Source organism: Eumetopias jubatus, unplaced genomic scaffold (assembly GCF_037043125.1).
Source record: "Eumetopias jubatus isolate StellerSeaLion01/CBP00866 unplaced genomic scaffold, mEumJub1_p1.0 scaffold_12, whole genome shotgun sequence".
Classification (NCBI taxonomy): domain Eukaryota; kingdom Metazoa; phylum Chordata; class Mammalia; order Carnivora; family Otariidae; genus Eumetopias; species Eumetopias jubatus.
The window spans coordinates 13,537,744-13,681,922 of record NW_028274818.1 but is presented as its reverse complement, the minus strand read 5'-3'; the positions used below and the strand labels follow the sequence as shown (position 1 = coordinate 13,681,922).

Sequence of the window (144,179 nt, the reverse complement as noted above, 5' to 3'; positions counted from 1 at the left end):
ATTTTAGAGCTCTTCAATGTACTCACATCAGCCAGGCTGCAACAAACCATCCAGAAGAAATTATTTTATTTGTTATCTTCCTATAAGTATTGGTGTTTTAATAAGGAATCCTTGTTTTACTTCCCCTGACTCTTCCAAAATTGAGTAACCCTCCATGGAACTTTCTAATAGTGCTGTAGGTAGGCAGGGACAGGATGTGGGTGCTGATAATATTTTCATCACATCACTCATTCTAGCTCTGTATCAGTCCGGGCCAATCAGGAGATGGAAACTACTTAATATTTGGAATATTTGGAAAGTTTAATATAAAGAATGGTTAACTATAACAGAGCATTGCAGTAACAAGGGATTGGCTCGTCAGAAATGAAGAGAACTCTAGGGAATATAGTAACAGCAGATAAAAGGAACAGAGAATACCCTCGGAGCTGAAATAAAGTGCCCAAGGAAGGAGTCCCTCACCAATCTCACACACATAACTGAGGTCCAGACCTTGTTGGAAAGGGCATAGCAATGGCTCACTGCTGCTGAGCCAGCAAAACTTGCTGGAAATCTACCCTCCAGAACTTTCTGGAAATTGATGGCCTTTAAGGTGCCAGAAAAAGCTGTTCGTGGGCAGGTGTCCTGCTTGCAGTCCTCTGCTATGACACTGCATAAGGGGGTTGGCCGGGGAAAGCTGTTGGCCGCTGGGTGCTACTGACCACTGTGCATGGCAGATAGTGGAGGCTGGAGAAGCTACCTGTACTAGAGGAGTTGGGGGCTGGAGAAGCTACCTGTACTAGAGGAGTTGGGGGCTGGAGAAGCTATGGCAGGAGTCTGTAGGGAGATGCACACTAGAACCAGGAAGACAGCTCCTCCTTCTTACAATGTCATTCGAGTGCCCTCTACTGACAAAGCTTAATAACCCATTGGTAGGCAAAGGATAAGTATTTAAAGGATCCGCCTGTTTTTTCACAGAGCAGCCAAAAAGGGTGAAGGTGGAACTAAGAGGTAATAAGCTGACAGCTATCATGGGTATGTTTCCACACATGCTCAAATCGGGGCGCCTGGTTGGCTCAGTCAGTTAAGCATCTGACTCTTGATTTCAGCTCAGGTCATGATCTCAGGGTCATGACATCAAACCCCATATCGGGTTCCATGGTGGCTGTGGAGCCTGCTTAAGATTCTCTCTCTCTGTCTCTCTGTCCCCCCTCCCCCTCCCTCTCTTAAAAAAATACTCATATAAATATCTAGATGACTTTGGTTATTTCCACCATGCCCAGACATTCTACTTGCAAACCTTTCAATTATCTTAGTTCATTGTAAGGGCAGAGATTTTTTTTTCCTAATTTATGTATTCCAGTGTTTGCCAGAAATTTCTATTGTCTGTTCTCAGCACATACATGTTAAATGCTCAAGGGCAACGGTCTGAGTGGGCAATATAGCTCAGTGGTTGAACAGACCCTGGAGCAGACTACTTAGGTTTGAACATGATTCTGCCACTTACTGGCTATGACTTTGAGCAAGTATTCCATCTCTTGTGTGCCTCAGCTTCCTCATCTTCATAATAGGAACAATAGTACCTAACTCACTGGCTTATTGGGAAGATTAAATACGTTAATACAGGAATCTCCCACTTAATAGTAGCAATCCCTTTAGGAAAATCAGATTTCTGCAGGAAAATCTGGAGTCTATTTTCTGTTACTTTAAAAAAGAAAAATTTGAGGGGCGCCTGGGTGGCTCAGTTGGTTAAGCGACTGCCTTCGGCTCGGGTCATGATCCTGGAGTCCCTGGATCGAGTCCCATATCGGGCTCCCTGCTCAGCGGGGAGTCTGCTTCTCCCTCTGAACCTCTTCCCTCTTGTGCTCTCTGTCTCTCATTCTCTCTCTCTCAAATAAATACATAAAATCTTTAAAAAAAAAAAGAAAGAAATATTTGAATGAATAATAATCAACCAATTCTACCCCTCCAGCAATTTCTTAAATTGCAGCTAAACATAGTAAATCTCTACTTATAAATAAACCATCATATTTTTTTAAGGGGGGGTGTACTGAGGGAGAGACAGAGGGAGAGAGAGTATCTTAAGCAGGCTCCAATGCCCAGGGCAGAGCCTGAGGCTGGGCTGGATCTCACCACCCTGGGTCAAGATCTGAGCCGCTATCAAGAGTCCTATGCTTAACCGACGGAGCCACCCAGACTCTCCAAAATAAACCATCGTATTAAGATGTAAAACGCTCAGAACACCGCTTCTGATCTTCAATAATCTTAATAAATGGTACCTCCTATGTCAGAAGGCCTCCTTACACTGTCATATTTCTTTCTCACTTTTGCTTCCTTCTCTACAATTTTCTTCAATGCTTTCCCAACTTTGTTTTGAACTCAGTGTATAACCCTAGGCCAAAACAAGGGTTAAGTATGAAAGTCAGCAGGGCGCAGGTTCAACACTACGTGGCAGGGGAGAATGAACACTGAGCAGGATTGTGAGACCTTCTAACCCCGCCCCCCCCCCCCCCCCGATATCCTAAGGGGCATCTTTAGACACACTTCTTGTGTTGATAATAACTGTACTTTTCAAAAGATTTATGCTGGCATTTGATCTTTACCAATTATATTTGGAATGTAACTTTTCCTGAACTGTTAAAAAACAAAACAGTTGTTTTGTTTTAAAATGTATTGAGTTTGGTTTATGTAAATATAATCCACCCCCCCACCAGCAGCTGGAACGTGTGGGATTGAGAAATCCATACTCCTTTACAGATTTTAGATATGAAAAACCGAGAAACATTCTACCAGGAAAACACCAAGCTTAGAGCCTTTAGAATACTTCTGGCCGACAGAATATGATATAAAGGTTTGCTGAGTCTGACTTACTAAGTTTGTCAATAGTTGTATTGTCATTCCTTAATTCACTCCTTGCAAAAATATTTTTTGTTCTCCTACTCTGGGCCAACTTTGCCAGCCTTACGGGTAGAATGGTGAATGAGATCTGGTCCCTACTTTGAAAGAGTCAACAACTCAGGGGGAAAATGGAAGAGGCAGATGGCTGTAGGTGCCTGGAGGGGCTGCCCCGGAGGGAGGCAGGAGCACCGCGTGGAAGCCAGAGATCCGCCCACCAGGTCGGCGCTGCGCAGCTGGGGCCAGAGCTAGGTCCGCGATAGAAGCAGCCGGGCCGGACCCGTTCCACCCTGAACCCAGCGGAAGAAAGCGACATTCTATTCGTTTTGCGATTGGAAGCCACGGAAAGGGTTAATCAGAGGAAGATTATGTGATAAAGTTTTTGAGAAAGCTCTTGTATGTTACGTTTTGAATCTTTGATGCTTTGGTACTTTGGGGACAGAGGATGACATTCTCGTATTCTCGTTAGAGACGCCGCACTCGCTTTCCTGGCCTCCCAGCTGTAGGTGCGACTGTGGGCCAGTAAGGGATCTTGGAGGAACAACCTAAACCCACATTCAATAAGGCAGCACAGAAGGGAATCGGCCCTACGTAGGGAGGAAATCAAAGTGGACCGCTCCGGGTTGCGGCAGCGGTCCAGGGGCAAGAGTGAGCGGGCCGAGGAGTCGGCTGAGAACGTAAATTCACTAATTCCCACCCCCGCACTGGAGCGGACTTCAGGTAGAGACACCGACCATTTCAACCTCCCTCCAATTCACTATCTGAGGCTCCGGGCCCGATGGCCCCGCCCCGGAACCTTGTGTTGCCGGAACTAAATGCCGAAGTTCCTCTTGTTACCACCGGTCGCAACTCTTACGGGTCGCTTCCGGTGAGGAAACATGGCCGCGGCCGTTCGAGACTCACGTGTGGGTGCAGGGAAAAAGCTGAAAAATTCACTGAAGAAGAAGAAGATGAAAATGGTAGCCAGGGCAGTAGCTTCGGAGTTGGAAGATGAGAGCAAAGACGCTGCCAACAGTGGAGGTAACGTACTAGGGTTGAGCTGAAAAGAAAGGCCGGGTTGAATTCGCGGGAAGCAGGTAACGCGATTGGCTTTGCTGCAAGTTTTATCTCGGGTGGCGTCGAAGGGGCGACTTTGGCCCAGTGAGAAGGCTTGGAGGTGGTGTTTAGGGAAGGGACGCTGTGAACTTCCACATTCTTTTACTAGACATTGTCACCGTCACTGTTACTTATTAAAAGGGATGAAAGCAGCAAAAAGGTTACAATGATAGAAGGCAAAATGAGAGGGGATATTTAAAATTACAAAAGTGGGAAAAGTTTCTTAGGGAATGAGGAGCAAAAGGCCAAAAGAGCTAAGAGGAAGATGAATGGTATACTTGACTTTTCTTGTGTGGTACGTGCGTGACTCTGGGAGTCAGAGACCTGATAGCAGTGAATGAAAGAAGAGGACGTGGTTAAAGTAGAATAAATAAAAGTATCAGTTGATCTCTCAGAGACGCTTGTTGAAGGACGGAAAGATATTTTGAGGCCTTCAGCCATGATGTGACCATGCTGCTCCTCTTTACCATCATTCTTGGCATTAGCTTCTTAGGTTACAAGGAATTTGAGATGACCCCTGACCTTCTAATGTTCCAGTTATTGCTCCTTAATACTAGCTAGAGCTTTGTAACAGCCAGAACTATTCTTTTATAATGGACCTCAGATCATGAGAGTTATCTGCTCAAGATGGTCCAGTGGCTTCCCATCTCAGATTAACATCCAGAATCCTTAGATTGTATGATGTAGCTCAGGTCGTTTTTTCTCCCATAGTTTTCTACTCTGCCCCCTACTAACTACTAACTGTAATCTAACCACATTGATATCCTTGGGGTTTAACACATCAAACAGGCTCCCACACCGGGGTTTCATCACTTGCTGGCTTCACTGCCTAGAGTATTTTTCAAATACTTGAATGGCTCTCTCCCCCCAACTTCCTTCAATCTCGGATCTAGTGCTTTATCTGCAAGACTTGACCCTCATCACCCTATCTGATGTACCATCACTACTCTTCTTGCCTCCCTACCTTCACTTTTTGACTAATCCTGCTATATTTTTCTCAGTGTTTCCGAAATCATCTGGCATGTTATATAATTGCTGTGTGTTTCTCCCAGCTGAAATATAAGTTCCGTAAGAGTAGAGATGGCTGTCTCCCAGTATCTAAAACAGTTCCTGCTGCATAGTGGATTTTTCACAGAAATTTAAGTAAATGAATGGGTAAATCTGGACTTCCAGATCCAAGAAGAAACTGTCATGTGCTAGCTACTGCAGTCCCTAGGTAATTACAGTCCTCATCCCCTTCCAGAGTAATTAAGAAACACAGTCAATTTGTTGAGCAGGAATTAGAATTTCTGATTCTGCTATTTCTTGAACTCAATAGACTAGTTCATGTGGGGTTGTCAGGGAAAGAAACAGCACTACATTTGAAGCAAAATACCAGTACCGCTTACAGATTTAAGTGGAAATTAGATTTATCTCTTTAAGTACTGAATAATTCCAAGTTGGAGCTGTTCTGACTTTTCAGTGCAGTATTGTCAATGCTGACCAGGTTCTAAGGTTCTCTTCCTATTATAGATCAGTTACATTGTGGATTAAGGGTTTTGGGTAATATGGAAACCTAATTATCCTTTAGGTGGATAACTTACCCTGTGTTGAGGAACAAAGGATAAATAAATTTCCACCCTAGAATTATAGTCTTAGGGAAGATAGATGTTCAGCACAGGACTGTAAAAGTAGTTAATACAATCATGGTCCAGTTAAAATGGTACAAATGGAAACAGAGAAACCCATATCCTGTAGAACCCAGCTTAGGCATTGCTTTTTTCTGTCTTATACATATTACTCATAGTATGCTATGTTACTATTTTATTTTAACATACCTTTCTCCTTATAGATATAGATTCCCCAAATGCTGGAACTATGTCTTATTTATTTCCATAGGGCCTTCCTTGCACATTTTAGTATTAAGTACATTTTCCTGCTGAATAAATAAATGAGGTGGCATTTCATCTAGGCCTTAGAAGGGTGAATAATTTTCTAAGTCTGCGGGTTCAAGAAGACAGTTTTCTCAGACATACAGAGAAAAGCACCTACAACGGCATGCAGTCTCTTAAAATGCATGGGCTATTTAGGACACAGTGAATTATCTGCTGTGGCTCTAGCTTCCAGAGAAGTTATTGACGTGAAACCAGGAACAGAGGGTAAAGCCAGATTGTAGAGTCTTGTGTGCCAAATGAAGGAGATTGGCGTCTCCATTTGTGGACAGTAGGGAACAGTTGAGAACTTTTAAGGAAGAGAGAGACACGTGTTTATAAATACCACTGGCGGCTGTATGGTGGCTGACGCGCAGTGCCAGAACCGTTGGTGGGCCGTGGCAAAACTGTGTCGGAACTGGCACTGGTGCAGGACTGCGGGGAGACACAAGGGCTCCACTTGAAATGTTTTTCAGAAGAAAAACATTCAGTTTTCCAAATAACCGACTTAGAAAAAAACTCATAGCACCATAAATTTTGGGTGTGCTCTACTGTTAGAGTATTCGATAATAAGAGCTATATTTTTTTGAGCTTTTAAGTATGTACCGTGTGCCATTTCAATTCTGACAACAACCCTATGAGATAGATTCTATTATTCTCATTTTACTTATGGGAAGCTGAGGTCCAAAAAGGTTGTAACTTGCTCACCCCAATACGTAAGCTGCTCAGTAGGTTGATAAATGACACAGCCATTATTGAAGTTTGGCTGTAGCACCTGTACTCTTGACCACTACCCTTTTTCTGTTCACTTTCTTGTCTGTATCCTTTAGGTTCTCACTTAGTTGTCTCCATCCACTTTTTCCTTCAGGATTTAGACTGTAGCTCTGTGACAGATAATTATAAAGGGCCTTTTATTTAATAAATTCAATAATGTAGGTCCGTTGGTTATAAGATGGGACATCCTCCTTTTGTTTAATTCAGAATTTGTTATTTAATATAAGAATCTGCTGTTTTCCTCTTATGAAATCAGTTATTTCTGGAAAGGTGACCAGTGGAAACAGCTTTTGTAGTTCAGAATTTGTGTATATGTGGCCTTGACAGAACTAATAAATTTTCAGAAAATTTCAGAGAATGGATGCTGAGAAACTATAAAGAGAGAAGATTAAATCTGGTTCAGACACATCAATGAATCAGTGGGCAAATTACAGGCTTATTATTAAAGTGAAGTGTACTGGCTCGTTTTATCAGGAAATTGAATCAGAGGCTTCTCTTTGAATTTCAATTGGATCCTAAAACTTGATAGGGATGTGCCTTATCATATGATCATTTGAAAGCAAATTCTTTTAACAAAATACTACTTAAATTTCATAGAAAACACACAGGTTAAACCCATGCATTGTTTGAACTTTTCCTCTTTAATTTATTTTGATACATTATGTAAGAAAGGTGTAAAAAACGATGCTTTTACGAGTGTAAAGCTCTCAAGTACTGTTTGTCAGACTTTGCAGAAATTTCCTAGTTCTTAGGACGTCTGGGTGGCTCAGTCAGTTAAGTGTCTGCCTTCGGCTTAGGTCATGGTCCCAGGGTCCTGGGATCCAGTCCTGCATCAGGCTCCTTGCTCAGCGGGGGGCCTGCTCTTCCCTCTGCCTTCCACTCCCCCTGCTTGTGCGTGAGCTCTCTCTGTCTCTCTGACAAATAAATAAAATCTTTAAAAAAAAAGAAATTTCCTAGTTCTTTTAAGAAAGACTTTGTCAGCTTTGCTAACAGCTGTATCAGAATTTGGCATAGAACCTGATACATGGTATAGTACTTGATATCCATGTAGTCGTTGAATAAATTGGAAATTGCTCTTAATGTGATTTTTACACTTTTCTCATGTACTAGGTATTGTTGAGGGTAAAATTAACAGAACTTGTATATAATGTAAACTTACATGATAGTGAAATTGTTCAGACTGAATTTTAGTAAATTGTAATACTCTTCAGTAGGATTTGAAATTTGGTCATAGTAATATCACAAGTGATCACAGATCAGAGATATGTGGAAGGTAAAATGCTACAGTTAGCATTTTGTTTTTTTCTTTAAAGATTTTATTTATTTATTTGACAGAGACACAGCGAAAGAAGGAACACAAGCAGGGGGAGTGGGAGAGGGAGAAGCAGGCTTCCCGTGGAGCAGGGAGCCGGATGCGGGGCTCTATCCTAGGACCCTGAGACCATGACCTGAGCCGGAACTTAACCGACTGAGCCACCCAGCTGCCCCTTAAGTTTGTATTCTTAAAGCATACACAGGCACGCATAGCCTCCCTAGTCAGTGAATCAACTCAGGTGAGGAAGTAAACTGGTTGATGGTGTCAAGTATTATGAAGGAGAGGCTGATAACCTCTACCTCTGAGTTATCCTTGAACTACTCAGATTTATTGAATTGATGCAGTGTTGAAGGTTTAGACACAATGCTGACTTTATTCTTAAGCTTGTAGTCTTAAAAAAAAAAAAAAAAAACCTGTAGTCAGTAAATCAACCCAGATGGAAAAAGCCTTGGTCATCATCCAGTGCCATGATATGACCAACCCCTTCCTCATAGCTTGTGCCCATATGACTATAAACTGGTAGAGAAGAATGGTAATTTCATGTTTTCTGAGTCGTTCTTTTCACATACATGAAAAATGGCCATATGCTTCTAACATAAGACTTGATAACAATCCAGTTTAGAAGGTCCTAGGAGCTATCACTTCATTTTTGATAAACTACAAAGCTGTGTTTTAGATATGATAATGCAGTAGATAAATGTGCTTTTCATCAAACTGTACCTTATAGCCTCTTTCATCATTTAAGTTACTTAAAATAGCAAAGGAACATGTCTAAGAAATGAAATATATCACAGTCCTACTTGAGTGGTTTAGCAATTTATAGGACAGACTCAGGAAACAGACTACTTTCAGGCTCTATTCTTTGGCTTGCCTAGATGGCACATGTAGTCACATCTTTTAATTTGTCTCATAGTAGCACTTTAATTTTTATTGTGAGTATTTTTATGGAAAGCTGGGATAACTTCATTTTTTTTCCAAAGGTAAGTGCTTTTAAATAAAATTTAGAACATCAATTTTGATTATTCTAAATTTTTTTTATTTTTATTTTTTTAAAGATGTATTTATTTAGGGGCACCTGGGTGGCTCAGTCGGTTAAGCATCTGCCTTCGGCTCAGGTTGTGATCCCAGGGTTCTGAGATTGAGCCTCACGTCAGGCTCTGTGCTCAGTGGGGAGTCTGCTTCTCCCTCTCCCTTCCTGCTGCTCCCCCTGCTTGTGTGTGCACACGCTTTTTCTCTGTCAAATAAAATCTTAAAGAAAAAGATACCTTTATTTAAGAGAGAGGGAGCACAAGCAGGAGGGGCAGAGGGAGAGGGAGAGAGAATCTCAAGCAGGCTCTGCATTGAGTGTGGAGCGTGACATGGGGCTTGATCTTACAACCCTGAAATCACAACCTTGGCTGAAACTAAGAGTGGGACGTTCAACCTACTGTGACACTCCAGACACCCCAGAATATTCTAAATTTAGTAGTAATGGGCAAGAAAGATCATGTGGCTTGAGCAGAACAAATGATTTATAACTGGAATGGGGAACAGTAGTTACAGAGCTCTTGATAACTAGGGCAATGTGCATTCTTAGGCAAAATCAGAATGGGGCTGAGGAATGGGCTCTTCTGGTTAACTGAGGCTTACATAGAAATTTCTTTTTAAATCAAGCTTTCTTAAACCATTTAATGAATATTTTCTGCATTCAGTACATGTTAGTCTTAGTTGAATCCTTGATTCAAAGCTTTCTAGTGCCTCAGAGGTCAGACAGCATTATTGCTCTGCTCTGTTAACTTTGTGACTTTGGGCATATTTCTTTAACTTTTTTTAAGCTTCAGAATTGTTACCTGTGTAAATAAATAAGAGCAACTCATAGAGTGTTGTGAGGATTAAATGATAATGCATAAAAAGTGTTTTATATATAACTACATGTTAGCTAGTTAGTATTGTCAATATTTTAGTGTACTTTGAAAAGTTGAGGGACATGGAGCACCTCGCTGGCTCAGTTGGTAGAGCATGTGACTCTTGATCTTGGCGTCATGAGTTCAGGCCCCACGTTGGGTGAGGAGCTTACTTAAAAAAAAAAAAAAAAATTATGGTATAGTAACATTGATCACTTCTAAAATAAAGTCAAAGGTAGCCTACCTGCACTTGATGATTCCCTGGACATGCGTTATAGGCTATAACCAAAACTGTAGATAGAATTACAATGGAAGTGAAATTCCTTTTACCCCCTTTATTTTGGCATCCTTTTTTAGTCTTTTGTGATCTCCCATCCCTGGTCTGTCATCTGGGTTCTCAGCATCATTGTCTGTCATTTATTTCATGTCTAATATATACCAGGTCTGTGTTAAGTTCTTTTCATGTATTATCTGATTTAATCATCATAACAACCCAGTGAGGTAGATAACTATTTTCATGCCTATTTTGCTACAAAGAAACTGAGACAAAGCAGAATTAGGTAACTCACCCAAGCTAATACTGTTGGAAAGTAGTGGAATCAGGACGTAATGCCAAGTCTGTCTGATTTTATAATCTGAGCTCTTCACCCTTCTGCTCTAACTAGCTGGTCAACTAAAGCTTCCCATTCAGCACCTCACACTTCTTGCAGATTCCAGCTACCAGAGGTATTCCTTCTTGTTATTTCCCCTCCACAATGACATTAAAATTCTTATCGTGTGTGTCTCTGTGTGTGGTATGTAATCAGCACTTAAATGTTCACTATGGGCTAGGCACTCTTTTAAGAACTTTAATATATATTAACTCATTTAATTATCACAAAACCCCAGTGAAGTCAATACTATTTTATTGCCATTTTTACAGATGGGGATTTTGTATCTGGAGGTGAGATTGGATTCAGGCAGCCTGACTTCTGTGTTCATACTCTTTACTACTAGCTGATCTCTACCAAGTTTTTATGAGGAATTCTGTTTGATTTAGAGTTATTCTAAAGGTGTGAAATAAGTTAAATGTTAACCAATAACCTTAATGCTCCCAGATGGTATTTGTATTTTAAAAGAACAACCTTCTTATCCAATAGAGAAACTTTTTAAAAGTAGGGGCCTAAGGTAAGAGAAAAGCACTAGCAGTTTGGCCTCTTACTGGAAACACACACCTATAATGCTGTAATTTTAAACCGCTTGGTTTTAATTTGGGGGTTAATGTGCATATTTTATTTCTTGGATCGTAAATCAGACCAGCATTTTTATAAACCAGCCAGCTTTTAAAACTCAGGTCTTACTATCCAGTTTCCAGATCCGGTTTCAGCCAGTCTGAACTTCTTGTCATTTCATAAACATCTCACCTTCTTTCATATTCCCATGCCTATGGACACACTGGTTTATTCTGCCTGGAATTCCATTATGATGGAATGCCCATCATAATGATGATTATCATAATTTTAATTTTTATACAGGGCATTGACTCAGTCAGATCTAGGGAGTTTTTGGTTGTAGATTTAGTGATCATCCCCACCTGCATCTTTGAATTCACTTGGGTTGTGGAATCTTACTTCTTTGGCCTCCTCCCTTCTCTTGTCATTCAAACCCCTGCTTTACCTAAGAAACAACTTTAATATCATCTTTGTAAAAGACACCCCCAAACAGTCACTCTTTCTTCGTTGCCTTTTTTTTTTTTTTTCAGAAGAGCACTGACAAATTTTGCATATTGTAAAACCAAATTTTGTGGTTGGTTAACTGATTTATCTACCCTACTAAACGTAGGACCATCTTCAAGGAGAGAAACCTAGACTTAAATTTTTTGTTTTCCCCTTCCCCATCATTCATGAGTGCTCAGTAAATATTGAAGGACTGTGAGTCTTCTTAAAACTTTATCCTACTTTCTAGCCAACTAACCGTATCTGGGACAGATAAATTTGAAAGGGAGCTGGAAGTTTGGGGAAAAGGCAGCGGGAGATGGGAAATGCCTGCGTCTACCACAGAATCTTGGAAGTCTAACCATTCCCTGCCAGTATGGTAGCTGGTAGCACTAGCCACATGTGGCTTTTTTTTTTTTTTTTTTTCAGTAGGCTCCACAACCAGCATGAAGTCCAATGTGGGGCTTGAACTCAAGACCCTGAGATCAACAGTCAGACTCTTAATCGACTGAGCCATCCACGTGCCCCCACATGGAGCTTTTTAAATTTAAAGTAATTAAAATGAAAAATTCAGTTCCTTGGTTGTACTGGCTGCATTTGAAGTATTCAGTAGGCTCTGATGCCCAATGGCTAGTGGGCAGCTTTGATAATAGAACATTTCCATGAATGCGGAAAGTTATATTGGAACCATTAGTTATTGCTTCCAGTAAGTGTTCTTTGTAGCCCTTCCTTAATTTCCAGATTCCAAAAATAGAATGCAAACTTAGAGTTAATGTTTAAAATAACACAGAAGGCTTCAAAGGAATTTTACTTATCTGGTGCCCTGGATATATGCACTTAGCTTCTGTTGTTAAAGATCAGTTAGTAGAAAATTTTTTAAAAAATCTCATTTCATAGGATACAGTAAAATTTTAAGAACCAGTTCTGCTGATTTATCTTTAGTATCCTAGAAGTAAATCCTGGTTTTTAGTATGCTGGAGGACCTCATTTCATTGGCATTTTTTATTTATATAAAATGTGATCATTTCCATTTGCAGTGAACGCCAGACACCTCTCAGCTAGAACTTCTTTAAAAAAATCAAATAAAAATTATGAATTTAGTGGATTCTTTTAGAATTTGTTGAATTGGTTTATGCAGATTGTATAAAATGGTATTCTAAGACTTTTCACAGATGTATTATGTGCCTGTAATATGCATATTGTGGTAGTCAATCTGGGTAAGAAACATACTAAGAAAAAGAGCCAAAGTCTGGAAGTGGAGAATCGGAGTAGCTCATACAGTTGTAAAGTCTCGTGGCTGTCTCTACAGTGCAACTGAGAAAGTGAAATTGTTGCCATTTGTGTGCGAATGCATTAGGACAGAACACTAGATGTCAGTATTGTAGTTCTGACATTGTACCAGGGGCTGGTGAAACCTATTTTTGATCACCCAGGTATTCTTCAGTCACACAAACATTTAAAACATTATGCCTCTTTACATTTAGAGAAATTCGTACTAGAAGAAGCACTTGTCAAATAATTGTTTATTTTGTTACTAATACGTGTGCAATGCTGCTAACTCTGAGAAATAAGACGTATAGTATTAACATCTTTATTTTTCAGGTAATTACATTCTCCAGACTTTGCTTCTCAGTGTACTTTCCAGAAACCCTGGTCTGAGGAGGTGCTTCTGAGGGAAAAATTGTGTGACTCTGAAATCTGGTATATAGTAGACACTCAGATTCACTGAATTGAATGATAGTACTAACAGCTTTTGTTTGGCAAAATCTAGATTTTTTTTTTTTTAAGATTTTACTTATTTATTTGACAGAGACACAGCAAGAGAGGGAACACAAACAGGGGGAGTGGGAGAGGGAGAAGCAGGCTTCCCGTGGAGCAGGGAGCCTGACGTGGGGCTCGATCCCAGGACCCTGGGATTATGACCTGAGCCAAAGGCAGACGCTTAACGACCGAGCCACCCAGGCACCCCAAAATCTAGATACTTTTAAAAATACTTTATAAATAGTAAAGTTCTTAAATCACCTATATTCGCATGTCAAAGCCTAGAATCACATGTCCACAGATTTCTTAAATTTCCCCAGCATGCAGGATATATAGAAGACTTCAAATTAAATATGTGGCAAATGAGTTTCTATTTAAAACTTTTTTCTCTTTACTGAGAAATGTGTAGCACATTAAGCAGTGGAATTGTTAGCAATTTCCTTTATTATTTCCGTTACTTTTTGATAACACTGACACTTTTATCACGCTTTGAAGATACTTTATTTTTACTTGTTTGCTTGAGGCTCATTTTTTCTATACCTATAAAATGTTTTATATGTTTTTATTTGCTGTTTTCTAAGGTTATAAATTTTTATCTTAATGTACTAAATATTAAGTTTTACATATTTTTCATTTCATGAATTTCCAACACTTAAAGGTATTATGCAAAAGTAATAGCAAAATTGCAGGTATTATAATGATTAGCTAAGTCAGATCTTTCTGGCAGTTCTCTCTTACTTCATGGTTTACAGTTGAGAGACTAGAGAGGATCACTCAGACATTAATAGCTGACTGTACTTTCAGCTCCTTTCATTTTGGTCATGGCAGGAAGCTGAATTAAGGGGAAAAAAAGGCTGAAATGTTACTTGAAAGCAGAATATGTACATTTCGTTGAAATTATTTAAAGAAGAAAGGGGGCCTTAGAGCTGACAAGCAGGTACATTATTTTTAAGTAACAACAAAAAACCATGAGACTTCTCAGAGGTAGAAGCAGAGGTTGTGGTTATAATGCTTAGCTTTGGTATGCGCAGCTGGACCCAGCGCAGGCTCCCTGAAGGGAAGTGCTTTGTTAGCTCCTCTGCTCCTCACTAAGAAACATTCCAAGTTACTAAGCTATTGGACGATTTTCTCCTTTGAAGTAGTTCCTAATAAGTTCCATCGGCTTCTGAAGAACAAAACAGAAGCTGTCCAAAAGGCTCTGGACCATATAGATGTATGCGGACTGTGCTGGCTGGTTGTGGTCTTGTTGGTAAAGTACAGTGAACTTCAGAAGTTGAGAAAGGCCACAAAACTTAAACTACAAAAGCTTCTCAATGAGTTGATTTTCAAGCAAGGCCACCGACTAGACTCATATCTGCCAAGCTGCTGACCCCAGTTATTTGAACCTTATAAGATGAACTAGCTGAAATAACCTGTATATGCTTTTTTCGGAGGTTGTGCAGGATACAATTCCAAAAGTACACTTTTGTATCTGCAACTCAGAACTTGATAGTGTCATTCAGTCACCCAGTTGTGCAATTGAATCTTTAGTTTCTTGGGCAGATATTACTTTATTATTTTTCAAGAATGGTAAATACCTAATTTTATAATGTTATATGCAAATTCTATAAAAGGAGGCTGGGTTTTTTGTTTGTTTTGTTTTTTAGACTTTTCTGTACACAAATTCAGAGTTTTAAATATCTGGGTCAAATCCCCAGAGAGGTTATTCTGACTTCTCTGTACCATGGAAACATTTTCTTGATGGATTAAAGTTTTTTGTTTATGAACAAAAAACTTTTTTTTGTTAATGAAAACAAAACTTTCATTTTGTTAATGAAAATTAAAAATAATTTTCATTAGTCTCGTTAAGTAGTTTAATGGCACAAGTAAGGCCCATGGACTTGAACACACCCTACACTGCTCCCATGTCGGCATCTGCCGGCCCCTTGACAATAGGAGGTGGTGTGGGCTGTTGGATTTGTTTCTGTTGCCTGGGTCCTGGGTCCTGGATGCTGAAGCCTAGCATGGCTGGGCCAGGTCTCTGGGGGCTGATGGCAGTAGGATGCAGGGCCCTTTTGCTCTCTGCTATTACTGTAGCTGTGGAATTCACAAAGTTCCCCTCTTGTGAAAATGAAGACAGATGGAGAACTGTTAGCTTTTTGACAGGTCCTGGGGGTCTGGCATGGCCTTGACAACCTCTTCCTCCAGTGTTAAAGTTTAATTTGTTTCTACTCTTAGGTTCTGTAAGAAGCTGTGGATCAGAAAAGGATGACTTTTCTTCAGATAATGAAGCAGTGGAAGCTGACAATGAAGATGAAGTTGAACCGTGTGGCAATGGAAATGAACATGCAGCTGAAGCTAGTGTTGGAACTAACGTGGGCTGGGCGGATGCCATGGCTAAAATTCTTAACAAAAAAACTCCTAAAAGTAAACCCACTATTCTGGTCAAAAACAGAGAGCTGGAAAAGGAAAAAGAAAAATTAAAGCAAGAGAGACTAGAGAAGAGAAAACAGGTGTGTCTTACCAGTTGTTTTGTAGATTAGATTGTTTGCCTAGTCTAGTCTAGTTCCTATCTGTACCAAATTGTTCCTGGCAGTGTTTGTCCAATTAACATTCCAGTTTTTAACTTGCTTTTTTACGTAGGGTGAATAACCAAGCTTTTGTACAGAGGCCTAGTCTAAATTACTCCGTTGAGCATGCTCACTTTTTAATCATCTAAGCAAAGAAATAGAAATTAAACTACTGAGAAATTTAACCTTTTAAACTCAAGTAGATTATACATGTGGCCATGACTCCTGGGTCTAAATATTCAATTTAGCTGTCCATATGCTAACATTATTAGATTCTGAACCAGTAGAATCATGTTAGTTACTTTTTACTAACAACCTATTTTGTAATACAAATCTGTGAAGATGTCCTTGTCAGGGATTGGTTGCAGTTCTGAAAACAGACTGTTTCACTGCTGAATAAACTCGAATTCATTATACCTTTTAAATCACGGCTAGAAGTTAGACTAGGACAGTCTGCTGATTCAAGGCCAAAGTTGGACTTCAGTTTGCTGTTGTGTTTTATAAGAATAAAGAAACAATAATAAGGTTTTTAAATCCCTTACACTTGATGAAGTATTTCTGTGTCTAAAAAAATAAATATAAAATAAAATACTTGGTTAGTGAAATAAATACCATTTTTTAATGAAAGAAAAATAACTTTCTATGATCATACTGACAATATAAAAGTAGCTATTTCCAAGAGGTACTTTATAGGTAAAATGAAAGGAAAATAGATTTAGATTGACATATATTTCTTTTTTTTTTTTAAAGATTTTATTTATTTGAGAGAGAGAGAATGAGAGATAGAGAGCACGAGAGGGAAGAGTGTCAGAGGGAGAAGCGGACTCCCTGCTGAGCAGGGAGCCCGATGCGGGACTCGATCCCTGGACTCCAGGATCATGACCTGAGCCGAAGGCAGTCGCTTAACCAACTGAGCCACCCAGGCGCCCGCATATATTTCCTTTTAATTTCATCATCCCCTTATCTTGTTTCAAGGTGAATTATTTTCTTTGTTCCAAATACTAGTACTCTGTGCAAAAGGCTGTATGGAGATGGAACTTTTTAAGTGTTGCTTTTAGAAACAGAACATACCGTGCTACTCAATATTCTCATTTTACTTTAAGATAACTGATAGCTTTTCAACTGAAAATTTGAATCTTTGTCATCTGGCAAAAGCTGACGGAAGCTTTAAAAATATCAGAATCTTTAATTACCTCTAGTCCTAGTGTTCTAGTCAAAGTAAGAACATTTTGAAGCAAGAAAAATGAGTCTGTAACTCTAGGCCAGTCCTTTGAGTGCTGGAGATGATACTGTTCACATAATGCATGAAAACACACATGTTGATACCAGAAACAGGACACAGCTGCTACAAATGCTGTCATATATTCCTGCGTGAGTCTGTGTAAATTATCATTGTTTTTTTACTGTTAGATATTATGAGTTTCCAGAATATCAAGTACTTATTTCTGATCATAAGTATAAAAAATATACTTCAAAGTTAAAAAATATTTCGGGATTGTGCATACCTTGGGTACTACAGATAATGAAGAATCAACTGTTTTAAACCTAAAAGTAAGATTTCTAAATTTCTGGCATAATCTGATAGTGAATTTCATGACAAAGTAAATTATCTGATTTGGGAGGAATCTATTCTTTTTAGAAAGGAATCAGGCTAATCTTTATAGTGAGCAGGAATTTGATTTTACTGTGATAGACATTTTCATTAATACAAAAATAAGAGATTAGATGGATGCAGAAAAGGAATAGATAAAAGGTGATTTTTTTTTTTTTTCTTCCCACTGATTCTTATTACTGCCTTTGATGCTCACTAGCTTCCTGGTGATCAGTTCATCATATTCAGTATATTTGATCTTAGGTGATATTTTGGCCTGAGACAGCAGTATATACCGATGCAGTGTATTGGTGTGGCAAGTCAGGTGCCTAGGACCAGAGTACTCCTGGATACAATGCTATTATTTTAAAAGCTGATACAAATTTTTTTAATTATTCTGACTGCTGACAAAGACAGTTTCTGAAAAACAAACACTGTTTAAACTTGTGGTTATCAAAGACAGTAGTTTGGGATCTTCCTGATGCTTACCTCTGATCTGGTGGTGGCAGGCCAGCATGTGGCTCTCTCACACCTTACCTTGTCCTGCCTGCCTCAGTATCCTGGCAGCTCTCCAGGCCCCTGCTGTCAGAGAGCATGACGGAAACTCACTTTGTGCTTCTCACATGACATGCTGAGTGCTAACCACAGGCCTCCTGAGCTGAACCCCTAAAAGTGTGGGGTTTTTTTCAGTCCCTGTGACAAACTAAGCCAGAATGATTTATTACCTTTGTCCTTTCACAGAGTATCATATCAAAGTATGCTGCACTTTCAAAAATGCCTAATATTCTTTCACATAACAATATTTATAACACAGCTTGATAAGAAGCGGGAATGGGAAATGATGTGCAGAGTAAAGCCAGATGTTGTCAAAGACAAAGAAACAGAGAGAAATCTTCAGAGAATTGCAACAAGGTAAGATTGTTTTTGCCCTTTAAGAAATAAGTATATTAAAGCTTTGATAGTGATCCATTTCTGACTTGACCTGATTCTTAAACTCTGCCTTCCCAGAGCCAAGTGATTTATATCAAAACCTGCCTATTTAATCCTGAATTCAACCAAAGATTTTACAGGTCTCAGGAGGCAAGAATATAACGTCCTCAGTGTATATTTGGTTTGAACCTATTGCAAATCATATTGTTTTTGTAGTCAGGAGAACAGTGTAATTAGACATGCATTTCTCTTACCATGGTTGTCTGAGTTTATGGCAATAGATTATTTTTGTTATCTTACATTGTACTTAGGGCATAACCAGTTTTGCATTACAGTAGCTTTATGCCGTCCTTTCACTCTGAATTTTTTTTTTATCATTGGCACCAAATGTTTATTTGATGCCCTCTGTGTCCAAAGATAAATAGAATCTGGTGGCTGCCAGGTGGTCCTTGCCTGCTCATCGGTAGGAATTACAGTCTCTTTGAGATTAGAGGTACGTCCTGTGTGTTGGGAACTTAAAGCAGGAGATTGTCAGGGGAGTTGGGGAAGATTTCACAGAGGAGAGAACATTTGAGCGGCTACTTGAAGAATATAGCAGTTCTGCTTAGTGGAATTATTTTTTATTTTCTAGTTACCTACATTATTTGGGTCATTTTTTAATCCATTTGAGTGTTCTATAGTGAGATACATAGAGCCAGACTGCTAGGTTCAAATCCCAGCACTGACTTATTACCTGTGTGTCCTTGGGCTTGCTACCTAATTTTTCCTTTTCAGTATATTTACATATAAAAACAGCAGAATATTATAACTACCCTGCAGGATTTCTCTGAGAATTAAATAAATTAAAAACATATAAAGAATTTAGAAAAGTACATGGTTGGTGCATGAGAGTAAGTGCCTCCTTAAATTTTATACCTGAGACACCTCACTTTGGTCCCAGCCCTGCTCCTAAAGGGTATGGAATTTTACCCTCCGTATAAACTAATAAGTTAGTCTGTTAGTTTCCTGGATACTGCCAGAAGACAAGAGACTTTTGGGTCAGAGACTTTATTACTCTTGGCAAAGCAGTAGCGATAGCGTCACATTTCCACTGGTTCCCTTTATCCCTCAGTGGTAACACAGGTGCCCCGTATGGATGCTTGAGCATGCAGTGAGTTGTGTTACAGAAGAACACTCTGCTTTTTTGGTGAATGGTAACAAGCGTGCTCTTTGCCTGGGGTGGGGGAGACGTTACCTCATCTCTCAAGGTTGCATCCTACAAACTCAACACTCAGAAATGACCTGTGTAACCAACAGTCAGGACCTTGCATCCTTGAAAACCCTAGCAAGAGTGTGCAGGGATACTCAGGTTCCATGGCAGAGTGCCTCTCCCAGTGATAGAATTTTAGAGCTGGGAAGGATGGTAATGGTTTAAATCAGTATTGTCCAGTAGAAATATAATGGGAGCGACATATATAATGTAAAACTTTTTTGTAGCCACATTGAATACACTAAAAAAAAAAAAAGATTAATTGTACTAATGTGTTTTATTGAACCTAAAATATTCAAATTATTTTTTATTTTATCATATAATCAGTATAAAACAATTACCAATGAGATTTTAAAATTCTCTTTTTTCATATTAAATCTTCAATATATTCAGTCTGTATTTTAAACTTGGAACATACTGCAATTTGGACTAGCCAGCCACATTTCATGGCTCACTAGCTACATGTGGCTCATGGCTGCTGTGATGGACACTGCAGGTCTTAATCCTCAGAATTCTTCTTGGAATGAACTTAACTATAGACCAAAGTATTTAAATAAGTATTTCATTTTAAAATAGGATTTTAAAATTCGTTTTATATCGGGGCACCCGGGTGGCTTAGTCGGGCGTCTGCCTTTGGCTTGGATCGTGACCCCAGGGTCCTGGGATTGAGAGCCCCATATCGGGCTCCCTGCTCAGTGGGGAGCCTGCTTTGCCCTCTGTCTGCTGCTCCCCCTGGTTGTGCTTGCACATGCTCTCTCTGTCAAATAAAGGAATAATTTTTTTTAAAAAATTAGTTTTATATCATAGGAGTTGCAGATAACATAACAATACTTTTTAAGCCACTTGAGTATTATTATTTCCATTTAGAGATGAAACAAATCTAGAAAACCTTTCCTAGGGTCAGATGGTTAGACAGCTAATTCTCTTTCCATTGCGTTGTGATGTCTTCAATTACTGTGGGAAGCCTGCTGCTCCCTCTCCCACTCCCCCTGCTTGTGTTCCCTCTCTTGCTGTGTCTCTCTCTGTCAAATAAATAAAATCTTTAAAAAAAAAGGTAATTTTTAGTTCTAATTGCACAAAAGTTGATTTAGAAAGATGAAAACTGAAAAATTACATATCAGTCCACATATATTTATTTTCTATTCAGAAATTTGTACTCATTCATTGAAATGTATGTTCATTTTTTTAGATTCAGCTCTTCATTTGAGTGCCTATTAAATGCTTGCCTCTTTCCTAAGCAGTAAAAACCCATTGTTCTTATCCTCACAGTTTGTATCCTAGTGTAACTGTTACTTAACTGTGTTACCCTGGTCATTTTATGTTCTATAGAGGTGTGGTACAGTTATTTAATGCTGTTCAAAAGCACCAAAAGAATGTTGATGAAAAGGTTAAAGAAGCTGGAAGCTCTATTAGAAAACGTGCTAAGTTGGTATCGACTGTTTCCAAGAAAGATTTCATCAGTGTTCTGAGAGGGATGGATGCAAGTACAAGTGAGAAAAGTCCGACCGGAAAGAACTTGAAAGCCAAACAGGTGAGACTTTTATATAGGATTCAGTGCATCAGACTTTTAGTTCTTAAAATAAAGTTTTGGGGTGAAAAAGCACACTATAAATTTAAAAGTTTGTGTTCTTAAGTTTCATGATGATTTATTCAGTATAGAAGTTGCCAGTTATAGGTGACATACATACCCCTGCTGTTAGAACTCAGGAACCAATGGATTTGGGTAAATCTTTTAGAGATACTAGGTCTCTCCCATCTGAAATCCTGCCTTTTGTGCATTTTGGAGACCAGAAACCTAAGTGAGGGATACAGCTTCAGTTTGCGACTTTGACCCACAGAGGTAATTGTGATGGCATATAACTTCTAAAATTTGAAGGATCGGAGCTTTGGGGAACATAATGGAAGGTCATTCTTGCATGAGGTTGCTTGGTGATATTTGACTAGTTGGAAGATGAAGAGTATAAATACTCTTCCGGACTTCGGCATGGTAACCTTGCTCCTTTTGACCTGTGGACTCCAAAGGTTGCCTTTCTAAAAGGTACCAGGTGAAAGGTTTTGAAATGTGCTTTATTCTGAAAAGGGCTGTTTTGTTTTGTTTTGTTTCTTAAGTAAAGTACTGGTGTGTTTGATGGCTTAATTTCTATTGCCAACAAAAAGTACTTTAATCAGGAGTCTCTGTTGTAAGTTTTTTGTTTGTCTTTTGGTTTGCCAGTTGAAACTCTGGCAAGAAGAGCATTTAGGAATTTCATGCTAACCTAGAGCTGAAGTATTTTTCAAGTCCTTTGATTGAGTTGCCATTTTACCTAAATTAGACAAAAGGTTTCTAAGCTATTTAACTTTGTCTATCTCTTGCATGTTAAAGGACCCAAATTGTTATTTATTTATTTATTTACTTACTTATTTATTTATTCAAAGATTTTATTTATTTATTTGAAAGATAGAAATGGTGACAGAGATAGCGAGAGAGAGCACGAGCAGGGAGGTGAGGGAGAGCGGGCTCCCCACCTGATGGGAGCCCGATGTGGGGCTCAATCCCAGGACCCTGGGATCATGACCTGAGCCAAAGGCAGACGCTTAACTGACCGAGCCACCCAGGTGCCCCCTCAAATTATTTTTTAATTATCTACGTAATACTGCTACTCACTGGTGTAGCTATTTTAAAGTGTCAGAATTAATTACAAACACATGAATACTATGTTTGGGGGTCATTACTTTTTAGTTAAAAAATCTAACCTGCTGTGTTCTCATGAGGGACATTTTATTCTAAAAACTGGAGAAAGATCTAGCAGCATTAAATGAGAGAGTTAGTAGGAAGATGGAAAAAGAAGACTTATTTTTTTCTTTTTTCTATTCATTTCAGAACGACTTTAATAGAAGCATTTGTTTTTGCTTTGGTATTATTTTTTTCATGAGTTACGGAAATATATGAAGGGTTCTTTCCAATACCATTGTTGCGTTTTTTTCTTACCATTTGCACTTTTGCCCTTGACTTTGTTTTTTTCTACTTCACTGTCAAACTGAAGTGGTTTTGCTCTAAAAGTAATTTGTTTCTAGAACTTCTTACCCCATACTAACAACATCTTGCTACATTTCTTTTAAAAATGTTGCTTTCACTTTGATTTCATATTTATAGAACAACCACCAGACTCTCTTTATTGGACTTGATTTTGCATCTGAATAATATAAAAGTACTATAATATTTGTAATTGGGTCAGTTATTAATATCAAAAATATCTGCCTAGTTGTACCTGGTGTTATCCATGTATCTTTTAAAAAAGTCTTGCAATTCAGATAGATAGATGACTTCAATTAAATAAGTAGATTAAAAAGTTCTAAATTAGTATGTCTAGACTGCATGTGATCATCAGTTATATTAGGTACAGTAAGAAGTAAATTAAGAGGCTGCCCTATTCGTGGGGGGGGATTGTGATGTGACTGTCATATTCAGTTAGGACAGATTAGTGAACCGGTGTAAGTTACCGGGAATAGGTGGACTTTTAAAGCAGTTGAAGAGAAGGAGGGAAGGGAAAGTTGGGAGTAGTATGCCAAAACATGATTCAAAAATGAGACATGGATTAACGAAATGGATAAAGAAGGATACTAATTAAGTAGAAAAATAAAATTTTCTTTTTTTCTCATATTTTACCTTTTCCTAGCACCATTGCTACTGCACCTTTTCTATGCTCCTTCCCTTCTCAGACAGTCCGAGAGAAGAGCTTTAGGGAAATTCTTGTCCCTTTCCTGGGCATAAAGGGTCAGAACACAGCCTTTTTATCCTGTGTTCCTAATATTATGAAATCTTTACCATTAGAGTCCATCCATGTATAAACTGGATTCACTGGCAGCTATCAGGATACCAATCTGGAGATACCTTCATTATGTCTTCAGCTCCTTTACCCTATTACGCCTGTTATTTGTAGTTGTGACATTAATGTCTTATGTTCAAAAACAAAAAAGAGCCATTAGTTTTATATTAAGAAAGCTGGATAAAATTGTAGTAATATAAACTAGAGGTTGGATCCATTCTGTGAACATACATTAGGGGTGCTTTTGGTTGTGTCTGGTTTTTGTTTTTGTTTTCTTATTCCTTAGGAACACTCAGAACTTGGAAATTTATTTTTAAGAGCCCCTTTTCAAGAATTTCTATACTCCTGCAAGATATAAGAAGTTTTAAGGCATTGTGACAGATGTTTCTTAACTATGTTATGATTCTGAACAAGATACTTTTCTGAGAACCTTTTTTTTTTTTTTTTTTTTTGGCATTAAATGCTTTTTATTTTGAAAGCAATAGGAGCATGGTTCCAGAAGGGAACTTGTGACTAAAAAAATTGCCAGTACTCTTCCCCATCCCTCTCTGCCCCTTGCTGTGCTCCCTTCCAAGGTAAAGATTTTCAATTCTTAGATCTTTGTTGTGGTATTTACCTCTGTATCTTAAATAATATTTAGACTATTTTTTAAATCAATATTAGATACCTTTTATGGAAGACAAAGAATTGTCATTCTTTCCTTTGCTGCCATACCTCCCACACTGTGTCCTTCTAATGTAAGCATATTAATGCTTTTAGCTAAATCAGTATTCAATGTAAACATCATTTACTCCTGAACAAAGTAATGTAAGATAATACTTCTTTATTCTTCAACTTAGCTTCCTTACAGTTTTTGTGTTCCTAGAGCTAACAGTTGCCTCTCTTTTTTTCTTTAAACCCTTCTCAGTACTATTTTCTCCGTGGTCATGGTGCTGCACTCTGGACGGGCGGTTCTTTACCCTGGTCCGCACTTGGACTTTGCTCTGTCACTGTCCTGGGAATTCCCTTTGCTTCTTCCCTTTGCAGTAGCCTCTGTTTCTTGGACTGTCTTCTTATCTCTTGTCTTTCACTCTCATTTTGATAAGGTCACATTTACCAGTTGCTGTCCGGAAAAGGGTATAGGATATCTTCATTTTTAGTTGAATTATATGTAGTAGATGGAACAGTGGCCCCTTTAATGCTGAGTTTGTGTTCTAATTCCTAGAACCTACAAAATGTACCTTAGTTAGAGAAGGGGTCTTTGCAGATATAATTAATTGAAGGATCTTGAGGTGAAGAGATTATCCCGGATTATCTGGGTGGGTTCTGAATCCAGTGTTCAGTATCCTCACAAGAGATGCACAGGGGAGATTCGACAGAAGTGGAAAGGCAAAGTAGCCACAGACGCAGAGGTTGGGGTGATGTGGCCGCAAGTCAAACAGCGTTCAGTATGTAGGCTTACTCAGTACGGTCTCTTTGTATTAATCAGTGTTCCTGAGTTCAAGACTTTTCTGGTTTAAAGTCTTCAGAGACTAAACTACGTGTCCATGGTCATGTCTGTCACCTGCCTCCATAAACCAGGAAGGGAAATGAAAAGTCTGTGTGCTTCTTACACAGACTGTCAGCCAATCCTGTATTTTTATCCCACCCTCCCGTCCACCTCCCCGCTTGCCTCCAGTTCCTGAGCATGGATCCAGTCTCTCACATAAACATTCGCTTTCCTTCTCTCCAGTTGGTTATCACTGCCCTACCCAGTTTTCATTTATGTCCCCAAACTTGTTGGCATATTGTATCTGTAGTTATTTTCCCATCTGATTTTTTCCTTGTTTGTTTATAACTTTTGATACTTTTAATTTTAGTGGGCTTTCCATAAGAATTAGAGATAAATGCATGTCTGCTGTTTAATTGGAAGACTTCCTTTTTATTTTAAAAGCAAAAAGGTTAATCTTATTGTAACTTCTTATTGCTTCAGTGGAATTATTGGGAGTCTTAAATTAATTATAAGGTATTTCACAAGCAGTAAATCTTTCAGTATTTGAAAGTGGGCATTTTTAGTGTTTTGAAGTGGATTATTTTAAAAAATACTTGTTTATAGACATTTTTTTCTAAAATTTTAGCCTTATGAAGAGGAAGATGTCCACTGAAAGCAGATATGTGCCCCTCCTGTATTTATCTGGATTTGTGTTTTCTTGGAAACCAGCTTTGTGATCATCTCTATCCTTTAAGGATCTTCAGATATTTGGATTCATGTTCTGGCATATCTGTGGTTAACATTGTTTCTTAGGAAGTAAAGAAGAAAAGAGAGTGCATGATCTTTTAAAAATTTGTCAAGTATGTTTATTTTTAATCTCATAGATAAGCAGAATTACTAAATCATTTCTTTATACAACATGTAGCTATGATTTCTAAGTCTGTTTTAAGCGTCACATATATTGTGCCCTACATATCTACATTTGATTCATTTCATTTTATATTTCTGTATTTACTATTTTTGTGAGCTACAATTTCAGCTGTTCAAAGTCTGCTTGTTCCATTTAAAAACCATAATCTTCTTCAAAGGCTTTTGGTGCCTGGATTGGAGCAAAGTTTTTGTATGTTCCAGAGACTGCCTTTCACATCATTAGCTGTTTATCAGAGTATTTTTAACTTTCTGATTCTGCTGACTTGGATTATATTGTTGCCCTTAGAATTTTTTTAATCTGTTTTGTCTTAATTTTATTGTATGCAATCATTATTTCTGGAATAAAGTAGTTGGGAAGGCCTTCCTTAGAGGCAAAAAAAGGTATAATCGCTTTTTAAAGATCATTTTTAGGGCAAGAGATTTTTGAAAAGACATAAGTATTTGTCGGACTGATATATTAAATTACATTTGAATCATTAATTACTATACTTTATTTTTTGGAGCTGAACCCAAATACTGTAAAGTAAAACAAAAACAAAAAAGTACTTGATGGGCTCATTTCAGAAGAGATAACAGCTAACATTTGTAAATCAAAAAGCCTTCACTAGAACTTAGGGGGAGAGGTATTCTAAGTATTTTTGTCCATTAAAAAAATGAGCTGTTTCCTCTGTTACATAGGTAAGGGTTAACTTTTTCTCTTAATAGCAGTTGCACATCTCTTTCATCATGGGAAATCAGGTCATTTGTATAGTGGATGTACATCACGTTAATAAATGTACAGATTATACCTCTGTCATTCACAAATTTAACGATCTGTTTTTTTCTTTTAAATTCCTTATATTGCAAAGCTTATGTGCAGAAGTAAGTCACTTATTTGTGAGTTCACTGCCCAATATCTACTTCTCAATAATGCCCATTGTTTTCTCAATTCACTAACATGTCATGTCACAATAAATCTTGTTATATCAGTATTAGAGACTTAGTTAATTTTTGTTTTTTTATTTTATGTATATTTTTGTGAAATAGGGCCGTGACAAAGAATGCTGTTAGTGGACGTGAGAAAGCCTAAGAAAAGAGTGATTCTTATCCAAAAAATAGAAATTTGGGGTAAAGTATTAAATGTTAAATTCAGTAGAGGTTTGGTTCTTGGGAATAAAGCAGTCCACTAAATATTTCATATGGAAACAAGAAGAGAAACCACTTGACAATTGCTTAAGCAAGTGTTCCAGGTAGTATAGATGGTATGTTGCTTATGAAATTAGAAGGTAGTGAAGCTGGAAAAATTATGATGGGAGGATGTTCATAGAAAACATGACTCTCAAGAGGAATGTGCTTCAGGAGAATACAAGACACTTAGCTTTAGTTTTAAAAAGTCGTGAAGCAAACATAGTGAAGGCACTTGTTCATTCACTGGACTAACCCAGTCTGTGGGTAAAGGTACTTTGAGTATCTAAAGAAGCGTTTTCATTTTATAATATGAATTCTGATGATAAACAGGAAAAGAAGGACCCTTTCTGAGTGGCATTTCTGTTGAAATGTTTACCTTCAAGCTAAAGAATTTCATGAAGAAAGTCATAAATTAGAAAAAGTGTTCAGTGCTATTGAAACTAGCCTATTTTGAAATAGAATCTTTGAAAACACTTAAAAAAATGAAGTAAGTGTCAGAGAATGAAGTCATAATGAGTAGGTATTTTCACAAGTAGTAGTCCAAGGAAAAGCAACGGGCAATCATTGTGCTGCTGTAGGGGAAGAAAGCCTACCAGTTCTCAGTTTTTCACATCCTTTATAATTTCCTTTCCTTTTTCTTCTTTCATAGAGGTTGGGATATCTGGTGTTTGCTGTTAGGTGGGGGGCTGGCAAAAGGGATCCTGAGGAAGTAGGTTGGCCTCACAGTTTTAAGTCTTCAGTCTTCTGTTAAGGCACTTGGACCTTACTCCTTAGGCATTTGGGAGCCAGTTGTAATTTTCATCAGGTAAGTGACATGATCAGATTTGATTATTTTTAAGGAAAAGAAGACTGAAGGATGGAAGGGTATCAGAAGACCAACCAGTGGGAGACAGTTGCCATAAAGCAAGAGGGGAAAACCTGAACTAGGGTATGATGGTGTGGGGGTTGATGGAAAAGGAAAACTAGGTTGGAGAGGTAGTTTTAAGGTATAGATTGATTTGATTTGGAACTAAAATGATTCAGAGGGCTCGGGGAGGGGGGACTTGTGATGACTGCGAGGTTTACGGTTTGGGAGATCCAGAAATGGTGACAGCTTTCACAAAATTGAAACTATAAAAGGCGGAACATGTTTGGGGGATAAAGGCTTATTTTATTTTATATCCCAGTATAGTTAACCTACAGTATGATACTAGCTTCAGGTGTACAATATGGTGATTCCACACATATATACATCACCCAGTGCTCATCACAAGTGCACTTCCTAATCCCCATCTCCTATTTCACCTACCTCCCCTCGAGAGATGAAGACTTGTATAAGATGGAGTTGTAATCAGGAATGAGAATGACCATAAAGAGCAGGTTAAACATGGCAGGTGTGGGGTGAGGCACTTGGTCAGTGCAGGAGACATGACACAGAGGAGCGGGCTCCCAGAATAGCAGTGTGTATGAAGCCCCTTGTTGCCGAAGCTCATGCGTCCTGTATGTCTTTGTAGGGCCCTAAAACAATTTACCTGTTTACCTAGTCAGGGAAGGTGCATAATGTATTTTAGAGTTTTTTTCACATAATTAAATTTAAATGTTTCTAAGTTTAAAGAATTCGTTTTCAATTATTTGGAGAGAATTCTATAATCCAGAACCTGTAAATAACCACTCCTGGACAAATAAATGGAAGGCCGCATATCGACTACATACCATCATGTAAGAAGGCACATTGACGTATTCTGTGATGTTGACCCTGAGTGGTTTTTAAAAAGATTAAATTGTATTTAGGACACTCTGTTTAAGGAAGCAACAACAATTTATATTTTGTATAAGAAAGGTTCTCATAAAAAATTTCAGTTTTAATCCCTCAGGAATAGTTCTTTCCTTACCCCATTCAGAACACGTAGAGAGAGATGTTTTCCCGATATGTTGAATAATCAGGATTTAATGTAGAGCCATTATTTTTTCCCCTTACTTTCCAAAGTTGTGGTTATTCCTTTTACTCTTTTCTTGAAAAGTTGACTAAATCCAATCAAATTTCTTGGAATTTAAGAGTCTATTTCCTTAAAGGCGGGACTGAAGCAAATATGCATATGATGCATTTTAAATCTGAATCTCAAAAGAGAATATATTAGCTGCTGTTAGGAAAGCATTGACTATATGTTACGCAAACTCTTGAATTACAGACTTGCACGGTTTTCATTTATTTGAAATTGCCAATGTATCACATTCACCTTTGGTTATAATGAAGCCAAAATAATAATTGCGTAGTAAGCGAAAATGTTAGCTAGTTTCTGTTAGAAAGTAATTTTCTTAGTGATTGCTGAACAACAAATTTCAGTGAAAAATCCCCAGGAGAACAAGTTATTGGGGGAGAAAGGTGTATTTTTTTTCCTGATTTTTGTGATAATGAGCAGTTACTTGAAATGTCAAACATAGAGGTAAGTTTAGGGGGCTTTGTTTCTCATACATTTTTCATTAATGGCCATCACACAATTCCTTTATAGCTGGGTATTTAGTGGTGGAAATACTTTTGAAATACCTGGCTTCTTTGGTATGTTAGTAACATAGACCTAGACTCTGCACTGCTGTCTTCTGTTAAAACTGTACGTTCCGTAGGGTTCAGAAACCTACTGAATTCCTGCTCCCAAAGAAGGAAACCTAGGAATGGAGGGACTCTGCACACAGCTCCCTAGGTGGTCCCCTGGCAGTTGTCAGGATTTAGTTTTTAGCTGGTGTTGGGGAAATGGAAGGCAGGCAACGGGGTAGAGAACGATACTGTCCTTAAATTGCCCCTGCATTGCACGCCAACAGTGTTTTACTCTCACATAAAAGCAGCTCTGGCTGGAATGTGTGGAATTCTAACTTTGTAAATAATTCAGCTTAATGTTTGTTTACTGAAAAGGCCTAAATAGATTAGAGTTTAGACAAAAGAGAGACTCCAAAGTTTGAAATGAGAATGAGCATGATTCTACACATTGCTATTGATGGGAACAGCTTAAAGTCCGTTTCTCAACTCCTTTCAAAATAGGCTGTTTAGCTTTAATGTCGCGTGGTTTCGGATTTGGACAGCAGTTGTAATCAAAGCAAACTTACGTTTGGCACTGTGGTGCATACACCATTTTGACATGGGGGAAATATGGGTATGAGAGAAGCATAAGAACTAATTACGGAGCTTCTGTAGAAATCTTAGTTACTGTTAAAATAATTACTAATGGTGCCATAGGTCTCCTGGCTCTATTTGAAGAAATGTGCTATTTGAAGTTGCTGAAATGGATGTGTGTATCAGATTTTCATCAGTGAGGCTCAGGCTTTTTTTTGTTTTTTTTTTTTTTGTCCTGCGCAGAGTGAGTCTTATACCGCATGCTTACACTTAGATGGTGCATTTTTAAAAATTGAAAGAGGATGAGTTAGTTGGTCTTTCTTGTTTGAGTTGTGGGCAGATGAGAATGTTGATGGGGAATGTATGAAATATTATATAGTTAGCAAAGACCACAAACTCTGGAACCAGACTGCCTAGGTTGAAAACACTTGGTCTGCCATTTACTGCATTTGGGTTACTTACCCACACCATGCCTCAAGTTTTTTAATGTTTAAGATAATCATTCTGGTAGCAATAACCACCTCACAGAGATAACTGTAAGAGTCAAGGGGGTTAAGTACTTAGAACAGTGCTTGGCACAGTGCTCTATAAATGTTTGCAGTTATTTTTATTTTGTGTTCCTTGTATTTAGTTCTATTTTTCCTAACAGATAGTAGTCAAAGATGAATCTAAAGCTGGAAACCAGTTTGAAAAGAACCTGTTACTATTTATGAATTACAAAAATATCCAATAACTGAATAAAAATTATGCTTAGATTTGGAAGATTCTCATTTTAGGTGCATCTAGTCTAGTGACGCAAATTGTCACACAATAATGAACCTAGATTTTGAGGACCTAGAAATTTGTCCACTTTCTCTTCCCATTTTAAGCTATGCTTAAGCTAACTCTGTTACTTACAAGATTTTACTTACCAAGGAAAGTTTGGTTTCTAAATGGTTGCTTTCATACTACAATATTTGAATGTTCTCATCTTTGTGATAGTATGTAGAAACATCTTTAGAAGATTCCAGATGTCGCTAGTTGGGGATTCTATGCATATACGTGACGACTCGGGGCATTAGTAAGTAGGAATGGTGGTAGAGGGACTGGGAGGGGGCTTGCTAGTGTTTGCTTTGTGCCAGTACTCTGAGAGGTGTTTTTATGTAGTTAACATTTTAAGAAATACTAAAATTCTCATTTTAGAGGTGAGAAACCCCAAATCATAAATATTAAGTGACTTGCCCCAGGTCACATTGATAGTAGTTGGTGGAATCTGGGTTAAAACCCAACCCACATTGCTCCAGAATCACTATCAGCCATTTGGACCTGCTACTTAAAAAGATTCTTCATGAGAAGCAGAACTGAAAACTGGGTCTCCCTTCTCTCACCTGTGAGCTAGAAGAGGTGGGGCTGGCTAATGAGCCACAGTGTCACCCTCTGAGGCTCGAAGGAGAATGATGAGAGAGCTGGCTTGCAGTCTGAGTTTCCCTGGGTCTCACAGCCCCTTCATTGGAGGCATAGCAGCTTGTGGAGACTGATAAATTTTTGAATCTCATTTCTGTTAAGGAAGATAAAATATTACCATAGTCAAACATTTCAGAATCATGAAACAAACTCATTAAATTCATTTAAGGGATTCTTTATAAGTTCACTGTTAGAATTGTCTTTCTATTCTTTTATCAAGGACTTAATTAAAATTTATTGTATATCAAATGCATCCTGTATTTAATCATGCTTGCCTAATAGAAACTTTAGAATCCTTGTTTTTTTTTTCCCCAGTTACTTTATAGGAATTTTGGAACAGGAAGAAAGTACGGAAGACCAGTATTTCTATCACCTAGGTTCTAAAATTGTTGACACTTGTCCATGTGTTTGTTTTACAGAGCAGTCTGCCTGTCTTCATCTCCATCTAGTTTTTGTTTGTTTGGGGGTGATGATTTGAAGGTGCTAATACCCATACTGTCCAGGAAATTCTTTTTTTTAAAACAGCTTTATTGAGATAAAATTCACATATCATACAATTCCGAAGATTCGTTTATAACTAAACCAGTTGTCTTGAAGAATGAGTCCAGTTCTGAATCTGTCTGATTGTTTCATCATGACTTTCAACTTGCTCCTCTGTGCCCTTTTACTGTAAGTGGAAAGTTAGAACGAAAGGGTAGGATTCAGGTTAAACTTTTTTTGGCATAAACTGTTTCATAGGTATAATACTTGTATGCTATCACATCAGGAGACACATTATCAGAAGGTCCCATGTTAGTGGTGGGGGTTTTTCATTTGGTTAAAGTGGTAGTAAATGTTTCCTTAGTAAAGGTGCATTTTCCCCTCTACAGTTAGAAAGTAATTTCCTGGGATGAATAATGTGAAAGGAGCAAATAGACCTTTCCTCATCTATCTTTTGCCTCTTATCATCAATTGATGATCCTTGCCTAAACCAGTTAAATGTTATTGGAATTTACAGAATGGTGGTTTTCTCGTTTATTTTCCATTTTTCTAGGGTTAAATTTAAGTTCCAAAAGATGGGGGTTAATGTATCTTTCCTTTTAATTACTACTTTCCAGAGTAAGGAGTTGGCTTAACAGTCATCCCCAGTGCTGGCAAGTGAACATTCCCCCCGCCCACCCCCACCTTTTTGTCTTTGTCTTTGTTTAATATCGTGGACGTAGGAATGTCTAGTTGTTCAATATTTTAGAGTCATTGTGCTTTTTTTTGATGCTTAAATTCACAAACGTGATGACAGGAACCAATGCAAAGTAGCTTCTTGTGCCCTTTTGACATGACCTCATTTTCCTTGGGGTATTTTCTAGCTTTCTGGGATACAAGCTTTCAGACTGAACCTTGTACTTTCTGTGGCCCAGACCTGGGTTCACCCATTTTTCCAGGGAGCTCTAGTGAGGACAATCCATTTATTTTTAAATCTTTTGTTGATTTTCATAGGTAGATTGATGGTATGCATATTTTTACTAGATATAACAATTTTGTTTATATAACATTTCATAGTTTTACAGAGAACTTTTACATATGTTTTCTCACTTAAGCTTTTTAACAAATTTATATTAAAACATCAGTGTCTATTTTCTAGATGAATTCGCAGCTCTACTAATTTGTCTATAAGTCTGAAATTCTCATCTGTGTAGTATATAACGAGGTTGATAAAAGAACAAAGATACGCTTTAAGAGTCGAACTGGCAGAGTGTATTCTCAATGTTTCAAGCCTAATTGAGCCTAAAAATATGTAGAGCATTTGTGTCAAAAGGCTCCTTGAGGTGTTACATTTGTCTTTTAGGCAGTTTAGTCAACTTTAACTTATTAACAATTCGTAAGAGATTATAAACAATGAGGAATATCTGGATTGCTTGAATGTTTCCTCAAACTTAACTTTGTGACTTTAGATGTATAGATAGCAAGTTAGAATGGAAGCCACCAGATAGATCCACATTGAGCAAAGGCATAAGTATTAGGTACATGGTAAAATCCAGGGCAGCATTGAAATTAAAACAAAAAATAGTGCAGCAGATGAAAAAAAAAAACCATCAAAGAAGCATATTTTTTAGGAATGTTAGGCCTGAATTCTTGGAAAGCTACACAGAATTAGGTTTTCTTAGAGAACTCTCCACATTTAACATGTGCTTGGACTATAACTAAAGGTGACAGAATTTCAGCATCTTGATCTTTTTTCCTTGGATACTAAATGCTTTTCTAGCTTGTTTGGATCTTACAAGTTACCCTTAATTTAAGTTTGTAAACTGTACAGGAATCTGGATACTATACAATAGTTAACAAAAACAAAGCCCAAATGGGCTTGTTGCCTGGAATACTGTCCTAGTAAAACAGTTACAACAAACTAAAACAAGTGTGTGAAGAAATGAAGAAGGCACAAATTGATTGAGACAATTAGGAATTGCTTATTAAGAATCCTTTGAGAATCAGAGAAAAGTTGAATTTGTACTGATACGGGATCTTCCATATAACCTTGAATCTGTACGTTCTTCATTAGAACTCTTGTACATTCCAGATTGAAAATTTCAACCCTTTCTGATTAAATTTTCAATCCATTGGGTGCCTGGGTGGGTCAACTGGTTAAGTGTCTGCTTTTGGCTCAGGTCATGATCCCAGGTCCCGCATCAGGCTCCCTGCTCAGTGGGGGGGTCTGCTTCTCCCTCTGCCTCTGCCTGCCACTCCCCCTGCTCCTGCTCTCTCTCTTGCTCTCTCAAATGAATAAGTAAAATCTTTAAAAAATAAATAAGTATAAAAACTCCTACAGAGTTACAGAAAGGTGAAAAGAATAAGCATCTACCACCCCCCATGTGTTCTCGCTCTCTCTGCTTTCTCTTTCAAACAAACAAACAAAAATAAATAAATAAATTTCAATCCATTATGGTTAGTGGGATGCTTTAATGTCTGGCATGATGAGAAAATCATGGATGTTCTTATTCAAATTCTAAAAATATGGGGCTGTAGTTCAGTTCTGTTGCTTTCTACCAGAATAAATCTTTTTATAAAGGGATTTCCCATACGTCCTTCATTTCTCCAGCAGAACTTTCAGATAGGCTTTAATCAGTTGGAGGGGAGATTACTAACTACAACTATAAATAGCTTTATAAAAAATTTGCAACAATAAAGGTATTAAGATGAATTTAGCCAGTGTGTTAAGAACCTTTTTTAATTTAGGTGAAACTAAATTAAAATGAAAACTGGAACGTTCTTAGGGAAAGCAATGAAATCACAACTATTGCTGATTGCTAAATATAGATGTGATTATACTGTTTATTGTTTTAGGATTTGACTTTAATTTTCCCCTTCAGAATTGAAATGAGGTTAAGCTCTTAATTATTTGGTATTAGACTAATGAATAATTCCAGAACTCTGTTTTCAGTTTTCTTTTCAATAGCTGCCAGTGTATGTTTGAACCTTGAAATGGAAGCTGATTAACATTTTTAAGGGTTGTCTTCATCTTCAGAATTGACACAGACTGCTTCTGTATGATCTTGATTAAATATTTATATAAAACCAGGCCAGTGAGGGTAGGGACTATATTATTTCCTTGCATCATGTGGTTTTCATTAAGTTTTTGCATTTAATCAGTTCTACTTTTCAGTTGATGTAGGCCCAGAGAGTTATCTTGTAGGTTGCTTTAGGTCATTGAATTAGTACTGCTTTGCAACAACACTGACAGGCTTCACAAGCTGCTCAATTTTGATCATTCCAGTCTATACTTAACGTTAATACAACTTCCATCTGATGATGGTAAATATCTGTGCCTAACCTGTACAGTATGGTTAACTGTATCTTGCAGTATATCTATACCAGGGTTAAGGGAAGTATCTAATTTCTTTCAAAACCTGGACCTCGGAACTTTCTGATTTTCAGTGTTGTAATCAATAGTTGACTGTGATTCAAATCCAGAACTCTGTTGGTTTTCATTCCTTTTATAAAAGTAATGCATCAAATTACCACTACCTCCATTTTACAAGCAAAACAAAAAATCCTAATTCTCAGGATGTCTTAACACGTAATGAAATCTATTTAGGAATCACCCTAGGCAAGTGTTTCCATTGAATGACACATTTGGAATTTCCCTCAGCCTTCTTCTTTTCTTATATTAATTTCTGATCCACCTTTTCTTATATTAATTTCTGATCCACTTGGGTGGCCCAAGTATTCAGAAAATTTTTATACTTAATGATAAATCATCTTTATGGAAAAGATACAGTAAATTGATATTATGTAAATCTGTTGTTTAATACACTTTTCCCAAGTTCTGACATTTATTTATTTTTAAGTTTTATTTATTTATTTGAGAGAAAGTGAGAGAGAGCATGAGCAGAAGGAGAGGGAGAAGCAGACTCCCTGCTGAGCAGGGAGCCCAATATGGGAGCCCAGGACCCTAGAATCATGACCTGAGCCGAAGGCAGACACTTAACCGACTGAGCCAGCCAGGCCCCCCCCCCGCCAAATTCTGACTTTTATGGAAATTATCTTAAACATAATCAGTCATTTTCAGTGTATTTTAGTACTCATTCTACTGTGTAATTTATAGGTTATAATAGGTGATGTAGTAGTATATAGTATTCTTTCTAAGTTTTAGAGCAGTATCATATTATGGAAAGAACTTAGACGTTGGGATCCTGGATTTGGGTTTGAGTATTGACTTAGCCATTTATTAATTGAAGTTGAGTAAGTTGCTTCACTTCTTTGAGCCTTAGTTTCCTTCTATAAGATGAGAAAGACAGTTGCTTTCTGGCTAGGAATCTTGAGAGAATTAGAAATAAGGCCGTATTATGTAAACTCTGGTACCTAATAGTTTCATAGTATAATTCATGTTTTTAACATTTTTTTCATCTGAATAAATTGGAAAGGGAAATAGTCATAGTTAATAAAACCAGAAGGGTATCTTGGGGGAGATTTTTTTGGGAAGATCTTAGAGGAGGCTTACAAAACTTAGAATTTGTGGAAACGATCAAGGAATAGTTTGTTTTCTCATTACTTGCTGTCCTCTTTTTCCCTATTTAAATTAGTTTTTATTTATCCATGTGGTTTAAAAGGCCAGATTTTGCCAAAAGGATTATTAATAAACGGTTTTCTGCCTTATTCTGCCTATTCTTCATGGCTCCTACCCCAGAATAACCACTTTTTACTCCTTTAGCTGGTTATATTGGCATTTATGCATCTCTATATTCTTAACTTGTTTCCTTTCTATTTGTTTTTCCCTGAGTTAATAATTGCCTTGATTTTCATATGTAACTTCCTTAGTTTATTTAGTTTTTCAAAATCAAATGACCTCAGGTACTATATTTTTTAGATGTTCTCTCCTAGAGTCCCCCATTCTCCTTTTTCTGGGCTGATTGCTCTCTTGGGCTGCTTCACGGTTGTCATCCTGGGACTTCTATTTTTTGTGATCCTTGGAATTTCTCCTGGATTGGATTTCATATTTACTGGATCTCATTTCTTCTTTCTTGGTTTACTCCCACTGTTTTGGTAAAGCATATCTTCCAGTGTTTTTCTCAGGTTAAAACGATGGTGCCATGTTCCAGAATGTCTATATGCCTGATGCTCAGTTACCATGCTGGAGTCTCCATTTACTCTCACCCTGAAAATCCCCTTCTCTTTCCTGTGTTGGATTGCCTACTCTGTCTATCCTGTGTCTTTCTCTTCTTGGTTTATTCTTCGTTTTTGTGGAGGACATTCTTAGCAGTTTCCCAAGATAGGCTTAATTAGAAGTAAACTTTTGGGTACCTTATATGTATGAAAGTACCTCTGTTCTGTCCTCAGACGTGAATAATGGCATATCTGAGTATTGAATTTTAAACTGGAAATTATTTTTCTTCAGCGTTTTGAAAGAATGGGTCTCATGCTTTCTTGCTTCTGGGGTTGCTCATAGGAAAATCTGTATCTATTTTGATTCCTGATCATCTCTAAGTATGTGACTTGTTTGTTCTATTTCTGAAAGCTTATAGGATATTCTTTTAGTACCTGTTATTCCGAAATTTTACACAATGTCCTTCATGTGACTCGGTTTTTCTTTTGTGTTTTGGACATTCAAGAGGGCTCTTTTTATTCTGGATGTGTGTATCCTTTACTTTTGGGAAATTTTCTTGAAGTATTTCATTGCTTTTCCTCCCCTCCATATTTGCATTCTCTCTGCATAATTGTTATTGTATGTTGAACCTCCTGGACTGGTCCTCCAGTTATCTTACTTCTATTTTCCATCACTTGTTTCTTTTTACTCTATTTTCTGGGTGATTTCCTCAGCTTTACCTTCTCACCCTTGTATTGATGTTTTCTTTCTGCCATCATGTTTTTAATTTCAAGCTCCTGTTATTCTCTTAATGTTTCTTTTTAAATAGCAACTGCTTTTGTTTTGTGGATGCACTATAATCTCCTAACTCTTTGAGAATATTAATGGTATTTTCCCCTAAATTTTCTTCCCTTTGAACAGTTTGGTTTTCCTACAAGGTGCTTTCTAATATATAATTTCTAATATAATTTTGTGTTTGTTATTCTCTCTTTTCTTTCTGATAGTCCTTAGTTGTCTGTTCATGATTTAGAACAAATAATCCCAAAGAGACTGTGAAGTTGTGAGCATGTGGATGTTGTCCATGTGACAGGAGCTTTAGTGTAGCATTCTCTCCGTGGGTTATTTATTAGCAACTGGCCAGATTTTCTCTAGAGTGTTCCTGATCTCCTGCCTGAAGGAAAAGGTCTGCCTCCCAGCATTTTGGGAGCCCAAAGTGTGAAGAGGGTGGGGACTCATTATCGGGGCGGGGGGATGGAGGGGGTATAACTTAATCTTCTGTTTCTGGTACTATACCGGTGCCTTCATCGGTGCTTAGCCCATTACCTCTCCAGAGCTTAAGCCTTCAGTCTTCCACCCAGCTAGTGTGGAATGGGGAAGGGGATCCAGAGATCTGATTGTTTCTCAACATAAGGTTCACCCATTTCTCTTTATTTTGATCCTTCTATTCCTACCCTCACTTCCAAAAGTACCCAGTGAATGCTAGTTCCTGGGGGTTTGGTTTGTTGGTTGGTTTCTTGAAGATTCTGCCATGTAAATTGGGTTGGTTACAGCTTGACAGTTGCAGTCTTAGGAGTCAGCTTTCTCGGGTTTGCCAAGACAATCTCTTCTAGTGACTGTTGCTGTTGGATCTTTTCCTTGTGGATTATATCTTTAAAATAATAAGTCACTTTTCTGTTGTTTTATTGAGTTTTGCAGTTGAGCAAGACTAGTTGTTTATGTTCAAACTGCCATCTTCCGTGGACTCTCCCCCTTCCCCCCAACCTTTTTTCTTGGCTGTGTATTTCTTTAGCAAGTGTAGGCATAGAAAGTAAAGGGTCATCCTGTTGCCTTTAAAACAGAGTTTTTCTTGAGCTGCCATCAGGACAAATATTATAAAAAAATACCTGTTTTTAAAGTATATTAACCCATACTTGTTTGTACTAAGTTTTCTATTGTTTGTTTTTTTTTTATCTCCATATTGTTCCTTCACAGTATAAAAATCCCACTGTATCTTAATCTCAGGAAACAAACTGAGGGTTGCTGGAGTGGTGGGGGGTGGGAGGGATGGGGTGACTGGGTGACAGACATTGGGGAGGGTATGTGCTATGGTGAGTGCTGTGAATTGTGCAAGACTGATGAATCACAGACCTGTACCTCTGAAACAAATAATACATTTTATGTTTAAAAAAAAAAGAAGATAGTAGGAAGGAAGAAATGAAAGGGGGGAATCGGAGGGGGAGATGAACCATGAGAGACGATGGACTCCGAGAAACAAACTGAGGGTTCTAGAGGGGAGGGGGGTAGGGGGATGGGTTAGCCTGGTCATGGGTATTAAAGAGGGCACGTTCTGCATGGAGCACTGGGTGTTATGCACAAACAATGAATCATGGAACACTACATCCAAAACTAATGATGTAATGTATGGTGATTAACATGACATAATAAAATTTTAAAAATTAAAAAAAATACCACTGTAATGTGAGAGCTTGGATGATGGCAATTTATAAAACATCCCGTGAGGTGTCTTAACATTGGATTTCCAGAATCTAAAATCTTTCCTCTCTCAGCCATAATGTGTACTTGGTCTTGTAGCAGTGAATGAAACTCACTAAGAAATATTTGTTCTTTTATAGACTGGTGGTTCTCAGACGGCGGCCAGTATCAGAAGCACTGGAAGGCTTATTAAAAGAGATTGCTGGCCTCTAGCCCCCAGCGTTTTTGATTTAGGCGGTCTGGAATGGGGCCTGAGATTTTCATTTTCTAACAAGTGATACTGACGCTAGCGCTGCTGGTCTGGGGACCACACTTGGAAAATTACTGATACAGTCGATTGCTGAAAAAACAAAAATGGTACCACCAAAATCCCCCAACAAAGCTTTACTTCATTGTTATTCTTCAAATCAGACTGTTGAGAGATGCTTCTCTTTGCCTGAAATACTAAACATGTAAACATCGTAATTACCTTGCAAGACAAGCGTGCCGGGCAGTTGGCCTCAACATTTTAATTAATGAGTCATTTCCTTTGGTCCACTATGGATCTTTTCTTTCTTTCTGCACTATCTGTTGAAGGCTTTGTCCCTATTCTGCCCTTCCTCCCTCCCTCCTTTCTTTTGGTACTAACAGCTTTTATGGTGCTGCCTAGTAGAGGAGTAACTGAGAGTCCCGCAGAAGCGTGCTGTCAGGATGTGCTCTCATGTGGAAACCGTCTGCATTGAGCTCAGGCATGAGAGAGCTGCCTTCTCGCGGTTGGCGGCACGTTGATAGCGCGTTGGGTGCAGCTGTCAGAACATGGAAGCTTACCCCTGAGATTGTGCATATTCATTTGTAAACGCAAACGTTAATGTCAGGGTTAAGTCTTTACTAGTCAGTAACTTGCATATGGCTATACCAGGAAGCATACACTTTTTAGAATTTACTTGAAAACTTTGATGAATTTGGCAGGAGAGGTGTTTTGATTGTTGCATCTAAGTGGTTCTCTTCAAGGGAACAGCTCTTTCTCTTAAGATGAGGAGACTGGCAAAGAAAACTTGAGTTGAATCAAAGAAAATAGCCTTTTATCAAGTTATGTAACTAAATCTAACAGAAGCAAGAATAGTTTTAGCAAGGTAGGTTTGATATTGTAGAAATGAGGGATGAGAAGGTGTTAGCATACTCCATGAGGAGAGTTATAAATTCTCTTCTTACTTGCTTACTCCCGTATCAGTGTGGCTGATGAGAAGCTTTGCAATTGTTTTACTGTTGGTTTTTAACTAACACAGATATTTTTTCTTTCTTCATGTTGGTTAAATTATAGTACAAAGCGTGCTGTTTGACTTAAGTCAATTCTGAAATCTTTGCTCACATTTATATACTCTCCAGTCTTTAGATTCTATTTAGGTACAAGCTTTGCTTGATTCTTTGATCCCAGGAAGACAGGGGTAATCCAATAGGATATTTTTTCTGTTTTGTACTAGTGTCCTTTTTTTTCTAAATGGAGTGACTGTTTCAGGGCTATGTTTTTTGTTTTTTTTTAATAAAAGGTACCGTCAGCAGAATTAGATAAATAATCTCTTGTAACCTAGAAAATGTCTTTAGTATCTTTTCTCTTTAAAATTGCTTTTTATATGGTTAATAGTTCCCATAAAGATAACACTTTTCTAGCCAAATATCATGGGTTCTTGTATAATTAGGGGGAGTTTTCCAACATTGTATTTTATGAATGATATAAATAGGAAGGCATAGACTGCTAGCTCCAGGAAGACAGGGACTTTGTTTTGTTCATGAATGCATTTCCAACACTAAGAACAGTGCTTGATGCACAGTTCTCCTATTTGTGGAATGAAGGAAAGAAATCCTGGAGCTTAGGAGTTCTGCATATACTGTAATACTTCATACCACAAGGTGGTGCTGTTGTACCATGAAATGCAAGGCTGTAATTCTTAGGCTGTCATATAGTTTTATGTAAATCCTATAGATAAGCAAAATGAATTGACTACCTGGTATGTTTATTGCCTCCAGTTATTTATCATTTTAGCATGTGATTAGTCTTTTGATTACATGATTAGGTCAGGCAGAGATCATAACCTAAATAACATTTGGTTCACATTTTTATCAAATGTTAAATGAGATAACATCTATAAAAACCTAGCGCAGTACCAAGTTAGTTTCCTTTTCTCTTTTTTGTGTGATAAGCCTTTGTTAAATATTTATTTGTTTTAAAATAATTTGCCAGAATTTTTCTAATAAATCATCACTAAATGTTATATTTAAGTCTTGTATTGATTTCCAGATTTTAAAAATTGATAGCAAACCTAGATTTTACTATATTCCCTCCCCCTGCCAAAAAAAAATTTTTTTTTTTTTTTTTTTTTTTTGCTTCCATGATTCTTTTATGGGGTTAAAAGTAGTTTATTAACATATAGCCCTAATACATATTTGTGCCTATATCATAGTGTATAAATTAAACTGTGACTTGTCTTGTTTTCATTCCTTTTATGAAACTAAGTGTTGATAAGTTTGTTTTGTAGCTTGGGCTTTTTTATTTCCTTATGATTAAATTGCCTTTTGATGTTTCTTTCTGTAATTGTCCTCAGACTGAAATGAAATCAGAAGAGGGCCCTGGATGGACAATCTTACGTGATGATTTCATGATGGGAGCGTCCATGAAAGACTGGGACAAAGAAAGTGATGGTGCGGATAACAGTGAGCCAGGGTCTGGGAGCGACTCGGATACATAAAGACTGTAGAGGAAACAGCATACAATCATTCTGTTTTTCCTAGAAAAATACTTTGTGCTTTCAAAGTTCTGTGGCTATGAAGCTATCATTTTGTAAGAAAGCCAAAAGCCTTTTACTATTACCAACTTTGGTTTTTTCTCTTCTCAGGAAAACTTTGTTAATTTAGGTTTCTCAAACCTTGTATAATTTTAAGCATTGTTTCTCAAACATTTGTAAAAAGAAGTATTTCTGCTTAACCAGCGAGATGCATATTTTGCCTGGATCATTATAAGTTTACATATTGGTCATGGATATTGGTATTTTGTTTCAGTATCACCAGTTTCTAGAAATGCAGTGCTTTTCATAATTAAAATGAACTCCTTGAAGTTAATATTTTTCAGCTTTCCAACTTACTGGTCCTGTGTGTTTGTGCTTTTGTGAGGGGAATTTTTGGTATTTGTTTTGGTGAGCTCTTGGGAAACCTATGTAGTGAAATTTAAAATGATAGTATTTCTGATTCAGGGTGATAATTTCATTTTTAGAACTCCTGGTAAATAAGATTTGAGAAACACACCAAATCTCTACTTTTGTATTATGTCCTTTTATATGCTAAAACATATATAAGTGTTAGGTTATTTTTGTATGAGAAATATACTGAGGTGGAAATTCTCATGTTTAACTTATGCAGTGAGGCATAATTTCTTAGAAAGCATATTTGACATGTTTTCGGCTCTCCCCCTCCCCCAGCTTTTCCTTAATATTTGAGTTAGCTTAAATTCTCTTTTATGGTTTGACTGGCCAGTGAAATGGTAGTTAGACTGCAGATAGTCTGCATCAGAATACTCCTATCTGTTTGTAGCTTTGGTTCCTTATTGTTCCCTTAAAGATGATTAAATTGGGTGACTTAGGATCTAGATGTTAAACAAAAAGAAATAAGACTGTTGAATATAATTCCAAAATTTCTTTGCGACTAGGTCTAAGATCTAAAGTTTATAAAGGAATTGTTTAATAAATGTGATCTGTTCCTTTTAAAAAAGGGATCCATTCCTTTTCCCACCTTTCCATAATAAAAGTCATTCCCTTCTACTAATTTGCACATACTTGCATCCTCCCCTCAAACTTATGCTGAAGCAGAGATGTTTATATTTTCAAACCCATTTGAGTGTTACAAGTATTACATATCCAAGGTTAAATTAATCCATGACCTGGTATTTGTTATCATAAAGGAAGATGTACACCTAAGATATCAAGTGATGCATTTTTGTATTTATCCCAACTTTTGAACTTCGGTGTTTTATTAAATTATAGAACTACCATTTTGTCAGGGTAATATAAATAAATGTGAACAAGTACTCCTTCAGATAATAAGAGTGCTAACTCTCATGATATAACTTAACAGAGGTGAATATTTCATTATAACTGAACACATACATAATTTTGAAAAAAAATTCTTTGAGCAGTTAAAAACTTTTTTCTCCCCAGAATTAAAGATTATACTTCTTTTTTGCTCTTAATCTTATTCTGGATCATGTTAAAGCTTTGTAGAATTCTTCTGAATAGTACATTTGGATGATAGAAATGGGTAAATAACTTTTTATTTACTAAAATGTTTTTGAAACATAAACTCACATAGTTTTTGGTTTAATTTAGAAAAATTGGGCAAAAATTTTCAACTGAAAATAAGAGAACTTAAGCAGATTTTCTTCTTTCAGAAATTATTTTATTCCAAAATAAAGATGTGTTGGTAGTATAAGAAAAACTTTTATCCTTTATGTTAGAACACTATAAAGCATATTCAAAGTACATGAAATAATTTCTGTCATAAAAATGGGATGTTTTATATGTATTACTATTGCATCTTAGCTATATACTGTGTAGGCAAAATGCCATCACATATTAACATAAATCCAAGGATGAGCCTATTATTTTAGAAACTAAATATGTATCTTGAGATGAATGTTTTAAATATTCTAGCTCTGTCACCTCTACCCTAAGTATTTTACCTACAGCATTTAAATTCTTCTCACATCAATCAGATAAATCTGCATCTATTCTGTCTTCCTACATTGTCTTTGAGTTAAGGAGAGACAAGAAAAAGAACCACATTTCTAGATCCTCCCTGCTTTATCTCAATATAACAATATTTGGTTTTTATTTTTGTTAACTAGTTAGAGTAATATAATAATAAAAAGGTTATTTTTATTTGTTTAGAAAGATTATGGGAAACGGTAACTCGTAACTAGGTATTATTCTGTCCCCTTATCTGGATATTTAGATGGCTGTGGTGAGTGTTCTCAGTAGTTAGCATAGTTTAGGATTGGTTATTAATTGTTTCTAGGCATTGATCTCTCAAAGTCAAATTTAATATCTGTTTTAGGCTAAAAACACTTAGAATCATCTTAGTAGTTTAGCACTTTAGCTTGGAGCTGGAGTACTGAATTTATTTTCAAGTTACTTAGAATTCTACATAGATCAAGTATTATCCTACTCATTGAAAAGCATACCGTGGAAGCCCTTTAGATGGAATGGTCTGAAGGCTCACCTTCAGTACTCAGAGCTGAAAATGACTCAGGAGGAGGTTCCGGAAGGTTTATTTGAGGGTAAGTCCCAAGTTCTTTAAAATATTTTGTGTGTTTTACAAGGGAGTGAAAAGGGAATGTTTATATCCTGGGAAACCTCTTAGGGCTCTTGATCATTGTGTTTTGCATCTATGAATAGACTTAATATTCAGTGGCCACCAACTATTCCTGCCTCCTGTACTGGTCTTCTGGCAGTGAGAATACAGTACTTCATTGCAAAGCCATTTGATTGCAGTCCATAGATGCCTGAAGGTATCCTACTTAAACATATAGTAGCCGAGACTTCCCAAGTTCGAAGTGTGAACAGAAACATAGACAAACTGAAGATATAAATCGTGCTGCTAAGGAGTTAACGAATTTGTAAGGCCTAAGAAAATTCCTGTAACGGAATCCCCAAAGAGTGTAAGTATTTCTATGGAAGAGAAAGGAGGTCAAATAAATAAGGCAATACTTTGGCAAACTTTGGATAATTTTTTTTGCTCCCTATTTATCTTTACTTATTTTTTGTTATTTTTGTCATAGATTTTAATAAATCTATGTGCTGAAAAGAGCCATAAGTGAAATTAGATGGAAGTTTTATTTCTTCAGGCTTTTTAATGACTATTGTGTTTAGTATGTTGATGTGTTTGTGCAACATGAATTTCACTTTTAAAATAAACATCTGAGAGGCACCTGGGTGGTGTAGTTGGTGGAGTGTCTGACTCTTGGTTTTGGCTCAGGCTGTGATCTTAGTGTTGTGGGATCGAGCCCCGTGTTGGGCTCCACGCTCAGTGCAGGGCCTGCTCGGGAGACTCTCTGTTTCCCTCTCAAATAAATAAATCTTTAAAAAATAATAAAATAAACATTTAAAAAATTAGTAGATATATTTTTGGACCTTTGTAATTTCTTAAGAAAAGCATGTATGTATCTGTGCCTACAATCTGTCCGCCTTAGCCTAGGTTGCCATACCAGAATATCGTAGACTGGGTGGCTAAAACAACAAACTTTTCTCATAGTTCTGTAGGATGATAAGTCCCACCATTGAGGTGCCAGCAGATTTGATGTCTGGTGAGAGCCTTCTGTCTGGTTTGCAGACAGCTGACTTCTTGGCTGTGTCTCCACTTGGGGAGGAGAGAGATCATCTTTCCTCAGTCTCTTTCATAAGGGCACTAATCCCGTTCATGAGGGCTCCACCCTCGTGACCTAATTACCTTCCAGAGGGCTCCACTTGCAGATTCCATCACATTGGGGATTAGGGCTTTAAGGTATGAATTTGGGAAGACACATACTCAGTCTATAGCAGTGTGTAAAATAGCACGTTGTACATTTTCAACTTAGAGATGAAATAACTATCATTGTTTCTTTAATTAAAATTAGTGAAGTGAAGGAAGCAGAATTCATTCTGCTCTTTCCTTAAATTCATCTCTTAGGATTAATGTGCCGGTTGTGTCTGTTCGGTATGTTAGTGACGGGTAGAGACTGTTAAGCCCTGCAGATGTTTGCAGGGCAAGGAAACAGGGGTCTGAATTTTGGTCAGCTGGATAGCTGAATCTTAGGGACTATTGCAGCAAAGCTAGGCCTGGTGAACTTTTTCACTAGGGCAACTTTTCTGAAACTTGACTAAATGTATTAAGAAGACCTGTGAACAGATTTGGAAGTAAGATGGTCTTTGAAGTCCATGATAAGACATTTAGAACCATGATTGACGTTTAACAAAATACTAAATTGTAATGAATCCAATCAGAATTTTATAGATGGAAGGTATCTTCTAATGCTTTTTAAATAATTTTAGATTTTCTGAAGAGTGCTTTCTAGCTTAGAGAACCACATGAATATTTTTCATCCAGGCTACTAAGCGTAATTTCAGGGAGTTACAGTTTCAGGCTTTTTATCTAGATGTGTGATGAACCTTTTGTGCTCAGAAGAGGTATCCTCAGAGACAGTTACAGAACATGTTTTATTTTGTCAAGAATAACTAGTCCAGCACTGCTCACCTCTTCCCTCTTTTTTCCCCCCTCCCTCCAATTGCAGGGGTACGTATTGAGCTTTCTGTTAAATGCTCTTTGTGAGCAGCATTTACAACCAAGGATGTAAGCAAAGATGTGTGTTAAAGGAGTGAGCATAATTCCTTATAATTTCAGTGTCCAAGTCAGTACTGTCCAATAGGATTGTGTTGCTGGATACATTGTATCTCCACTGTCCAATGTGGTAGCACAAGTGGCTACCGAATATTTCAAATGTGGCTAGTGATACAAAGGAACAGAGTTTTAAATTTTACTTAATTTTATACTTTAAGTTTTAAAAGCTACACGTGGCCAATGGTGGTCTATCTAACTGTGAAGAGAATAAAGTTAGCATATATTTAGTCTGATAATATATCAGTAAACTTTGAAATCATGTCTGTGAGTTCTTGTGATAAGCTTTTATGGATACAATTTAAGTATGTACAAATATTGGTGTAATTTTATTGATTAAGTCATTGTCAATTTCTCTTTTTCACTATTTGTATTTTGAAGAAGATACATTAAGTTGCTTTGTAATTACATTATTTCCTCAGGTAATTATGGTCCTTAAATGTGAGGCCAGAATAACAAATAGCATTTCATTTTTTTAGTGTAATCATCTGCAGCTTTCAGAACAAATACATCCAACTTTAAGTCTTATTGATTCTCTGAAAGAATAGATTTATGGTACGTGAGCAAGGACACCTGGAGAACTGCCAGACCCACAGACACCAGACACCATGTACGCTAGAAGGTTCCCTGAAGAAGTGTCTTCAGTCGCAGGCCTCTAGAATTGTCCAGCGTTCCAGTCTATTCCAACACACACTCGACATCCTGCCAGAGCAAATGTAGATTGCAGATTTGGGCAAAAAGAAAAAAAAAACAAAGAGCACAATGAGCATTATTAGCACAGCCAGTTTAAAATGATGAGGTGTTAACCACATTTGTATAAATAACAGTTTCTCTAACCCCTGAATCATTATCCTGCATTTGAATGCAATCGGTTCATAAACATCAAAGCAAGAACACCAAATTTGTATGGGGTCAGGACCAACTGGGGCTCTGAATGGAGAGACAGCTGAGAGCCGTGTCCTTAACGCGTGGGTGGCCTTGCAGCTGTCGATTCACCCTCAGGCTACTAGACAGTTGCCTTTTTGCGCTTGCAGAACCAGACTTCAATCTGAGGTAAAAATGTATCCCCTCCCATGGAATGGACATAAACAATAGATTGACATCAGCTCTCAAAACATCAGCAAGGCGTCCAGACTCAGCAGTCACCCTGAAATACTGTGAATTACCAAGCAGAACATCAGGGGTGTTTCTACATAGTATTTGTCTTTGTACAATAACACTGGGCTCTCTTAAATGTATTATAAATATGAAAGCTCATAGTTAAAAAGGATTCAAGGTGATATTATCCTTCTCTATAAACACTAGGAATAACTCAATTGTGGGACCCACAACTGCCATATTTTGGTTCTTCCACGGACTCCCAAATACACTTGGTGATAGGTGAAATTGTTTATCACTGGCATATAAATCTGGCATAGGCATACACTTGTTCAAATAATAAGAATTTGAATAATATATCCACAAGGTCTACCTAGCACAGTGCCTCCCCACAAAAGTTTACAGTCTGCAGATAGTAGATACATATTGAGACTCAGTAACCCTACTTCTGGAAACCCTCCTCAGGAAAAGACTGATTACAAAAATGCTGGGTGAACGGTATTATATTATAGCATTGTTTTTAATGGCAAGAAATTTTGGACAACCTACAACTTCAGTGATAAGAGAACATTTACATAAACTTTGGTACTTCTACTTTTCTGCTGCCGTTTAGAAATGATGGCTGTGAAGACCCATGAAAACACGTGTCAATAATGTTAACTTAAAAGGTAAGATTATAACCATGGATAGGATAAGTTTTTTAAATGCCAAAAATTCATTAGATGAATATAAGAACACATTCTTTATTAAAGAAGATAATTTTGACAGTTTGCAAGACTAGTCTCACACTGAATAAAAAGATCCTGACATTTAATGAGATATTAAAACATTTTTTGCCTACGTAGACTGTTCCAGAACTCAGACTCTAAATACTGTCTTAGCTAGGACACTCTTAAAGGTTGATATGGAGAAGTGCAGAGGTAACTATATCAAGAGTCCTGTTTGCTAGAATCCTACTTTTAACTTACTTTTTAAAATATTTTATTTATTTATTTGACAGAGGGCACAAGTGGAGCCATAGGCAGAGGCAGAGGGAGAGGGAGAAGCAGGCTCCCCGCTGAGCAGAGAGCCCGACGCGGGGCTCCATGATCCCAGGCTGGGGTTGTGACCTGAGCCAAAGGCAGACGCTTAACCGACTGAGCCACCCAGGTGCGCCCCACTTTTTCCTTTTTAAATTTTAATAGTTACCTCGCTTTGAACATTGAACATGAAAAGTTGGATTCTTTCCCCCTTGTGTCACTTTGTGTCTCTTGATTAATAGAAATTTATTTTGAAATGAGTATCTCTATTTCCTTGATTTATTTTTAAAATATTACCTTTTCATGCTCAACCATCTTATTTTGATAGGTCCCATCCATCATTCAAGTTTAGATTGAAACAGAACAAGTAATAATAACAACAAACATTTATACAGTAATTATTATATGCCAGGTACTATTTGTTTTTATAATGCCCTTAGCTCACACAGTCTTCCTATAACCCCATAAAGTAGGTGCTGTTATTGTCCCCAATAAACAGTTGGGGGAACAGGTAGTAGATTCAATAACTTGCCGAGGTCACACAGCTAATACAGTCAGGTCCAAGCTTGAATCAACAGAGCTGCTATACACAACAGTAATTCCCTAAGTTTAGGTGGTATTAATGTCTTACAAAAATGAGATTCTAAAAAAAAAAAAAAGAAAGAAAATGAGATTCTAGAAATTGAACTTTGCTCTGGAAAAATAAATGGACATGTTCTATTTTTCAGTTTCATTTACTTAGGACATAAACCTAGGGCCAGGGGAAGGTAGAGGAGACAATGTGTAACAAAAAGTGGAAACCTTGGCAATGGCAAGTTAAGAGTTTCAAGCAGCATGTCTTCCCAGGCTTCATTTTGGTTGCCTCTGTCTGTTTATAATACCATGTACCGTTGGAGAGTTTATTTTAGGTCTTGAATAGGTCTGGTAATGAAAATGTTTTAATTATCTGGATTCTGCAGAAATGGAACTGTGTTACTACTGGAGTGGGATCCCATAGTTTTGTCTCTTAGAACACAACTCTGTTGCTCCTTTCATGACCAGGATACGATATATTGCCCATATGCTTCTGTTTATTATTTAATGACATTTTGATGATTCATAAAAATGTAAGTGCTGACATTTTTGCTATTAAGAATTTAGATATTTAAATTATGCTTTACACAGGAAGACTAGATTTTAGCTTAGGATGTTATTGGCTAGGAGATAACTAGAATTATGGAAGTTTCATTGTTACTGACGTAGGATCTTTCCTGAAAAATATACATTTTCAATACATCAAATTGTAGCTTTCATTTTCTTGTGCAGTAGTTTCTGTTATATAGTGCTTTTCCTCTGGAAATTAAACAACAGATCAATGGGAAAGAAATACTCTTGAGGTGACACTTGATTAGTTTTTAAAAAGATTTTTACAGCAAAATGATAATTGTATGATTGTTTATTAAGCTGTGATGAAAATAGAGAAAATTGAGCATGTTGGTTTTCTCCAAATAGGAAGTTGTGCGAAATACCACTGCTCTCCTCTAGGTGGCATGACTTAGGCTATCATTGAATTAGCTGACTGGTAGAATTTTTTTTCCCCTTCAACCAGATGAGTGCCTAGTCTGAATCAATACAATGTGGCATTGATTAGATTTAATTTTTACAACTGTTCAAATAACTAGGTTGACTTTGTCATTGTCTGTTGTTTAATAACCTTAATTAACATTAAACGACAAAGATCTCAAAAAAAAAAAAGACAAAGATCTCTAAAAGAAGCAAAACCCCAAATCTTATCTGTACTGACCAAACAACCAAAGTCCTGTTTGTGTATTGTTGAAGTCCTTCTTGGGTCATAGCACACACCCATTTTAAAATTTATTTCATTGGTTTATGGTAAATAGCCTGCCATTGATAGAAACTGTAAAGATACTGCCTTTGTAAAGGGGCACATGTGTATAACTGAAATAATCTAAGGATAAAGCAGAAATTGTAGGAATTTGGATCACAACAACTTTCAAGTTAACAGGAAAACAACCTTTCAATTGAGTTAAGTTCTAGTTTTGTGAAGCCATTACTGTTTATTAAGCAGGGAACGTCAACATGTAAAAAATGTCAGTGTTAGGTAACCCATAAGCACCAGATGACATTCTTTTTTTCTGTATACTAAAATGAGAAGACAGAATTTATCTTTACTTTTGAAATTCTCTTATCAATTGTTCATTTTCCAAAATTTAAAAACGAATTTGTGCACAGAATATATGAAATGCTTGTTAATCCCTATTATTAATATATTTTGTCTTCTTCCTTTCCATGTGAGAGACTGGCTTTCATGGAGCTCAAAAGAATCTTGACCAAGTGCCTCTTAAAGGCTTCAGTTTTCGGGTGATGCATGTTTATATCAATGCTAAAGCTGTATAAGGAAGCATTTTCAAATTTTAGCTCTGATGGTGATTATTAGAATCTGAAGCACAAAGGAAAAAAAAAGGCTTGGAAATATGCAAAATATATTATATCACTATGGTAACCAAGAACAGGTGAATGTCTGACATTAACCAATTCAGATTTTAAAGTTGTTTCATTTCAAAATAGGGTGACTATCTGGGACAGTCCCAGTTTACCCCTTCTGTTTTATAATGTATTTACGAATATCATCCTCTTCAGTCTTGAAAGTGCTCAGGTTTGTGTGATAAATTATACAGTCACCCTAGTTGTAAGAGCTTACTTTTCTAAGACTCAAACATCAGGAAAAGTTTGTAGCTGTGAGTCTCCAGTTGTATAGGTTATAAACCACCCATATTAACTTTGCTTTTTAAAATATTAAGTATACTTTGCTTTTTAAAATATTTTTTTACTAGTTTTTCCTTCTAACATAAAAAGCTACATTCAGCTCTTCTTTTAATGTGCAATTACTATCCTCTTTTGGTTTTGTTTCATTTTCATTCTTTAATTGCAGGATAATTGAGGCCACAGAAAGGCAAGAAGGTTTGAAATAGAGGTTGGTAACTTTGCTAATGAAAATGTGCACATTCAGATTCTCCCACAATGATACTCACCGAGATGATGACAAATTCATTCAAAGAATACATATCTTAAAAAATGAAAATTTCACCTTACATTGTGATAGTCATTTTTTTAAATTATGGGCACATAATCATGTCTTTATCATTCGCCTTCTCTTTTTCCCTACTCATCTTTTATTTGTACTTTTACTTTGTTGAAATATTTCTCTCTCTGCTTTTCTCCCCAGCAGCCTAATTCTGGCTTCTTGCTTTGTGCAGTGTGTCTGGACTGCTGGGGTGCTGGGGTAAGGGGAGGTGGTAGAGACGCTGTCAGGGCCAGGACTGAGGAAAATGCTGCTGGCTTCTCTTTATCAACATTAGCATTTGATGAAGCATGTATCCATTTTATACTCTATGACAACTGTCCCCATATGTTCATTTATTTATATCAGTCACTAAATGCTATTTTAGTGGATGACTTTCACCAGAGGCAAGAAACCAGATTTCAGTAGACCCTGGGGCTGACAAAGCCCAGGCCACGGAGAGACTGCCTCCCAAAGAAAGACTTCCTCCCGTTGGAACTCTCAGAGCAGAAAAGTAGTGATATGTAGAGATGTAAGTGCCCAAAAGCCACAAGCAGTAATCCATCCGCTAATCATAATTCCAAAGGGTAAGACAAATGTTCCCGCGGAGTACCATTAAAGTGTGAGTTTATCTCTACTGTGCTGTTTTTCTCTAGCCCTTATCTCTTGAGTTGATCCCTTTATCTCTTAGCACCTCTGATCTTCTCTTTAAGCTTTCTCCTTCCTGCCTATTGTCCCCTCCTTATCACTTCTGTCTTAGATTAACCTACAGATACAAAGTGGAGTTAGTAATTGGATTATTTTTCATGGGGAAATCACTAACCTTTCCATTTCATTATTCTGAGAGCAGAAGTTTGTTTAGCTACAGAAATACATAACAGAACATGAGACAAATTTTTTTATAGACCAAAGAGTGTTTTTGAATTGCATCAAATATAAAATTAGAAGAACCTAAAAGGCTTTGATATATTTTCACATTAAAGCGTTATTTTGTATTTAGCAAGTGTCACTAGTTCTATAGATTTCTTTTCCCTACCTCCTGGTTTTCTGATGCCTGAAGCCCTTGCAGGAAGCTTTCAAGGTTGTTGCAAATGAAGTTATTCTTTCTTTAGTCAGGAAGGACCTACTACATCATAAACTCTTGCCTAGGATCCACAGGGTAAAACCCTGGACAGGGATGAGTAGTTTCGGTATCAGACATTTGTTTAACATCTTGTAGGAATTCCACATTACTTAAGTGAATAGACCCACTAATCAGCAGAGCAGGGCTAGTGGTTGAAACGGCCGCACCCTCTGCCTCTCTGATCTGGAAAACAAAGAAGTCCGTTTTAGGGTGTTAAATAATAAGAGACCTTAATAATTCTTTCTACTTAACTGGGCTTCTGTTGTTTAGAGTTCTGTTCACCAGAAGGATATATTCTTGTCCTGTCTTCCTACAATTCATGGGAGCAAAATACCAGACTGTTTAAAATAACTGAATGGGAGTGTACTTACCAAAACTGCTAGGAGGCATAACCATGAAGCAAAGTCTTATTAGCATCTTCCCTAGCTTTTTCATTCTATTTATATCTGAGAAAGAGTAGAGACCACATGTGTTTTATTACACAATCTCTGACAAAAATGAAGAAATGAGAGGATATAAAAAGGGTGGGTAACATTTAATGAGCACATACTAAATGCCAGGTGTGTTGAAAGTGTTTTGTGTGACTTGTGTAATTCCGTACTGAATAATCTTGTTGGTACTATGTGTTGTCCCCTTTTCACAGATGAAGAAACTAACATAGTATCTGAGTAACTTGGCCAGGATCACAAAACCAGAAAGTGACCGAAATTTGAACCGAGGAAAACTTGACTCTAGAGCCTGTTCTTTAACCACTATGCTCTCTCTGCCTCCTTGAGGTAATCAAGATGGTTTATATAGGTTAAATACCTTTTCAAGGTAATCAAGATGATCTATATGAGTTAAATACCCTTTTACCATGAAGACTGTCTGAAGTCCTTCCCACATAAGATCTCAATAAATTTAGTGAATATTTACTTCTTGAATATAGAGATGAAAAGGCTCCATAAGTCTCCAGGAGAGTTTAATAGAAGAAAGGATCCATTTGTGGAAGCATCTCTTATAGTCTTCACCTGTTTACATCTTCAGAGGGTTCCTACCTGAGAGGTAGAAAGGGACTCCACTTCTGCTGGCCCTGAGTTACTATACTTGCCCATGCCACATTTCACCACCCACTCCCTTGCCCTAGTTTCCTGGGCTTTGGGGAAATTAGAAGTAGTCTCTTATGAATAGGCCAGGGGGTCTAAGGGGTTAAGTTAGCAGTAAGTGCTCAAGAAACTAAGTATTACGGACGTAAGTGTGTATGTTTATGTTGGGAAGGGTTATCAGAAGAATTTATTGCTTACATTGTTTTCCTCAAAGTGATGTAGGTGGACTTTGGCTAATCTATACATACTCTAACCTCCCAGGTAAATTGGTGTCTATACCAGGAAGGTAATCTCCCTGGTTTGCGGGGAGGCTGAACCTATGACCTCAGCAGAGTATCATGATGGAGGTAACCAGCCATACTCCAAGGCAGCATCTTCAGTCACTAGCTCTAGTTTGCAAGTCCTCTACATTTTAGAATTGCCTCAGGTATACGAATATTCACTTTGCCCCCTTGGTGTAGAGCTGGTTTTTTGCAGTTGTCAAACTGAACTAAAAGGATAGCAGCTCGATGAGTCTGGGGGAAAGCTAGCCCCACAGGAGCTCCTCTTTGATTATATTCTGCATTGGCCGTTAGCATGGCAGCTGGTTATCCAACTCTTTTCAAGCCACTTCAATTTGAAAGTGGCCTCAAGGAAAGGAAACTGCTAATGCTGATTTATACATAACTTTCAGAAGTGGATTGGATCAATCTCTTTATTTCAGAGCTTTCCAATGTGCCCTAATAGGTAAAGAACTCCATGTTCAAGGGGAGTTCAGAATATGCTAGGTTAAAAGAGCTGAACAGTTTGTTTTTTTTCCTGCAAGATTTTCAGAGCTTTTAACATGATGATGGGAATTGTAGATCTATAAGAAGCAAGAGGGACCCATTATCTCCCAAATTTACTTCACTATGGAATCCATATTTATCAGACATGTTCTTGTACCAGTTTACACACGGCATCTTAGAAGTCCACAGACAATGGATCCTGACTATAAAATGCAGCTCTACCACATACTATGGAAAAGAAACATCTGAACTAGGGAATAACAGAGAGGCTTTGAGTTTTGGGGGAAACTCAACAGAATTTCCACTTTAAATCATCTTTCTAGTCAGTATGGCCATAGTCATGATGAAATGAAAATGTTGACTTTGAGTAACGGAAGGTAAAATAAAAGACAAAGGGAAAAGTGAACAGTGGCAAGAATCGTTCTTGGACTCATCTAATTGAGACTAGGTTGAAATAGAAAATGTCAAGTAATGTGTAGTGCATAACAGTAGACATCACTTTAAAATTCCAGCTTCCTGGATGTATGCTATGGAAAGAATGCAGTTGGTTGCTAATGTCTAACTAGGGAAGAAGCTGAGGAAGAGAAAGCCATATGAAGAAGTGGCATATGCAGCAAATTAAGAAGGTATTCATTCATTCAAACAGTGAAACAAGTAAATGTACTTCATTCTCTAGATAAAAAAGATTGAGCTCTGTTTTCATGTTTTCATCTGTTCACAGTCAAATGGGGGACTAGACTGTAAACAACAAACCGTAGTAAGATAAGCTTCAGGATAGAGGTATAGCATAGTGTTACGGGATCTCAGAAAATGATTCCACTAAAAAGGTGGGAAGTGAATCTTAGATTGGAAGCATGTGTCAGGGCTGGGGGTATCCTCAGTAAACTGTGTGATGCCCATTCACATGAGTGTGTGTGTGTGTGTGTGTGTGTACAATAACAGAAGGAAGACTTTCTAAAGCAAGTGATTCAGTTTGGGAGGCTGTGAGTGAGCCACACTAAGTAAAAACGGGAGGCTTGATAGCTTGTCCTTCAACAGACAGGTCCAAAATGACTATATAAAGTAAATATCATAAATCACTGTTGTCAGGGCGCACACTCCACCTCGTCCCTCCCTTCCCCACAGCCGTCCTCATTTCCACACCCCCTCAACGGTTCAGGGAGAGCTCGTGGTCTAAGTAAACGAGAGGACTTCTGACTGTAATCCTAGCACGTCACTTTGTTGAAGGCAAACACGTGGTTCAGAGAGAACTTATAAATCTCTCCTCCCAGGCAAGATCGTGATGTTATCTGCTGGCAGCAGAAGGTTCGCTCCGAGGGGAGCTCCAGAAGCTCCTGACGAGAGAGAGAAAAGAAAGAGGGAGAGAGAGGAGAGAGAGAAGAGAGAAAGGCGGACAGGAGAGGTAGAGCGAGAGAGAGGCAGAGAAAGGAATACAGAGAAGAGCAGGAGCGCAAGTGACGAGGACACGGGGAAGGGGATGGAGAACGTAGTATAACGGTCTAGGGAGCCACGGGAGCAAAGTGAGGGGGTGCCCGGCGGCAGAAAGGCGAAGGAGAGGGTCTGTTGCAGGGTGCCAAGTGCCCACCTACTCGCCGCGAGAAATCCGAGTGGGAGAGAAACCAGGAAAGGGTGGGAAAGGGTGGGAGTCCAAGGGACCCCCTCGCAGCCCCCTCAGGAATAACACTCCCTAGGTAGCGCATCCCCGGGGCTGAAGGCAACGGCGACAGCCGGTCGTCTGTTGCCGGGTTGGCGTCTGGAGCGAGAGCAGAAGGAGGAGCAGGAGAAGGAGGGAGGTGGAGGCTGGACGCGTCTGCTAGCGGCGGCACGACGTGGAGTAGCCGGGCGGGTTGGCGCGCGCCGGCCGGGGTGTTGGCCACCGCGCGCAGCAGCTCCGGGAGCAGGATCGTCGCCGCCTCTGCCGCTGCCGCCGCGGCCCGCGCAGGACCCGACCGAGTCCCGAGCGCCGTGCGGAGCGCACCCGCCTCCCCGCGGCGCGCCGGGCTCGCCCCCAGAGCGCGCACACGCGCGCGCGCGCTCACACACCCGCTCACACACTCACACACTCACACACTCACACACGTGTGCGCTCTCCGCTCCGGAGCCGCGGCTGCTCCCGCTCTCAGCGCCGCAGTGGAAGGCAGGGCCGAACCGCTCCTTCTTTAAATACCTAAATTACCGCCCGGCCAGCCTCGGCGGCCCCCCGCACAGCGCTCCCGGCGCCCCTCCCGCCAGCTCGCCAGCTGCCAGCCCCGGGACCTTTTCATCTCTTCCCTTTTGGCCGGAGGAGCCGAGTTCAGATCCGCCACTCCGCACCCGAAACTGACACACTGAACTCCGTTTCCTCTTAAATTTATTCCTGCCTAATAGCCACTCGCCTCTTTTTTTCCCCCCATCTCGTCGCTCCAAGAAAACTTTTTCTTACTCCCCAAAGTTAGGGTTCCCCCTGCCCATCGTGTATTAATATTTCCACTTTTGGAAAGACTTGCATTTTCTTTTTAAAGGAATTCAAGCAAGATACCTTTTTCTATTGGACGTTGACTCTCGATTGTTTGCAAAAGTTTCGCATTAAAAAAAAAAAAAATCTACCTGATCTGTACTTGAGAGTTGTTGGTTTCTTTTTTTTTCTCAGTTTTTTTTTAACTTTTTTTTTTTTTTAACTTTTTCCACCTTTAAAAAAAATGCACTACTGTGTGCTGAGCGCTTTTCTGATCCTGCATCTGGTCACGGCCGCGCTCAGCCTGTCTACCTGCAGCACGCTCGATATGGACCAGTTCATGCGCAAGAGGATCGAGGCGATCCGCGGGCAGATCCTGAGCAAGCTGAAGCTCACCAGCCCCCCAGAAGACTATCCCGAGCCCGAGGAAGTCCCCCCGGAGGTGATTTCCATCTACAACAGCACCAGGGACTTGCTCCAGGAGAAGGCGAGCCGGAGGGCGGCCGCCTGCGAGCGCGAGAGGAGCGACGAGGAGTACTACGCCAAGGAGGTTTACAAAATAGACATGCCGCCCTTCTTCCCCTCGGAAAGTAAGTACTGTTTTTTCGCTCCCATTCCCTGAGGCTTAGCGCTGCCCGAGGCTCTCGGGGCCGCCACGACTCCAGGGACGGCCCTTCCCGCTCCGGGTCCCGGTCTGCGCTCCCCCTCTCCGGTCCTCCGTCCCACCCACCTCCTTGCTGGTTGTGTGCCTGAGAACGTTAGGCTTGCAGTCCGCCACTTTCGACTTGATTTTCTCCATGTCTCCCTTCCCCCAAGGCCTCGGTCCCGTACGAGGCGTTATGCTCTCCTTCTGGCCCCTGAAAATATCTTCCCGGCCACCAGCCAGGACTCAGCCCCCCTCCTCTGTCAAATGAAAGGCGCTCCCCAGGGCCGAGTTAGCCCGGGACGTCTCGGTGGGCTTGTTTTCTTTGGTGCGGGCAGAGTGGAGCCTGCTGAACTGGCGCACGAAGCGTTAAAAAAAAAAGTGGCTCCAAACCTAGCCTCTCCGGAAGGCGCCCCTTTCGGGGCCGACCTATCAGCGGGTTCTCCAAGCCTTCCCTATTGTCTCTAACGCCCCTGAAAATGTCAGCATCGCCAAGGCAAAACCCGATTTGGAGACCCCTCGAAAAATACCTCCGAACCCTCAATTCTTGCATCTCTTGCCACAGCTGGGTGCTTACACCCCGCAAAGGCGAGATCTTGTCACCACGTCCCCCTTTGATGTCACCTGGAGTGGCAGGAAGGACAACTTCGTTTCTGACGATGTTAAAAAAGTGTTTTACTTCGCGTTATTTTTCAGTATTCCCTCAGACCTGTCTTCTTAAGATCGCTGGTGGAGCAGATCATTTTCCTTACGGGTTTACCGTTTATCTTTCTCACTCTTGAGCCGCCCTCGGCTCCCTGGGCTCTCTTAGGCTTCCTTGCAGTTACTTCGGTGCATTCCTAAATCTCACAGAGGGTAGAAGACAGCCGATTTTTCTTTCTTTCCTTTTTTTTTTTTTTCAACTGGCTTCTCCGAGGGCAGCGTCCTCAAAACCAGTTGGCATACAGTAGCAGCGGGAGTGACGTGATTTATCGCAGTTCCTCTGGGGGGAAGGGAAGAGGGCAGTTAGCTGAGAATGATTTCCAAGTTCTTAGGGAAAAAAAAAAAAGAAAAGAAAAGGAGAAGCAGCATCCAGTGATACCTGAGAGGGTTAAATACCAGGAAGAAGAAGAAGAAGGGAAAAAAAAAAGCTTCAACATTTGCGTATTCCAAATCCCAAGTCATAAACTTTTTCATTGGTTGCCCATTTCTCTCCTCCCCTTTCCATGCCCTATATACTTGCTGGCTGCCTTCACAAAGTCTCTGTGTCTTGCCTAAATAGATAATATGGCCATCTTGATAGTTTTCTCCTAGAGGTTCTAATTGCAGGGTGGTACTTCTCTTTTTTAATATTTATTTTTAGTTTGACAAGTCCTAGTTCTGTGACTTGCCATGTCTTGTACTTGACAGTCTCAGAATGTCAGCCCATGGATCTCCTGCCGGTCTTCCTGGCCACCTTTCTTTTTGCTGCACCTCCTCTTCTTGTCCACAAGCAGAGTAGATACGGGAGATCCTGGCAAGCAGGATGATTTTATTATTGTAATTAGGCACCATCCACAACAGTGGTGATAAATACACAGCGCCCTGGTTATTCCCCTCAGGAAGTAAAGCTTTCTACCTGGGGTGGAGCCAAGGAGATATTAGGAAAACAAGTTCACTGTAATTGGTCCAGAATGATTGAGACCAAACAGAGAGTTTGAGTCAGTTTGCTTTCTCAAGCACGTGTATCCGGTCTACTGGTATTTGGGCAGGCGGGCAAGTAAAGTGGGTTATATAGAATCTGAACTGGGTTTACCAGCAGTAGTTCAAATGAATTGCCAGCACTTTTATAACAGACAGGAGGTCCGATTTCTTCCTCATCATTAGACAGGTGTGGGGAGAACCAGTTACCTAAGAAGAGTGTTGATTCTTTGTTCCTTCCGGCACACCTCAGTCCAAAGAGCCGAGGTGATCCAACCTGGGAAAATGATCATCCCCAAACTGGAAAAATTCTCAGAACGTTAGGATTTCAGAGGATGACAGCTCAGATCAGTGTGGAGATTCTCTACTCCATCCCACCTCCAGCCACCAAGTAGATAAAAGGTCTGCTAGGTGCAGTATAAAAAAAGTATACTATCAGTTTTCATACAGAGAATACCAGCTTCTATGGAAGTTTAGGGGCAGAGAAGCATATTAAGAGTAGATTGGATACTACTGTGCAAGAACTGTGGATAATTTTATAGAAAGTAGGTTAACTGATTTTCCAGCACTTTCTAGTTATACTGGAATATAGTGAACCCTTCCAAAAAAAAGGAAGAAAAGAAGAAATCACTCCACCGTATTTTTAAAGAGCAAATTGAAAGTACAGCATTGGCTTATATACTATAGCTTTCCTTCTTCAGGACTTTTCTGCCCAACTCTCAACTCAGGCGTCACTGAAGTGGCTGAAGGGAGGGAGTGTGCCTGTCATTTCTTGCAGTGAATCCGGCAAGGGTCATAAGCCCCAGAGATGAAGGCATGGGAAAGATCACTGGTTCATTTTTTACCATCAACTTATTAGCGTTCAGGGAGTGACTTCAGCTCAAATATTACAAATATGCTCTAATTATACTCAATGAGCTATATATCATTACAGATCGCTGATAGCCCTTTGTGGGACATTTTATACAATTCAGACTACATATTTTTAGCAATGTGGAGATTTAAAAGTAAAAATATAAGAGATATTGTATATGCCCTCAGGCATATTTTGTTTTAAATATTATCCTTGGCCCGGTATACTGTATAAATACAGTAAATATGAATAGAACTGGCCAGGTGCCAATCTCCTAGGATGAATTTTAGTCAAGAAGGTATTTATGGGATATAAATAATACTGTGTCAACATTTAAAGAAAGGGTCTGATTAGTTTTGAATTTATTCATATTGATCTTTTCACATGCTGTTAGTTTAAGGCTCAAAGTGGAGTTATGCTAAGGTTTACCGATAGTTTACCCAGTGGGAATTCGTGGACTCCCCAGTCCTTTTGACAAGCCATCTGCAGTTCAAGCCATATCTGTTGGAAAGACACTGCACAAAGCTTTAGAAATCTCGAGAGTGATTCCGTTCACTAGACTGAGAATCCAGATGATTGACAGTTAAAATCTGTAGAGGCTTGGGCAGTCAAAAAAAGAAAGAGACAGTAAGTTTCATTTTCTATCTTTCCTCTCACTTGTTTTAATTGTAACAAACCAGGCAGTGTTGGGGTTCTAAAAGGTGGTGATTTTGCCCTGGCCCCCACCTCCCAGGGAACCTGGGGCGAAGTCTGGAGTTTTGGCTGTCATGACCCTTAGGGAAGGCATGCCACGAGCATATCATGGGTAGAGGCCAGGGACGGTCGCTAACCATCCTCTAATGTACAGGACAGGTTCCCTCCACCCACCACCACCAGCACATACATCAAAGAATCGCCAGTAATGCGCATGTTGAGAAGCCCTCGTAACCCTGCTATTGATTTTGGGTTACCGAATTTTGCGAGGAGTCCCATTTTAAAAGTAATAACCCTAAAAATCAAATATCTGTATGATCAAAAGGAGATTAAAATGAGAGCATTGAATGGAAAGATAATCAGAAAATTATCTTCATGAGATGGGAGCTTGAATTGGACCATTTTGTGTGGTGGATACTTTATTATTATGATCCTAAAGCACCTAAATTGGAGACCTCAAAACTTCCCATTCATTTAGCCTAAATAACGATGTTGCCCCACCCATCAGTAACTTCAGTCAGCAGCAATGTGGTGTTAGTCAGAACAGAGAAAAAAGAAATGAGGAATTGTCTTGGATTTTCCTTGCAAGGAGAATAAGCAGTTCATGTTAATGAGGAGTGGGATCTCCAGCCTAGACAACCAAAGAAAGTAAGTAATTGTGTTGGTTTATTCTATCATATTGAGTTAGATAAACCAAAATATACAGCCTGAGACATCACAATGAAGTTTCCTTTGTAGTTGTTTCACACGAATGTTAAATCTTTAATAGCAAACAATCTCCTTTTCTATTTCCCCTGTAATTTTCCAAGTGAAATCGTGGAATGTAGAATGAATACTAACAGCACTATGGTTTTGGGGAATTCGACTTAAGATTCTATTCATGGACATGTCCTTCTGTATACAGATTGCTGGACTATTGGCCAGTTGCCCAATGAAGGAAAATATTAGCAGTTGCTGGAACATAGTAGTATTTTTGCTTTATATCCAGGGATTTTATTTTTTAAGATTCTCTGTGTGAGGATGCCTGAGAAAGAAAAAGAAAGATCAGAGACAATCGGATTTGACCCCTTGACTTCTAGAATGATTGAGTTATTAATACACAACAGACCAAACTTCAATTTCTGCATTTTTATTGTGTCATTGCTTGTACTAACGCTAGTGCCTAACTGTGGTTCCAGTAAACTTGGGTCACATTCTTCTTTCAGGATTTCCTCTCCTTTCCTTCTTTTACTTTTCAAAGACTAGGAGAAGTAAATACTGTTTATAACTGAAGCAGTTGGGCAGGCTTTGTTGCCAAGCGAGAACAGCTCGCCGCGAGCCTCCCCTGAGGAGTCCCGGTCCCGTGGAGGCTGGGCTTTGCAGAGGGGCAGGTGGGGACCCCTTGACCTGGCAGAGGGACCTGGCACCCTCTGTGTCTCCACAGCGACCCCTGGGGTCCACTTACGGAGCTGCACTTTGTAAATTCCGACTTTCCCCTGGTGAGAACACGCTGATGTAACCTAGTCGCAGCATCTTTCATATAAAGATATGAAAGAATGACAGATCATTTTTCCTAGAGGAAACGGAGACGCGAAAAAAAAGGCTAATGACTCACTGTTGATTCCACATCAAATCTGGGTTAGCACTGAGGAGGTCACTGACTCTTAGGCCTTCGCCCAGAGATTACAACACACTCCAGGCTGCATTTTTAGAAGGTTAGGGACACCGAGTGGAGAAGCCCGGCCCTGAGAGAGCGTGCTGGCGACCACCGGATGGGAGTCGGTCAGCCTCCTCCCTCCCCTGTGGCCCCGCCCCCCCGCCTCTCTGCTCCCGGCAGAAAGGTGAGCAGCCTTAGGGCAGAGCGACTGCGTGAAGGAGCTCGGAAAACAGCCCTTTCAGCTGTCTTGATGTAGCATTTCCGGTCCTGACGGATCCTGGAGAGAGGCTCTGGATTTGCCAGATGTGCTCGCTCTACGCAGGCAGCCCTTCTGCTGCAGGGTGTATTCCACTTTGCAGGCTCGGAACAGCTTGATGAAATGTGCCTCTGGCCCAGATAAACAAACGTTTCCATTGTCATTTTGAAACCATATGGCGTGCTTTTGTTTTTTAATATTCTTTAAACAAAGATCGTTTTAAACCTAGGAATTCAGTGTTCTCCAGGTACTTTAAATTTAATAACAGGCTAAGGACTCTTTGATGGGTTTGTTTAGACTGAAAGCTTGCCTCCGTCATTTGTTTAGGAGAAACTCTCCTCGCGCAGCAACCGCGGAGGGGTTTTGCTTGTCGTTTGTTTTGTTTCTTTTCTAACCTCTGATACCGGAAGTGGGTGTGGAGCTGCTCTGCACCGTGAACACCTCCACCTCTTTAAGTCCTGGGGTGGGTTTGATGGCCTTGGCTCTGCATCAGACTCCCCCTTGACCTCTAGCCCACAGTCTCCGAATTGCCTTCGTCTTCACTGTTCTGGAATATCTGCATGCGTGGCAGTTCGCCTCACTTAACCAGGCTTCACTTGCTTCACTTCTCAAGATGAGGAAGGTAGCTGTTTCCTAGGGTTGTAAAGGACCCAGGATGAGAGGCTTAAAGAAGCACTTGGCTCTGTGCGTGGCACTCAGTAGGCGATCTTGGCAGCTATCGTTCACTGAATCTCAAACATCATTGATTTTCAGACGGCGCCATTATTTTGTGTGCCACTAAGCAAAGAATAACACTATTATAACATGCCATCGATTGCAAGACACATTAAAGAGAGGTATTTTAGAGATAGTAAAAATGTGATTAAAAGTGATGCTCTGGGAACCACTCCCACTGGCCTGGAATCTCATGGCGCTTCATTCTTTTCTTTGTAAGTTCTACTCAGTGGATCTATTTCCCTTGCTCTCTTGGATTGGTCTTTAGGTGACCTTTGCCACTTCAGGGACTGGGAGCAGAGACTGGAAGGGCTGGTCATTCACCATGTCTATTAGTACTCTCTGTGCTCATATAAGAAGTCCTTGATAATTTAGACTTCTTTGGTAAGATTTCAGACTTCTTAAGAAAACATCCAAGACCTTTCGGGTTCCAGTCCCTCCTTGTTCAGCCCCACCTCTTGCTAAATCCCATTCTTGCTACAAGCTACACTCCAGCCACATCACCTTCTTCGTCTTTATCCAAATGGGTCATTTATTTTCGTGCCTCCAGGCCTTTGTCTATGCTGTTTCTTCCATTGGAGATCCATCTTTTAACACCTCTAAACATCCTCTGAGGTTTCTTCAGATGCCAAAACCTTTGGTTTTCCCAGTCATGTGAATCAGTTCATCCTCTGCATTCCCACAAGACTGATACTCATCTCTAAAGCAGCCTCTTTTCTTTTGCTGTTGATAAAATCTAGTTGTGGTCCAGCTGTCTTCTTCGCTGGTTTGTAAATTGCCTCAGAACAGGAGCTAACTCTTACAGAACCAGTGCATTGTATTTGCTCAATACATGCCTCATAAATGGATGAGCATTTCCCTTTAGAGAATAAGATGGAACCACCAGATGAAGGCTCTATGTTTCCTAAGTATCAGGGCCAGGAGATGTAGAGAGATGAAATCTACTCACCTTCATTATCAGGGAGAATATGCTTGATGGATCATAACACTGTGGTTACAAGCAACACTGGGTTTCTCATACCCATACATTTCCCATTTCCAGTTTTACAATGAAGAAAATCATGGTGAGAATAGTGATGGCAGCTAACCTTCACTGAGTACTGACTGTGTCAAGTATAGTCTTAAATATTTTACCTGTATGTCCTTATTTGATCCTTACAAGCAACCCTTTAGAGTCCGTACTAGTATTTACTAGCATTTTCCCTGTGACGTATGAGGACATGGGCATAGCTACTTCTGTCAGGGATGGCTTATTGAAAGTAAGGCTCTTAGTTACCACAAATAAAAGAGGCCCTACAATAGAGACCAGGAAATGGAGAGCATGACTTTCCTTGCCCTCTGGAGAAATGATGTAGGGCATCCATGCAAGAGTGGTGTCTTGTCCTCTCCTCCCAGCCATTACATCCTTAAGCTCTGAATTCTTTCCCTACAAAAGGCTATATACCCCTGAAGCCTTGGATACGACCCTGGGTCTTTTTCCCTGCCTTTAACACATTCGACTTTTCTCACTACATTTTGGTTGATAAAAAATTATGATTTATCAGGTCCCTGGGTTTGGTCATTAACTGCAACCATTTCTTCACAAGAGTTCTGTTAAGTTTGATTGATGGGGGATTCCTCTTGTCTCTTTCAGAGAATTAATTTATTTGGGAAGGCAATTAATTTATTTGGGAAGGGTAGTGGTGCAGTGAGCTCGGGCTTTGGAGCCACACAGACCCAATAAGGAAAAGAAGGAGTATAAATAAAACGGAATTGCACCAAAAGAGTCTCAGAGACAGAAGGGGAAGAAGTAGCACCAAAGACAAGAAGCCCAGCTCCAGGCCTATGGCGATTGTTAAAAACTGGTCTTGTTTTAGTTGGTAGAGAGGCTCTATATTTCAGTGGTATTAAAACATGCATATGACTCACACAGCATTCACCTCTTTCTCTTGCTCGGTTATAAGGTTTGAAGTCCAGTGAAGGAAGGAGGGGATGTTGTTCCTAAGATGCTAACATCCAGAGGGTGTTTCTGGGTAATGTGCTTCTGGGCCTGGCTCAGCCTTTCCTCATGGGTTTTCTGTCTCTCCGCCCCCCGCCCCCAGTGAGGGTCTGTGGAGAAGGAAGCCAGGCCACTTGGAGTTAAGGCTGAGCCAGGTCGGGCAGCCAAAGTTAGACTGTGGTGGACCTCATTTCACTTCCATAATCAAACACTGGTCACAACAGTTTCTTGGCTGTCAGGTGATTCATTTTTTTTTTTTTTTTTAAAGCCTTAGCAACAAAATGACATGAGGGAGTAGAAGTCTCAAAGAGGAAGACAGATGTGACAGGAAGAGGAGAGCGTGGTCAAGTGTCATGGCAAAGGGTTTGAGGAGGAAATGAAAACGTGGGAGGTGATAGCAGAGAGGAGAGGCCGCACCAGGCCCTGGGTGGTTGTTAACAGTGCAAGGCGTTCTCCGTGTGAGGTAGCATCCAGCTTTCCTGGGGCAGCCGAGTGAGGCCATTCACTGGTGTGAGAAAACATTGCTGTCCAAGAGGAGTTGAGTTTACCGGATTTAGCATCTGTTAGAAGGAGCGGAAGCCTCCTGGTGCTGAGAAAGCTATTCTTTGTGGGCCAGGACCATCCCTTCATTCTCTCAAATGAGCCCTTCCGAACGTTACCACCTGATAAGCTGGAAATGTGGGGCTTAGATAGTCCTTGAACCACAAGGATTTGAGGAACTCAAGGCAAATGGAAAATGCTTTCTGCAGGTTGTGAAGCTCGAACCTTCTGAAAATAACCCGAATGTGTTTCTGAGCTCCTCAGGCAGCTGTTTGCCCATCTGCTGGCACGTTCCCCGCGTTACACGGGGAGGGTGCCACTCTTCCTTCAGGCCCTCCTGGCTGCCTACGTGTTGGTGATCGGGAAGCAGGCTATTCCTGAAGTGGACACACTGGGTTCTCGCCATTTGAGACTCCGACTGCTTTTTTTGGAAATGTTGTTTGTTTCAGGAAATCCTGTAGCATCTTTCCAGTCTCCTGAAAGAAAAAGAAAAATGTGACTTAGACCTTGGCTCTGTTCATTTGGCTTTCCCTATCTAACCCACACCACACTGACAAATACCACATCTGTCTTGACAAAGCTAGTTCACAAATAACTGCTCATTCATAACCTGAAGCTGTTGTAAGAGTCCTTACTTGTTACTTGATCTTGTGAACAGGAATGCAAAGTTTGGTTTTGAGAAAGACCCTGAAATGACTGCAGGTCCGGTGACCTTTGCAAATCTATACGGAATCACCATCTAGAAGAGAACACTGCACATTTTGTGTGTGTGTCTTTTGAGAGCATGAAAATATTGATGGTTGTCCAAACATAAATGGGAATTTCCGGGAAAATATTTAATTTTTAAGTTTTGGATTCATCTCAGCATTGGCAGTTCAATGCTTTTTTAGACCAAATTCATCAGTGATTATTCTCTCTGTACCAGAGGCAGCAGGGACTTTGTCATTCCTTCCATTTGGGGGTTTAGTTCTTCTTTGGTCATTTATTTTCCTATCCATTGGCTTAATCTCATTTTCACTTCTGCTTTGATATCTTAATGACAATACCATTGAAGTTGTTGCTACTTGCTTTATAATAAACCCTTATAAGTAAGTTGCTGGCTGACCAAGCAGCCAAAAGAATGGATGACTTATTCAGATACCACTTAAGAAGGAGAAATAAAAAAATCACAGATGGAGGACTTTTTTTTTTTTTTTTTTTTTTTCCCCAGAAGATAGGTGATTTGGTAAGGGAACTGAGGTCTGTTTGGGCTTTCTGCGGGGAAATGTTTCCACATCCAGCTCATCATACCTGGGCATTTGGGGCTCTGGATGTTAATGAGAAAGGAACAGAGGTGGGAGCGGGCTAGAGTTCCTGGCTTTAACCAGAAGTAGCTGAGTAGAACCAAAGCTGAATTTTGGCCAGCTCCTCGGGTCCTGAAGCACCTGTTCTCACCTTTAGAGATGTCTGCTAAAAAATCATGTTGATTTGAATAATAATTTAGTCATTCATTTGTACCTCTTCATAGTAGAAAGCCTTAGCTTGGTAAGTGTGTTAATGGAAGTTACTGGTCAGACCTATGAACTAAATCCTGAACTGATGCTGTTTCACCCACTAAACTTGTGCTTTTTCTCCCCCATACAATGAGGTGACTGGTGCTAGTTTGTCTTGGAGAGAGCTGTTTCAGAGGAAGCCCACGGTCACAAAATATCACCATCAACAATGAAACTATGTGTAGAGAGTCATGTCTAATTTCATTAATTCTTTGGCACTAGTGTCCAGATTCTAGAAAGAGGGTCCTGAGCCAAACTGACCCCGAGTCATTATATATTTGGGATCAGCAGCTTGCCCTTTCTCAGTAACATTTGTTGGGAATTCTCTAAGTAAAGTAGAAACTCCCTGGAGTTTGTCTTAAGAGGAAATGATAGTACGCACTGATGGACCTGCTACAATCCTGAGAGGAATGTTTGTAGGGAAGGTTTGGAGGGATGGAGGAGGAGACTAATCAGACAGAGTTTACTGAAGCATTTGTAATGGCATTTAATTATGTTTATGATATCACTGCAGGGAGAAAGTCTTTATCATATAGACACCTTCACACTACACAAAACCCCTACTTACTCAGAACGATCCACCTGGTTGGATAGTCTCAAGGCCAAGTGAGATTTTGTAAAAGGCCTCTTTAAAAAAAAATTTATTTCATTTTACTTAAATTAGACTAATTAGCATATAGTGTCTTATTAGTTTCTGGGGTAGAGTTCAGTGATTCATCAGTAGCGTATAACACCCAGTGCTCATTCCATCAAGTGCTCTCCCTCATGCCCATCACCCTGTTACCCCATCCTCCCCCACCTCCCCTCCAGCTACCCGCTGTTTGTTTCCTATAGCTGAATCTCTTACGGTTTGTCTCCCTCTCTGATTTTGTCTTAATAAAAGGCCCTTCTTGAAACTGTAGCCTATACCAAACAAAAGCCTATACCAAAGTTTCTCAAATTTTACCATGCAAAAGAATTCCCTGTATCACCAGTAGTGCTTATTATAAATGCAGATTCCCAAATCTTCATCTTGTAGCCTCCATCCAGATTATGATTCAGTAGTTTTCAGGTGGGCCCCAGAAACCTGCACCTTGATGAGGAGGCCAGGTGATTCTTAGGCAGGAGTTCAGAAAGACGCTCTGGAAACACTGTGCATTTTTGTTTTGTTTTGTTGCTTTATTTCTTAGCTGGGTCATCCCAGGCAAAATGAAGTTTTATGGTTAACATTGTAGTCTTTTAGAAGCTTTGTAAGTTACCCAGGCAAAACTTTAATTCCAGGACCATTTCTATCTTACAACTTATGTGAGTGGTCGTCCTCCACGATCGGTTAGTGAATGCCCAGGTACTTCTAAAGAGGATTATTTCTCTAAAACTAATTGTCTTGGATTTTTATAGGTTTTCACATTTTATCGAACATTTCACATCTGCCAAAGCCTCACTGCTCTACAAAAGTGTATTCCTACCCCTATGCCACTTGACCCCTACAGACTGTTGAAATTGATTTTTGAAAAAACTAAGCATTGCTTTCTTTGACCTAAATGATCACTGGAAGCATCACTTATATCTCCACCCAATTCATGGTCTCTACTTCTGGGGCCCTGGGTCAGCACCAGAGTGCCTGTCTTTTTTGACCCTGCTTAAAAACAAACAAACAAAACAGAACAAAAAAGGAAAGAAAGGATTTTAATACTGCAGCTTTATGGCATAGTAAAAGTAAACCAAAGGGGCATACTTGAGGACTGCTTGCTGGAAGTTGCCAATGACAGTAGTGACCTCTCCCTGGTCCCATCCAGACTTCCTTTGACCTGGGTGACCTGGAGCAATTTCAGGGATCTGGATTCTGTTACTAGAACTGTCCCTCCTCTGCACCACAACATCCACTGGCCTGAAGAAGGTGCTGTTTCCCAGGAAAAGGAGTGAAATCCCCCCAAGAACCCGCACAGGGCCATAGTTGGAAGAAAAAGTATTGCTAACCAAGCAACTTCCTCTGCATATTCTGCCTTTCCCTGGTTACATTCTTGGAGATTTTTATTTAAGATAACTTTCAGCATCTCTTGTTAGAGGTCAGATATGAATGAGAAGATTTTGTTTGACTTGCTAATCTTGTGACAAACAGTTTATACCCAGTGTAGCTTCTTGTCTTTGCTGACTGGTTCTTTGAGGGAATTTGCTCCGGGTTAAGGCTGTGGAGAGCCTCTAAAAATAAACAACATGGTTGCTTCTTGGTGAGAACATATGTGAGCAGATGGCAACTGGTAACAGCATATGGTGGCAACATGAAAACAGTATGTTGCAGAAAGCTCTGAGGGGACCTTCCTCGTCCATGCCTCTGCGGGTTCTCCAGTGCCCCATAATCCCAGTGACACAGAGTTCTGACTGGGAGGTGTGTCCCACGGAAGCGTGAAAGCATGTCACGGGGGGCTTGTTAGTGGGCTGAATGTTGGAGACGGTAAGTTACAGGGGATGGAAAAAGGCTTCCTTGTCCATTTTCAAATTGAGAGATAAAAGGCACAAATCTGACCAAAAAAAAAAAAAAAGGGGGGGGGGAGAGAGGACTCCACAAGGCCTTTTGTCTTTTGTCAAAAGAAGTTTTCAAGTCCGGTTTGCAGAGTGACAGGCTACTTCTGGAAGACATGCCCTAGACGAATGGCAGGGACATGGATGTTAAATCCATGTGAGGAGCTAGGAAAGAAATATATTCACCCCAGGCCTGGAAGTCAGTCAGGGATTCATTTGTCAAATAAGTTATATAACTAATATTATTACGTCCCTTGATCACTTCTTATTTGCCAGTCTCTTAAATATAACATCTCTTCGTGAGCTTCTAAAACCCTCAGGGGTAGCATGATGTATGCTTCATGTATAGAAACTAAGGCTTGGGTGAATCCAGCCACTTGTTCAGAGATTCACAGGAAACCAGTGACAGGGCAGGGGTTTCAACCTACGTCTTCTTACGCAAAAATCCTGTATTTGTCATTGATTCGACCCCAGATAGAACACTTAGCAGTGTTTTCTCTTCCATTGAGGGTATTTTTTGGTATATTTTCTTTTATAAGAATATGGCGGGTGGTATACAAGATGTCGTTGCTGTTACTTTAAAGAAATGAAAGTTTAAAATTTCATGATGTAATAACTATCATGGAAGAGAATGTTTAATCCATCCCGAGCAGCCCTAGATTTTTAAACTGCAGCGGAGCAGCACCAAACCAAGATACACTTATATTTAAGGAACCTGAAGTCTAGGCCAACCAAATGAAACATTGATTTTTATTCATAACGCGTAGGCTGTCTTTTGTCAAAGGAGGTCAAGGCCTTTCCTGTTCATCTTTGACATGAGTCACGGTATTTATTTTACCATTTCCATGTATAAACTGTACATTGTGATTTGGACGCTAGAGCGTGTTAAAGGGAAAACGGAACTCAGGAGCCTGACTGGCGGTTAAGGGATGCCAGTAGATCTGGGAACAGAATCCAGAATCCCTTCTAGAGCCTTGGTCCCCGAGTAGCGGTGACCTTATATGTGTGGGGGAATAAATACATTCAGAGAGCCCGCTTCGACTTTGAATCTTTGTATAGCTCTGTGCAAGGCATCGCCTCAGTAAAATAGCTAATGACTGTGCTTTTTAAAACTCCTAGCTGTCTGCCCAGTTGTTACAACACCCTCTGGCTCAGTGGGCAGCTTGTGCTCCAGACAGTCCCAGGTGCTCTGTGGGTACCTTGGTGAGTACACTTGTCTGCTTTATACCTCATTTGACATAGTGTTATCAAGTCCATCTTTAGTGTCTGTCTCCTGTGGGGGAACTTGTCAGAGGCCAGAGAGAATTCTGGCATGCAGCCTTGTAGCTGAACAGCCACAAAGGTGCGCCCAATTTTTAGTCCGTAAATGATTTGATGGCCGTATGTGCAAGAATGGGTTGTGGGTACATGAGATCTGTGCTCTAGGGGGTGACACAGTGGTCTGAAATCCGGATCTGCTAACCCCCGTGGATGATGCCCTCTGGAGGGTTGAGCCGTATGGCCAGAATATCAGGGGTCCTTTTGGGGTGTCTTTTTTTTTTATATCTCTGTTCTCACGCCTGGCATACAGTAGTCGCTCAATTAATGTTTCTTGTATTGACCTGAAGGGGACGAAGGAGCTTTTCTTTCCTTTGAAGTTCTGGAGGGAGGCCTGTGGGAGAGTCGCCACTATTTGTGACCTTCCTATTGTCATTCCTGGGTTGCATGAGAATGGGAATGGGTTGTCATGGGTCAAATCTTGGCTGACTGGCCCTGGGAGCTTGCCACTGAGCCCTGACCCTCAGCACAAGTGCAAACCCCTCGGAGCTAGCACTGCATGTCAGGCTGAGGAGCACTGAGGTCTCAGGGCTTTCTGATTTGGAACACTAATCAATTCAATCGGCTTTTATTGAGAGCCTACTGTATGCTGAGCAGTGAGATCACAGCAAAGAATAGGACTTAGGTGGTCCTGATATTTAAGAACACGGGGGCCCAGTTGTCCCTGATCCATGTTCAGGAAGAAATGAAATAGACTCACAGTCCTGGCGTTGGTTCACTCACATGTTTAGGACCCCAAGAAGGTTTACATTATACTGATAATCAGTGTGGGCAGGGGTCCCAGATACGGACAACAGAAATGTTTTTGTTACCTTAGTAGATAATCAGGTTCACTGGTATAGCCCCCTCTGCAGTTTACCATGCCTAACCTTGCTTCTTAGGAATCAAGGAATGAAGGATTGAAGTAGTTTATTTACAGTGGTTTAAGCCGGGTTTCCTCGAAAAAGAACTGATTCTATTGAGAATATACATTTATTTTCATGTACGAAAGTGGCTAGAAGCTGCCATGTGAATAGAGAGTAAAAGGTTTAATCCATGCTTTTCAATTTCCCTTTTGTGAGACAGAATATATTTTGTTTTCAACCTCTACATTTGTATTTTATTTCACTATCTAAACCAAGGATTTAATTGTCTGATGTTTTTCCCACTAGCTCTTTGGAAAAGAAAAGGGAAGGGAATAAGAGAAGGAAAGCATTTGTTGAGTCCCTCCTATGCCCTGGCACTGGGACACACAGCGTCCTGGTCCTCCCCTGTTGGTAGGTTGGAGACGGCCGGGGCGACCATCCCCACGTGTCAGGAAACTGTGGCTTGGAGAGGAAAATACCTTGTCCTTGGTCATAGCACACTCGCGGGGGGGGGGGGGGGGGGAGGGGGCGGGGAGAGAGGCAGGGGCAGAGCCAGAATCTGAATTCAGGTCTGGCCTCGACGCCCTCCACCAGACCACAGAGCCCCCAGATTTTCTGGCCTTCCTTTTGCTTTTCCTTGGCAGTCCTGCCCCATTAATTTTTATAATTGTCTCAGTGACTACTTTGGATTAATTTCCTTTTCATCTTTTCTTCCCATAGTAAACAAGTTGAGGGGGCTATCCTGGTTCTCTGTGTGGTTTTTCCTCTCAGACACTCCTCGCTTGGGGTTATTTTCGATCATTTCATTGCTGCAAGCCTCCTTCTTTCTTTGGTGAAAACACACTGGAAACCCACCCTGCTCTTTAGTGAGTCTGGGAAAATCAGGAGTGTCTCCGAGGGTGTGGAAGGGAGAGAGGGTGCAAGCTCCACGGAGATTCCTAGACAGTGCGGGGCTCCTCCACCCACCCAGCTTCCAGGCCCATGGGAAGGCTCTGCGGACCCCTTTCAGACCTTCCACGGAAGACTGCTAAGCAGTGGGGCTCTGCATTTTTTTTTTTTTTTGTCTCTGTTCTTAGAAATAGTAATTGAGTAAAAATGTAAGTGAGTGGATGCCAGGGGGCAAGTGTCCAGGGTCAGGGTGAATTTCTCCATGCTGAGTGTGATTCTGAGCACTCGTTAAGTGGAGGCCGGCCTGTGCCAAGCAGCTCGAGGGCCATCCCTGTCACCTTGTGTGAACCGCCTCTCCATTCCAAGGAGATGTTGGGAGCGGCTGGAGGGAGCCCAGGGCCCGTGGCGCCTCTTGCTGTTCTCACTCTCTAACCTGGGTGTAGTTGATAACTCCGTGTTCTGACACCCATGATTTCACTGAAATCCCCTGGAGGACGAAATGGTCCTTGCTCCGCACAGCCCATGTGGTTGCTGAATCATTTTTCTTTTTTTCAATTCATTAGCCCCCACATTCTTGGTTAAGATAACGTTAGCCTGCCTGAAGCTTTTCCTACCGAGACCTAAGAATCTAGAAGATCAGCAACTGAGACAGTCTCTGTGAGTACATGGATTAAAAGTTGTGAAGGCAAATTCAGGTGGTTCTGGGGTTTGGGTTTTGTCTTTTTTCACATCTTTACTGAGTGAGAGGCTTTGAAGGAACTCTGTGGTGGTTGCAAGACATTGTTGCTCCAAGCATGGTCTGCATGTGCATCTCCCGAGGTGTCCTGAAGAGCAGATTCCCCAGCCCTGGCCCAGAGCTGCAGAGTCCGAATGGCCGGGGTGGGTGGAGCTGATGCTTGTGTACCTGTAAGCGGGCTCTACATGGTTATTCTGACCTTATTGTAGTCTGCGGCCGCTCAAGGCAGTGGATGCTGTGATGATGCAGGTCTGTTTACCCACAGTCCTCCAGCATGGAAGGATTCAGATGAAGCAGGGCCTCTGTGTGATCAACTGGTTCTGCGAGTGTGGGACCCTTCACCCAAAGCACAACAGAGTCTTGGCCCCATGCTTTCCCTTCTCCCAAGTGCATACAGAGATCAAGGTAGACCGGTTGTCTGCAGGATCACACATCTCCCCTGGCCGCTGTTCACCACAGAGGGGGCAGTGAGTGTGTAAGCCAATGAGAATCCACCCAGGTGCCTTGAGCTGGGCCACTGTGAGTGGGAAGGGGATTTTGAAAACTAAGGTACGATGTGTAAGTGACACAATGTATAAGTCGATGTATAAGGTTTAATTCCCTGAGGTTGTGTTTGGTCGAAGCACTGCCGACCTCTTCATGGCCTGAATCCTGTTCTCAGACATTCCATGGGGTAAGGATCTGGCCGACAATGGAATGTAAACTCTACTCTCTCAGCCAGACTCAGCTTTGAGTAACAGCGGTTTTCTGCTTCCAAGTGAGGTTTTTCTCAACCAGAGGTATTAGAGCAGGTGCAAATCTGATCAGCTTTTAAAAAGAAAAGTTAAGGATAAATTACTTGGCATTTGTGCAATCCTATGCCACCTGCTATTCTGATGTTATTTTGGTTATTTTGGAACCATGAGAATTTTGAATCCAGCCCCACAGTATGGATATTCTATACCTACTGTAGGATTTTTGGGCTGTCAAACTATTTAGAGAACTCTCCAATTCTTCGTGGTCTGTATCACTAACCATCCCGCTTGGCTATTGAAGTATGAAAAGAAGGATGGGTAATGTCAATTCTACTTTCCAAAGAGCCTTTAAAGACAAGATCTCTACATTAATTACAAATATAGATACAGTTTTAAGACAAATGTCAAATGCATGCAGAGATTGTGGGAGGATGCAGATAAAAACAGAATGTTCTTAGGATACATTAGTTCATTCAGCGGCATTTACTGGGCGTCTAGGCACTGTGTGAGGCCATCAGTGAATAAAACAGCAAAACACTTGGTCCTTAGAGAGGTCCATGCATTGGAGGAAGGTAAATCATTCATTTAAAAAATTAAATAAGGATGGCAGAAGTTGAAAATATTAGAGGGGAAAACATAGAGCAGGGTTAGGGATGGAGAGGTGAGTTGCAACTTCAAAGAAGTTGGGTGTGGGAGGGCACAGGAATAGGGTGGCATCAAAGCAGAGGCTTGAAGGAGGTCAGAGAGGAGCCTGGGGCTCTCTGGGAAAGGACATTTTTGGCCCAGGGTACAGCTGGAGCTGCTCTTGACATGTTCAAGGATTATCAGAAATGTCCTAGGAGATGAGATTGGAGAGAGATCATGTCAGACGCATCAGGTGGCGCCTTGTGGGCCAACATAAAGTCTGTCTGTGGCTTTTCCTCTGAATAAAATAGGGAGAAGGGTGGGTTTAGTCAAGGTTGTTCTGGTGGCTGTTAAGGTGAGAATAGTACACAGGTTGACTAACGTAGAGCGTGAAGTCCGGTGAGGAGGTCTTTGTAATGCGTTTTGCAGCTGCCTTTCCAGGTGAAACTTCACTCTATCAAGAATTTCCAATAGTGCTGAGTTCTTTCTTTGTAAATAATCTGATAGGAAAGCTCCAGTGGGTTCTGTATGTAGAATATGGTTTTTGAAATTTTTTTTAAATTAATATTCCTGAGTTATTGTCAACTCACCCCCTTTCCTTTCTAGAAAGGAGCTATCTGTGTTTTGTGTGACAGGTGTCCTTCCTGTAAGGCCTCCTCACAGCATCTGTGACTTGGTGGGCAGGGACATGTGCCCCTAAGCTCATTGGTGACCATGTGTTGGCCTAGGAGAATGACAGACTACCTTTCCCTGTGGAAACTAAAAAGTCGGGCTTCAAAGTGTATTTGGATCTGTCCAGATGTGCCTAGTGCCTTTGCCTAAGCTTTGAAATGAGGTCAGAAGCCAGGGAATTTGTAAAACTATGTCTCTTATTCGTCGAGAAGCATTTCTGTCGGACCAGAGTTTGCTTTCTAACTTTGAAGTTTGGAACAGGAAGACTGGAATGTGGATTTTAGTCCTTCCTTCATCTGTACAAGAAGTATCTATCGAGTCTACTGTGCGCCGGGTGTTGTGCTAGGTCGTCTGACAGATGGAGGAATATAGTGCAGACCCTGTCTTCAGGGAGCCTGCAGCTGAGTGAGGAAGTCGGGCAGACCAAACCAACCAACCAAAACCAAAAAAGCCAGCACTGTGTGGTTGATTCTAAGTAAGAGTCCTGACAGGTTGGAAGAATTGCTGTACTTGTCCCGGAGAGGTGAAGGAGGCCTTCCTGGGGGAGGTGATATCTGCTGCTTGAAAAACAACCTTTGCAATTGCAGTTTGGCAACCCTCAAGCAGCCAGAGGCAGCTGCTTATGCTTTCTGAAAGGAGAAGATCTATCTTTCGCGTTGTTTCCTTCCTCTCTGAGCTTGCACGACTACCATCTTGACGAATCATGAAACAGCAGAAGCACTTGGTGTGGTCTTTGAAAAAATTGATGTGTTCCTTCAGGAGACCCAGTCTGAAATACTGAGGTTGGAGGGTAAGATCTTTATATAGAGTATTTGTTATTCAGAGTTGATACATTCGGAAGATATAATTTGTCTGTTGCATGTAAAATCCATTATTCTCTGTGGTGCTGTGGTGTAATGGGACTCTGTGGAATATGGCATTATTTTACAAGCTCAAGGTCACTATCTAAAGCTTTTTTCTTCCTCTCGATGACATGCCACAAAAATTAATCTCTCACTCATATCATAATGGGTTTGTGGGTTGGCTGTGGCTTTGTTCCATGACATCCTCATTTTGGGACCCAGGTAAAGGAGCAGCCTCTAACCCGGGCATGCTGATCTCATGGCCAGACCATGAGATGGGACAGTTTTCCCTGCCCACATTCCACTGGCCACACCTGGTTTCAGGAGGACAAGAAGGGAGAACAAAGGTGGGGGCTCAGGTGGCAGTGGGCCCAGGAGAGAGGGACAGACATTTTGAACAGATGATACAGTTTACCACTGCATAGGTGACGGAGTTGGGGAAGGGAGAAAGATTTCATCCATGTTAAAAACTTTCTATATTGTGTGTTTGACATGCTTGGATCCACTCTGTTTCTTTGTCTATGGAATTATGGGGAGCTTTATAATGGATATTTACTAAATAATTAGTAGGTTGACTTTATAACAGACATAAATGTCATTCTCCATTTTTATATTTGACGGGTTCCTCCGACGGAGACAAATGTATCTGGTGTAAATGGAACGGTTGGTGGTACGGGGTTTCTGAAGGAAGTCCTGATGTGGTATGTGAAATTTATGTATGTCAGGGACACTCTGAAACTCAGGCTTACCCCCCAGACATGTAGTGACATCCCTTAGCCTTAGGTGGGTCTCAGATTGTCCCCACAGTCCTGACATGCCCAGCCCTATCTGATAGATGTTGTCCCCAGGAAGGCTAAGTTCCAGGAGAGTAGACGTCTGCAGATGCTTCACCGTTTGCTGGAGGGAGCATGACTTTCCCATTTCTTCTCTCTCTTGTGTGAGTTCGATGCCAGTTTAACAATCTAAACATCACGTGCCACGTGGTTCCCTAGAATCCTGTCTAACCTGAACCTTGGTCTCCTGACAATGACCTACCCCATAGGCTGTGTAGACTCATGCTCCTTCCTGCTGTGTTCAGTTGAGCAAATGGAGAGAAACCCTGCTGGCGTGGGACATCTCCGGTGGGACTGTCAACGCAGTGACGGCCACCCATCTGTGCCCATGGCTCCTGACTGGGCTCGGTGGTTTGGGCTCGCGAGCTCCCAGTCATTTCCATGGCCTCTCCTTAGTATCCTTCCTAGCTGCCGATGCTGAGCTTTTCCATCCTGCCCTTGAGGTCAGTGGTGGGAAAGAGCAGCAAAAATGAAAGCATTGTTTTGCACATGGCCGGACATCTGTGTTTCTGAATCGCCCTGCTGTGTGCATGATGCAACTGCTGGAGCTGTTTTGCTGAATGTGAACTTTGTCCACCGACTGGAGTCAAAATTGGTTTTGGATCCTCTGAAATCTAAATGGTCAGACCACGTTTTTCTAATATGCAGTTGGATCGGACCTTTGCTCTGAAGTGGAGCTGACTCTGTGTTCATGCGGCAGCACGGCTGGCCTCTCTGTTTTCCTGGTGTTGCTTGTTTTCCCAAGGCTGCTACTTACCTTGTCCACTGCCCACATTCAGGAGAGCAGGAGAGCAGCTCCCTGTGGGACTGCGGCCACGGAGGCTTCAGGGCTTGTTGACTTGAGTGTAAGTGTTAGGGAGAGAGACTTTTCAGAAACGAATCAGGGGAAGCACCTGCGCGGCGGCAGGGACCTGGACTTGGGCTGCAGAAACTGCCGCGCTCAGACCCCTTACCGGAAGCACGGGACCACCCGCGACATGGTCCGTCGGCTCTAGTGCTGGGATTCTTAACCTCACCGTGCATCAAGCTGCCTTGCGGGGGGTGGGGAGCATTTAATGTGCTAGGGGATTTTCGACTTAGTTGGTAGGGGGTGGTGGGGGGTGGGGTGGCGTGGCATCTTTGGTTTTCAAAAAAGCCCCAGGTGATTCTAATGTTCGGCTTGAGTTGAGAAGCTCTGTTTCGGGGGTTTCCATAGCTTTTGTTAAAACGATGATTTTCTGTCCGGCTATCCTTGTTATAATATGAGTGAACTTCTGTATGAAGAAAAGGTATATATTTGAGTGGGGGTGTTGGGAGAGAGGGAGAGGGTGGATTCTGTCTTCAGTAATAATCAACTAAAGATACAGATAATGCTAGCTGTCAGTTATTGAATAGTTACATTAGACACTGTGTGTTTTTTGTTTGTTTGTTTGTTTGACAGAGAGAGACACAGCGAGAGAGGGAACACAAGCAGGGGGCGAGGGAGAGGGAGAAGCAGGCTTCCTGCCGAGTGGGGAGTCCGATGCAGGGCTCCATCCCAGGACCCTGGGATCACGACCTGAGCTGAAGGCAGACGCTTAACTGACTGAGCCACCCAGGTGCCCCTAGACACTGTGTTAATCTCTATATTAACCTTATAAGATAAATGTAATTATTAATCACTGTTTCATAGATAAGGAAACCGAGGCTTACAGACATCATGTAATTTCCCCATGGTCATGTAGCTCATAAGTAGCAGAGCCAGAACTTGAACTTGAAGTCTCTCTGACTTCAGAGCTCATCCTACCAGTCGGACCCCTAAGATGATAAACTTTATGAAATTTTGGATGAAGGGATGAGATATCGGAAAAGGAGAAGTCACTGAGAATACTATGTATGTGTATTATTAGGAAATCATCCTGTTATGAAAAAGGAGAAATTGATATGTCTGGATGTCTTTCTCTTTTTTCCCTTAAATACAGTATTTCGCTTCCCAAAACCTAGGAAAGTTCAAGGCAGGCAGCAGAACCCAAGGGCTTGCACGCGGATGTGGGAATGAGGCAGCGACTTCTGAGTTTAGCTCGTCTGTGTTCTGTGTTCCCCATTTGAGGAATAGAAATGGTTTCTTCTGACGTGAACTGATACGAAGCGTGGTGCCTCCTTGCAGTTTATTCTCTTGTTCAGACTGTAATCACTGGAGCGTGTAATACAAAATCCGGGTGTTTCTCATTTTGTTCCCTGGATAGGAACAACCTTTTTGTTGTTTGTTGTTTGTTTTTCTGCAGGCTGGGAAATCTGAGTACTTACTCCAACTACTGCATTAATCCTTTAATGCCTGTTAAAAGTCCGGAATGGTCCCAGGCTAAGGCCCTAAAAATCCCACCCGCCCGTCCCTGGCGGTTCTGTCTATCCCCATAGATATGAAAGAATGTTGCAGATCAAGGCACCCGGTAAATATTTGTTAAGTGAGGGAGTGAATGGATTTTGCAAATATGGGCCATGATCGAAATAGTGCCTTGCATGTTGCTAAGGATTTCTTGGGAACTGAGAAAGGTCTTAGTTAATTGGTAAGCTCCCAGTTTCTGCCTGGGGCCGCCTTGTCTGTTCGCCAACTCCTAATTGCCTACCTGGGAGACCTTTCTGTACACGAAACATAGCAATATTAATAGGCTTTCAAAAAACCCCACGTCACCAGCCTCTGCTTATCTCTCTTAGCCTTGATGAAAGGATCCTGACTTTTTCTTTGCTCAAAGTAGCATTTTTCATATTATAAGTTAGAAAAAGTGCAGAGTCCCCGGGGCACATGAGGAGCAGGAAGGGAAGCTACTTGCCAGCCCGTGGGAAAGAGGAGAAGCTCCACTTTGATGCAGTCTGGCCACCGAGAGTCCTGCAGGGACACCTGGATTGCCCCCTGCTCCGTCTGAGTTCCGCAGTTAGAAGGGAACAGTTAGGCGTGTGTTCTTAGGTCTTCAGCCAGACTGCACAAGTATTTTTGGGCTCTTCTTGTCTCAATCTGATTTCTGCTTGAGACTTTAACACATGCAGGCTGCACTGGAACGACTTTGAAACTACTCTCGGGGTACTGTAGGAGGGTTGCATCAGCGTTAAAGCCTTTAAGCAGGGTTGTTTTTTGTTTTTTTTTTTTGCTTTCTTTCTTTTTTTTTTTTTTTTTTCTTTTATTGCTAAATATCCAACAGGCCGAACGGAGGAAATTCAAGTCTAACCCTGGAGGGACCCCTGTTTAGTCATCTGTCTAGACAGACGGGTTCATATAATGGGCCTCTCTGTTTCTTTTGCTTTGTTATAACTGACGGTGGTCCCTTCCTTTAAAGTTGTGAAGATGTCAGCCTTTGGTTTTTTGATCCTAACCTACTGTTGATAAGCCAAGAAAGTGACTCACACATGAGCCAAAGATGACTCTGGAGTGTGACACTCAGTCAATGATATAATAGAAAGAAAATACAGGCTTTGCCTAAAGGAGCCCAGGATAAAATCCTGACTGTAATACGGGGCAAGTCAGCTACCTTCCCTGAACCTCATCTTTCTTGTTTCTAAATTGAGAACTAATTAGGGGCGCCTGGGTGGCTCAGTTGGTTAAGTATCTGCCTTCTGCTCAGGCCACAGATCTCAGGGTCCTGGGATGGAGCCCCACCTCCTTGCTCAGCGGGGAGTCAGCTTCTCCCTCTCCCTCTGCCCCTCCCCCGCCCCCCCCATGCTCGCACTCTATCGCTCTCTGTCAAGTAAATAAATAAAATCTTTAAAACAAAAATGAGAACTAATTAAAAAAAAAAATCTCCTGCTTAATCGTCCTTTCCAAAAAAGAAATTAGTACATACAAATGCTTGGCACATGGTAGGGGCTAAATAAACCATCATCCATCCATCCATCCATCCATTGATTCATTTCAGGGTGATCGGTGAAGTCTTTAACTTTCTAGCTTTTATATATGGAGAATTACAGGGAAACCAGAAAATCTGGCCCATGTTTTTAATATCAAATTTCCATACATTGAGAAAAGCAAGTGACATTTTTTTTTAAAGTGTAGGAAAACATTTAAAAAGTGCTACCAATTTTTGTAAAGAGGAAATAATACTGGAGATACTGTTTAAAAATCGATGGAAGAGTGTAAGGCAGAATGACATTCTTTGTCTTCTCTGGAGGGCTTGAAACTCTGAGAACTGGCCTAAAAAGGACTACGTGTGTTAGTAGCTATTGCTGCAACTAAGTGGGTCTCTCTGCCTCCCCTGTTTTGTCTCTTCGATCCCTGCCTGGCTTGTCCCTGGAAATACTGATGTGGAAAATTTTATTTTATTCAGTTTAATTCAGTAAATATTTATTGAACATATATTGCCTCCGGGGTGTGGTGTCTGAACCACACAGGTGGATAAGAAATGAGCTCAGTAAGAATGGGGGGTCCCTGCCTGGAAGAGGCAGTGCAGACGGCCCAGAGAAAGGCGTTGGGATCACACAACCCGGGTATAGTCGAGGTGGCGTGATTTCTAGTTCCATTTGTGGGGTTGGCCATGCTTCCTCTTTAAGCCTTAGTTTTTTATCTTCCACCAAAATGGGATAATCCTGGTGGGTACAGGACGGATGCTACACCCCTCAAAACAGGTCATATTGCTTTTGTTGTTGTAATTGTTTTATTGTTACGGTTATATAATGCCTGCCCTCAAGTAGCTTACAGCCTACTTGTGGAGACAAATTTGTAAACTAACAACCCTGTACAAAAGAGAAGCATAGAAAATTGCCGAATGATATTTATAAGCAAAGGACAATGGGAGCACCAAGGCAAGGTGGTTGGTTAACAAAACCACGTTACAAGAGAAGCGCTCCATAATGTACACAGAACAATGTGTGTACCTGAGCCGTGAATGACCATGGCCTTCCAGTGAAAAGGGAAATAGAAAAATCAGCCTATTCTTGAGCTGCTAAAGGACGGAAGTCTATGTTGATAGCAAAGCTTTTCACGTTTCATAGTACAGTTCGTGACATTCTCCTACACTGAAATTCCATTAGGACCCAGTGCTATACGTGGCTTGGGGATATGGTATGTCTGAGTCATGTCTCTTTCAATACAACTGCAATCAATAAAAACCCCAGTAAAATGTGGTTAACCACAAGGACATCCCTCCCCACCAACCCCACCCCCAAATCAGCACTGTGATTCATTCAATTCAGGGCTCCTCCCCTTCATATACTTTATATTGAGAGAGACTTATGCTTCTCAAGTACAGAGAACAGAAGTCCTGTTCGGGTGCTGGCTGCCTGCCCCTTTGTGGCATAGCTTGCCCGTGCCGACCCCCGGGAAGGCCCCCCAGTCCTGTCTTGTACCTTGAGTGGCCATGGCCAGGGAGAAATTCTGCCCCAGGTTCTGGGGGATGCAAGGTAGATGCCTCCAAAGGATGCAGTCTGAGGCCCCAGAGGGTCTTACTTTATAAAAATTCATTCTGTCTCTCTCACTGCTATGACTGGCTTCTTCCTGTACCTTCTGTAAAGGGAATCCTGAGATGAGCACCCCCCACCCCCGCTAGCCACCATCTTGTTAATTCTAATTCATTATGTATGTTGTAGTGCTTTTTCCTTCTTTTTCTGACCCAGAAGGGACCTGAGGGAACAGTGAGAGTTGTGGATGCTCAGGGAGGGGTGGAGGGGGCAGTGGGGGCGGGGGCAGAAGGGTAAGAGAGAAACAAGTGTACAAAGGGCACCAAGGTAGCCCTCACCTGCTTGCTGTCTGGGCCTGTGGCCATCACTGACTGAAGCGACACCGTCCAGGGCCTGCGAGCCAGAGGGGTGTCTCGCAGCCAGCTCTAGCTGTCATCCCTGCTGTCCTTGAAACACGATCTCCTGTCACCCACAGGGGAAGTCAGGCCTCACTATTACCGTTAATTGTAAAAGCAGCCAAGAGAGTGTGCTGCATTTCCTTGATTCTTACGAAAATGTGGCCCCTTTCTTTGTTCCTACCGACCCCTCAAAGTCCGCTCTCCAGTGCTCTCTCAAGGTGGCAGTCTGGGAGGGGGTTTCTTTTTTTTTTTTTAAGATTTTATTTATTTATTTGAGAGAGCGAGAATGAGGGAGAGAGAGCGTGCACATGAAAGGGGGGAGGGTCAGAGGGAGAAGCAGACTCCCTGCTGAGCAGGGAGCCGGGATTCTGGACTCGATCCCGGGACTCCAGGATCATGACCTGAGCTCAAGGCGGTCGCTTAACCAACTGAGCCACCCAGGTGCCCATGGGAGGGGGTTCCATTGAAAAGGTCTGAGGTTAGCTCTCTGGAAGATAAGAGGAAGCCAATTGAAAATGGTATTTTTTTTTCCTGTTCTTACGACCGAAAGTTCAGTCCTGACATCTGAACTGGTGAAGTCCACATTTAAATCACTGGCTGCGAGATAATTTAATTTCACCATGTTCCTCTCTCCTTGCTGTGAGTTCATGGAGAAAGGTGGGCCTAAGTAAGTCCAATTGCATTTAGCTTCTTCTACCAAAGGAACAAGTTACCCTTTGCTAAGGAGCTGCATCTACTGTCTTTTATTTACACTTGGTATTTGGTCCATAACAACAATAATATTTATTACTTATACTTGTGTGGTGCTTCTTAGATTCCAGGGACTTTTCTTAGCACTTCAGAGATATTGGTTCATTTGATCCTGGCAATAATGGATAGGTATTACTATTGTCTTTATTTCACATATGAGGAAATCAAGGCACAGAGAGAGATTAAATAGCTTGCCCAAGATCCATAGCTATTAAGAGGTGGGGCCAGGACACATACCCACCATAGCTGTCACCCCCCCTTCATTGGAAGCTCAAGTCAGTCACCGGTTCTGGTGACATAAAAGCAGCATTGAGACAGACACAGACTCCGGAATGAAAATTGCTTAAGTCTGTTTGTTTGGGAAAAGGCAGTCCACTCTGCAAGGAGAGTCCACCTGGCCTAAAACATATAAATCATTCACATAGATTAGAAACCTATGTGGTACCGCATATATATGCAGCACTCCTTAGGTTCTAAACAGAAAAGAGCCAAGTTCTCTTCAGATGGCTTTAGGAAAAAAAAAAAAAAGATCCCCTTTGATTAGCAAACAGTACAAATGTTTATAGACTTGGAGGATTTTTAATATCTTTATTTGAATTGCACAAAGCAGCCAAATGTAGTTTGGCCCTGGGCTGTAGCCTATATGTGTCTGGGTGCCAAGAAGCAATCGCACTCCGCCTGAGATGCCAAGCATTCCAGACCTGTTACCTTGTAAGTGTAATATTTACCAGATTTTTGCTTCATCTGGAGATGAAGAGCAGAGCTGAGCAGAGTGGGGGCGGGGCGGGCCGCCGGGAAGGGAGCTCAGTGTTCAGAGGAATCTCTGAATGAGTAGGTAGCTGGGAAGGTGAACAAACATTTGCCAGAAACAGCCCTTTAGCTGGCAACTTGGGATCCAGGAGGAAGTAACGGTGGCCAACATGTTGGGGTGCTTGGCCTGTGCCAGGCGCGGTGCTCAAAGCTCTCTCGTTCACCACCCTCTGCTACCCTCCTGCCTCTCAGAGGGAGACGCTGTGTCATCTCCACTTTACAGTTGGAGAAAGCGTGGTTCCAAGGCTCAAGTGGATTTCCCCAGGTTCTGTTCCAAGGTCTGTCTCTAGTTTTACTTGAGTGAGACTGGTCTAGGGCGAGCGAGGGGAGCAGCTGAGTGGGGTCACGCAGCCAGAGTGCTCCCCATCTCCTCTGTTGACTCTCACTTCCTCTGACCCTTGCAACCACCCTGCCCTGCGGGTGCTAGTCACATCTTAGGAACGAGGAAACTGAGGGCTCACCAGGGGAAGAGCTTTTCCCCAAGGCTGGCTTTCCAGTGGCAGAGCTGAGAGCCGACTGCGGGCCCGCTGAATCCCAGCCCTGACATCGCTCTGTGCTAAAGTAGGAGGCTTTATTCGATTCCAAACAAAACCAAACCCTAAAGCTCTGGGCAAGCACAGCTCTCTGGAATGTTCCTGAAAGAGAAGGGGCTTGAGGCAGAGCTCCAGACAGCCCGTACTGCACAGAGCTAGTCGATCTGTCAGTTAGCAGAGCTAGTAAATGAGATACTGTTATTAGGCGTGCCTGTGCGTGTGCGTGTGTGTGGGTTCATGTGTGCACCAGTGGGGAGTTGCAGGCTGGAGCAGGGGAGCATTATTCTCAAACTGAAGACAGCAGCAGTTGCCAGAGAAGTACATGGATAATGTCCTGGGCTTTAGTTTCGTTATCGCTTCATCTGATGAGTAAATGGTGACCAGATCCCCTAGGTCGGCAAAAGGAGATGGAGAAAGCTGACTCTAGTTCTTTCTGCCTTTACCAGATGGGGGCTGTCATTAGAGCCCCCATCGGAGCTGTAATTTGGCAGGGGAGTGGGGGGCGGTCAATGTTTGTGTGTAAATTAAGCCATCACATGGGGAACAGCCCCCCCCACCAAGACCCCCCACTCCGAGGTGCTCAGCGCTGTCTTCCAATGAGGCTGGAAATATAAACCTTCTTGCCCCGAGGCCTCTTGCAACAGCCTTTATTCCACCACCGCACCTGTTGCTCTAGGGGATTATGCTTTGGTTGAATCTCACTCAAAAAGAAATATTTTTAGCTGAGGACGGAAAATTATAAAAGCAAAGGTATGAACTAAAGCTCTCTGGTGAGTGTTGTCGGTGGAAGAACCATCACCCCCGGCACAGAGAAAGGGTGCTCAGAGACACACACTGAGTGAGATTTAAGAAGGGGCACCGATTTCTCAAGGTGCTTTGCTGATGCAGGGCTCATACGGGGACTGGCTGGAAGCACCTGGTTTCACTTCCAAATTCAAGTAGGGAGTCAGGTTCTTTTCTCTGCGGAAATTCAGATTTTTTTTTTCCTTTACTGGCGTCCCATAGCACTGTGTCCTGCTGAACATCTGGATACAGGAAAGTGAATCCATCATTTGAAAATCGAAAAGCAGAAGAGGGTAGAGTAACTTGTCTGTAGTGAAACAGCCGGTGGTAAAGGATTAGGGAAGCAAGGACTAGACGTTACCTAGATTAGGGAAGCAAGGACTAGAGTTACCAAGCCCTGCTCCCCAGATGGGCTGAGACCATTTGCAAAGGCTACCTCTAGTCCCCCGGGGAGCTCGTATGGTTATGGGTTTCTCTTTTGGTCACTCACTCAGTTTTTGAAAAGAAATGTTTATGGGGCTGAGGAGGTGGTTCTATGACACAAACCTACTGTAAACTGCTTTTCGAGTCTTGGAAATAAGTGGGTTTTTAAATTAAACATTAGATGATAAAGAAGGGTTACAGGGAAGCATGAAAAGCAAAAGGAAAGGCAAGTCTCAACCAGGAGAAAAGAAAACTATGACAGTCTTAAACTTTTGGGTTCTGCCCTTGGATATTATAGGAAAGCTGCAGAACTGGATTTATGGTGTAAACAGAGGTTTAATTGGAACACCATGAGCACAAATGAACCCACACTTAGCATCTGAAATCCCTGTTTTTTCAATGTATAATCCTCCTGGGATTTGTAAGTGAACTTTAGGAGGTTCCAAAATGCAAGGCTGTAAAGCATGTGTCTTTTTGAAAAATGTATCATTTATTGTAAATATAAATCTACATTAAGAAAAACACAAGAACAGGGCACCTGGGTGACTCAGTTGGTTAAGCGACTGCCTTCGGCTCAGGTCATGATCCTGGAGTCCCGGGATCGAGTCCCACATCGGGCTCCCTGCTCAGCAGGGAGTCTGCTTCTCCCTCTGACCCTCCCCCCCCCCATGCTCTCTCTCTATCTCATTCTATCTCTCAAATAAAATCTTTAAAAAAAAAAAAGAAAAACACAAGAATATTTTGACATGCACTAACAAGAGTGTTAATTTTGTCCTTTGGAGGGCCCTTTTCTTTTTGATGGGAAAGCAGGTGGGCTTGTGGAAAGGGGAGTCCCTGGCTCCTATAGGCCTTGTAGGCAACTCGGGAGTTCCTTGCATAAACCGCTCATCCCTTTAGCTATGATGCTTGAGAGTTTTTTTACTGAAGAGTTTTAACAAAACGACATGTTGGAGGACTCACAAAATTTGATGATCTGTTCCATGAGTCAGATTTCAAAGAGTTAGAAATTGCAACAAAATTAACCACAAGCTTCTGAAGAACCTTCCATTAAAGGCATTTTCAAGTAAGAAATGTTGCCTTTGGATTTCCCCACCTAAAAAGGTAGAGAGTCAACACATACTGATGAAAAAGTACCACATTCTGGAGCCTCCCGAACATTGTGAGATGACCAAGAATGTCTACCCTCCACCCTTTCCTTCATTTTGGCATCACAGAGTTTTTGTCACACATGGTGGATTTTGTGGTGGTGTGACAGTTCTGTAGAGATGAGATCTAGAGAAAGTTTATTTAAATAATATAAAGTAATTCACTGGAGTCCCCCCCCCCACTTCCAGAACATCTTAATTCATTAAAAAAAAAAAAAAGAATTAAATATCATTGGGTACTTTTCTTATTTTTAATGACTGTATCTTGTCATTCATTAGTTTATAGGATTCAAAGTTACAATCTTCCTCGTGTAGATAATCAACATTGCTGTGTGTGTTAGAATAACCTGAGATGGAAAAGCATTGCAGGTATGTGGGATATTTGAGAAGCTGAGAAAAAGCAAGTACGTTAGATACTCCATTATGCATTATGAACAGGATTGTGTGTCGTCTGGGCTGATGTTGCATTCTGAAGTGATGCACTACACACAGTCCTTCGTAAGACACTTCTCCTCTGGTTCCATCCCTGATTACCTGTGCGACCAGTGATACAGTATGTAATCTGCCTAAGCCTTAGTCTCCTCATCTGCAAAATGGAATTGAAAATAGGATCTACCTCATAGATGCCTGGAGAGGCACAGAGGACAGAATCCAGAGAAGGCTCTTGGCTGCTGGTATTATTATTTGTGCCTTCCATTTTGAGAGGCTGACTTTCTGGGTAGTGGATTTACCATGTGTTTGCTTCACCTTCTTCTTCTTCCTCTGTAAGCTCAGGGGCCATGGATAGTCCATTCACATCCCTAGGGTCTGGTCAAAAAGGGACAGAAGGAAAAATTCAGATCTGTTGAGAATGATGGTTACATTGACCTGTGACCTGCGAGGGTGACCTGTGAGGCTGCTCACCGAAACTGGGAGAACAAACCAGACTTGGATACAGGTGTGTGGGGCTGCCCAGGTGCATGCCGAGGCCCGTGCAAGTATCATTCATGGGACTGATGTCATAGGGATCGGCTATAACCATCCTGAGGGTGCCTTGAAATCTGCCACAAACCCTTCCCAGGTTTGAGGTGATGTGGTAATGGGAAGAGCACCTGTCAGGAGTCAGGATTTGGGTTTGATAATCACTTATTAGTACTCTCTGTTTCCAAGCCCTGAGCCTCAGTTTCCTTTTCTGCAAAGTGAGGGATCTACCTCCAAAGTTATTTCCGGGGGATTAGATAAGGTAATGTGAACAAATGCTTGTTATCCTTGAATGACTTCCCGGGGTGTGTGGATAGCCTGTTCTTCAAGGACAGTTGAGAGTAAGTTTAAGTACAGCTGTACCACCTGATGCTTGTTTATTGCTTTGCATCAAACAAAGTGCTTTCACAGACATCATCACATTTGAGCCTGACTAGGGCCCCATGAAGCAGTCACAAGTTGACAAGGCACAGAGAGGTTAAAGGGTCTTCCCCAAGGCAACACAGTTTCAGGGACAAATGGGAATTCTTACTAAGAAATGATAGTCCTTGGCATAAACCGTCCATCCCCTTACCCATAAGGCTTGGGAGTTTTTACCGAAGTGTTTTAATAAAATCACATGTCAAGAGTAAGATCAAAAGTCTCCTCACTTAATCACAATGGATAGCATTGAATGACGGGCTAGCAAATCACACACCAAATGTGTCATCGGCTGGTGGGAAGGAGCTGTATGTAGCTCAGACCTCACAGCGACTCCTTCAAAACCTAAATGAGGCTTTTTATAAGTTCAGTCTCTGAACTCTTGATGTGTCTGACTCCTTCCCCTCTGTCCTCTTTAGGAAAATGGAAGATTCAAACTGCTAGAACCAGACTCGTTTGATAAGCTTCAGCACAGTGTCTAGGTCATCGGGGTGGTGGCATTTTAAAGGACATCTGGTTCTGTCCTCTCTCCTTGAATCTGTCATAAGACTGTTCCCAAATTACCAGCTTCTGCTGTGGATAGCTCTGACCCAGAGAAGGCTATACTGAGCTTGGGCTGTTCTGGGACTTTCCATCCCCTGGTCCTTAAAGTGCTACAGAACAAACCTCTATCAGAAGGGGACGTGGGGCCATGGAAAGAGTGTGGACTTGGGAACAGAGAGACTTGGTTTGCAATTTCCAGCCCTCTCCTCTGTTGTCTGCACAAGTGACTTGCGTGCTGTAAGTCTCAGTCCTTCCATGTATGTACTGGGAGCTGTGAGGAGAGGGGGCTGATCTGGCACAGAGTGGACACTGTCAATAAGACAGCACTTATATGAACTGCCACTGGGTTCAACAATGAGATTATGTTCAAGAACGTGCTTTGTGAGTTGTAGGTAAGTGTGGGTACTTTCAATAATAAAATCACTTGAAATCTGCTTTTGCACCTGGTTTATATGTGAGTAATGCAGTGGGTCAGCAAATCCGGTGGATCCAAGACTGGTTTTCTAAGACATGTGCTACTGAATCAGGCTCACGTGTGCCCACTGGTTTCGGATTCTAGTAGTTGTAAATGGAGTAACAGAGGTAAATCCAAGGACTGTGCTCTGTGTGTGTGTGTGTGTGTGTGTGTGTGTGTGTGTGTGTGTTTGATTCTATAAGGCAGAGGAAAGTGTGCTCCCATCCCCAGGGTTTCAGGCACTCTGCAGCTTTGACATATGGGACCTCTTCTTTGTTCCTGGGTAGAAGAGTCTTATTGACATCAGTCTCCATGAGTGGGTGCAGCTTTCCCCATTCTGCTCCCAGCGGTCATTTATAATACAACCTTACACTTGTTGGTGCTCATTATGTTCATATTCATTATTTTATCTAACCCTTAATAGCAATTCTTAGAGGCGAGAGTTGGCATTATCACATCTTATTTTTTTTATTTTTTTAAAAGATTTAAGTTTTATTTATTTATTTGAGAAAGAGAGCATGAGCGGTGGGGAGGGGCAGAAGGAGAAGGAGAAGAAGCAGACTCGCCGCTGAGCAGGGAGCCTGACTCGGGGCCCGATCCCAGGACCCCGAGACCATGACCTAAGCTGAAGGCAGACATTTAACTGACTGAGCCACCCAGGTGTCCCAGCATTACCACAGTTTAAACACAGAAATGAGTCTGAGTCCTTGCCCTGGTGCTGCCCACATCAATCAGGTAAACATGTAGAGAGGTGACTATAATACCTATATAATACATAAGTGCCATTGGGGCACAAAGAAGGGAGAAATTGATTCTGCTGGAAACTCTTCTGAAAACAGGAGGCACTAAGGCTGGGCTTCCCAGGATGAGTAGAAGTTTGCCAGATGTGGCAGGGGCATGGGTGTGGTGGTGTGTCGGTGCCTGGCAAGTCTGGAAATGACAGGGTGCCCTTAGGGCAGAGTCCACTGTGGCAAGACTGGGAGGGAGGGGAGATGGCAGAGTGCCCACGAAGCTGGGAAGGTAGGTTGGGGTCACAGCACACAACGCTCTGAGGTTGTTTCTTTGAGGTGATTGAAAGTGATTGTGGAGACTTCACTGTTGGAGGTTAAGAGAGAGGAAAGGATGGTTGAGAATGGAAGTGGGCATAGGGGAAGGGAAGGAAAAATAGAAGAAGATAAAATCAGAGAGGGAGACAAACCATAAGAGACTCAGCGGGAGGGAACAAGCAGGGTTGCTGGAGGGGAGGTGGGTGGGGGGATGGGGTAACTGGGTGATGGGCATTAAGGAGGGCACTTGATGGAATGAGCATTGGGCGTTATATGCAACTGATGAATCACTAAATTCTACCCCTGAAACTAATAATACACTATATATAGGTGAACTAAATTGAATTTAAATCAAAAATTTTTTAAAGTAGTAGATTAAAAAAAAAAAAAAGAATGGAAGGGGGCTTGCTTAGCACCCATGGCGCCTAAACCTGCTAGAAAAGGACACCAAGCTATAGTGGAGTCCGTACTTTCTAACCTGAAGCCCCAGAACCTCAGCAGGAGCCCGGAGCTCTCCCGGCCTTAGATGGACGCGTGGAGTCCAAGCCCAATGTTGTCTTGGGCGTGAGGGCACTGAGGCCCGGAGAGTTTGCTGACCCGCCCCAGTGAGGACTCTGCGGGGAAACTGTTCCGTCCGCCCTCCTCAGGCTACTTCTGAAAAGCCCCTCCTGCATCGTCCGCCTTAAACCCCTTCATGGCCTGAGTGGCCACGGCCCAAGACCCATTCCCATGTGACCTTTTCACCTCCCTTCGCTGCCCCGGACTTCCGAGAAAAGGTGGTGTTGCGGAAGGCTGTGAGAATAGCACCGACTCCGTGCAGGCTGTCTCTCTCGCTCTCTCTCTCTCTCTCTCTCTCTCTCTGTCTCTCTCTGAAGCGCTTTCACAGTTCTGGCGTCCTGCTCTGAGATATCTGAGGGCGCCGAACATGCCATGGAGTTCACGTCTCTGTCCGTGTTACCCCACCCCCCGATGACCCGCCTGATGAGTGTGACTCTTCCTAGAAATGGATGGAGCCTGCAAGGCCCGCTGAGAGCAGAACCATGCCTCTCTGTCTTCGGCAAGATTGGACTCTTAGGGGCGCCTGGGTGGCTCAGTCGGTGAAGCGTCTGCCTTTGGCTCAGGTCTAGATCCCGGGGTCCTGGGATCGAGTCCCCACATCGGGCTCCCTGCTCAGTGGGAAGCCTGCTTCTCCCTCTGCCTTCCACTCCCCCTGCTTGTGCTCTCTCCCTCTCTCTGACAAATAGATAAAATCTTAAAAAAAAAAAAAAAAAAAAGATTAGACTCTATAGTTAGAGGACCCAGTGCACCCACAGAACAGTGGGTGTGGGATTAAACACAGGGTATAATTATAGTAGAGCCCTGGAGAAGCCATGTTTGCCTCTTTGAGCCGCCCCCCCCCCCCCCAGCTTCCTTCATAAAAGCATAATGTATGGTCAGTTGGTTAAAAAAAAAAAAGCAAAGGGATCAGCTGGAATTTGTAAAAGTCCATCTGTGTTTGGGCTGTACCGATTGCCTGTCCGAGCAGAATGACCTCAGTGAGGCCGTCTTGGGGGGAAGAGATGTCCCAGCTACAGCTGGTTCTCCACATCCTGAGGGAAAATTTAAAAGTGCTGTAAACTCCCAGGCCATCGTGGACTGTCCTTGAACACCGCAAAACGATCTCGTCATTGAGGCTGATGGTCGAAAAGCACCTCTGACTCTTTGTTATGCCCACCGAGGCAGGTGCTGTGGCCCAGGCTCTCCCTCCCCCACCACGGAAGAAAGCAGAAGGTTCTAAAGACATCGTACCTCTCCTGCTGAAACTGGGCACCCGCCTCTCTCCCTGCTTCTCTCTCTCTCATTTCTAGGTCATTCCTAAAGTACACAGTCATGGTAGATCATGGTCCCCGAGGTGGCTGCCTGAAAGGACCATCAGTCCCTTTCTCCATCTTGGTCCCGTCTCTGCATTGTCACCCTCAGCTTGCTGTGCTTTTAGGGGAAGGTGTTTCTGCTCTTGGCATGAGAATAGCTATTCCCAATAACAGTGAAGACAAACCCCTCGCACGGGACATCAGAGCAGCTGAAAGGACAGCGTGTTTATTTCCATGCTGCTGTATCTCGTCAAGTGGGAATATCACGGAGGTCTCAAAATCAGTCTTCTCAGCCTGCTGACCCTTCTCTTTAGTATCCGTGGCTGCTTTACATCATACAGGGGAGGCAGTTCCTGAGCCCGGTGTCAGGAGATGAGCATTAGATTGGCACTAAGAAGTCCGGAGAACCCTTTAAAGAAAACTATTCGGCCTCTCCATTGTGGTTTCCTCAACAGTACAATGGGAATCATGTTACCTTGTTTGTAGGTTATTCGGCTCCCATGATGTAATAGATGCGAAAGTGTATCGTGAAACACCAAATCCTGTGCTGATGTGATTAGCATTCATTGGCATCACGGGACTTAGCTTTTTCAGAAAAGAGTGCTCTTCCTTCTGCCTTATGATGCTGAAACACCTATTACGTGCTGGGTGGTCCTGTCCTGGGTCTGGAGCTAAGACACAGGAGTGGGAAGGCAACAGGTTTAGGCCCTGCGCTCCTGGAAGTTACAGAGGCCCCTCCCCCGACATAGAGCCCAACCTCCCAGTGTCTGTGCTCCCAGGACTAGTGTGTCCAGTATCTGTCCTCCTAGTGCAGGTGCTCCCAGGGCTGGTTCAATGTGCATCCTGGTCAGGAAGGTCTAAAAGGGAACTCACCAAGGAGCTCATTGGAGAGACCAGATGTCAGCAGAGCTCTTGCTGCCTCTCAGCCTTCTCTGATCTAGGGCTGCCGAATGCAAAGACACAGCTCACTCCCTGCTAAAAGAGAATTCTCAAGGTGTTTAAGAGCTCTTGAAAAGAATTACCAGGTCCCCTTGTCCAAGCTCCTCTGGCAGTGACTGAACTCAAGCCAGTACCCCGTGGGTGCTCTGCTGCACAATGTGTATGTTCTTCATTGATGACCTTTCATTCACTTGTACACACAAAAGCTAAATTGATGTATTCAGATGAGATTATGGAAGTGGCTATTTTCTCACTTTTCTGACACAGGGAAGCCTTTCAGATATGTTGTCTAGCCTTTTAAAATGGTCTGATGAAACAGCTGAAACGAATAGAATATTATATGTCAATTATATCTCAATTAAAAAAAAAAAACAGGGGCGCCTGGGTGGCTCAGTCATTAAGCGTCTGCCTTCGGTTCGGGTCATGATCCCAGGGTCCTGGGATGGAGCCCTCCATCGGGCTCCCTGCTTGGTAGGAAGCCTGCTTCTCCCTCTCCCACTCCCCCCTGCTTGTGTTCCCTCTCTCGCTGTCTCTGTCTCTGTCAAATAAATCAAATCTTTAAACATAAAACATTTTAAAAAATGTAACATGAGATGGTCCTCCGTATCATTTAAAAAAGAAAAAAAACCAAAAACAGTCTAATGAGATCAATGCAAAATGGCAAGAAAGAGGCATCTAAAAAGGCATAATTCAGTCACCGTAACCTGGCAAAAGTAATTCCGCTGACTTTAAGGTGCACCAGGCTGTTCTTTACCTTTGTCTGCTGCTTATTTGATTCTGCTTATGTACCTGGGTAGACACCACTCTGGTTCTCTGGGTCTTCTGTTTGCTTCTATCCTAACACATTTAAAAAGCACTGGCTTTCTTCAAAGAGCTCTTCTTGAAAGAGCACTTAGGAAATGCTTTTGAGGAAGTACAGGAGAGCCACTGCCTGGGACTAAGTAAAAGCATCTGTCGTGTGTCATCTGCATGCTGGCCCGTGAGAAAATGGAGCTTCTGAAGTCAAAGCTTCAGAAACCACCTGAGTTTTGACCCCTTGTCCGAAACACTTCTGAAGGTGTCTGAGAAAAAACTAGAGAGAGCCGTAAGACAGAGCTTACACTTTCCCAAAGAAGGGAAACTCTTTTTTTTCTTAAGAATTCTGTCTAGCCTCAAAATCTCAGCGCCTTCGGTCTTTGCAGGGGTACAGGAGAAAGGGGGACAGGTTGGAATCACTCTTTGGGATGTCCTGGCTGCTGTCTATCCCAGTGTCCCTAAGAGCAGATCAAGTTGCACACATTTTATAGCCTCTCTACACCCAACTCATGAGACTGATGCTAAGCCATGGGGCTTGCTCTCGGATACTTAAATAAAGCTAACCATATTCGCACATTTTAAAGGACTCAGCTGTGGTCTAGTTCTGCCATGAAGATTCTTACTTTAAAGACTGTTTTTTCTCCTCTCACAAATGGTGGCCCCACCTTGAATGAAATTTGCTTAGCACCCAAATGAACATGATTTCTTAAAACAGGCATAACACCCACGGCTCCATTCCAGAACACGTTCACACCACAGTTAATCTGGATTCCTATAATTCCTGTATGGTCCCATATCTTGATTGCCCATAGTTGTGTTGCCAGTACAAACAGGATGGGGGAAGAGTACACACCCTTACTGAATACATCTACCAACGCCAGGAAAGCACCATCCTTTGAAACTCGAATATTCTTTGCGAGGTACTGAATGACCATCTACTGAAATGCTAATAAGAATATCTGCTGGGGCGCCCAGGTGGCTCGGTCTTTAAGCGTCTGCCTTCGGCTCAGGTCATGGTCCCAGGGTCCTGGGATCGAGCCCCGCATCGGGCTCCCTGCTCCGCGGGGAGTCTGCTTCTCCCTCTGCCACTCCCCCTGCTTGCGTTCCCTCTCTCGCTGTGTCTCTGTCAAATAAATAAATAAAATCTTAAAAAAAAAAAATCTGCGAACTAAAAATTCCTTCAAAGCAGTTCTTCCTCCTTGCCATCTTTACATTTGAGATTCAGGGCTAGCAGTCATCACAAAGAACAATTCAGACCTTTCATTCAGGTTTTCAAGGAAGCGTATTTGGAAACTAACCCTCAGAGTGTCGATTCATAGAGGACAGGCATTCTGAGGTGAGGTGGGTTCCGGACACTTCCTCAGCCTTGTCCTGTTGGCCATTTTCCTTGATGCCCGGCAGTAGGATGCCGCTGGCCTGCTGATCTGTCTTAGAAAGCGTGCCGCTGGGCAAAGAGCAGCCTCACTGGGGAACCAGTGTGTAACTGCGCGGCGCTAGGGGCCCCTTCCCATGGACTTGTCTGTCCCCACGGAGATGAGCGGTGCGCGCTGGTGCCTGCCAGAGTGGAAACAGCTCAGAGGAAGAAGTTGTAGTATGGATTCAGTTCTGTAGTCACCCAAACACAATTTAGAAACTTGGTTCATGATCTGGGAGTCTAGGGGATTGAATGAAATATGTACTAAGTGGCTTTCTGATTTTCAGATTCTGTCCTCTGCAATATCATTTAACAAATGAATGTCCACACTTACCAAATCAGATTGCAAATCCATCTCAGCGTATCTGAAATGAGGAATGAAGTCACATAAGTAGAGGCATTTGAATAGGGGTTGATCATTATAAAATCTGCACCCAAAAAAGCCTCGGGGTATAAGACATAGGCTAGTAGCATCTGTAAAATAGTTTGCATGGAAAAGACCTCAGACTTGAAATGTAATATGCATTCAAAAGACATAGAAAATATGAGTGCAAAGGTGAAAAAAAGAGAGAGAATAACTTACTGTTGGTTTGCATTAATAAAAAAAAGTATAAGTTGCACAGGCAGGGAGGTCATAGTGCCATCTCTTCTGCCTTGAGAATTACGTTCCGACTTGAGGGTCTGATTTTAAGACTGGAGCAAAGAGGATAACGCGAAAGTAAAAGACTTTCCTGAAAAATAATGAAAGGAAGTAAGGATGTTTGCTTAGGAAAAAAATAGGGGTGGGGAGACATAGGAACTGGTTTCCAAATTTCCGAGCAGGGTCAAGCAGAAGGAGAGTAAATCATCCCGTGCTGCAGAACTAGACCCAGCGGGAAGGGCTGCAAGCAGGCCGATCTCAGCGCAACATAGGGAAGAGCTTGGCCCATCTCAGCGCAGCGTAGGGAAGAGCTTGGCCCATCTCAGCGCAGCGTAGGGAAGAGCTTGGCCCATCTCAGCGCAGCGTAGGGAAGAGCTTGGCCCATCTCAGCGCAGCATAGGGAAGAGCTTTTGTGCAACCCCGAGCTGTCAGACATTGTAGGAGACCCGCTACCTGAATTTTGAGTTCTCTGTCACTGAGGAGTTCTGGAAGAGACAATAATCGGGTCTTCTCTTGTTGTAGAGAAAACTGCAGTAAGAGGAATTAGTTGCCAACAACCCTGAGAAGAGCACCTGTTAGGTGCCAGGCAATGCCTTGATGTGCTCTCAATTCTAAGTGCAATGTAGAGTTTCAGAGAGACCGAATGTGGGCTGTATTTGCTCTCCTTCTCTCAAACTGGATAATCCAGACCATCCATTCCTCTTGTCTTTACTCACTCCCAAGTCATGAATTTAATACGTTCATAATAATAGCCCCTGCCACTTGGTTAAGTTGGTAAATAGCTTGCAGTCCTAGCAGGGTGTGCCTTGCTGCTTAGTAGCTTAGCTTTAGGGCAGAGCTATAGATCAGCCCAGTACCTCCAAGTGATTAGGCAATCGCCTGACAAAGAAGTTAGGCCACAAGCAAGAAGCTTACAGCAAACACAGGGAGAAGCTCACAGTACCAGGCACGCATTGGCCATTATACGCATCACTGCCATAATTTCAGAAAGATTAGAGGAAGATTTTCAGCCCAGTAAAGAGCCACTATGCCCATTAAGCATGTCGAAAATCCACACCAGTCATTCTAGAGCTGCAGGGAAAGTGCAATCGGTTCTGGAAAGGGGGATTGTTGGAAGTGTAGGGATAAGAATGCGTTCTTTGCAGGGATGAGCGAGAAATGTCTCAGACTGTGCATTTGAAGCCTTATTTTGGCAATGTTTGGTGTAATCCTGGGAAGATTTTGCTCCTCATTTTCTCAACCTGTAAAAAGAGATTAAAAATGAAGTGTGCTTCTAGTCCATTACTCCATTAAGAGATTAAGGATGACATCCTAAGTTTTCAAGTTTAACTTGTCAGCGAAATCAACACATATTGCCTTTTTTTCTACTGACCTTGTTGGGAGCCGTTCTGAATTCTAGAATAGAATTCAGTTGTATGGATAGCTATGTCATGGGGTCAATGGCCTCTTTAAATGCTATCAGTGGACCCGAATCATGACTATTTTGCCCCATTAGATGTCATAGAGAGACTAAAGCACAAATTGGAGAGAAGAGAGTAGAAACAGAGAGAGAAAATGGAGCAAAGGAAGGAGAGAAGATAAGAATGGGGAGAGAGAAAGAAACCCAAGCCAAGAGAGCTTTTATGTGCTTTAGAGAATGAGACAGTGACAGAGAAGAGTGCCTTCAGCTGCCTGTTCCAATCATGAGAAGACCCCTCTGCTGGGAGGGCATTGGAAAGGGAGATGCCACCCTCACGGGGACACCTGCCCACAGAGGTGGGTCCGGGAACCCTCACCACGCTCACCGCCTTTGACCCTCTCTCAGTTAACCACTGGTCTCTCAGCAGCAGGACTTGGCCTGCCCCTTTCCACAACCACAGATTGTGCTGCTAAAACCCAGCACACCCTACACACATCGCCGACCTAGCCCTGAGCGTGATGAGGGAGACACGTTAGAGGAATTGGGCCAGAAGAGGTGTTTCCATGTAGGTGGGGTTTTATGAGCCCGATGGAAACTTGGGAACAGACACTAGAAACCGCGTGTCTGTCACAATTCAAGAAAGCCAACTGCCAGGGGCCGGCCCCACTGTTATTTTACTGCATTTTCTCTGTGCGGGAAGGGGCCCAGAAACTCCTGCGGACAGCATGCACAGTCTCAAATAGCAGTGAGCTGAAGACCAAGTCACATAAGCTGATGCTGACACAATTAGCCTTGCAGATGCCAACAGCATGTCAAGTTCAACACTGTCCCCGACTTGGAGACGCCCCACCCCACCCCCCTTCAATGGCAGATGCTCCGGTGCAGTGTTACATTTAATAGGAGGGATGGCCCGAGAGAACATCAGAAACCACTGCTGATGCGCTGTTTATTTCTCAGTCATTTTGGGTTAAATTGCTGTGACTTGAATGTCAGCAGTGTTTGGGATGTGGTAGTGAAATAAAATCCATAGCCCGTGTGCCAAGACAAATTTCAGAAAACCCCAAAACACAATTGTCTTGGTTTCTTGCTGGCTGTGTCTCTGCACACACAAATAGAGGCTAGTTTATTGCCCTCCAACCGTTCAGTGGGTTGCTTGTCTTGCCGCACTCTGGGGGATGTCTAATGAACCCCAAACTATTTCCCTCAAAGCTGGGGATGGCAGGAACAAGGGGCGGCTACATTCATTAGGCATGTCAAAAGTCCATGCCAATTACTGGAGAGCTGCATGAAAAGTGGTCATTTCTGGAGTGGGAGCTGAGAAGTTAGCTCTGTTCATTCTAGGAGCCAATGGATGCCACTGGGCCGAGGGCGACCAGGCACATCTGTGGGGGGGGCCATAGGGTTCTGGACCATACTGATGTTGGCAAAGTGCGTCTCATGGGGAAACATTCACACTGAACAAGCCCCAGATGTCCAAATCGGGGTCATTCTTTCCAAGAGTATCAGTGAAGGGCACCTGGGTGGCTCAGATGGTTGAGCGTCTGCCTTCAGCTCGGGTCGTGATCCCAGGGTCCTGGGATCAAGTCCTGCATCGGGCTCCCTGCTAGGCAGGGAGTCTGCTTCTCCCTCTGCCTCTGCCTCTCTCTCTGTCTCTCTACCTCTCATGAATAAATAAATGAAACATTTAAGAAAAAAAAAGAGTATTGGTGAAAATACTTGATCTTGCACTGAACTCTGTTGAGCTTTAAGGCGAGGTCAAGCTGATCCCTAGTTGAGAAGAAGCCACTTCGTGTTGGGTTTTGCAACAATGTCCCAATGCCTGGGTCAGTATTTCTGCCCGGGATAATATTCACGCCTTCTGTTCAAGGGGCTCCTTTTCACAGAAGGCAGGCATTATAGTAAAAAGCCAGAGCTTTTGATTGAAGGGCCAGGCTCGCCTTGACCTTAGCCAAGAGCTAGTTCACTCTCCTTGCTCTTAATATCTTTATCTGTGAAATGGGGTTGAAAAACACCCTCTGAGCAGAAATGAAGTATATGAAGCTAGTATAAAATGGGAGGGGGTCATGAAGTAGAATTCTGAAGCTGCAGTGACACCAGGCCATTCTTTTTCAGGGTGTGGGTGGTGGATGGACATTTTTAATTCATCCTTGGCTAGTTCATGACACTGAGTAATGGAAAGGGAAGCCTGCCAATGTTGTTGTGGTTGGACCATAGTCTAGGGCACACGCTATCAGGCCTGAGTGTAAAACAGAATCATCTGAAATTCACCCAGTAGGTCTGGGATGGGGCCAGGTGATAAGCATATTAGTAAGCTCCCCTGCCCAGGTAATTCCCATGCAGGTGGTGAATGACAATCATCTAATGTGGGATTTAGGGGAGAAAACCATTTTTGGGGGGTTTCATGAATGGAGAACATCAAAACGAGAAAGATGAGCTCCAAGTGAGCCACCTAGTTCAACCCGATTCAGGACACCCCACTGCATCTTTCATCTCAAAACTACATGAATTCTTCAGTGAGGGGAGCACTCCCAACCTTGAAGGACAGTGCATTTTTTTAAACTCTTGTAAATTATTAGAAAAATTATTGCTATATTGAGCCAAAATATGACTCTTTGGCCCATTTAGAAAGTAAGAACTTCCCATATGCAAGCTCCTGGAATATTTGGAGTCTCCCTGGTGTCTCTAAGTTGTCTCTTCTTCAAGCTAAGTGTTATCAGTTCCTTCTTAAGGAACTGTCTCTATTCTCTCTGCTTGAGAATCAGCTGAGGAGCTTAGAAAAGGCACTCTCAGTCCAATTAATTAAACAATCTCTGGGGCTGGGACCCAGACATTCATATTTTCAAAGGTCTTTAGTTTGAAATGTGGAGTCAAGGGAGACAATTAGTGCAAATCATGGGGGAATTCTATTTTTCCTCTATCAGAGTCTCGTGTTGCTGTAATTTCATCTTTTCTCGGTCCTACTCTTTTTTCTATGTGTAATGCCTGATCACAATTTTAGATGCTTCCAATAAATAACTTTCTTTCTTAAAAAAAAAAGTTTAGATACTCCTTTGTCTTTTAAAAAAAAATCATTCAAAACTACTTATCGAATGACTACTATGTTCTATGTACTTTCCTAGATACTTTGGATACTTAATTGAACAAAACAAAGATCCCTCCGTGGAGTTTCTATTCTAGCAGCAGGAGATGGACAATAAAAAAGCAATAGACTAATTAAATAATTAGTATTGTCAACTTCAGTAGTCCATTGGAAGACGATCAGTGCTTTCAAAAAAAAAAAAAAAAGTCTGTCATAGGGGGTTGGACCATAGTCTAGGGCAGATGCTATCAGACCTGATTGTAAAAAAAATCATCCGAAATTCACCCAGTAGGTCTGAGATGGAGCCAGGTGATAAGCATATTAATAAGCGCCTTTGGCTGTCTGTCTTTGTGGATTTCTTTTCTTCTGTCTTTTATTTCAGTGGTTCTTGAGGTTTAGGGAAGGTACGAGTCACCCAAGGAGTTCGATGAAATGCAGACCAGCCCTACCCCACACCCACGCTTTGGGAACCCCTGCTATGGAGGGTCCACACATCCACTAATCACCAGGAGCCCAAGAAGGGATACTAACTTGTATTTAAGGTTCAGGTGAACGGTGAATGCCTCAGGCAAGAAGACAAACCTAGTAGGAAGTAAGCAACAGATGGATGAGTGAAGCATTGCCTTCCTAAAGGCTGAGCTCTGCACATTCTTGGGGGTATTTCTTTCAGTCCCCCAGTCCACATTCTTTGTCAGAGCTCATCACATACTGGTGATGTTGTCAGACTTTCCTCCGGTTTTGGTTTTTGCTGCCTTTTTTGGTAAGTAGTCCTACTATGAGCATCGTAGTGGGAGGCGGAATAGCTTGACACAGAGAAGTCTGGTGAGAAGAAAGAATTCTCGGCCCCTTTCTGAGGCAGATTGCTGAAGGCCGGTGATGGGGAACCTGAGAGAACTTTGGTTGACTCATAGAGTCGTTTATAAACTGCCCCAGTACACTTAGCTGCTTCTGCTCCTTCCCGTCTCCTCCTCTAATTTAAGTTCGTCAGGCGGTAGGAGAGTTGTCTCTCCCTGAGGATATTCAAGGAAGGCCCAAGGACCACTTGGCGGCTTTGCTGCAGAATAGGAAGGGGGACAGGAAGGGACCTTTCTGAGGGGAAATCTGTGCTAAACCAGTGCTCCAATGTTCCATCCGCTTAGGTATGCCATCCTGACCACATGATTCAGTGCATATTATATAGGGAATTATTTAAATCATTGCATAGATGGAGAAACTGTTGCCATTAGCTAGCGCTGGATGATTTGGAATTAAAATTCAGATGGCCTTGCAGGTCCCGCGTGGCATTAAGCTCCTATAGATTTCACTGGGGTGGGGCTAGCTGTAAAATGTGTGGGATGCTTTTCCAAATGAAAACGTGGGGCCTCTTGTTTAAAAAGCAGGGAACATAGACTGTCAAAGATTCTAAAATACAAAATGCTTTCCTTTGGTTCCACGATCCCTTTCCCTCTCCTCTGTCTTGACCTGGTGCGGTGTTTTCACGTGCGCTCTGATGTCATGTTCCCTTGGGTATGGGGACCCTCCCAGAGTAGGAGCAGACTCGCAGGCCCCGGGGGCCCTGCCCTCTAGCCTGGGACTGTGTAGCTGGGTGCCCCCTGCCTCCAGCCACCAGACTGATGCCACGTTGAGCCTGGTATCTCCCTTTCCATGGGACTGCCACAACAACCCATAAGATTGCAAACTCTGCAGCATGCTTGGTACCTGGATCAAGAGTGGCCAAGAGTTGCCCTCCAAATGCATTCTGACACACTTCACTGGTGTGTGCCTGACCCTGACTCTCCCCGGTGAGGCTGGGGGCACCAGAGGGGCAGGGCTAGGGGGCTGAGGACCAATCTTCGGAAGGCCCGCGGGTAACAAGAGATTCAATAGCTCACGAGCCAAGGGTTTATGCCCCCTGCACACGTCTCATTTGTCCCATCAGACTTCCCTTCTACAGCCTAAATTCAAAGATGAAATTATTAAGGATTTCAAGATGGTGACTGTAGAACATTAATCTCAAATATGAGGCTTTGCTGAGCACAGGGACTCTGTGTAACTGCCCTGGGCACACGTCCCTGCAGCGGGCCCCGGGCTCTGGAGAACCAAAGAACTGGACGGAAAGATTCCTGGACAGGAGGTGTTTACTTTGGGAGAAGATAATATACAATGAGCTATTATTACATTATTGGAACAGATAACAAGTCAGTATACAATGCTTATAAAAGTAGCTTGTGATTAACTGCTATAATTAGGCTTTCTGTTCACTGACTTTGTAAGGTGATAACTACTTAGATTTCCTCTTTTTTTTTTCCCTCTTGTCCATTCCCCCAAATCTGATTCAGCCAGGAGGTGTGGCCAGGATTGAGGAGAGGGGGACACCACTCACTTGATGTCATTCTGGAATCTCCCATGTGCAAGATTTTCCCTGAGAGGCAGGCCCACAGGAGAGAGCACGGGACGAGGCACGGAATCAGCCTGATGGTCTGATCCAAAGCGTTGCAGGAAAATCGATTTGAATAAACCAAAAAAAAAAAAAAAGTGGGTCAGAAATGGAGAGGCAGGAGCCAATGAGGATGTGAGTGTGGATAAGTTGGCAAAGGTCGAGCCCAAGTACCTGACCACCTGGCGATGGAGTAGGAGCTGGGATTGGAATTACAGAGGACTTGAGGGAGAACTCCCATTCCAACGGGGGAAATGAGTTCTTGGAGAAGGCAGAGGAAAAAGCTCCATCCCTCCAAGGCTAAGGGGGTGGATCAGGGCTGCACAAGCCATTAAATACCTACCCTGCTGCTTTGGCGCCCTGTGCCCGGGGAGCTAGCCGGCCTCATCCCCGGCTGGGTGTCGATGGGCTGCGGTCGGCTCTCCCCGCACCGTGCCTCCCAAAGCTTTGATGAGGTAAGGGTAGGGTCACAGCCCAGGCCAGAGCAATTTGCTGTGACGCTTCCCGCCCCCCCCCCCCCCCCGCCCCGCGCCAAATGCAGAAACATTTGCCGAGTCGCTCAAGTTCCTCCGCCAGGCAGGGGGCTGGTGACCCAAAGCAGATGACAGCAGGGGATAGCTGCAACCAGCCCTTGGAAGCGATCGTCAGCTCTTTTTGGTCAACAGTCTTTATGGAGGCTCTGCTGCTCGGGTGTGTTGGAGCAGAGGTGTGGGGGGAGGCTGCGGCTTCCTCTTGGCCGGATCCCTGCACTGTGGTGACGAGACCGAAGCAGAGTTGCTGGTAGGGGCTGCTCCGTGGGCTTTTCCCTTCGTGCCTGAACTCCTTGTGCTTCTAAAGCAAGAAGCTCCCAGACGCGGGTCTGTGTTATCGGACCCTGACATGGAGCTCGCCGATGGGTTCGAGGCGCCAGAGGGGAGGAGGGCTGCTGGCCAGTGTGTAGGGAGCAGAGCCCAGTGGCACTTGAGCGTCAAGCTCCTCCTGTAAATATTTGCAGACGCCCCTTCCAAGCTCAAAAGCCTGGGACAGGATCATTGGACGATTTGCTTAGAAGAGGAGGAAACAAAATTGACCTCGTGGTCAGAAGCAGCCATAAAAAGAAAGAGTGAGTTTGGGCAGAAGACCAGAAAAGGGGAAAAAAAAAAAATCACTCAAAGTTTCATAAACACAAAAGAGAATAAAAATAAATCTCAAGAGCACTTATTTACAAACTCGATGGAAGGATGAGATTGGGGCGGGTGGGTGTGAAAGATGGGTGTTTGGGGAAGGAGAACTGGCCTGTGGGGGTTCTGCTGAATGAAGAGGGGCAAACAGCTCACGAGATGTTTACTCGGCCTAATGACAGGAAATGCACTGAATCAGCTTTGCTCTTGCAGGATGCTCTCTCAGAGCATGTCTGAAGCTTCTGCTGTCTAATGGGGAGGCCGTGTGAAGATGAATGCAGCCACTAGGCCTTGCGGAAGGTTCTGGCCAAACTCTAGGATGTAGGAAGCCAGAGAGCCTGGCTCCAGCCTTGCCCCAGCTTCTCTGCCTGGGCATCTGGCCTGTTGGCAGCTGAGCTGGTCAGGCCAGGACCAGCTTGTCCAATCACCTGGGCTGGGCATGTTCCAGAGGAGAGAAAGATCAATTTCTTCCCAGCAGCGACCTTTTTCGATCGCAGTGCTCAGGGGGCTCTGGGAAACCTGGCTACTTGTAGGCATGTTTGTCTGCCTGAAAACCGTCCACCGGCTCGTTCACAGTCGTAATGCACTGGGCCATCACTGTGTCTGCATGAATACTTTCTTTTCTCTGACACCTGGATGCTTTAGATTTTTGGGGGTTTTTATTTTGTTTGTTTGTTTCGGAGACGCCTGGCTCACGAGCTACAAAGCTTCCATTCACACAGTCGGTCGGTCGGTCGTTTGCGAGGCGGTCACCCTGGGTGCAGAGCGTGGCTGGGAGGAACTCACCGCTTCCTCAGAAGCAGCCTTCTGAGAGTCACAGGACAAAGGGGTGGGATGGGGGTAAGCCCCCTTGAGGGAAAAGACTGCCGAGCTCTTAAGATCAGCGAATGGCGGTGTGTTCCTAGCATTTTTTTTTTCCAGTCTCATTGTCAGGGCACGGGCTTCCCCAAAAATCACGAAAGGTATTTGTTTCTATTTTAAGATCGGCAACATGGCTTGTTTATTTAATAAGAAGTTAGTCTTGCCAATAGCCAGATGGCCGAGTCTTTCAAGCCTCCCATTGATGACCAACTATGCAAACAGTGGGTCCTTGGTGAATTCCATGTGTGCAGGGCCCTGTCCTAGGGATGGGGGGGTGGGGGCCAGGGGGAAGGAAGACCTGGCAAATCTGGTCTCTGCCCTCAAGATTCTTAAAATTTCATGGGGGAAAACAAAATAAACAAACATAATGCAGAAGTAATAAAAACACTTGTAAAAAGCCATAAACAACTGTGAATGATTATGTTGTAATGAAGCTACATAGCTGAGAAGAGGGTAGAAAGTACTGGAGCTACCCGATTTGGACAGAGCATTCCAGAATAATGAAAGAAGGTTTGCAGAAGATGTGGGAGGAGAATTGTAGAAACATCTGGAACAAGTGGCCTGCCCAGTGTACATGCTCAATAAACGGGTGCCGCATATGAAGCATGTGGCTGGGATTAGGACCTGCTTTGGTTTTGTTGGTGCTCAGGTGTTTATTCAAAGGTGGTGGCATATTACTGCAAAATAACAGCAAACCTCTAGCAACCCATGACCTTGAAATTGTTGTGTACTATCTGTCTCTTTGTGTTTTCCGGGGCTTCGAACTGAGGGAGTTGGGGCTGACTCTTTCTCGTCATTAGCCAGGATAACCAGTATGTGGGTATAGTTTTTTGGTTTTTTTTAATCCAGATTTTCTCACCCTAACGTCACTAGAGGGTGTATTTGGTCATAGGTGTATGAAAAACCAAACTCTTGAAGCCAAAAAAGATGCAATACATGAACCTGGATAGAGTAGAGTATTCTGATGCCAAAACTTCAAGGAAAAAAAATACATGGGCAAACTGCTTGCCATTAGGAGCTATTTTCTTGGCACATCTGATTAAAGTGTATGCAAGCCCGACAGCTCTCTCTAGGCATCAACTGTCACGAACTTGTTCCAATTCATAACCGTCTAGGATTTTCCACTGCTTTGTCAACTTTCAAAGGATAGGGTTAACTGCGTGCCCTCAAATGGAGTTGGAAGTGGTTTGTTAATCTCTATTAATCTGCGACTCCTGTAACCAAATGCACATGTTTATTTATTTTCCCCCCCTCTGGTTAAATTGTTAATGGTATTAAATTGGCCCTTGGAAATGAAATCATTCTGTAGATATTTCCCTGATGTTTTCTTGAGACGATCTCATGCCTCACGGTCTTTTTTGAGAGAACAATGGGTTTTATCATTTTCAATGATTACCCTAACTTTTTACAGATGCCATCCCGCCCACTTTCTACAGACCCTACTTCAGAATTGTCCGATTTGACGTCTCGGCGATGGAGAAGAATGCATCCAATTTGGTGAAAGCAGAGTTCAGAGTCTTTCGTTTGCAGAACCCAAAAGCCAGAGTGCCCGAACAACGGATCGAACTGTATCAGGTAACTTTTGTGTGGTTGTCTTGGTGGACAGTCAGTTTGAAGTCTAAGAGTAAAATGCTTTCTGCCATTATCAATTTTCTGAGCTGATAGAAACCATGCTGTCCATTCACAATTGTGAGAGGGGCTCTCATTTGTCATTACTCTGCCATCGGTAGCTCATTCCTCAATCAGGAAGGAAGGAAGAAGCTTTAGAAGGAAGTGGGGAAGCTCTGAGCACATTTCTCCGGTGGCATAAATGGCTGGAGTACCCACCCTTGGGAGGGATGGCACCCAGAAGTCCTCCCCCTCACTCTGGAAAGTCAGACAATGTGGGCTTTCCTATTGTCTTCTCTCGCCCCGTAGTTTTCACTCCTTTTTCGTCCTCTCTTTGCTATCTCCTGCCTCTTCGCTAACCTCATTCTCTCTCCTTTCCTTTTTCTGGTTCTACCTGCTCTGTCCAGCTTCCCTCACCCCCGTTCCCTGTCTGCCCCCGCCCTGCATTATTTCAGGCAGCCTTGACGTCTCTTTCATCTTCCTAAGTACATTTGCGGGCAGCCTGGTTAAAAGATGATGATGATGATGATGATGATGATGAAGTGTCAAGTCACTGACATTTCAGAAAGGTTCTTAAAAGCTTCTCAAGTGGATTACAGGGCAGTAGATCCATATTATCGAGAAGCTTCAGGAGCTGCAGCATCTCAGGCCCCATCCCAGACTCACTGAATCAGAACTCACAAAGTGTAGAGCAGAATCTACATTTTTCAAAAGACCTTTGGGCGATTCGTACACACTTTGAGGCACTGCTCTGAAAGCCCTGAGTCTGAGGAGGGAGGCAGAACTGTGCATGAGTGACTTACGTGTGTCTTCGCGTCATAGGAACGGTGCGTGTAGAGAGCAGAGTTGAAGAGATTTCACCAGGGAGTTGACATCTGAGCAGGGCCTTAAGAAGCGTCTGTTAAAACAGGATGAGGGATGATCATTCTTGACAGAGGAGCAACCCTTGCAAAAACAGAGGCTTGGGGCGCCTGGGTGGCTCAGTGGGTTAAGCCTCTGCCTTCAGCTCAGGTCATGATCCCAGGGTCCTGGGATCAAATCCCACATCAGACTCCCTGTGGGGCAGGGAGGCTGCTTCTTCCTCTGCCCCTCCCCCTGGCTCATGCTCTCTCTCCTCTCTCTTTCTCTCTCTCTCTCTCTCTCTCACAAAAATAAATAAATAAAATCTTAAAAACAAAAACAAAAAACCAGAACCTTGAAGGGGCTTGTTGAGGGCACCACATAGATGGTGCTCAGGAGACACTGGAGGTGAGGGGAGACTGGGAGAAGCTTGCCCTCCAGGGAGAGCGTATGGAGGGAAACTAAAAAGTGTCAAGAAAACACCAAGAGAACCACGATGCTAAGGAGGAGGCATGGGCGACTATATGAATAAAAAGGGGGCTTACTTGAGGAAAAGAAAGGAATTGACATCTGTTTGCAGAAACTTCTGGTTGTTCTGGATTCTAAACATTTGGAAACGTTGACAATTTGGATGAGAATTTTCTTTGTATTTTTTATGAGAATGGGGGATTACCATACTCATAAATGTTGTATATGAGATTACAGAGAATAAGTTTTAAAAGTTATAAAAAGAGAAAAGAGTCTTCCAGTTTACTTGTGTGTTCATGAAAAAATAATTCTTACTTATTAAAATGAATCCCCAAGGACCTCTTCTTGGAGGACCTCAGATCCCAATGCATGTTCCGAGAGCACCGTGAGGGCAGCCATTGCTCTCGGCCACCTAGAGTAGCGCCTGCGTCAGCTTCCTGGGTACCAGAGACTTCGTTAGGCGTGTTATAAGTATTGTCTCCATTAATACTCACAACTATCCTGTGAGGCTGGCATGATGAGGTATTCTTTTCTTTTCCAAAAATGCCTGAAATATAATTGCAATATGACATGATATTAGTTTAAGGTGTACAACATAGTGATTTGAGGTATGTAGATATTGCAAAATGTTTACCATGATAAGTTCAGTTAACATCCATCACTTCACATACTTAGGCATCCCCCCCCCCCCCGGCGGGGTGAGAACTTTTAAGATGTACTCTCTGAGCAACTTTCAAATATACGCTACAGCATTGTTATAGCTACGGTCCCCATGCTGTACATCATACCCCCAGGACTTATCTGTCTCACTACTGGAAGTTTGTACCTTTTTGACCGCATTCACCCATTGAAGGTATTCTTTCTACTACTGAGTTCTTCCTCCTTTTCACAGAGCAAGACGCTGCGTCAAAGAGAAAGTAAGTCACTGGGCCAGGATCACACAGCTAGGAAGTGGCAGGGTGGTCATACCAATCCAGTTGTGACTCCCAGGTGCTCGCTCCTCACCACATCCTGTGCTTTCCCTTCCTCTTTGCCTCAGTACCAGCCAGAATGGAAGAAAAATAAGAGGAACTAGGCCAGTCAGAGGGTGGGTTGATATCTGGAGGGAAAGCAAAAACTGGGTTCTCTGAAAAAGAAGCTAGATCAAAGGTAGCCAGATATATAATTCAAGGTAATTAAAAAAAAAAAAGAATAAAAACAAAAACATGATTCGTGGGCGCCTGGGTGGCTCAGTTGGTTAAGCAACTGCCTTCGGCTCAGGTCATGACCCTGGAGTCCTGGGATCGAGTCCCACATCGGGCTCCCTCCTCCCTCTTATGCCCTCTGTCTCTCATTCTCTCACGCGCGAATAAGTAAAATCTTAAAAAACAAACAAAACGAACAAACAAAAAAACCATGATTCCGTGTTCTCTCTTTTCTTCTTTTTCAATTGAATTGCTTTTATATGTCTCTGTATATGGATGATAGGAGCATCATGGATTGTTCTCCCTGGCTCCTTTTCAACTGCCTGACTTCAGTCAATTGAAGACAAGATTTCTTATGTCTTGTTGCCTCTAAGATAAGCTGCCAAGTCACTGTTATTCTTAGGCCCCTGACCCCGTGCTCCAAGGGGTGGCCTCTGATGATAGCAGAATTACTGATCACTTGCCTTACTCTCGGAGACCCTCTCATCGCCCGGAAAGGATGTGTCCCTCGAGGCTGGTAATTTAGAGGACCTTTAGTGACTTCTTCCTTACTGACTTCTTAGTGGCTGTGTACCTTCTCCGAGGTTATTGCCGCACCGGCTCTCCCATCGCTGGGGCAGCCAGATCCTCACAGATTTGGAGTCTCCAGTTGGAAAAGGTACAGCCTACGATGGAAGCATATTGTATGAGGAGGGTGAGCGTGGGCTGATTCACTGTCACTGAACACAGGAACCTGGAGGAAGATACTTTTAGAGGGAAAGTAAGGAAGGCAACAACTCCTTATCAATCTGGAGCTCAGTGAGGCAACAGTCTCACCTTCTGAAACACGACTAGGAAGGACGTCAGAGACCCCTGACCACCCTCACAGAAGACACAGAGCACACCCCCAGCTGAGCTAGCAGAAAAGCAGCCTTTGGCCCTTTATTCACTTGTGACCAGGTTGGTCATCTCTAGGACCACGAGAAATTAGAAGCGCTGAATTAGAAGGGGAGGGCTGGAGGTAGACACTTTGACAGAAGCAGATGATGCGTTAGACTCGAGGATTTTGCCCATGCACCTTGGTGATGCTAGCCGGGAAAATCAGGTCACAGAACGAACACAATGCTTGTTGTAGATGCTTTTTCTAAATCTTACCCTATTTATAGCTAACCCAGCCCTGATAGCTGTGGCATCCCACCTGGTTCCTGACATCTGCCATGGTGTCTTTATTTGGAGTCCCATTTTTGGCTTGTTCTCTGACTTTCCACTTGCCTTCAGCAGCCATTTGGTGGTCTTTGCAGCCTTCAGGAATCAACTCCTTCTTCTAGCCCCAGTACGGAAATTGGTGCTTATGATAAGAGCCTTGAATTATGAAGGTGAGGTTGAATTATATTCAGGAAACTGAATACATGCAATAAAATTTCAGAGAGTTTCATGTCCAAAATTGCTGAAATCTTATTTTGGGGGAAAAAAAGGCCTGGTGCTTCAGTGGGGAGATCTTTAGCTATTTGGAGAGCTCCACTATTCAGAAGAGCAGAAGAACAAAGCCTCTGAAGTTTCTAGATGCTCTTTGATTACTGTATCACTTGACACGCCATTGACATTCTACTCCCTAGAAGAATGGTAGGATGACTATGAATGGGTTCTCAGGCTGTTCAGATGGCTGAATGGGTAACTTATCAGAATTCCTCAGGGCATTTGTTTTAAGCAGGGGGAGAATGTGTGTGTGTATATGTGAGTGCACACACAAGTTCATATGTGGGTACCAGGGCTCCCCCAAGTATGAAAGCCCCGTGGGAACTTTTATAAGGACTGCCCTCAGTACCTCTCTCTAGATTCTGATTCTCCCTAGAGAAAAAAAGAACTGCTTCTGGACAGGTGTAGTTTGCAGAGGCTCTCAGATCTTTGGATATGATCATTCTTCATTCTCCATTGGGAATCACCGATTTCAGGCAGGGTTTGGGGGTCATTCTGTCCCATAGGATGTATATAGGTACTCTTTCTTGAGTCAGAATACCAGGCTGGAAGGGCCTAAGATAGCTTTTCTGTGAGTGAGTTCAGAGTTTATCTTGTCCAGGGCTGTGCATCTGTTGATTCTCCTTGCCTGGGCGCATTAAGATGCCCAGGCTTCCATGGAAGTCACATTTAGCTTGGCGAGAAAACTCGGGAGTTCTCACTGCTCTCCTCTTTCTACAGAATAGTCTGTCAGAACTTCGATGAATGGTGGTAAAATAAAGCCTTACTGTCCTTTTGTGATGTTGACAGACTCTAAATAACATATACTAGTGTGATCATGGAATGACTTCAAATATACACCAATACTGGAGGGAATATGAGAGGGATAAAGCCCTTTGATATGTGAGGAAAAGAGGGAAAAAAAAAAAAAGGATAAAAACTGAACTTTTTCCAAATGGGAATGACCCTTACCATGTTTTTAAAGCCTTATGCCAAAGGCAGCCTTTATTGGAATATGATCAGATAAAGTGCCAGTGCTCTGGGAATGCCTTCGAACCTACAATATTTAGAATAGCTCTCAGCTCATTTGGAAATTTGAACACATCTTTCTTTGATTAACTTGCTCCTATATTTATGATTAAAATCACGCCCAGAGTTATGAGAGAGAGAGAATAGGGAAGAGAAATATTCTTCAAAATGAATATCACCAACATGAGCAAAGGCACCTGCCATCTTGGGCTGGGGTAATTTCCCAATTTTACAAGTGAAGAAATGAGGCCCCAAGAAATTAATAACATATTTAAGGGGAGTCATGACTTCATGGCCCCATGAGACCACCAACCCATACTTACATTAGCTACCCTGACTTCAGAGGACCTTGGAGCTTTCAGATATTGCTAGCTTCCTCTCGCTAACTCACACCCTTTTCACACTAACTGCTCATTTCAAACTTTACCACCTCTAGGATAATAAGACTTGTACCTTTGTGACTGTTTTGACAATCTATTCACTGAATAACAAGCTACCCCAAAATGTCATGGCCTCAAATAACAATCCGCTATTTGACACCATGTCTCAAAAGTACAGTCTTTCCACTAGTAGACATATACGCGAAGTACTCTTAAAGCAAAAGTTGGAGGATCCAGAGAAATGTCTCAGAATTCATTTCTTCTAGAAAGGGAGCTGTGAGAATTTAGGGGCAGGGGGAAGCCTGCCATCTTGGTTGGTCTCCTTGGGTAGAGCCATCTGTCTGACTCAAGAGATTCCCTTGAGCCCAACAATATTTACAGGAGGGCTATCTTAATAAATCGGATTGAGATCGGAGCAGGTTTGGTTAATTAATATGCACAGCCTTTTATTTAATCATGTTAGAACTATTTTTATTGTGTTTCAATGTGTGCACGAACATCCTGGGATTTGATGACTCCATCTGCGCTCCCTGTTCACCCTTTATGAGGCAACATGGTGGAGGGTTCAAGGGCATGAGCATCGTGACCCGAGTTTCCTTAATAATTCCCGATTAGCTTGATGTTTACTGTAAAGGCGAAATGAAACAATGTCTCTAACTGCCAGACGGAGAGTGGGCACTCAACATACCCTAGTTCACTTCCTTCCATGTCATCTCCTAGATTTTGGCTTCAAAGGCTTTGATTCCTCAAAGAGGAAGAGCCCCCGACAGAATTACCTGCCAAAGTCAGTTGCCAGATTATTTTTAAGATCAATTTGTTAGCTTCAGACCACTAATAAAATCATGCAAAATAACTCCTTGGGAGACAGTGTGATGTCATGGGTTCATACATCATAAAACATCAGAGGAAAAATGTCATCTTCTTGCACAGCACTGGTATGAGGTCATTAGTGTTGTGCCCGACAGCTTGGTAGAATACTTAATCTGCTGATGGGCCCCTGTTGGTCAGTAGAAGATAAATGCACTAAAATGAAATAAGCTCAGGTGGATTTCAGAGGAATTCTGAACCCTATAGATAGAATATATATATATGTATATATAGATAGATGTAGATAGATATCACACGTATATGTTATAATCTCTGCAGAAGATTTTAAACTATGCACACCCCTGAGGCTTTAGAGTGAAAATTCAAGGTTGATGGCCTAGGCCTGCTTTTGAAGGGACTCTAATGATGTAACATGAAGGGTGAGGTTCCTGTCACTATAGGGAGCGTGGCACTAACAGGGTTAATAAAAATTGCCCCTTTTCCGAACCCCAAACACATGCACGTGCATGTGTGCATACGCGCACACACACGCACACACACACACAGAGTTCAGTTTTCTCTTCTCATATTGCCCAAGGGTGTGTAAAAGAAAAAGAGGTCAGCCAAAAAAACTGTCTGTTAAATGAGACTTGCAAAAAGTGCTACTGAAAAAAAAGTTATACTGTGCTCTTGTTGTGCAGAATTTTACAGCATACAATCCCCTTAATGCTGATCCTCTCTCCAGTGCCACATTGGAGACACCCAGTAGAGTAACCCACTTAAAAAAAAAAAAAAAGCCATGAGGTATGTGTAATAAACACTTTGTTTACACAAGGCTACTAATATCTCAGGTTTTTTCAAAATGATCGAATGACAGGCTTCCCTCATAAGGAAACTGGATCGTTATCATTTGCATTGTCATGACGTTACTAAGTGTCAACCCTGTGAGCAGACAGGACCCCAAAAGTCGTGCGAACAGTAGTCCTTCCCCACTGTATTCAAAGAAATGTTGATAGTCATACAATGGTAACTAATTCCATGTTCTTTTTGTGTGATATGATTGTGTAACAATATTGATAATTGTCACTAACACACAGTGTGCACTGTATCCTAGGCACTATTTTAAGTTTTATATAGATTGATTCATTCAATCCTTATAATAACCATCTGAGGTGGGTTCTTATCTTCATTTTACAAAGGAGGAGACTGAGGCACAGAGCAGTTAAGCAACTTGCCCAGGCCCATGGCAAAGGCAGAATTTGAACCCAGGCAGTCTGGCCCCAGGGGCCATGCTGTGGATCACTTGCCCACACTAGCAGGAAGAACGCAGGCTCTGGAGTGGGGCCGGTGGCAGTTCAAGGTGTGGTTTTACCCCTCTGGAGAGTCTGAGGAAGTCACGTCACGGAGCCAATTTCCACATCAGTAAAATGTGGGTAAGAACACCTACTTGGCCCGGACTTTGTAAAGCAAGGAGAGAATGCATGGAAACGCCTAGCACAATGTACTTCTACTCAGTGGTTACTCTCATTATTTTTACTATAGTTGCCAAAGCATTGAGTCTGAATTTTGTAAGAAACAGTCTCTTCAATTTATGATATGCTCACAATCTCTTAAAAATGAGAACTCACCCCATCTCCATTGCTGCGGAGTCAGGCTCTTGGTGGCTGCCCCAGGAGGTTGCTTCAGAGCCTCCTGAAATACTATTTTCAACCCAGTTCTGCTCTTGGCCGTCTCACTCAGCTGCTGATGAGCAGCTCCAGGCAGGAAAGAAGAGAATCTTTGCAGGGGTGGGGAAGGGGGTTGTTTGGGTTCATCTTCCACCTCTTCTTATTTATAAGCGTTTTGGTCTTACAAATCACTCATGTCTCGGAGCCTCAGTTTTTCATCATAAAATGGAGGTAATGGTTCTGGTCTAATGAGTCACGGGGAGGAGAATGCGTGTGAAGGGTTTGGCGCGCATTGGATGCATAGGGAGTGCATTATTATTGGGGTTTTTCTTATCATCCAGAACATGGTATATATTTCCCCTAGAGATGGCTTGTGATTATAAAACCACTCTGATTTTGTCAGTCATCTCTGGTTGGACGAGGACTCATTGGGCTGATTTCCTGGTACCAGTGGGGCAGAGTGGGGTTGTGAGGAGCAGCTGTGGTTTTGGCACTCTGTGTATTTGCTTTATCAAAACTCTCAGGGCACCAGGGGTGGGCTGGGGGCCGTGATGTGTCTTGCTTTTCTTCTCAAATGATTATAGAGTGACTGACCGTAGTGGGGTGTCTTTTTCCCTCGTCCCCGGCCCCTGTGACTACCTCTCCCTGCTTCACCACCACATGAATAGGCGTGAAATATATGCTTCCTGGATTGATTTTCATAAGGCTCCATTTTAAAAAATACCATTGGGGCGCCTGGGTGGCTTAGTCGTTAAGGTCTGCCTTTGGCTCAGGTCATGATCCCAGGGTCCTGGGATGGAGTCCCACATCGGGCTCCCTGCTCAGCGGGAAGCCCGCTTCTCCCTCTCCCACTCCCCCTGCTTGTGTTCCCTCTCTCGCTGTCTCTCTCTGTCAAATAAATAAATAAAAATCTTAAAAAAATAAAAATAAAAAATACTATTCATGTCTGCCAACTCTTCAACAACCTCCACCAGGGCAAAAAATGGTTCCGAGGGAGGATGTGTGTTTATTTCTTGATATCAACAGTGCTCAGATTTTTTTTGGAACTTCTCTTCTAGAACTGTGTTCAGAGCCTACAAATACATAACTTCGAATTCCTTCAATGGAAACAAATCCAAACTTCTGAAAGGCGGTGTTAATTTTCGAAAGCTGCCAAAGTTCTGGTGAAGAGGAAATTGAAAAGTAATTAATTTTCCTACGTGATCGCTGTTGTTAAAAGATAGATCTGAAATCCAGCCGCTTCTCATCTCTGCTGCTAACACCTTCGTCCAAGGGATTTTTGCCTCTCGCTTTTGCAGTGGCGTCTTGGCTGGTCTGGCTGTTACACCACCGCCCCCCCACCCCCACCCCCAGTTCCCTTAGAGAGTGTGTGTAGTTAAGCGTGATTCCTGCTAAGAGATATTGGTCAGATCTAAATCCCCTGTTCAAAGCCTTGTGATGGCTTCTCACCTCACTTTGCCAAGAGGCCAAAGTCCTTACTGTGCCTGAACCTGTTTCTCACTAGCCCTCCAACACCCCAGCGCCCGGCCTGACTGCCCTCACTCAGGTGCCTCCCCTGCACCGACCTCCTGGCTACACCTCAGACACCTGCGTTCACTCCCACCTAAACTGAGGCCCCTGTACCCTCTTCCCACATTGTCCTTCCCCACTCTCTTCATTCGCTCAGGCACTTCCTCAGATGTCACCCACTTAGAGAGGCCTTCGTGGTTACCCTAACATCTCAGGGCCCCTCTTCCCAACATTTCCTACCCCTACTCTCCACTGCACACTTCCTCTCCTCACCCCTCATCATTTTGCTGTACTTGATCTCCTGCCCCATCTCTATCTGGTTTATAGTCTCACCTCCATCCCTAGGGACAGATTCCCCGAACGGTGCATGGTGCATAGTGGGCGTTCAACAAATATTTTCCAGGGAATTGAAGAAACATTTCAAAATGAGATTCAAGTACGAGGAACTATTGTGAAATAAGTGTGCAATATCACGAGGGGACTCTTTTGAGAAATATTTTTCCTTTATTTGGATTTGGAAATTCTGCTATATTTGTTTTAAAGGTATCTGTCTAACTATTGAGAAAGAAAGAAACATATATCTACCCATTTTTTGTGATTTATTCAGAGCTAGCACTGGTTAAGTGGATAATAATGATGTAGGTAAAAAAAAAAAAAATTACATAAGAGATTCGTGAAACTGATATTCTTAGGTAATCCATAAACTTTGTTTGCAGAAAAACCAGGCTCATTACTTTATTTTTCGACTCATTGCTTTATAATCTCACCCCCTAAATTAAAGTTCTCAGCTGAGTATAAGAAGGGCCTTCAATTGTAATGTCGGCCGTATGTGTTATTGGTAGTCAGGAAGCAGGAAAGGGGCTTGGAAGTGTGGTTTTCAAGTATGAGTGTGTTGGTGTCAGGTCAGAGTGGAACTGGAAAGGGAGATCAATTAAGAAAATCAGAAGATACGGCCCCAGAGAGCTTGCAGCAGTCCTGTTGGGGAGACTCCTTCCCCCCATAGCAGGAAACAACTGGAATTATCAAAATTCATAGGACTAGGCTGTGCGGTCCAGCCTCAAGGACCGACGTGACTTGAGGTCTTGACTTAGTTTCCCTTCAGATGTTGTCACTGAATGTTGTATTGCACACATCTTTTCTTGCCTGTACTGATGAGACTTTTGCCCAGTTGAATCTTTTTCTCTGCTGTGTGATTTATAGATGGTGGTCTTCTGACTGCCCTTGAGCTGTGACATCTGACATCACCGAGGAAAGGCTTTCGTGTGTGTGTGTGTGTGTGTGTGTGTGTGTGTGTGTGTGTGTGTGTGTGTGTTTGTAGCTTGAAGATATATCTGGTGACATTTCCATAAAGGTCATTAAAGATCTATATGTGCCATGCTTTATCCTAACTGCACACAGATACGTTTAATACTGGAACTCTGTACCATAAAGAGAAAGACTTAATATAATGACATAATAATGTAGATCTCTGAGCTCCAGAGAGACTGTATTTTTATGTGTGTCTTTCTTTTGAAGCTGATCCGTACTCCATGGGAGTCTACTCTGCAGGCTCTCTCAAAGCTCTCGTGAGGGATACATTACTACAGCCTCTTAGAGGGATGCAATTTCAAAGGAGCCAGGGCAATTACAACACAGGCCAATGGGAGAAGCAAGATAAGTATTGGGTCTGTTAAGTCACTTCTGAAGGACAATCAGGCAGTGTGTCGGTGTGTTAAGCTCACCCAGAGTGACCCAGCATTGTTGGAGGAGGCTGCAGTTGAGCAGGAACAGAGAGCTACATTTATGCCTCAGGGGAAGAAAAGCCATTTCGCCTACTTCTGATTCTCCGTAAAGCCCTGCTTTCTGTTCCTTGAAAATTCCCCCTTCTTGCTTTTTCTCCCTTATTTTCATTCCACAGTGAAATATTTTAAATAGAAAGGGTAAAATCCAGTATAAAGTTGCTTACACTAATAATTCTTTCTGTCCTCCTTGTCATATACATATCTATGATATATATATATATACACACACACACACAAACATATACATACAACACACACGCATACATAATCTCTGTGATGTGTGTGCATAAAATACCAAATTAATAGTATAAAAGATGGATTGTTTAAGGGCTTCTTTGTCACTTTATTGTGTGTGTCTTTCTAATGAATTCTTAGTCAACAAGCATTTACCAAGAACGGACTGTGCAAAGACTTTGTGGAAGAATAAGAAAGAGCCAGAACATCCTTTGTTTTGAAGGACTTCATGGTCAGAGCATTTAGAACATACTCAACCCAGTGTAGCCTACGAACACCTATTTTGATAGTATGAATTGTGTTCCCTCAAAAAAAGATATGTTGAAATCCTAATCCCTAGGACCTCAGAATGTGACCTTTCTTGGAAATGGAGTTATTGTAGATACAATCTGTTAAGTGAAAATGAGGTCCTACTGCAGTAGGGGGTAGACCCTTCATTCTGTATGATCAGTGTTCTTATAGGAAGATGACCATGTAAAGACAGAGACACGCAGGGAGAATGCCGTAGCTTCCAGCCAACGAGTGCCAAAGATTACCAGCAAAACACCAGGTGCTGGGAGAGGCAAGGAAGGATCCCCCATGGGAGGCTTCCCAGGAACATGGCCCAGCCAACACCTTGATTTCTGACTTCTTGCCCCGAGAACCATGTACCCCAGAGAGTACATTCTGCTCTTTTAAGCCACCCAATTTGTGGTGCTCTGTTCAGGCAGCCCCTGGGAGTCTAACACACTTACCAAGCAAACTCTAAGTTCAAGCTTCCGGTGCTTAGGATGGATGAAGGAGCCCTGCAGAGAAAGGAAGATTCCATCTATTTGTTCCCTTTTGTAATGACCCAGCACATCTCTATGATCTGGACTGTGTTCTCACAGTGCCCACTATTCTTGCCAACCTTTCAGACGTTAGTTACCTTTTCACTTTGTTGATAGTTATCTCCTTGCTCCTAGTCAAGCTGCATCGGTGGCCTCATTGTGGCCTGTGAATACATGGCTTTCAATCGTTGGGAGACCTCGTTCCTTTACTAGAGTGTGCGCTGTTTTAAGAACAGGGACCCTCTTATTGTCCTGGACAGAAGGGCAAAGCCTTGCTCACAGCAAGTGCTTAATAGCTGTTGAACTAAACTGGAGGAAGTGAGCTATAAAATAAATTGGAACAGATGAATAAATGAGGACTCAGGCATATATAAGATGCCCAGCAATTATTCAACAAATGAATGAGTAACCAAACCAATGAACTGATCATATAAAATATTTCAGAACCTATAGGTTGGTTCTGCAAGTGATATTTTGGAGAACCACCTGTTCCTCCTGCAGAGAAGCCAAGAAACACCTTCAGGAGTGTGCTCTGTTTGTTTGTGTGAGAGGAAATGTTGATAGTAGCAAGATTTCAACCCGGAGAGTCAACTCTCTAAAATTAAATCAATGAAGCCTCCAGTGTCTGCAAACTAGAGTATAGGGATTATGGAGATGTAAATAAGTACATGTTTCCCTCTCTCTTTTAGGAGCTGGCTATTCCCTTGGAAGAAATGGACATTTATGCACAGGCAGGATTACCCGTGAGGCCACTATGTGCAAGGGGCTGAATGCTTGGCACACACAGTAATTGCTGGGAGACTGGGACAAGAAAAGGGATTTCAGAGTGAAAGTAACCATTTCATTGAAAAGTGGGGCTGAAGAATAGAAAGGTTTTTGCTATTGTTAAGTTTGTTTTTGTTTTTAAGTAAAAACTGGGCGAGTGGGGAAGACATTCTGATAGGGATACTAGTCTAAACACAGAGTTGGGACACGGAATATGTTTTAGGGATAGTGTTTAGATTAGTTTTCTCGGGATGAGAGGCGAGTCTAAGATGATAGATTGGTGGCAGGTTGTGTCTTAAATACTAAACTGCAGGATCTGGAGTTTATTCACTAGACAGTAGAAGCCTCTGGAAGATTTTGACTAGATAAGGAACGTAATTATAATAATAATTCACGTTCACCTGAATACCAGCAATGTGATAGATGCTTTCCCTACTCATGTGTTATTTAATTCTCTTAACCATGGAAGGTGGGTTTTATTAGCCCATTTCATAGATAAGAAAATCACAGATCCAGTAAGTGCTAGTTTTTGTTGTTTGCCTGACTTCCAAGCCTATGAGACTTTTTGCTACATTAACGATTTCCAGAGGCACTTGGCAAGCCCTATGGGGTTCTTCAAAGAAACCTAAGGGACCACAGGATTGAATTGTCACTTGATGAAAATGGACAAGACTCCTGGACTAAACTGGGCCTCACACCTCACGCTAGGGAAGTTCTATATTGTTTCTGCTGTATATAACATAACCATGGAGTGTTGACCAAAGAAACAGGGCCACCCAGGAAAGAAGGACCCAAGGATCCAGCTAGAGGGTATGGTTTTGGCCCTAGGTGATTTAACGTTGGTACCGTCACCCTGACGAAGCACACGGTTGCTGGTACTATGTGGCTAAGAAGAATAGCATATGTGTTGATAGCAAACAGGATTCGGAGAGCTCCCAAAAGGCTAAAATCCAAGGTCAGGGCCAAATAAGAAGTTCAAAATTAACAAAGATCATGCGTAATTTGCATTTAGGTTCGAGAATGAATTACATAAACATAGACTGGAGCAGTGGTTCTCAGAGTCGACCAGCAGTTTGTGCATCACCTAGGAATATGTCAGAAGTGCAGATTCTTGGGCCGCAGTCTCATCCCTATTAGATCAGAAAGTCTGGGGGGTTAGGGCTCAGCAGTCTGTGTCTTATGTAATAAGCCCTCCAGATGTTTCTAACGCAGGCTGAATTTAGAGAACCACGCAGCTAGATAAACCACCTTCCCTTCCCTTTTTGCCTCCCTTCATTTCTTTCTCTTTATTCCATGTCATTCCAGAAAGGATTTGGGATGGAAAATCTGACTTAATGGTTTGTGTCAGGACAAAGGTTTTATTTTATAAAAAGTTTACTATGACTCAATGGTGTGATGTGGTTACTGCCAAAAGTAAATAGTTTGCATTAAAAATAGTGACCAGAACAAGGGAAGCCACAGCCCCTCTTTTCCACATGTGGCACATTCTGTAATGTTCTCCACATCCTGCTAGACTGCATCTGAGTATGTTGAGGAAGTAATTACAAGAGGAGCATCGAAGGGGGGCTTGACAAGGATGGTGAAGCTCCTCAAACCTTGTTCTGAAAGAGGCAGGTGAGAGAAGGCGCCTCCTATGATTGGGGCCTGACAGAGAAAAGAAAGAGAATTTTATATCTTGTTCCAGAGAACAAAACACAATATGAGGAACCCCTCTCCTCTGGAATGAAGAGGGCAGGATGTTAGTCCAGACCTTTCCTACAGGGCTGTGGTCACGCAGGTACGTATTTCAGGCTTCTTTCCCTTTGGCTGCAAACTGTAGATGATAAGGGCCATGATGTCCACTCCACAGGGTTTTTGTGAAGACCAAAAAAAAACATGAACATGTGCAAATATTTGAAAAACTGGAAATGATAGTATGCATATGAAGCAATGATATTATTAAGTAGAACTAGTTGGAGAGTTTACATCCAAGAGAAGAAAGGATTACAACATACAAATTATTCAGAAGTGAGAGGGCCTTTCTCAAGAAGTCCTGAGTCCGCTGTTACGAGAAGTCTTCAGACAGAGACCGAGATGTCAATGAATGAATCGTATGGGTTGAAGCCGATGGCCTTCTGGTCCCTTTCTGACACTGATATTTCATGATAGGGAAGTTAAAGCATATCTGAGACAAAGTGCTCAGGGAGGGCCCACAGAGTAGGTGCTTAATTCAGCATTTACTAATCACTCTGTGCCAGTAACCGCAAACATTTAAATGCATTTAAATGTTAAGTACAATAAAAACATTAAATGCATTTAAAAACAACTAGTTAACCTGGTGTTGGGTTTTTCTCTACAGCCCTATTGTTAAATTTACCTTCGCATTAGAAGTCTGGGTTGAATTGGCCCCCTGGTTCTCCTTTAGGTCCGTTGATGTCTTAATATGCAAAGTAAAATGGAATTCTTAATGCTGTCTTATACCTCTTTCTAGTGTCTCATGGGAGAGGAGTACGTATCGCCCTTGGGGTCTAAGCCAAACCTGAGTTGATTTACAACATTATTCCTCTAAGCCTAAGATTTCCTCTGGCTGTAATTTTGCATCTAGTCTTCTATTTCTTTCTTTTTTTCTTTCTTTTTGCCCTGAACTATTGGGTAACATCAGTGACTTTTGCCTCAATCCACTCCTGATTGGCTGCTTTCCAGTGGCAGAGAGATGAATGGATCCTTCTGTGTAGGGAGTTTTGTAATTCAGTGAAGAGTTTAGAGCCTTGCCAAAGGCGGTATGTGGGTATTTTGCGCATATTATAGATAATGTGTGTATATCAATAATGTAATGAAGGTAACATTCATACCACTGTGGGTGGTAGCTAAGCGAGGGGCAGCTAAATTTCATTTTCAATATATTAGAAGCTCTCCTTTCTAATTCAATCAGAAACAGTTGTTCATCTGTTAAAGAAAAAAGTCAAAACGGGATTATAGAAACAGGAGAGAATGAGTGAGTGAGAGAGGGGAATAAATATCTTAACAAAACATATATATGTATATGCGTATGCATACGCAAAGACACACACACACACACACACACACACACACTCTTTACATGCTGAGTGTTTTATAAAAGGCCAAGGACTTTTCTATGGCTCTGACTACTGCCAATCAATGTTGTATTTTTTGCATGAACCACATCCATTATGCATCATCTAAAATTTCTAGTTTTTCATTTCTTTGAAGAAGAAATTTCAGGATAATTGTTGAGCAGCCCGAGTGGAGGATCCTTCTAGGGATGTTTGTTTGTTTTTTAAGTTATTTATTTATTTATTTAGAGAGTGAGCAGGGGGAGGAGCAGAGGGAGAGGGAGAGAGAGAACCCCAAGCAGACTCCACGCTGAGCGTGGAACCTGATGTGGGGCTCGATCTCATGATCCTGAGATCACAACCTGAGCCAAAATCAAGAGTTGCATGCTTAAACCAACTGAGCCACCGAGGCACCCCGGGATCCTTCTAGGTTGTTATCATATTATTCCTGTTATTTCTTCTATAGCTGTCTCTCTGACATCTGAAATTAGAAAAAGGGTTTGTTGTGGTGAAATATACATAAATTTAACCTTTTAACCACTTTTTAGGTATATAATTCTGTGGCGTTAAGTACATTTACAATGTCATACAACCACTACCACTCACTATTTCCAGAAATTTCCCATCAGCCCAAACAGAAACTCTGCACCCATTAAATAGCAACTCCTCGTTTTCCTTCCCTACCACCCCTAGTGACTTCTATTCTGCTTTCTATCTCTATGAATTTGCCTATTCTAGGGGCCTCATGGAAGTGAAATCATATATTATTTGTCCTTTGGTGTCTGGCTTAGTTCACTTAGCATAATGTTTTCAAGATTCATCCATATTGTAATGTGTCAGAATTTCATTCATTTTTATGGCTAAATAATCTGTTATGTGTATACAGTACATTTTATTTATATTGTTTGTGTATCTATTGATGAACACTTGGGTTGTTTTCACTTTTCAGCTATTGTGAGTAATGTTGCTATGAACATTGGGGTGCAAGTATCTGTTTGAGCCCTGCTTTCAGTTCTTTTGGTTATATACCTAGGAGTGGAATCACTGAATCAAATGGCAATTCTATGTTTACCTTTTTGAGGAACCACCAAACTGTTTTTTTTTTTTAAGTGTTTTTAAAGCAATTTGTACTGAAGACTTTACAAAGCAGTCAACTTGGTTTTCACAAAAGCAACAGCTCTCTTAAATATCGGGCCTGCATTTTATAATTTCTAGACCATTTGATTCCCCTGGATAATTACAATATCAAGTCCAACTAGCATACACAGGTTGAGAAACATATACAGTTGATATTTGCTAAGCATACAACTCAACGGATAAGACCAGAAGTTCTCGAAACATACTAGAGAGTAGTTTTCCAGCAATGAACCCCAGCATAAACCAATATATATTACAGAACAAATGGAGAATACCGATTAATCTGGCTAGTTAAGTGGAAGCCAGTTAAGAGAGCTTCTAGTTTCAACTAAACTATCTTTGTCATGATATGATGTGTAGAGGAATTTAGAAGCGACTCTGACTCTGGAAAAAAACAGCTGCATATCCACGACTGTTCATGTTCAATACACTTGTTGGGAGACTGGAGAAAGTTGACAGCAAAGGCTAAAATGGAGTGGGAAGTTGACTGACTGTATAAACTCTTGAATTGGAGGAAGTCCTAATCGATAATAGCAGGGGGTTGATTTTCTTCCCTTCCAGTTTAATTTTTTGTGGGTGATAAATGGAAGATAAACAGGGAATAGGGAGGTTGTGCCTATTCTTAGAAAGAAGTTACCTTTCAAGTTAAGATTTCAGGCTTTGAGATATGATTAGAAGGTTTTCTAGGCAGTTCTGAGACAACACCACGAAGCTGTAGGAGGAGTACTTTTATAGAGCATCATTCATCCTAGTTAGTGGCCCAAGTGATTAAAGGTTTGGGAAATTGCCCCTCTAAATGTGGGCTAAAGGAACAGGGTTTATTTAGCTTAGAGAGAGAGAGTGGGCATGCTGAGGGGGACTTAATAATAGTCTCCAAGAATATGAAGGATAGTCTTTGAGTGATGGAAAGCAGCTGTTTCCTGTTTCCACTGAGGACTTGGTAAGAAAGAATGGAGTTCGATTGCAACAAGTGAGTTTAAGAACTCCTTGGCCATAAAGTTTGAGACAGCAAACCCACAAGACCAAAGCCACCTCTCTGTTTCAGAATTGTGCAACTAACTAGCTGTCGTTCTTGGGTGGTTTAAATGGGCTTGTTCTTGAACTAGCAAAAAGACATAGAGAATCAATCAGTCAGGTGAGAATATGAAGTTGTCCACTGTTAGAACCTACTGGTGTTTTGTGGCTGAGGAAGCACTTATTAGAAGATGAGATTTAAGAAATAAAAAAGTTTCAGAATCTTTTTGCTCCCTTTTGGTCTGCTTTTAAAGCAAGATCATCTAAATTTACCCCTTCTCTCTGAGGTGAAAAATTTCCATAGATTTGCTGGTATGTGCTTTTTCTGCCCATTTGGTCAATACAGTCATTAAAAAAATTCTGTGTCTTCAGTGATATTTATATCACAGATAGATATCATAGACATTTGATATATTATATATACATATATATAATATGTAATTAATACAACAATGAAAGCAATGTTTTGTTCTAGACATTATGTCTAAGTGTTAGGGATAAGAAGATAAATAAGACATACACTGTGCTGATTAGGAGCAAAGCAAATATAAAAGCATTATGAAATAATGCATCAATATAGGAGGTACACTAGGGGAAAAAATTTAAAATCAGAAAAATGCATTCTGGATTTGCTACCAATTTTTAAGCAGCGAGGCAGAGGGAACTGCCTGAAAACTTCGCAACCATTGTTTTATAATTTTTATCCTAGGTTAGGTTAATTATACCATTGATTATGAATTGGATACATGGTGTCTTATTTGTCCAACTGGGAGTGTTTTCAAGGCAAGGTTTTATTTCCAGAGGATTGGGCTGCTGTGAAGCTGTATCTTTAAAGTTACAGGTTTATGAGCATTAACTGTGTATACATTCCACAAGTTATATTTCCATCTTGTACCAACATTTATTTTATTCTTATTTAAAAATCTTTACTTCTATCACTGAATGGTTTTTGGTTACCTGGAAGGGGGTAAGGATGAACTGTGATTCAAATCTGACCCCCATAACTCTTTGGCTTCAAAATCCAGCACTGAAATGGGGAAATTAGGGGTTTGCCTTGAATCCTCTCTCCCTATGTGTTCACCACGAGGCACTGAGTGAGTTACTGAACCTCCCTGAGACTAAAGTTTCATTAATCTACTTTACAGGAATGTTTTGAGGATGAAATGAAATGAAATAATGTGTGCCAAGCCCAGAGCCCAGTGCGCCCAGCCCTCAAGCCATGTTTACCGGCTTCCTTTAATTCACCAAGAACATCTCTCCCCTGTGGTAGAATCATGATTGCCTCTAGCTTGCCTTCACTTAGTGGGCTGTGCTGACCCTCAGGGGCAAGACCTGGAGAGTAGGTTTTGTCTAAAATTCATTGAGGGCCCCCCAAAGTTCCATTGTGAGAATCTCTTTCCTTTCTTAAACTTACTTCATCCAGAAAAAACATCTATCCTAATGCCAAATATTTTAGGAAGCATTTGTTGCTGAATTATCTGAACGAGTCGTGTATGCACATGGAAGAAAAGTCCTTTTAAAATCAGCAGGAAGATTATGCATTTTTGTTTTGCAGGGTTGAAAGAAGAGTACGTAAGGCTTCTAGATATTCAGTCATTAACCGACACTGATTAAATTGAGTGCTGTGCCTGGGAATGGCGTCAAATTGAAGACGTGATCACTGCCCTGGGGAAGCGTAGGAACTTGTTGGAAAGACCAGCCCACTTGTATGAAACGAGCCCAGAATAGTTAGACTCAATGTCGGGAAGGGCAGTATAAGCCCCTGAGTACTGAGGGAAGGCAAGATACAGGTTTGGGTAGGGATTTAATAGAGCTCTAGGAGACTTGAGATCTTGGTTTGACTGGCTCATAAAACACTCTCATTTAAAGACAGACAGAATTTTTAAAAACCACCTGAAGTGTTCACTTCCTATAGAAACCCAAGAACCTACTGCAGTTGCTCTTCACATATTTGAACTAAATGAATCCTTCTAAAGTCTCAGTGTTCAGGCTGATTGGCTTTCAGAGTCTCACTCACACTATGCCAGACTGCTCCTGCCCCAATTCATTCTTTGTCTGTGGGATATGGAATATCTCTATCAATCATAACAAGTCACATGGAGACTAAAAACCCCAGCTAGAGACTTACCTCAAAAGCTGAGGCATGCCACATATTGTAATGTGGGTGGATTTAGGAACCAGGGTTGGGACATTTTTCTCTATATTAGAAGGAGATTTATAAGTCAGGACCTTTAGAGGGTGAGCATGGGTCCTCTGGACCCCTCCTCCTGTCCCTCCCCACCTCTCAGCTCCCCAGATTAAAAAGCAGAACAACAAAACCGTTAACTTAATAGCATAGAATTTATGGCTGAAATCTTACAAAGCTTATGTCAGCAAAGTAAAATAATTACTGTCACTTTCTCTTAGACACTTGGCTTTATGGTTCCTGTCACCTTTATCATAACACACAGCTGACTTAGTAGCTCTGTTTTTTATGGCATGTGGCCTGGTGTTATGCTTTTATGCACACGTGCTATGGGATGACAATACATGGGTGTACCAGAGTGGAGCTAAGTTTAGATAATGAATTGGAATACTGTTAATGGTTTTGGGTTAGTCATGCTGACCTTATGCCAGCTGAGCTTGTTCCCTCTCTCTCTCCTTCTCCAGATTCTCAAATCCAAAGATTTAACGTCTCCAACCCAGCGCTACATTGACAGCAAAGTCGTCAAGACGAGAGCAGAAGGCGAATGGCTTTCCTTTGACGTGACTGACGCCGTCCATGAATGGCTCCACCATAAAGGTTACAGCTGCCCTCTGTCCTCCTCCCTAGATGCTCAGTGACCCCACGTTACTGTAAGTTGATTGCAGATTTAAGGGTATTGTCACACATCCAAATGACCTCCTTGACTTAATGTTTTCCAGACAGAAACCTGGGATTTAAAATAAGTTTACACTGTCCCTGCTGCACCTTTGTACCATCTAATAATTACATCATTCCCAATAAAAGTGAAGAGCTAGAAGCAAGATTTGCAGGTAACTGAAACTTGGTCATACGAGGTGGGGCAGGGAAGGGTCTATATTCATGATCTCATGGGGGATGAAGTCCGTTTGCATGTGAGGAGGGGATTATTGGGTGAGGCTGGGGAGTTGTAATTATCTGGGTAAAGATAAGGTTGGAGAAAGATATATGAAGGCAGAAGGGATTGGGACCAAGCAATTGGTTCCCTGTTTACGCTGCTCCTTGCCCAGTGATGACTTGGCAGTACTAACTGACTGATTCATCAACTTTCCAAACTATTAGTCAGGTAAGCCCTTTATTCTTCATTCAAGCAAGCCAACTTTCCAGCTATGCTGATATTACAGCGGAAGATAGCATACATTCAAGGACACCCATTGATAATGCCCCAGGCGCAATGTCGGGAGGCCTACAACCATATTTCACTTGGGAAGCCCCTCATACCATAGCCTCCTTACCTCACCTCCCATGTATCAGAACACTCCACCATTTCCAGCTGGTGCCCAGTATTTCCGGTGGCTGCCTGATCAGACTTTTGGAATAATTTATAAAGACATAACGAGGCTTTAGTTGTTCCCTGTTCCTGCTCACCTCTTAGTGATTAGCCAAAGGTCAAGGAGAATGAGGAGATGCCAAGGGTTGGAGTTGCTTCTCTTATTAGCTAACCAGTTCGATTGATGAGAGGTAAAGAGGGATGGCTGCCATGTGCTCGTGCCACAGCGGCTCCACACCAGCATGCCAGGGAGCTGATTTCCCCTCCCCAGCTACCACCACCCAGGACTTCCGTCCACTTGCAGAAGGCTACGGTGGCCCTTGCTCATGGAAAAATACTCCCGGAGGTCTAGAGATTTTTTTCAGTCTCTAACCTAGCCATGATTCTCTAGAGTGTGGAGATTAAGTGCTTAAACTGGCAGTCTCTTGAGCATGCTTTGGGGAGCTCGAGTTTCTAAATCTCAGATGGAATCAGGAAAGTGTTGAGGATGCCATAAAATAAATGAAAAAGCCCTTTCTTCACAGCTTCCCCAAATAGCATTAAGTAAGGGTGACTTCTGTTTCCCTTGAACCTAATTCACTGCAATTTCGTGTAAGTCTCAGGTTGTGTTCATGAGGAAAGTCTTTTGAGTTTAGGAGTCTGAGGAAGAGAGTGAACTGGCAGGGACAAGGCATGTTCTTTTGCTGTGCCTTCAGTCACTGAGGGGCTGAACACAGCCTGAACTGAGGGTTGACTAAACTACCTAGGTTGCCCTTGGACTATGGTCAAAGTCTTCTTCTGTAGTGACCTTCATAACCAACAAGGCCTGCCTTGGACACTGAACTGCCTCCTGCCAAGAGCCTCAGTGAGAAGTGTCCATTGTCACCTGTGATTGTCTCCTCGTGCCATATCTATTTCTGTGGGGAATGGCGGTAGCCAGCTGATGATGCTCTTGTGAGGTCATCACGACTGTTTGTGACAAGATACAAAGGAAAAAAGAATGGCTGGTTATATTTGATGAAGGTAAAGCTAAATGTTTGTTACCCAAATGCATTTTTTCAAGGTATTGATGGCACCTCCACATATACCAGTGGTGATCAGAAAACTATAAAGTCCACTAGGAAAAAAAACAGTGGGAAGACCCCACATCTCCTGCTAATGTTGTTGCCCTCCTACAGACTTGAGTCACAACAGTCCAACCGGCGGAAGAAGCGTGCTTTGGATGCAGCCTATTGTTTTAGGTAAAGGAAATAAAAATAAAACAAAGTAATTACATCTGTTAACTCTTAACACTGCCTTTGTCTTTTCTTACAAATTGACCTAAATTCCACTTGTTGCTTAAGGCCAGGTGTAGTACAGGAGAGCCATCATACCTCCTAAGAGCATTCTCCCCAGAGGCTTTAAAAGTTTTTCTGTGTGGTAGTCCTCAACCCCTTGCAATACACCAAGTGTGAAGTCAGAAAATTTTTTCCCAAATCCCTCTGAAGTGCTTTGGGGTTGAAGAAGAAAATGAGCTCCCTGCTCCCCAGAGCAATTATAAGGTTACTTGAAGCGTATGATGGCGGACCCTTAATTGGAAAGACTCACCATCTGTATGAAGCCCTCACCCCCCCGCCCCACGGTAGAGTGCCCATGGCCATGCCCTTTTTCACAGAGATGAGAGAAATAGAAGAAGAATGCTATTTATTGTGTCATTAGCTACAGAATCTGAGAGAAGTGAGGGCAACACAAATTTATTTCCCACTCCTGAAAGAGTTCATGGAGGGGAGAGTACGAGTGTTCTCCTGGGGTTTCTTATCAAGCCTCATAAGAGGAAAGTTCTTTCTTTATTTTGAGAGCTATGGGGCAGTAAGGGGTTCTCACTGATAAAGTGCTCAAAGAGCTCATGAGTAAAAAGGCTTTTTTTGCTCGCCAGAGTCAGTGGTTGCACAAAGTGAAGTTCCACGTGTCTTGATCTCTGGCTCATTCCCAGGTCTAGGGACAGGAGATGAAATAATGGATTCGTTCTCAAAGGCAAATGCCTTAGATGGTTCTTTGAAAATGGCTGTTGTATTCCATTCATTTTGTATTTGAAAGGGCAATCGAGGCTGACTGGCAAAACTGTCCAGTGTTAGTTGGAAAGGGGGGATTGGTCTCTTCAGCCACCTCTCTGCTTCTATCTAGTCATTCAAGAGAAAGGTTTGACTTTCAAGGTCACAGCCAAGGGACACGGGGTATAGAATTCATAATGGAAAGTAGTCCAGCAGGTCACCATGACATTCCATCGTGAAAGTCATTTGAGATTACTATAAAACCATTCAAACCTGGCCCATGATACTTGTTCATTGGATGCTGTTTGCATGAGTGAAGGAGTCATTTTTCTGACTTGGAATGAGGCATGGGGGGTGGGTGGGAAATCAGCTGTAAAAGCTCCACCACTCTTTCTTCTAACAGAAATGTGCAGGATAATTGCTGCCTACGTCCACTTTACATTGATTTCAAGAGGGATCTTGGGTGGAAATGGATACATGAACCTAAAGGGTACAATGCCAACTTCTGTGCCGGAGCGTGCCCATATTTATGGAGTTCAGACACTCAGCATAGTAGGGTAAGTATTTGGCTCCATCTCTTCTATTTTGGGATCTCTAACGTGTACCTGCTGATAACATGTCCAGTGGATTCTAATTAGCCTGGTGCCCGTTCATCATCACACATGAATGGGTACTGGAGAAATCCTTTTGAATGGGGGGTCAAGAATGTAGGGGGTAGGTGAAATCAGAAGTAACACTGATCAGTTTGAAAAGTAGATTTTACCTTCCCAATTCAATGATAAGCAACCAGAAGACCGTTTTGTTCATTTTTTCCTTTATTTTATATTGTAAGGGATTAGTAGCTATAAAAAATCTTTTGGAATCAAAATATCACTTGGGGTCATGTACAGCTTGGATGTGAAGGGACGCAGGTCCCCATCTAAAAAAAGGAGCCGTCATCATCTGCATCAACGACTGTCATAGAGGAAAGAACTTTGAGGACCTCAGTTGATGCTTTGGCATAGTGACTCAGTAGTGATGGCAATTAAAAAGTCATTTGACTTCTCTAAACCTCAATACCTCAATTTTTTGTCAGTAGAAAGAATGTTTATGTTAAAAAATGATCTTTAAAATAACAATGCCAAGCTCAAGAGTAGATATAAAGAGCAAACAGATGAAATAAGAGAAAATGATTTGAAAATTAGTATCTCCACATCTTTTTTAATATACCCAAAGTACACAAGAATCTAAATATTTGTCAAATTACTTCAGTGAGGTTAGAAGGCTAATTCAGAGGGCCAGTCCTAGGTGGGAGGCCATGGGTTAGTAGCCCAGATCAGCAAAGACTTTTTCTATGTAATAATGCTTGTCCTAATGCTTTTTCCTGGTACCTCATAATATAGGATTTTAGAGATGGAAAGGACTCCATAAATTATCTTGTCCAAACATTTAACTTTACTTAAAGAAATTGGGGTCTAGATCGTGTAGGTGACTTGCCCAGGATCAAACAGTTGGTGACAAACCAAAACTTGGAACGCAGGCTTCCTTGTTTTATAACCAAGGCCTCCGTTTGCTCTGTCTTACTGAGTCTAATTCCTGAAATGTGGCTACACATTGAGGTTATGCCTCTGTAAATCTCCTTATTAAAGAGGCATTAGAAAAATTGCCTTCACTGCAGGGTAGGAAAATGGATCTGCTGCCAAAAGGATCACATAATGCACTCGGCTCAAGTCAAGAGTTTGGGGGTTATCAATTATTTTAGACAATCTGTAGTATAAAATTCCTCTTTAATTCATATGAAAAATCACGTGTTAGTAGAACATGAAGTCTATTTATTTATAAATGCCTACATATGCTAGGCTTTAAGTTGACAAATAGGATTCTCCTTCCTTCAGCTGTTTTCCCAACTCCCCTGTAGATTTTGGCACTCCCAGCTGACCATGTGCTTGGCCATGTGAGGAAAACTTGCTCATGCCTGTCCCTTTGTCTGAGCTCTCTGGCCAGGCTGTTTCAACTGGTCTGTGGCAACAGTAGCTATAATGTGGGCAAGGCCCCAGTGCCAAGTAGAAATATAATTCCCCTCCCTGATACACAGAGGGAGTGTGTGAAGGCTGAGACCATGCTTGTTTTTCAAGGAGAGAGGAAGAATAACTGTCATGGTCACAAATATGTGGTTTGGACAGTTACCCAAGAAGCCAGAGGTAGCTTAATAAAGTAGTCAGTGTTGCTGCACTGAACAGATCTTCTGTCTTCGGCTGAAAAAATCGCAGTGAATCTCGAGGAAAAGGTCACTTGCTGTTTGACTAACACATTAATGGCATCCTTGGAAATGTCTCTTTATCATCACTGGGGAACCTACATACTTCCATTGGTAAAAGTCCCATCCCCCTTGGATATAAAACGGAGTTAAGGATATGGGACTAACTCTAAAACTTTCTCTTCATTCCACTGTGGGACTGGCTAAAGCCCTCCAACTTAGACACCACCATTTACCACAAGGAATCTAATGGAGGGTTGATTATTATTACCCTCGTGGTCTTAAGCGAAATGTAAGAAAGTGAATAGTTAAAAAGAGAGCTTGCTTTTAGTGTCATTCTTTTTTTCTTTAAGATTTTTATTTATTTATTTTTGAGAGAGAGTGTGTGTGTGAGAGAGCGCGAGCAGGGGGCTGGGGCAGAGGGAGAAGCAGACTCCCCAGAAGCCGATGCAGGACTCGATCCTAGGACGCTGGGATTATGACCTGAGGTGAAGGCGGACGCTTAACCCACTGAGCCACCCAGGCACCCTAGTGTCATTCTTAATTAACTCTTAACTGCTTACTGTTTTATCGTATTTATGAAACAATAAGAAATGGAAAGACTCATGTCTTTTTTCTTTTAGGCGAAAAGGTAGGTGACATTAATTTGGCCCACAAAGACACAGCACAGAGAGGTTTCACATGCAGACAGGTGTTTTTTTTCTATACCTAAGGGTAGATTAAAGCTCTGATGGGAGTTGGAGAAGTGATTCTTCTACTCCTCCGTGTATTCGCTTCTTCACGGAGCACAACAGTCTCATATTGCCTTGTTCGGGCTATGAGGTCGAAACAAAGTCCATAGAGTCTCTGAGCTTAATGGAACTCTAACCTAGGTGGGAATTGGAAATAGACCCTCGGTTACAAGGAAGTGTAGACACCAGAGCAAATACTAAGAGGACCAAGTTTTTTGAGGGCCTGGCAAGCGTGTGCAGCAAGGCAGTGATCAAAGTCCAGAATTATTGGGGAAACTATAAACTTTGTTGAATGAGCGATTTTGTGCAATCTGAGCCTTTACAAAATCATTTGTTTACGATGCAGGAGGAAAGGATTCTGTAGGAAAATGATGAATTCAGTGATTACTAGGAACACATATCAAGTTGACCATAATTGGGGGTTAAGAGAAGGAAATTGTAAACCAAAACTCGTTTAAATTGTCTCCTGAGTGCTGACGGATAAGGTAACACTATGGCTCTATGGAATGGTTCTTTTTAAAGTAATTGCCCTCCCCCCCTCCTTTTTTCCCCTATGTTCTCTTTCCTCTCCTATGTCCTTTCAGGTTCTCAGCCTATATAATACCATAAACCCAGAAGCATCTGCCTCTCCTTGCTGCGTGTCCCAGGATTTAGAACCGCTAACCATTCTCTACTACATCGGCAAAACACCCAAGATTGAACAACTCTCTAATATGATTGTAAAGTCTTGCAAATGCAGCTAAGATTCTTGGAAAAGTGGCAAGATGATAACCCCGTGGTGGAGGATCAGGAGGAGAACAACGGCAAGAACAATGATGATGTTTGTAACAAGAAAACATAAGAGAGCCTTGCTTCAACAGTGTTAAAAATTTTTGAAAAAAGCGGTACTAGTTCAAACACTTTGGAAGTCTGTGTTCTGTTTGTTAAAACTGGCATCTGAAACAAAACAAAACAAAACAAATTGAAGGCTTTATTCTACATTTCACCTGCTCTGTAAGTGAGAGAGACAAGAAGCGAAACCTTTTTTTTTTTTAAGAAAAAAATAAACACTGGAAGAATTTGTTAGTGTTAATTATGTGAAAGGAAAAAACAAACAAACAGGAAAATCCCATTAAGTGGAGTTGCTGTACATACCGTTCCTACCCCATGCCTCACTTGATTTTTCTGTATTGCTATGCAATAGGCACCCTTCCCATTCTTACCTTTAGAGTTAACAGTGAGTTATTTATTGTGTGTTACTATATAATGAACATTTCATTGCCCTTGGAAAATAAAACAGGTGTATAAAGTGGAGACCAAATACTTTGCCAGGAACTCATGGATGGCTTAAGGAACTTGAACTCAAACGAGCCAGAGAAAGAAGAGGTCATATTAACGGGATGAAAAACCAAGCGAGTTATTATATGACCAAGCAAGTCTGCAGTAAGATAAAGACCCCGAAAACACATGCTATGTGCCGACTGCCCAAGGAAGCTTCTTGTAAGGTTCAAAACTGAAAAGCCTGTTAATAAAGGAAACTTTCAGTCAGAATAAGTCTGTAAGATTTTTTTTTCTTTTTAATTGTAAATGGCTCTTTGTCAGTTTAGTAAACCAGTGACATGTTGAAATGTTTTGATACGTACCAGTCCAACTTCAGACCTTAAAGTATTGCCGGGTAGCTATGCTATAGGTTTTTCTTCATTTCCGTATATGTAACCACACCTACATTCTTATAATAGATGGGGAGAGAAGCCAGTATAATTGGAAACACACCTGCAGATCTCTTTTGCAAACTATTAAATCAGAACGTTAACTACTTTACATGTAATGTGTAAATTTTTACCATATTTTTAATGTTCTGTAATAATGTCAACTATGATTATTTCGATTGGACTTAAATTGGGGCTCTTTTTAATGATCACTCAGACCTGTGTGTTTCCTTTAGCTGGCCAGGACTTTGAGGAAGGCCGCTGTAGTTTGACTTGCAGTACAAATACGTGTTTTAGAGTATTTGCTCCACGTGTGCTTTGTGCATTGTCCAATATTATGACATAAGCTACCTGAGTCCACTTGTCCTTTTGTTTTCCTTTTATAAAAAGGATCGACTCAAGTTCACTAGTCTTCCTTCATCTTCTAAGCATCATTACTAATCCATTCAGATGTTAACCATCTTCTATGTTAGGAAAATGGGACTATGATAGATGTATAGATCACTGAGCTGAAATATTTTCATTTTAGCAAGGGCCTCAGGATCTGACTGAGACTCAGAATCTTCGTGGCTGGGTGAAGACAGCTTTCTCCAACTTGGTTTCATCGGTATGTTCACAGAATTCTACGGTTTGTAGAGATCAGACAGTTCATAGGATATATCTTCTCCTTTAATCAGGTTTTTAGTGTTTCGGGGGGAAATGGAAAGATTGACATTTTAGTTGATTTTTTTTTTAAGGGAGAAAAAAAAGCCCCGCTCAGCGTAAGTCACTTAGTTGATTTCACTAAAGTTAAGGTTTTCATAGATGTTCTTTGACGGTTGTTAGAGGTACAAGCCAAATACGCCCATGATCAAAAAATTCTGTTTTTCCCTCTGAATGAGAGTTCTCTAGATCTGAGGCTAGAATTTACCTTGCTTTAATAAATGAATGATTGGCCGTATCGTTGCAGAGAAGGTAACGTTCCGTCAAGGTTGATAGGAGATGTCAGTTTACCGGTTGTCTCTTCCTTAGCTTGAAGAGAAAAATTAATAGGCAAAACAATGGAATATTTACAGTGTCACCTAAAGGGCAGCATGGCGAGGTGTGAATCCAAGTGAAGTTATTTGATCTAGTAGACTTCTTGTCTGACATTTCCTGGCCGTTAATGAAATGACAAATTGGATTCACAGGTTTGAAAACTGGAAAAGCAAGAGAGGGGATGCCATGGTAGTAAACGACCCTCGTGTTGGGTGTGACCCGATCCCAGAAATTGAGTGTGTTGATTTTTTTCCTTCCATTTTCTATTAATTCTATGTAAATCACTTTTATTTCTGCAGGTATTTTCCTCTCAGAATGACGTTTTGTTTTGTATTATTTTGTCTTTCCTCATGAATGCACTGATAATATTTTAAATGCTTTATTTTAAGATCTCTTGAATCTTTTTTTTTAGTTTGGGGGTTCTGTAAGGTCTTTGTTTCCCATAAGTAAATATTGCCGTGGGCAGGGAGGGAGGTGGGAGGGAATGGGAAGATGTTAGTGTACGGGTTGGGGGGTGGGGCGGCGGTTTTTATATGTTAAGCAGCAGTACAATTTCATGGTTGGCATGGTTTAAAAAAAATGGAATATAAGAATAGCTGTTTTGTATTTTGATGACTGATTATGCTGTATTTTAAACATGATGTATGTCTGTTTTGTGGTGCTCTAGTGGTAAATAAATTATTTCAATTGTATGTTGATGTGTTTTTCCTATCACGGGATTATCGCTGAGACTAGAGAACACCTCTACTGCCCTGAGAATCATCTCGAGCTGGAAAAGTCCTACATCTTTAAGGTTGTGCTTTTATTCTCAAAGATACTCACTACAGAAATGTCATGTTTTATAGCTCATGAGCCAGGACGTATCTACCAAGGACTGAAGAAAGCCCTGTGCAGTCTTTTTATTCTCTTGTTTATTGCCATTTGGTAATTGTTTGAGATTTAGTTTCCATCCAGCTTGACTGTCTACCAGAAAAAATGCAGAGAGTTGTTTGAACCATGCCTTGGCTTTCTGGTTCTATGTTCTGCCAACCCCAGGGCCAAAAGAACTGGTCTAGACAGTATCCCCTGTAGCCCCATAACTTGGATAGTTGCTGAGCCAGCCAGATATAACAAGAGCCACGTGCTCCTTGGGATTGGTGTTGGGAACAGCTACTCCTCTCCGTTTCCCCGGCCCACTGCACCGAAAAACCCTTATTCCCGCAAAGTGCTTTGGCCGTTTCCTTCAAGACCAGGCTTTGCAAGTGAGTTGCCAGTCTCGTAATAAATGGAACTAATAAAAAAGTAGCTGTGGCTCGAACTGGTTGTCTTGCTTTATCTGACGAAAAAAAAAAAAAAACCAGTTTGTGCCCATTGTCGCAACCTCACATAGGAACAAACCATCGATGCAAGTGTTTAGGTGGAATAGAAAATGATCCCTTTTCTATGATCATCTGTGTTTCATCTCTTCTATCCTCAACTCACAGTTAAAGGAAGTGTTTTCACTTGAACACAGTTATTTTCTGCTTCTCTGCAGAGTGGCCAGTACCAGGCCTATCACCCCAGCCCGCATCACCTTCATGTGATGAGTAAGAGATGGAGGGTAGCAGGGTAATGAAGAGAGTCACCTAACATCAACTTTAGCAAGTTTGTCAACCACCCTCAACCTTGTTTCTTTGTGTTTTAAGTGAGGAAGAGACTACCTGCTTTACAGGGGTTTGCACGTTTGTTTCTGTGTTCCTGTGGTTAAGTGAATCTACATATGAAAAGTATTTCCCTTGGCGTTTGGCCTATAGTTGATGATCAGTAAACTGTAGTCTTAATATATTTCTCAACTTGTTCTGTTTTTGGCTTCTTGGCAATTCTATTGTAATGAGGTGTTTATATTCAGACTGTAACCTGGGCCCATACTTCCCCGTCTTGAGAGTTAATGTGTAAACCCTCCAGACTCTCTCATAAATGGATCAAGCCATCAGTTATTTCTGAGAATATTCTGTAATTCTATCTGTTAAACTTTTGGTTACATGTCTGACCAGAAGTTGTTTAAAACAGTGGGGGAGATGGTCATGTAAATCTTTGCTCATGTCTACCAACTAAAAGTAAAAGAGACAAAGTGGCTAGCTGAATGACCTACTTCCTAAGATGATGACAGAACTGTGTGGTTTGCTGAGCACCTACCGGCTCCTGTTCTCTGTTAACCTATTTAACCTCACGTATTACCTTATGATGTAGGGGTTTTGGTTTTTGTTTTTTTATATAGCTCCATTTTGCAGGGAAGTGAGCAGACGCAGAATGGTTAAATCATGTGTCCAAGATCCCTCAGTTTGTAAGGGAAGGTTCTAGAATTTCATTGTCCAGTAAGTACACTAGCTTCTAGGTGTAGGCTTTCAAGCAGTTGAAATATGTCTAATCTGAACTGAGATATAACAAAGTGTAAAATACCCATCAGATTTCAAAGACAGTACCAAAACAAGAATGTAAAATGTCTCATTAATTTTTGATCTTGATTACATGTCTGAATAATACTATTTTGGATATATGGGATTAAATAAAGTATATTATTAAAATTAATTTCACCTGTTTCTTTTACTTTTGTAATACCATTACCATAAAATTTAAAATTACATATGTGGCTTCCATTTGTTACTTTGTGTTCTGTTTTTCTAGCATTGCTTTTTGGTTCTTTCTTAGGATTTCTGTCTCTCTGCTTACATTGCCCATCTATCTGTTCTTGCATGCTGTCTACTTTATCCTTTAGAGCCCTTAGCATTTAATCAAAATTGTTTTAAATTCTCGATCTGGTCATTTCAATATCCCTGCCAGATCTGATTCTGATGCTTGCTGCATCTCTTCAAATTGTGTTTTTGCCTTTTAGTATGCCTTGTAATTTTTTTCTTGGTAGATGACATACTGGGTAAAAGGAACCGCTACAAATAGGCCTTACTAGCTTAGTGTTGAGGTGGGAGGGGAAGCACTCTATAGTCTCCTGGTGAGGTCTCAGTCTCAGTACGCCTCTGCCTCTGGACTATGAACTTCACAAGAGCCTTTCAGTTTTTTTTTCTCCATCACCATTAGGTGGCACAGGATGGCTAGAGTGGGCTGGAGTTGTTTATTTCCCTTCCCTCGGTCAGTTAGGCTCTGATACTCCAGCTAGTTAGCCTTTGGTTAATGAGTGTCCACTGAGAGGGGACCATGCTAAGAACAGAGCACTTGGGTATGTTTCAAAATGGCTCCTTGCCCCCTCTCCCTGCTGGATGTACTACGAAATTGTTCTCCAATATTTACTCTGTGAATGTGGTAAAGTTCCTGGAGGCAAATATTAACCATATTGTGTCTCCCCACGTGACTGGGTCCCCCCAGAGTTCTTAACTCTCAGAGTTGTTTGCACTGAGCTTTCCGCAATTTGTCAGTTATGCTTCAGGTTTTCCTAGCCCGGCAATGGTTCCTGCACTGGTTCCTGCTTGTGAGTCTCTGGTCTTGGAAGTTGTGATGGCCTGTATTTGCCTGTCTCTTTCTCCAGTTCTGGAGGCTGAAGTTTCTTCTCTTAGGGATCCAAGAAGACTTACTGATTTTTCAGTTTGTTCAGCTGACAGCGCTAGTTGTTAAGATGAAGTGGCCACTTCCCAGCTCTTTATATGCAGAACCAGAAACTGGAAGTTCTATTTCTTATTCTTATTCAACAGCTCTAGTGTAGAATTTGGAAGCAGCTCTCTTTAGAAACAAAGTCTAAACTCTTCCCCTCAGCTATCTGACCAGCTTTTGTTTTTGAAATTAACATGCGGTTGAATAATATTAGGCCAAACCCTCTGAAACTGGCTTTGTAGGTCATGATTTCTTGTATGTTGGCAGTTCCTTAGGGTTCAACCTAACAGTTGGCACTGATTGACTAATATGGTAATGACAATGCAAATATTACACAAGCCCCACCGACAAAACTCTTGATAAAAATCAATAGTTACGTACCAGCAAAGCCACTAAGTGGGACAGTACAACCCACTTCTAGGGTCGTTGGATTATTGTATTAAATGTTTTCAGTCCATAAAAATCTTCATCGATATACCTGTGACAACTTTTTCTGCTGTGTTCAAGGGGGGAAACAAATCAAAAAAACACTCATTGTGCTCATTTGAGTTCCTGGTCTTGGGAAGACATTGCTTTTTTTATCTGTAAGTAAGTTGTGCTGAGCTTCTTTTGCTTAGAGGCCTTAGATGGGTATGTCCAGGCTTTGGGTTCCAGAAACTCACAGAAGGGAGGAGTTATGTTTTTGTAATATATATATATATATATTTTTTTTACAGAATCAAAATTACAAATACAAAATTAGATTCAGAGCCTTAGAATGGGCCCATAAAATGGGAAAAGCCAGGACATTGTAAATTTTAAGAGCTTCACTGCAAACCTGCCTCTGGGCTTGAAGCTAACACATGCTTTTGTTTCTATCAAAGCCTGTTACCTTGTAATTCTAGCTACAACTGGATTTCATCTTTCATTGCTAATCTGCTAAAATCAGTTTTAAATCAGTTTAAATCAGTTGCTCTGTTCTCTCTCCTCCCCTTATCTCTGCAACTGCGTTTTACGTGCTGAACAGGAAAGTAAGACCCTGGTTTCACTAATATTCCAGGTCAGAGACAATAAAGGAAATGTTATTTTTGTACCTCTTTTGAAACATCAAACTAGATCCTATGAGATTGGAGAAATTGTTAAGATACATATTTGATCATTGTCCCAGTAGATACGAGTAACTTATTGAAGTTATTACCTGAAATTATAAAAAGAATGCCTTCTTAATGGCCTTTTTTAAACGAAAGAATTGCTTTAGGTTTTTTCCTGATGGTGTCTTTATTTCCCTGAAATACTTTGAGTTGGTTTTTTTATTTCAAGCAAGTAATGGCTGTTTGGAGAAGAGATGAGTGTGTTCCTGTAATTGGGCAGAGACCTAGTGAAAGGAACAGAATGTACTGAGGGAGACTCTGTACTGTGTGATCAAAACTAGGGAAATCAGTCAGCCTGAGAGAACAGGCATAATTAAAGAACAAGGCAAGAAATTAGTGGTAAAGAAAAAGGCCCAATATAATCTCTCAGGCTTTTCCCCCAAAGTAGGATTTTTTTCTCCTATAGATGCCAACCCAACTGAAAGAACACAGATGTGTTACTCAGGTGACATCATAAAGGTCTGGCCAGCCCCAGAGATGGAAACCCTCTCCTTAGGCCCAAATCTCCATTCTGAATCATATAGAAAATTCCAAATCTCAGGATGTTGGGAGCAAACAAGCTAAGAAGTTGTGTAATCCAATACTGCTCTAAAGGCGATGTGAAGTCATGCAGTTTGGCTTGTCCTCAAATATGGGTGTAACACTAATTTCTTCATTTGAAGCAAAATTAAATTAAGCAGTACAGAAAACTGAGAACTTTAAATCAAGCGTTGGTGGTTCATTTTGCGAAGTATCAAATGTCACATCACCATGTGTGTGTACATCTTCCCGTCGCTCATATCCTGTGGTTCCGAGAAACCACTGGCCACGTTCAGATTCCTACGGAGGTGAAGTAGATAGAAACTGCTATGGGAGGCATAATGGAGCCCCAAGGAGGTCTGGCAATCCCCCTGAATACTGTCTACTTGTTACAGCCTCTGGTGGCCAACAATGAGGAATTATTCCCGTATGATTTTTCCCTAAGTGTGTGTGTGTGTGTGTGTGTGTGTGCGCGTGTGTGTATTTTAATATTGTCAGTGGTGTAACACAAGAACCAGTTGCAACCCAGAGGTGCTAGGATCGATTTTGATTTATTTACTCTTGTTCAGGGATCTGAAAGAGTGATACCACGGAACACTTCAAGGCGCAAGAGAAAGGGAAGAAAGAAAGGGACAGGAAGGGAAGGGGGGACACTGAGCCCTAACTTCATGTGCGGCTCACATTTAGTCCAAGAGCTTGATGTCTGTGTGTAATACCAAAGCAACCGAGCAAATGTGGTGAGAAATACAGAACAAATTGGTCAACTGGGCTTAACTTCAAGCAGAAGATTCAAAGGAGGAATCCCACGGTGCTCTTGCCTTTCAGTAGGAGCCTTTTAAAAGCCAACCTGCTGCTTGCCTGAATGATGTGACTGGAAGAAGTGGCTCTTTGTTCTCTGTCTTTGTCCTGCTGTGCTGGGTTTGGAGAATGGTCACATCCCACCCACAGGGGTCTCCCTCAGAACAGTGAGCCATCCCAATTTTGTGTTTCCTACCTCTGACCAGTCCTTATTTATCTTGTGTTCCAGCACCTAGTACAAATTTAGCTCATGGAAATGTAATGAACGTTTGTTAAATTGAGGAAAAGCCTGGGACAGGGTTAGAGCCCCAACTCTGCTACTGAGGTACTGTCTGGGGCCCCAGGAAATCAGCATTCTCAGTATGTCCTTCTTCAATAAACAAAAGCTTTGATCTACAAAGTACTTTGTAATTTTTTTTTCTTCTGATTTGTAGGTTGCCCTCATGTGTTCTTCTGTGATTGGTACCCGTGGGCAGGAAGCATCATTCGTTTGACAAATAATTACTGAGCTTATCCTACATACTAGATTTTGTTTTAGGTTTTAGGTTCACATAAGTGAACAAAACAGGCCAAATAAGTAAACTCTGCCCTCAGCAAATTCTGTTGGAGCAGGGATTTCACTCCAGTGAAAACCTGAAAGAAGATGTTAGAATGTGCTCTCACACTGCACCTTCCCTGTTGCTAGCACTGAGAGACACGGTTTCCATCTCTGATGGAGGCAGAATCAGCAGCCGCTTCTCTGGCTTGATTTGATAGGTGTAGGAGAAGGAAGAGCCTCGACTTCCCCAAATGCTTCCTCCATCAGAGCCTGTCAATGGACAAAATCTTTCATTTGCCAACCAGAGATAAGGCTGGGATATAAACCCTGGCGTGAGATAACCCAACTCTGCCAATTCACACAAAAGAATTGATAAACAACTTTTCGTAATGAAGGAAGATTGGAACAATGTTATCTCAGCAGGTGGAGGACCAGCAAACAGGGCTTCTGATGTTCATTCCACTACCTAGAATCCTTGGAAGTCCATAGTAACTAGTTCTGCACCCCAGGAGCTCACAGCTTAGAATGAACCAAATTATCATTATCTTTAGTTTTGTTACCCGCCATGCCATCATCTAC

General features: G+C 41.8%; 2 protein-coding genes across 3 annotated transcripts; both read left to right on the top strand.

Moving 5' to 3' along the window:
• The first annotated feature begins 3,733 nt into the window (after nt 1-3,733).
• Nucleotides 3,734-43,548, top strand: RRP15 (ribosomal RNA processing 15 homolog). Its single transcript, XM_028104657.2, has 5 exons — nt 3,734-3,891; nt 15,521-15,795; nt 18,258-18,355; nt 20,952-21,153; nt 42,109-43,548. Exons 1-5 carry the CDS (start codon nt 3,750-3,752, stop codon nt 42,250-42,252), a joined length of 861 nt encoding a protein of 286 aa, XP_027960458.1. The 5' UTR covers nt 3,734-3,749; the 3' UTR covers nt 42,253-43,548.
• A 13,506-nt stretch (nt 43,549-57,054) lies between these two features.
• TGFB2 (transforming growth factor beta 2) lies at nt 57,055-137,512 on the top strand. Of its 2 annotated transcripts, XM_028104785.2 has the most exons (8): nt 57,055-58,101; nt 71,634-71,717; nt 107,578-107,741; nt 128,535-128,667; nt 128,790-128,900; nt 130,419-130,596; nt 131,789-131,942; nt 134,937-137,512. In XM_028104785.2, exons 1-8 carry the CDS (start codon nt 57,756-57,758, stop codon nt 135,093-135,095), a joined length of 1,329 nt encoding a protein of 442 aa, XP_027960586.1. In that variant the 5' UTR covers nt 57,055-57,755; the 3' UTR covers nt 135,096-137,512. The 2 variants fall into 2 exon arrangements, with proteins under 2 accessions (XP_027960586.1, XP_027960588.1); XM_028104787.2 differs by lacking the exon at nt 71,634-71,717.
• The last annotated feature ends 6,667 nt before the right edge of the window (nt 137,513-144,179 follow it).

Bases quoted from the DNA above. Each gene is read 5' to 3' on its own strand.
- RRP15 (XM_028104657.2), top strand. From the start codon at position 3,750: ATGGCCGCGGCCGTTCGAGACTCACGTGTGGGTGCAGGGAAAAAGCTG. The intron at 15,796-18,257 runs GTGTGTCTTACC...TTTATAACACAG, and splicing joins GACTAGAGAAGAGAAAACAG to CTTGATAAGAAGCGGGAATG. The intron at 21,154-42,108 runs GTGAGACTTTTA...AATTGTCCTCAG, and splicing joins AGAACTTGAAAGCCAAACAG to ACTGAAATGAAATCAGAAGA.
- TGFB2 (XM_028104785.2), top strand. From the start codon at position 57,756: ATGCACTACTGTGTGCTGAGCGCTTTTCTGATCCTGCATCTGGTCACG. The intron at 107,742-128,534 runs GTAACTTTTGTG...CTCCTTCTCCAG, and splicing joins AACGGATCGAACTGTATCAG to ATTCTCAAATCCAAAGATTT. The intron at 128,668-128,789 runs GTTACAGCTGCC...AATGTTTTCCAG, and splicing joins TGAATGGCTCCACCATAAAG to ACAGAAACCTGGGATTTAAA.